Source organism: Microtus oregoni, unplaced genomic scaffold (assembly GCF_018167655.1).
Source record: "Microtus oregoni isolate MIOR12 unplaced genomic scaffold, Mior012 000014F_ref0000157, whole genome shotgun sequence".
Taxonomy (NCBI): Eukaryota; Metazoa; Chordata; class Mammalia; order Rodentia; family Cricetidae; genus Microtus; species Microtus oregoni.
This window is the reverse complement of record NW_024543073.1, coordinates 13555981-13700159: the sequence shown is the minus strand read 5'-3', so window position 1 is coordinate 13700159 and position 144179 is coordinate 13555981.

Genomic DNA, 144179 nt, shown 5'->3' with positions numbered 1-144179 from the left:
TCATACATTGTTCCAGAGGCATGTCTGCTAATCTGTGGCATGTCAGAGCCTGAACACCAGTGTGCAAAGGTACTATCACTTTCCTAAAAGGAATCTTCCCTTGTCCATTTCTGTAAGTGTTACAAGTCTTCTTCCAGCCAACTGAGCAGGCTTCCAGCCCCCAGAGACCAAGGCAAGCCCTAAGTGGACAGGGTGACAGAAGACCGAGGACATAATTAGACACTGGACGTCTGTGTGTGATCTGAGATTGCCACATAGTTATGAACGGAATCTGCACAATGTGGACTTCCTCACGTTCCTTCCTGGTAGCATTTGGTGACATCTGACCAAGCAGAGGTCTTCAATAAATGTTGATGATTGTAATAAAGACTTGCATAACATCATGCCACATGTGGAATGTGCCTGCGATAAAAAGAGACTTAATATAAATTATATATTGGATACAGTGTTTGGCATGAGAAATTTATAACTTATATTTTATAAATTATTTATAACTTATTTATGGGAATTTATAACTTATTTACAGAAATAGCTTATAAAATGTTAAGACTAGGAAGAATATCAGAGATATAATCCCTTCAATCCCCTCATTTTTATGCCAGTAACACTGGCCATAAAGATATAATGACTTCCCCAAAGGAGACACAGACACACAAATTTGTTTAACATAAACATTGTAAAAGCTTAGATCTTAAAAAGTGTATTGGTAAGAGTGGTACTTATTTTTCAAAAGTTTCATTTTTTCCGTATGGGATTAAATATCTGATTTGTGGTCCATTGACTTGGGTCCTCTACACATCTGAGGATATAGCTATCAGAAAAAGTCCACTATCTGAGCCTGGGGCCACCCTCTACAGAAAGGCCATTTGTAGGATGTGTGGAAGGAAGAAGTATTAATGAGTATCCATTTCATCATTCTTGTTGCTGGTTCTTAAGAATGTTTTTTGACTGCATAATAAAAGTGTAAATACTTTTGAGGTAATATTTTTATTTGTAAAGCATTTGGGCATGTCTTCTAAAAATACATGCAAATTTTATAATAGACTACTCTGTCATTTACATATATGCAATGCATGAACTAGAAAATAAGCTGACATAGAAATGAAGTATTTGAGTGCTCAGGTGTCTTAGATACTTTTTTATTGCACTGAAGAGGCACAACAACCAAAGACACTTATAAAAACCATTTAACTGGGGACTTGCTTACAGTTTTAGAGGGTGAATCCATGACCATCATGGCAAAGATCTTGGCAACAGGGAGGCAAGAATGGCACTGAAGCAGTAGCTAAAAGTTTGTTTGCATCCTGATCCTCAGGCGGCAGGCAGAGAGGGTGAGACTGGGCCAGGCATAGGATTTTAAAACCTCAAAGCTGACCCCTGGTGACACACCTCCTCCAGCAAGGCCACACCCCCTAATCCTTCCTAAACATTTCCACCAACTGGGAACCAAACATTCAAATAGGTGAACCTAGGGAGCCAGTCTCATTCAAAGCTGCACAATGGGCTTTATCTTCTAGATCATTACTTTTGTGTATATTTAAGTATTACTATAATGGAAGATAAAATACAAAAAATGGAAATAAAGGTTAATATTAGTAAATACTGGCTGAATTGCAGTAGCTGAGGGTGGTAGCCTAAGGACACATGTCCCAGTGTCAATATCAGTGAGCACCATTCAGATAACACTATCTCTTTGGATAGATTAACAACTATGTAAAATTTTTAAAAAATCACTTAGGTTCATCATGCCCTTCTGTCATCTCCAATAAAGATCAGATAAAGTTTTCATGGCTTTGGTTTTCTGTTGCTACATTTGGTAAACACTACCTGGCTTGTAGAATCAAAATTCTAGTGATAGAGCAGGAAAGCCATTATTATAAGACATTGTCCCTTGTTTACCTGCCTGTCTCCAGTACTGGCATACATGAGGTGTTTAGCTGTGTGTTGTGTACCTCACAGCTTCTTCTGTGTGATGGCTCCTCTGTTCTACCCACGTCCAGTGTGTGTTTTAGGCCTAATTATTAGATGCTAAAGTGCCTGGTTTGTTTCATGTTCCTCCTTCAGCCTCCCTTCCTCTCCTCCCTCCTTCAATTCTTTCTACATACAAAATGCACAGGCATGTGCTCATACACACACACAACGTTTGTGTGCAAGCACACACGTGAAACCACTGTCCTGAGCGTCTTTGTTTGAGTCTCCCCTTCCTCCCTGGACCTGCACTGATTCTATACTTTATCAGCCCCTCCTTCTCAGCATCCTCAGTGAGCACAAAGCCTAAGCTCAGGTTTCCCTACCCTTGCTCCCTCATTGTAACTAAACAGAGCCCATGGGACACAGTGGGATGCGTGCCAGGCAGTCAGGAGCCTTGGCCTTTAACACCAACGCTTCTATCAACTTACTACTCAACTCAATAAACTGTGTTCCCCTTCAATAGGAGTGTCTTCTTTGACTAAATACTAGGGCTGTAGCTTCAAATTTTTATATTATCTTCCCATTCCCAAGACTGAGGTGTTTGTTTGTTTATTTGTTTTTTCCCCAAAGTATAGTCACATGTTCTTTTTCACTAATGTCCATGTATTTGACACATGACCCATAAGAATTGCTTCATTGTTATCTAGACTGATCTTGTGGCTCTCAGTTTCTAGCAAGGGACTTGCCCAGTGGGGCGCTGCAGGATTGCTAGGAGAAAAGGTGCCATTGGGCATATGAGTAGAGACGGCACCTGTGTCCAGAGCTGGTAGCTTGCCTGCCCGGCCTTGGGCCAGCTCCTTCCCAACCCGCACGCCTATTGATTTCACCTTTGGGGCCTCGGCCTCTTTATCATGCAACCAGTCATTTGGAGGTGATAATTACTCATATTTCAGTCCCCCCCCCCCCCCGGACGATTTGATTTTCTAGTTTCCCGAAGCTTTGCTTACCCACATCTCTCCACTGTTCGTGCCTCTGAGCCCCGAGGAGCTAGGCAACCGTGAAGGCTACGCGTCACCTGAGGAGGTCATGGGACCTGCCTAGAGATACCAGCGCTGTTCCAGCCAGTGTTTTTGGGGAAGTTCCAAAGTGACAGGACGTTCAAGGAAGCAAAGGAGAGCCAGGAAAGGGTCCAGGGGGGAAGGGACGGGGACAGAACACAGCTGCTCATTTAGTCCTTGGGCAGTAAAGACTGAAACATGCTGTTCTTGTTCCAGCAGCTAAAAGGAAGGTGACGAGAAACCTGAGAACAGGGAACTTAATTGTCACCAAAGCCTCCCTGGACACATAGGACGGTCTCGGCACTGAGTACACAGCTTAACCCTGGCAGTGCCAGTCTTCTGTGCTTTCCTGTGTGTTCCGTGAAACTCACACTTGCTTCCGGGTTGACTCCCTGTCAGATCAAAAGCACCCAGCTTGAATATTAAACACAAACCATCCCCAAGAATATGCAGTGCAGCTTGTCTTGGGACTTTCTGTATTTCATGTCAAATGTAACCATGTCTCGAATAAGCTCCCATCCGCCCGAGTCCTGGATCAATGTGAACATTGCTTACCGTACTCCCTGCTCTGCACCCCTCACAGGTCAAGTTGTCTCCTAAGCACAAGAGAAAGCAAAATAGCCGGGCGATGGTGGCGCACGCCTTTAATCCCAGCACTCGGGAGGCAGAGGCAGGCGGATCTATGTGAGTTCGAGACCAGCCTGGTCTACAGAGCTAGTTCCAGGACAGGCTCCAAAACCACAGAGAAACCCTGTCTCGAAAAACCAAAAAAAAAAAAGAGAGAAAGCAAAATAAAAGAACCATAGTTACAGCTTTGGGGGCTTTTGTGTTGCAATGAGGAAGATGAAAAGGCAGATGATTCTAATGTGGTGAGAAACAGATTTCCAGCGGCTCAGCTGCTTGTATTCTCCTCCAAACACCTATGCCAGGGTGAAATTATCTTATTTGAGCCACTAACTCTGCTTTGCTTCGGCCATTAAAATAACAACTCTCTACAGGCAGGGATTTTGTCCAGAGTTTCTATTCTTATAAACTTCACACCTCGTCTAGTGACTGGCAGGAGACCGTGAGTACTTCATAGTATGTGGTGAGTGGATGAAGGAATTTACTGTGAAATCCATTTGCTGACTGAAGGAACTTACCAACTATGAGTATAGGGACAGATAGTGATAAGGAAAAAAATTTCTGAAAACTAGAATCACTGCGAACTAAAATTTAAAATTCAAGGTTATAGCAGCCATAATCCTAGATTATATGGAGTTGCAGAGGGTCTACATTAGATGATAGTATATGTATACTCTGGATAATAACTTTCTAATTTAATAATAATAACAACAATTTTAATAGCTGTCTAATTTCTTTATTTCTTCCTCAGGATAAAAGTTTAGAGTGAAGCTACCCAATAGATAGAAAAGGAAAACCATAGCATGACTCAATAGTTTATGATAAGCCTGACACCTGTTTCCCTGACCAGCTGGCCAGACACATTTTAGGGCAGTAGGCTGAGCAATGTAAGAGAGGAAGGAAGGCCTACAGCTCGCTGCCTTCCTCTGGAAAGCCTCAAAGGCCTGCTGCCTGATCATAATAGCACATGGATTTTCTTGAAAGCCCTTCTGCCTCCTGTCCCACCCATGGGGTTGCAGTTGCTGAGTGGTAGCCTAATGGTGAGCAGGCCATTCTGTGGGAGGGATGCTGAGCCGCTGTGGCCTGTGCTCATGCCACTCTGTCAACAGGTGCAATCGCCTAGAAAGCTTCGTGGCCCAGCGTGTGTGACAGGGTGCAGACAAGCTGGGCTGCCAACAACGGTGTCACTCGGTAGCTCTTCTGATTACCGCCTACAGAGAGCAAGAAAGAGCAGCTTCTCACCCACTCCAAGTGCAGAAAGAACAGAGCTTCTCACCCACGTCAAGTGCAGACAACCTGTAACAGGGAAGTATTACTAACGATCAGACTCTCACTGAGGTCTGAAGTTTCAACTTGATCCAGGCACAGCTGTCAAGTGGCAAGGTAGGAAAGAAGCTAAAAGCTGGAAAAATCACAACCAGAAACTCAAGCCAGGGGTCAGAATTTATACTTCTGGATAGCCAAAGGATTAGAACAAACACTGATGCTCACAATCAACTTAAATATGTTTTAATATAATTATGAGATAAAAGCACAACAGAAACTCTTGAAGTCAGAAAATAAAGTTTCTTAATAAAGCAGCAAAAATTAATATCAGGCCTCAACAGATTTAATACACACCACAGTTGTATAAGGCTGCTTATGGAAGATAGTAATTGCCATTGTGAAGTCTTTGGGGAAGTAAATAAATACTCAAAATGGGGGTAAAATAAAAGGTATAGAGAGTGTGAATGAAGAAACCCTATCTTATTCCCATGGTATGATTATATATGTAGAGAATCTGAAATAACCAACAAAAACTACTAGAACTAGTGAGTGATTGTGACAGAGTTCCAGTGTATCTCATAAATGCCTAACATCAATCATTTCCCATATCCCAGCAATAAATGAGGGGAGTTATTAATCAGCAAAGATATGTATTAGCCTTTACAATCACCTCTCCAAGTTTAACAAATTGTTTATAAAATTACAAGTTTAACAAAAAGATTATAAAAGTCTGATGAAAGAGATAAAGAACCATGTAAATGGAAAGGTATCCCATGTCCATGGATAAGGATACTCAGCAATGTAGAATTGCAGTCAGAATCCCAGCAAGTTATTTTGTGGTTATCAGCAAACTAATTATGAAGTTTATATGAGGTGGGAAAAGACTCGCAGATGCAAACTCAGTGTTGAAGAGCAAAGTTAGCAGAACCACTCTACCTCTAAGACAGAGCAAAAAGCTATAGGGACTGAAGTGGTATTGGCAAAAGAACAGACAGACCAATGGGATGGAGTAAGGAGCACAGAAACAGGCACACAAGTACAATCAAATGATTCTTGGCAAATAAGCAAAAGCGATAAGCTAACAAGCTAGGGAAGGGAGATTTTTCAATAAATGTTGTGGGATCAACTCTATGTCCACATGGAAAATGCCTAGCCAACGAATCAGCTTTATGGTTTGAATGTGAAATGCCTCTATAGTCTTATGTGCTTCAACCCTTAGTCTTCTGCTGGTGGAACTGTCTGGAAGGCTGTGGAGCCTTTAGGAGGGGGAACATTGCAGGAGGAAGTGAGTCACAGAGGGCGGGCCTTGGGATAGTATAGCCCAGGCTAACATCATGTTCACACTCCACTTCTTGACTGTGGATACAATGTGAGCAGCTGCCTGGCGCTCCTGACGCCTCACCCTCTCTATGACAATGGATTATGTAACCCCTCATACTATAAACTAGAAGAAGCCCTGCCTCTCTAGGAGCCTTTTGTCAGATATTTTCTCACAGCAATGAGAAAGATAATTAATTTAAAAAAATTCATAGCATGAAGTAGGGCCATGATGGGACCATGTAGCTCTTAGGCTCTTGGAACTGATATTCAGGGAGGCAATGGAAGAGTTTGGAACTCTAGGATAGAAAAGCCCTATAGAGCTGTAAGCAGAGCCCAATGGATGATTCTGATGGGTGTTCATAAGGGCTAAGAGAAATGAAAACTCTGGATTCCTAGATCATGAGGCTTCAAAGAGGAACAAAGACTCTATTAAGATCTGGGCTAGAAATCCTTTGGGTTACATTTCTGGCAGTGCCTATCTTCATTCTGCCATTGTCTTGAGAACGTGCGTTAAGTTTTAATTAAAAAGTAACGGCTAATGCATTTGGTGGAGAGGGTTTCAAGGCCAGGTAGCAGTCAGGCATGTCACCGCTCTCTGCTCTTATCATATGCACAGTTAAAAACGAGCAAGCAAGGTAGTTAGATACAAAACCAGTGCAACTTGCCAAGGAGAAGAGTACAGGCAAGTTTGAATTTGTGAAACAGGCGCTAAAAACTAAACTCTAGAGAGATCAGCCCAATTTAGAAACATCCTGTTCTGCATGGAACAATAGGGAGGGCATTTTTTGTGAACCAGAACCTGCCTAGTAAAATTTGCCTAATGAAAATACATTTTCATTTGAAAGGAGATGACAGCTGAAAGAATTCCCTGACCTAAAATAACCTCCTAGGAAACTGATCTCGTAGATTCAGCCAACATAGTGGATAGAGACCACTACTGATATGGTCTAAGGTAGAAGGGTTTTTTCTAAGTTGGCCACAGAACTTGGTAGCACTGTCTGCATGGTACTGGTGTCACAGGCATGAGAGATATATGATTGAGGAGGTCACGGAAATTTGCTCCCTAGTTCCAGCAAATAATGTCTGGCCGGGTCAAAGTCCTTCGAAGATCACTGTGTGAAGCTGTGAAGGTGGAACCTAAGTTGCTATAGAGACTCAAGGCCAGAAGCATGAGCTGGTCACTGAGGATTGTGGGCATGGAGTATAGGTGATCCAAGAGAGAAGCTGTATATGCTGTAGGCAGCAGAACTGAAAAGGGAGGGCTAAGCAAGCCATTCTTAGCCCAGGTGATTTCATCGCGAGTCCCAAATGCTGGACTTGGAGTTGCAGGAAGTGGGTGTTTTTTCTCCTGTTGGGTTTTGGTCTTCCGTGTTCTTTTCTTATTATTCTCCCATCATTACTTTTTCAGTCGGTAATGTTTACTCTGTGCCATTGTATACTGGAACTATGTAACTTGTGTTTGGATATTATAGGGGCTCATAGGAGATTCTAATGAACAAAATAATAAAATCTTACAACAACAAAGATTTCTCTGAAAATGCTGCTGGAACTGATTTTAAGGGAAAATTATAAAACGGTTGCAAGTGAAAACCTCGATACCTGTATAGTCATTTGAAAAATGTAAACAGTGGTTTAAAATTGTCCTAATGTGGCCCAAGGGGCCTGAGCGGAAAGATCTATCAAACATTTATATAAAAGTTGAGTCTAATTCTAATTTTACCCTTCAGTAACTTGGACTTGCTTACAGAACCTTACACATGCAAGGGAAGCAATATACTAAGAGAATCTGCACAATTCCTTGTAAGTTCTTCTGAGTTTGCATACATGACTCAGTGTTCACTTGCATGAGATGAGTGACTGTCATAAATGGTACCAACCTCAAGACTCAATCTTTGATCCTTCCCTCGTGGTCCGCAGCATATTCTTCCCCTGCTCCTAGTAACACGACAGATAGATGCAGGAAAGAGTCAAGGTCTGAGAAAATGGCAGGAAAGTAAGCGTATGGATTTTTACCAGGAGACAAAGAAATTTAGATCGGTCTTCGCTGAAGTGGAGAACCTTTTATTAAAGCGAACTGCTATGAGTGGTTTCAGGTTTCAGTGCTGCAGAAGTTAGCAGTGTTTACTCCACTTGGCAACATCCAATTTACACAGCTATAGAGCAGCAAATGACACGCCAGTCTCACCAAAGATCATGAACGTTAAAAACAGAAATGAAAGCCAGACATTAGTCCAGGCCCTATTAATTTACTAGTCCAAGGGCACGGAGTTTATATTGACATTTCAATATAGACTTTATTTAAACCTACATGGTGTGCTTTAGATATAGTGACACTTTAGATGGTGAGTACCCTAAACCTTAGAAGTAATAAGAGTGAATGAGACCTCACTAAAACTCCTGAATACAAGATACAAGCAAATTCCACATTTTTCTTCAACAGCACAGTTAGTGAATATAATCAAAATACATTTTAATGTAACAAATGGCACATTATTATTACATATTACAATATATTATATATAATATTATACAAAATATATTATATTAGATATAACATATAATATACCATGTATATGCTATTATATGTATTGCATATAAATTCATATTAATAATAATATATTAACATAAAAATTGGTGTGTGCTATTATTAGACAAAATTTACTCCTCTGTCCTTGTTTATTGAAAGGGTGTGCTTACCTTCTCGCACCAGCTATGAGGGGTATGGCCGTACGGCTCTACCAGTTTTCCGTGAGTTTCTAAGAGTCTTCTAGTTCTCCTCTTCCAGGAACACAACATACCTCAGGTGGGAATTTCTCAGAAGACACAAAAGAAGCTAAACTTGTTCCGAAGTAGAGCCAAAGCTGACCTCAAAATTTAGAATAAGAAGTGAATGCTTATGTTGCACGTTAGCATTTTTGTCACAGCTGCTGATTAACACCCAACTTTGTAAAGAAAAACATAAAAATCTTTCAAAGGTCATAACATTTATTTTATTACATAGAGATTCTGAAGAAAAAAAATTATTCTAGATTCATGGAGAGACACTATTTGTTTTGCTTGGGTTGCTTCTATGCTAGTCACTGTGTCTAGAATAAAGGAAACAAACAGATTGGATAAACCTAAGGGGTTCCCTTAGCATTGAAAGTGGGCTACATTTGGTAATGCTAATGTTCCTTGATTGCCTCCTATTCAGTAGTATAGAAATGAAAGAAAATTGCCAAAAAAGGGAGAAAAAAGAAACCATGTGGTGTAGCTAAACCCCCAAGCAATGCAATCACTTATACAATTCTATTTTCTTGTTAACTTATATGTGCCTCTAATATTTCAGAATGTTAAAAACTTAAATCATTCATTTTTATAGCCTGTTTGCCTGTGATTTTCTGTGTTATTAACTTTTCTTGATTCTGTTTCAGCATTTGGTTCTGGTTCACTTAGCACATTCTTATAAAGGGAATGGTTCAAAAACAGTGCTTTCCCAGTCCCCCTAAAGGTTTGACTGTGGCATTCTCCAGGGTTAGCCAAGGCCTCCCCACCTGAAATATGGAAGAGCTGTTGAAACTGATGACTCCCAACACTCACAGAGAGACTAGGAGCAAACCTCTTGCTCATCTACTGAATCCTGGAGAGAGCACTATTGGTTTCCTATGGGGTCTGAACATGGCTTGCATATTTGGGAATTCCTGCTGATGCCAACAGATACAAGAGTCTCCTCATCAGCTTGCCATGTGGGCAAGAATGGGCAAAGGGAAGAGGGCTTTGAAGTCATGAACAACTCTTGTCTTACCTTTGATGCCCCCACCTCAGTGACAGTTCTTTCTCCATCCCTGAATGCAACTCCTACCTTGTCGTTTTCAGACACCATTTCCTGGCATTTCTTTACCTATGGTTGCTACCATGCAAGTTTGCATCCTTAGGTATCATATTTTCAGTGTGTCTATTAAAAAATGTTGACACTGTCTTTTAAAAAATGCATTTTAAAATCTGTACATTGTGCTACTATCTACTTTCTTTTCCTTCATGTTTTCCTTTGAGGAACTAAGATGTTCAACACATAAAGTTTTCTACCCTCATATGAAGGCGTAAGTCACAAAAGAATCCCACACCAGTTTGAAATTATGATTAATCAAAGGGTTATTTATTTAAAGGGAAAAACTTACAGATCACTGTCCTAGGCAACAGCCCTCTGCACTACCAGGAAAGGAGTCTAGTAGCTGGAAGCAGAGCCAGAAGCAAGGGCGCAAGAGCAGGGCTACCGCTGCTTTTTAAAGCAAAAGAGACCACGCCCAAGTGGGCTGGTATCTTAAAGGCTATTTGCTGAAGGAGCGGAAGGAGCTCCCACTGCACTCAGAAGTTTGTGGATTGTCTGTGTGAATCTGTGAACAGGTTTCTTCTCTGTACTTCCAGCAGGTTGGTGAGTAGACCCTGAGACTTGCTCAGGCTACAGCTGTTCCTATGGCAACACTCAAAAGGCACTTTAAACGTGTGAGGGTGGTATGTGAATGCTGTGATGGGGGTCAGCACACAGCGCAGAACTTCACTGCTGGTTGCCAGCAGTTGTGGAAGGATGTAAAAACACCTGCTTTCTTCCTGCCCCAAAGTCCTCATCTGCTCTTGGTCCCTCTGCCATCTCTTGCACTGAAGTTGAGGTTAATGAGATCTTGATGGGTTTCATTTTCTATTGCATCAGCCATTGTATTTTAGAGGCCTTGATAGCGCTTCTTGTAAGGGTCAGCCAGAAAATCCTGATTTTACTGCATAGTTACTCTCTGTTTATGTGCACATTCAAAGTCATCACAGAGAAATGTGTGATTTTTAGGTCTTCTTTCAAATATTGGTTTGTTTTAATTTTTTAAGATTTTTCTTTTATTTTGTATGTAAAAATGTTTTTCCTACATGAATGCATGCATACCACATGCATATCTGATTCTCCCAGAGCTAGAAGAAGCCATTGGTTCCCCTGGAAGTAGAGTTACAGATGATGGTGAACTTCCAGGTGAGTGCTGGGAATCAAACCTGGGTCCTTAGTAAGAGTAACAAATTTTCTTAACCCCTGAGCCGACTTTCCAGCTTCAAGATACTGATTTTCATAAATGAAAAAAAAACCTAAAACCACCTGTTGTTGGCAATACATCTCCTGTGACCTGCTGTCCTACTATGTTTATTGAATAACTGGTGGCTTTTCTGGTGAGTGCTGATAGGAAAAAGATGGAATAACAATTTGCAGAGACCCTCGGGGATTTATCACAGGCATACTCTCTCTAGCTGTGTTCAGGGAAGCAATTTTGTCTTGTTTGGCTTTTAATGAATTGTCAAAGCAAGGAGGAAGTAACAGGAAATGCGCTTGACTTGGGGATGGTAGGCCAGTCACAACCCTTCGCATGCTTAGAAAATATGACACACTGATTGTTCGATTGTGTTTGAAGAGGCCTGGAGACCTTGAAATCCAATACATTTTTTTTCTCATTTAATTTCCTTTGTCTTTGCTTGCTTTTCTTTTAGATAAAAGACAATGAAGCAACAAAATACAAATATAAACAACTAAGCCCTCAATAAGATATAATTTAGCAGTCTTCCAAACTTGGCAGGCCAAATGAAAGGCTTTCAAATAAACAGATTTTGCCAAAAATAATGCTTGTCAATAGCATCCCATGGGTCATGGTCCAGGGATATTGAAAAATAAGAACTGGGCTTCTCCAAGCATCCTATAATGCATGGTATCATTTGCAAATGTTTTCTTTCAGAGACAAGAACAGCAAATGATGAGTTTTGTATTTCTGCTATAATAAAGCACCACAAACTGAGCAGCTCAGTATAACACAGCCATCCTCCACTGGTTCTCAAAGCTAGACATCTAAAGTCAAGGTGTAGTGGGATTAGTTCCTGTTGGAGACTCCAAGGAAGACTCTTCTATGCCATGCTCCTAGCTTGTACGGTTTCCAGCAGTACTTGATGTCTCATTGTTTAGTGGCAGCACCCTTACATCTCTTCCACTTTCTTTGGGGCCTCTTTCTTCTTTTCTTACAAAGACACCAGGCATTGAACTGAAGATTCGGCTCTATCACCGTGATCTTAACTCGTCCCATCTGTAGCAGAACATTTTCTGAAATAGATCGAAAACTGAGGTTCCAGGTGGCCCTGAACTTGGAGGACACTTGTTAGCTCACTATAGCTTTGCACTACAATGAAAATTCTAATCTTTGTTGAAGTCTATCAGTGCTGGCTACTTTCTTCTTAAAAATCATAGCAAACTGCATAGTGTGTAATATTATAATTTGGTTATAAGTCTAGGCTTTAACAGCTGACCCATTACCCCCACCCCCAAGGCTCCAATAGTACATAATCTTTCTTAATATTCTTCCCTTGTCTTAATTAACTTTTGGCTCTTGCATTTGAAAGTTTTGTTTACTTAGCCTCCTTTCTATATATTTCTACTCCTCTCAATGAACAATTACATCAAAATCTTCTAATCAGATTCCCCAAAATGCATTAATAAGTATTTAGAGAGTACTATTCTCATAACTCTACCATTTAACACTATTTTTTGCCTTCCGACTTACAGGGCACAACTGCCAGTAGCAACAACTTTCATGGCACCAAGAAAAATGTTGAAGTTGGCAAATCCCAAGAACTGAAAGAAAAAAATCAATGTTGCCCATTTGGGAAATGAATTTTGCATAAAAATATTCTCACCCAGGAAAGTTTCAAGGGATTCTGTATTGGTCTCTTTCTCTTATAGAAAAGATTTCATTGTTATTAGAAATTAATTTTTATATTTCTTTTCCCAAAGCAAAGATGCTGGAAAATATTATTTTAATTTATTGTTCCTCTTCATGCCACCTGACAGCACATTCAAGAAATATCAACAAATATACTTCTGAGACACGGTCATTTAGCCTCTTAATGAAATTGCTACTCATAATTTCAATCATTTCACTTTATTTTCAGTTCCTCTAGTCATAACTGTTTTCTTTTCTGGATTGCAGGAGCTGACTTTCAAACACTGGCAGGAAGCATCCAGGAAAATGGAAGACCCAAGGCCTCAGAAAAGTAGGAGAGTCTACTTTTATGTGTGGAAGAGTGAGTCCAAAAGACAGGGAGAGCTTTTGTGTGTGCAATCTGAGAGTCTTCACAAGTCATATAAAGTACTCAGCTCTTCAAAGATTTTTCCAGTTTTCCAGACTTTGGTATGCTCACAAATCTTGAAGGATGTAAATACGCCCCTGTTGAGTCAGAAATGGGCTCCGTTGATTATAAGAGAATAAATTGTAGTTTAAGTGTAATAGAATCTGGTGTCTCTGCTGAGAGGGAGCCCAGGGCTGGCTTTACCCTGTTCAGCATATCTCAGTGAGAAAGAAGAGTGTGTCCTCTTCCTTAAAGGTCACTTTCTGGGGCACCACTCAACAGAAACTCTCCCTTCACTGGTAGAAATTGGTACCATGGTCATATCCTGCACCTTGTAGCTACGTAGTTCCAATTGAGTAAAAACATAAGCAGTTAAGAGTGTGCATGATACATTGAAAGTGATTAATTAAATTTGACTTTCAGGTCTATATTTTCTCATAAGTGTCCAACATGTGGGACCCATGAATAATAGATATTTTCATGACTTCTGAGAAATTCAAATCAAAGTAGTCATTCTATATACATTTGAAAATTGATTCCTTTTTTTTTAAGGGTCAAATTTAACTTACCCAAATTGTATTTTTATTTTCTAAATCTAACAACCTAGAAATCCAGGTTTTACTACCAAAGGAAGAGATGAATAGTTAGTTTTACTTCTCAGCATCCCACAACCTCTCATCCCTTGGGAAAAGTCTCAGTGAGCTATTGTCTAAATTGTGCCGACCTGTGGGCATGTCTATCAGCGATTGTCTTAATTGATGCAGGAAGACCAAGCCTACAGTGCTTGGCACAGTAAGTTCCAACCTGTATAAAACTGGAGAAATTGAGCTGGGCACAAGCGAGCAAGTAGACACTCAAACATTCATTTCTCCTTGCTCTTCTTGATGGTAGCTGTGATATGGCAAGGTCACCTGCCATGGTGGCTTCCCAATAATGTTAGACTGTAGCCTGGATGTAAGATAACATTATCTTTCACCCAGATCTGTCCGCATGCATCATTACAGCATCAGAAAGGAAACTGGCACAGTGGAGAAAGTCAACACCGGTTTCTGGCACGGCTGTTTGAACAGCCACTCATCTCCACCCAGCTGTATGAGAAAGTTAATGAACTCTGAGGGCATCTCAGGAGGACACATTCCTAGTGGGACTCAGGCCTTACTTAGGTCTGAGGCAAATAGGAAAACTGAGAAGAGCAAGACCTTCTGAGATCATCCATATCATTTGCTAATGAATCTGTATTGCAAATCTTTACATAAAAGTCTACATTTTGGAGCATTATAGGAAGTAGATAACCTCTCCAACTGATGAACCAGTACAGCACTGTGCAGTTTTCTGCATACAGACCAGTTGGACAAGCCCTTTGTAAAACTGTTTCACTGTGCCACGGGGAGAAATACACAGGTTCTTACACTGTAGTATTTTCTTTGAAATTGACACAAAACGTGACCAAGTTTCTTTCAAAATGATCTCTTTTAGCTTGTCACCAATTTTTAATGTCAATCTAGGGTTATGATATGTTTAATGCTTTCAGTTTCCTTTGGTGTATGAGGGAAGCCCCTAGGAACAGTGTTTTTGTTTTTGGCACAGACTGAGATTCTCAATACAGAAGTTCCTTAATGTCAGATCACAAGGCCATCTCGGGGAGGCTAGCCTTCCTTCCCGATTGGGCCTCTGACCTTCAGGGTAGTCTGACTCATAGCAGAGGTAAATACCAGGTAGTAAATACTCTCCATTTCATCTGGTAGAAAGCAGTGAAACCCATTTTAAATACAAGACACCAATATCTGCATGTATGCATTGTACCATCCTAGTGCATTCTGGCTGCACAGATGCACGGAGACACACCTTGTTCATCGGGCTGAGTTTCTTATCCCATCCTTTCTCCACAGGATATTTGTTCCTCTGACTCCAGCAAGAACGTTTTGTGGCAAATTGGCAAATGATAACATTTTTTTTTCTTTCAAACAACAACAACAAAAAAAAGCAGAGCAAAATGGAATGAGTGGTGTATTTGGGTGTTGCTTTTCTTATCCCTTTGGAGTCTGAAACTACCGAATGATTCATATTTCATTGCCAGGCTCTGAAACTCTTCCTCTGACTGCCTCAGACCCATGACAAGAGAAGAAAATCTGCAGAGAGCAAAGCGAAAAGCAACATACTTGTGGCTCAAGCTGGAAGAGTGGAAAGGAAGAGAACCACTCCGTGGATTCAAGGGGATACTGCAAAGTAAGGCTTAGTGATTGAATGATGGCCAAGTTTATATTGAAGGCCTTATTTCCATTTACAAAATGATTCTCTTTGTATGGTTCAAGGATTAATGGGCTGGGCATCTTCCCAGCTTCAAGTATTTATTTAAAAAGGCTTTCCACGTCAAGGAAATGCAGGTTCTGGAGTGATCAATTTAATGAGGAGATGTGTGACTTGAAGTTCTGCCTAATTTCAGGTGTTGAACACCCTCCAACCATTTTTACTGGAATGGGAGAGATTCATCAAACGCCATGACTCAATTCCATTTGCGTTATCACCTCCAGTCAAATAAAAATGTCCTGGAAGCTGGGGAGGGTGCAGATACCTACAGCATATGGCCACACAAGGCCAACCTCAAGATGAAAGCGAAGGAAATCAGACAGTTGCCCAGAAACTCCCAAGTACTGGCAACGAATCTGAACGAGAGCTGAAATTTTTTCACTTTTCATCTACTCTGTGTATAACCACGCAAAGAGCTGAGGTTGTCTTGGTGGGAGCTGTGTCTTGGCAACAGCCGGCGTGTTAAGCTCTCTGAGACTGGGGCTGGCAATGCTGTGAACGCCATTATTAATATTAATGTATTGCTAGACGTTCCTGCTCAGGTGCTCTGGAGAATACGCCTGGGCCATTGCTGGCAGCTGTTGAGTTGCAGTCTGAGGCCTGATCGTTGATCATCTCCAACGCTCTGTTCACAGAGTCAAGCCTGCTGGAGGGTTGGCACTCAATTCATCCGTGGTAAACAAGAAGTGTCTGATAATGCAGTGGAAATTTAACTACAATAGTTCTTACTCTCAAAAAAAAAAAAAACGTGGTTGAAACCTAAGTCAAGAAAGTAGCATTTTTTAAAATTTAAGTCAGTTACTTAAATTTTAAAATTTACTTAAATTTTTAAAATTTCTCTCTCTCATCTCTTTCTCTCTCTCTTTCTCTCTGTCTCTTTCTCTCTCTCTCTCTCTCTCTGTATACATATTGAAGCAAATGCAATTGGTCTTCCTTCACAAATCTCTCTCTCTCTGTCTCTCTCTCTCTCTTGTCTCTCTCTCTCTCTCTCTCTCTCTGTGTGTGTGTATATATATATACATATATATATATGTATATATATGTATATATATAAGCAAATGCAATTGGTCTTCCTTCACAAGTCTCTCTCTCTCTGTCTCTCTCTGTGTGTGTATATAGACATATCTAAGCAAGTGCAATTGGTCTTGCTTCACAAGTCTTTCTCTCTTTCTCTCTCTCTCTCTCTCTCTCTGTGTGTGTGTGTATATAGACATATCGAAGCAAGTGCAATTGGTCTTCCTTCACAAGTCTCTCTCTCTCTCTTTTGGTTTTTTTGAGACAGAGTTTCTCTGTAGCTTTGTGGCCTGTCCAGGAACTAGCTCTTGTAGTCCAGGCTGGCCTCGAACTCACAGAGATCTGCCTGCCTCTGCCTCCCAAGTGCTGAAATAAAAGGTTTGTGCCACCACTGCCCGGCTGCTTCACAAATCTCTGGACCTTAAGTGTTAGTGGAGAATTGCCACAGCGATCCACCAAACAGTCAACAGCTAAGTAATGGATCAATGAAAGAAGAATTTTTCCAGAGTTCCAAGTGAAGACACTGAAGAAGAAGCCACACTGAAGAAGCTTTGGCATCTCTCCCCCTCTTTCTCCATGCTGTATGAGTCCTAGCAACCTGGCTTTTTCTCTGTTTCCTTCACTCCCAACTTCCAATTCGACACCATTCTTGTTCTGCTACCCCCCGAGCTGTTATTTTCTCCATCTACAGCGGGGTAGGGTTCTGTTAACTTTTATTATGTAGGTGCATACCCAGCTCTTCCTCCAGTGAGATTTATCTGCTTCCTTCAGTGAAGATGTAGAGGAGGGAGGTGGGACTGTAACTTGCAACCGTCCTGATTTCCAGACTAATTAATTTTGTTTCAGAAGGGTAAGCTGTGTTTAGTCAGCTACCTAAGAAAAATCAGGATTTGATATGTCAAAAGAAGGAGATCCAATAATGTGTGCAGTATTCATAAACAAGTACTTTTTGTTTGTATTGTGTATATACATGCTCATGTTCATGTTCACGTGTGTAAGCGTGTGCATGTGTGTAGGCCCATTCGTGTGTGTAGGCATACATCTATAGAGACCAGAGGTGGACATGGGTGTCTTCCTCTGCCATTCTCCGCTTCGTTATTTGGAACAAAGTCTCTTTCTGAACCAGAAGCTTACAGATTTTGGTAGGCTGGCTGTCCAGGGAGCCCAGGGATCCTCCTGTCTGTCCTTTCCTGCCTTTGGTGCTCAGGTTCAGACGCATGTCATGGGCACTGGAGACCCACACTCTGGTCCTCAGGCTAGCACGGCAAGCAAGTTACCAACTGAGCTATCTCTCCAGTCTTAACACAATTGCTTTAAAAGCCATCTCAGTGGTTTTGTGGTAAGACTCAGTCTTAGAGCTGTAGGACTTGCCTGCTTTAGCGCAGTAGTGAGGCATATAATAGGAACAGAAACGTTTTACACTACAGACTTGGCAAAACTGGTAAAAGGTATTTGCAGGGGCCTGATATCCTTGAACTTTAACTATTTCCAAGATAAAGCAGCTAGTGTTGTCCTGGTTTAGAAGAGAATGCTTTCTCATGCAGAGGGGGCTAACAGTCTAGATTTGTGCCCACTCTAAGTACCCGGTTCCACATGTGTTCCCGGGTAGCAGTCCATGCTGCAGGCTCATTTCTAGTCAAGGCTTCCAAGAAGTTTGACATCACTTAGGGACATTTGTTTGACATATTACTTTCTGAGGTTTATTTCTAAGTCTGATGAAATGATCTTACAAATTATTTCAATTTATGTAGTGGGGGCATGCTTATTCAGTACATGTGATTTCTAGGAACTGATTGGTTATTGTGCATGTTTTTGAAAATTCGATTAACTCCAGAACAACAAAACAATGCAATAAGGATAAACACATGAAAATTCAAACAGGACCGTTGCTGGCTAGACTTCCAGATATAGTTGACTGCACGCGAACAATTCCAAAGCTGTAAAAGTATGTGTTTAATTGAAATAATAGGTCAAATATTTTCTCTCCCTGTCCATTGCAAGGTCTCCCTTCCTCCCTGTCCTTGCATGATCGTCATGTCTCTGTGGAAATAGTTTTTATGTAGTGTTTATTTACTTTCAAGTTGAAAATGTATTCTAATTGGCATTGATGGCATTCTGCTCCATAATACTGGGGCCTTCCATGTTGCTGTAGCTGCAGCTGCCCTAGATTATCATAGTGTCAGGACTTATAACTCACCAATGCTTTCTCTGCCCCATTCAGATGCCCTTAGCTTCCTCACCAGGGCTAATCTATTCTGTGAAATCACTGGCTGTTCATTCACACCTTCCCATCCTCCAAGGGAAGCCTTCATCTGAGACCACGTGGTATGGAGGAGTAGAGTGTCCTTGCTTTCCTCTTTGTTCTGTAGGTGATCAGACGCCCCAGTAGACTAACTGCCAGGTGCCTGCAGCAGAAATAATCCGCGATGTATTTTTGCACAGATTTTCCCTCTTACGCTTCACTTTTTTGTCATGTATTCCTGTTGTGCAGAATCGCTTTTCTAAATAAGTTATAAACACACAAAGTCTGTTCCACAAAGACAAACGCTGAACTCTTTGGAGGCTCATCTCCTGTTGACATTTATTTGTTCCCTCACATCATGGTTTATGAGAAACGTTGGTCTATACTATTCAACAGGTAGGCTTTCTCACTAAATTCCAAAAGCGAACATAATGATTTTATATAGATTCTATGTTGAAACAATATACTGCTTATATTGAGTTAAACACAAGTGCTAGTTAAAATGATTTAAACTTCCTATTGCATTTTAAGTAAGGCTATGGCTAACATTATATCCTCATTGACTTAGACACGTCCATCAGTTTCCATGTGCTGAGTTCATTCTAGGGTAACTGAAAGAAAGCTAATGTACAACTCCTGAGACAAATAATTGAAATTTGAAAACTGTCTATATATTTGACATAAGAAATAACTGTTAATTTGTTGTCTATAAGTAATTATCTTAGGTTTATATATTTTAAAGATTCCTCATATCCTATACACTGATACAATAAAGAATGAAATGATAGGCTGGGCGGTGGTGGCGCACGCCTTTAATCCCAGCACTCGGGAGGCAGAGGCAGGCGGATCTCTGTGAGTTCGAGACCAGCCTGGTCTACAAGAGCTAGTTCTAGGACAGGCTCCAAAACCATAGAGAAACCCTGACTTGAAAAACCAAAAAAAAAAAAAAAAAAAAAAGAAAAAAAAAAGAATGAAATGATGTCATGAATTTACATCAAAATGAAGAGGAAATAATTAGGCATATAAACTAGGATCTGGAATGTTTTAGTTTATAACTGGTAATATTAAATAATGATAATTATGAATTTATTGTTATATTTTCTCTAGTTTTGGATATTTTTAAAGTTTCCTGAATTAAAAATGATTCATCATGACAAGTAAATTTTTTCCAGTGTCCAGCAATGACAAGTTATGTGTATAAGAGATACATCGATGAACCACATTTTCTTTATCCATTCTTCAGTTGAGGGGCATCTAGGTTGTTTCCAGGTTCTGGTTATTACAAATAATGCTGCTATGAACATAGTTGGGTAAATGTCCTTGTAGCATGATTTAGCATCCTTTGGATATATGTCCAAGAGAGGTATTGCTGGGTCCTGAGACAGGTTGATTCCCAATTTTCTGACATATCGCCATACTGATTTCCAGAGTGGTTGTACAAGTTTGCATTCCCACAAGCAATGGAGGAGTGTTCCCCTTACTCCACATCCTCTCTAGCACAATGGAGTACTACTCAGCACTAAAAAACAATGACATCTTGAAATTTGCATACAAATAGATAGAACTAGAAAAAAACCATCCTGAGTGAGGTAACTCATACCCAGAAAGATGAACATTACATATACTCACTCATAAGCGGACACTAGCTCTAAAGCAAGGGAATAAGAGCTTATACAGTCCATGACCCTAGAGAAACTAAGTAACAAGATGAACCCTAAGAGAAACATATATACTCACCTTTCCTTAAGTGGCTTATGAGCCTCTTTTTGTGCATGCTATGATGCTGACTGGCTAGACCTTATGTAGATATTGTACAGATAATCACAATTGCCATACATGTATGAGTACAATGCTTCTATCATATCCCGAAAGAGACACTGTTTGTTCAGGCCGTCCCTAATCTCTGACTCTTACACTCATTCCACTCTCTCCTCTAAGATGATCCCTGAGCAGTGTGTGTGTGTGTGTGTGTGTGTGTGTGTGTGTGTGTCTGTGTTTGCACTTATGCACATGCATACACACACACGCTAGGTGTTCCTTTTGTTGGCAGGTATTTATCTTTGGAGGTCTCTCTTAGAATAGTATGTATCAGTGATGGATGGTAGCAGAGAGTGTTTTCCTGCTGCCTCTGACCCTAACGGATAAAGCACTTGGGACTTCAATGAGTCCCAGGCTGGGGGTCATGACTACACTAGCTTTCTCTGCCCTGAGGTCTTATTGCAGAAATCATTCTTGGGCTGTGTTATGCATATTAAATCTGTTCAAAGCAGTTGGCTTCAGATAAAATAAATAATCCATGTCTTAAAAGCTCTAATTGAGAACACTGTGTCCTTACCTTGCTTTCTTTGGAACTACTCAAGATAATCAGTATTTTCTGTCTTAAGAACCTGTTGGAATGAATATTTCCCAAGGGATTTAAATAGCAGCATTTAGTACACAGAATGCATGGCATGTAGGCACACCCAACATGTGCTTATCAATATCATAAATGAATTAAGAATGCCCCATGTTCTTGTTTAATGAATTGTGGATCTCCAACCTTATATAACAGGAAGGTTTTACAGCTTCACTTTGTTCCGTTAATATTGATTTATAAACTAGTTGTATTCAAATCTGTTTCTCATATTCAACTCAGATTCTCATGCTTTGAGATGCACACTCTATGTGAACAAAATGTCTCAGTAAATGTCTAGAGGTTTGAAATTGTGCCATTTGGAAGTCTAGAATTTCATACTAAGCTCAGAGACTTTGAAGTGGACCTAAAAAAATGTCATGGATTCAAATTTATATAGGATTTACTTACAATGAAAAAAGAGAGATTCTTGGCTTTGCAGAGTGATAAAATAACTAATCTTGGTGGAATGCTTCATTTTATAAGAGAAATGAAATTCTACAAATTATCTTATGGCAAACTCCAGTTATAATTCCAGAGAAAAATCAAACCTACAATTTCTTGTGTAGTGTAAACACCATCTTACCTTCATTGTAGTTGACTGTACTATCCCCTGATACAGTTTGCAAGGCTTTTCTTCTTCTTATGATCTTATGCACTCAAAGGATTTTGAATGTTTGCACACGTTAACAGAGGTCATGCATTTCCATTTTGAGTAAATCTTATACTTCCCCAAATTGGTTATACTGTTCTTGGGGATGAAGGTGAAATGTTTCTATTTTTTGTAACTCATCTCCTGCTTCCAGTGGGGCTTTAGCAAGCATTATTCACAGATTGCCTGGCAGCAAACAATGGAATTTAAGGTACTGAGGCTTGGAGAAACTCATGGGGCCTAGCTATGGCGGACAAAGGTTAAATTACTAATCTATCAGCCAGTGTCTTACTACAGTGTAATCAGGAAACAAGGTCTTGATAAACAATTGTGTGAGTCCATTGGTTCTCTAATGCTTTAGGGAAATGTCTGGCTTCCAGAATGCTTGGAAAATAGATTAGTGCTGGGTTTTGTTCTCTTTGGGAAAAAATGAGGGCAAATATTCATTATTTCTCACCCACAGTAAAAACAGATCCATGAGAAATGAGTTGGTGAATTAACCCAGCAATAATGTTGCCTGCACATGAGCAAGGGTCCGATTGACCTCAGTGTATCTAAAAATGGCCACTAAAATTGTCTGCCTTTTTTTTTTCTGATTCTTGAAACTTTCACCAAAGAAACGAAAGCAGAGCAGAGTGACTTTGTACATGTGTGCTCTAGTCAGTTTAATTCTGAGTTTCAGCATAGCTAATTACTAGCTGAAACCCTCTTCTGTAATCCTTGGGCACCAGGCAACCATGTGCTGCCCATGTATATTTGCAGGCAATCACTTATACATATACAATTTAAAATAAAAATAGTAGATAAAGTATTTGTGAAGAAATAAGAACTGGAGTCACTGTACATGGCCAGGAGCAATGTAAGATGTATAACTTCTATAAAAAATAGTTTCTCAAAATATTAAACATAGAAATAACAAATTATCCACCAATTCTATCGCATATATATATATATATATATATATATATATATATATATATATCTCAAAAAAGTACAAGAGTCTTTGTGGCAGAATTCTTCAAAGTAGCTTGAAGGCTGAAGAAATTTGAATATTTTTGACAATTGAATACACAAAATGTGATATACACATATAATGAAATATAATACAGTCTTTAAAAGGATGAACTTTTGATATATGGTACAATAGGCATGAGCTTGGACCACATTGAGTTAGGCAGATTATAAAAAACAGAAATTCGTTTCTCACATTTCTGAAGGTTTGGAATTCCTGCATCAAAGTATTGTCTGGTAAGACCACATCAGGGTTTGAGAAGCTAGTGCCTTCTCTCGATACTCTCATGGGGTGAGATGGGGTGAAATATTCTAGAATTTCCTTAAAGGCACTAATTCCTTTTCTATGGTGACCTCTGTAACCTGCTGCCTCTGTGATTTCATAACCTTTCCAGGGCTCCATTTCCTAATACTGTAACCAAGAGGATGAGGCTTTCATCATGAATTGCCGTGGGACATCGTAATGACATTGAGGGATAATAGTCCGTGAGTTTCAATGGCCCAGAAGGATGCCTCCATCTTTATAGGACTGGCTATTGACCTAAGAAGTGGACCAGATCAGATACCATTAACTCGTATACCGGCTGTCCTTCTCAAATGAAGATGTGTCCTCATGGTATAGGCAGCACTAACAGCATTGTCACCAGCATGTGTATAGGGAGTCAGAGAATGTTCGCAAGAAAGGCGAGCCATGCTGGGTGCCCAGAGGTGGGGCATTTGTTTGGTCTTGACTTTACTCACTCCTCAAGGGTTTATTGTTTTCAGACTTGATTTAGAGGCATTTTTCTGTACTGTAGATATCTTTGGGAGAAGAGTGCTAACTATTCAGGTGAGTTAAATCAAGGCATATTGTTCTTTTATTTCAAGTTTTGACAAGGCAGATGGTGACAGACATCAGATAATTATAGGCAAAAATATGGTTTTGTGGGGAGAACATTTGACCAGTACTGAAAAGGTCTGAGTGTTCTGGCTCAGTGATAATCAAATGAGAGACTTGGGACAGGTGACTTTCCCTCAGGCCTCAGTCTCTTCACAAGAAACTGGGTGGTGGTGGTGAGGGGATTCGATCCATTAAGTCTCTACTGTACCTTCTAATATAAACATCTGTAACTTGATGATCCTGGCCCCCACTGCCTGAGTTCTCTTGGGATAGTCCCTGGATAGCTGCCACTTCCCCTGGAACAGTGACCATTTTGGCTAGGCATGCCTCATGCCATCTGTCTAGGTTGGGCAGTCATAGGAATTCCTCTTCAGACACATTTCTGTCTTGTTTTGCTCAGTCAGAGCCAGCATCATGAAGTGCTGTTGCAGATAGGTGACGGAAAGTCTTAGGAACCACACATAGAATCATAGAGGTCTATTGGAATGTTCAGGTCAGACACCTTCAGAATGTCCCCCAATAAAAGTAGTTTGGGACACCACGAAGGAGTATTATTATGATTTCCAAAACTTTGCTCTGATTTGGTGTTATTTTCACGTGTGTCCTCATGAAAAGCCAGGCGTGTGTCTCGTGTGTGTGTGTGTGTGTGTGCATGTATGAGTGTGTGTGTATGTGTTTGTGTGCATGTATGCATGTATATGTCTCTCTCTCTCTCTCTCTCTCTCTCTCTCTCTTTCTCTCTCTGGCATTTTTAAAATGCCATAGCATTTTCCTCAGTGTCTTTAGAAGTCGCATTTCTCATTAAAGGTTTGGCCAATGTTCTAATGCAAAGGACACGGAAATTGGACACTACCAAGGTCCCATGCTTTCTCTCACTGAACTCTCCTCCTCTGTCATTTGTCTTAGTGGCATTTAATAGTCAGATATAATTGAGGCAGGAAAGTAGGGTAGAAAGTCCAGAAGACCTTACACAAAGGTTGCAAAATCAGCATAGGGGAAAAAGAGGAAGGCAGGGAATGCCCAGGCCAAGGCAATCAAGAACTGGCTGGAAACGCTGCAGCAGCTACATAGGCATTCCAGAGTGTCTTAAGGTAACTTTGCTGTATCATACTCTTAAAACATCCATGCTGGGTCAAGATGCTAAAGAGATAAGCGATGTATGCAGTTGTGTCTAGTATTACATTTGACAGAGCATGTGCAAGAAACCCCACAGTATGCGAGTCACCCCAAAGCCTGTGCTGTGAGATATTAAAGCCCCTATCCTTTGTATAGCATCTGCCATTGGAGTTGTTAAACTTTCTTCTTGCTTTTGTTTGTTTTCCCTCCTGGAAGTGTATCTCTTTCTACCAAGTTGTTTCTGCTTCTGTTGCTATTGACACATCTCTGTTCACTTTGTAGGCCTAGGACACAGAAGCTAGAACCCTTCTGGGGGAGGCCATTGAATCCTGGCGTCCACCTATATTACAGCAGTTTCAAAAATTCCAATAGATTCTTCTCCTTAGAAGACTGACATGTTAAAGTTTTAATAAAGATCTTCCTGAGAAAGAATACAGAATAAGATTTAGACAAGTTGAAATCAGCTCTAGCGTTCCATGTCATTCTTATTAAATACGGGATCTGTACTTGAATCCTAATCAAAATAATTAGCAGATCAAAGTAATTTAAAACACAAAGTCCATTGAACTTGGATTCATTAATGGTTTCTTTCTTTACCTCTAAAGACTCCGTTAATGTAAAAACTACATCAGCTGAGAAGCTTCCATTAGGAGTAGCTGGTGATTAAAACAGAGACTCCCAACTGGCCAAGGTGCAGAGAATAAAGACTACCGGATCATCAGCTCTAAGTGGATCCCAAATCTCGGGGGTCATTGCAGAAGAGACAGAGGAATGAGCATAGAAGCCAGAAGTGATAAGGGACTACATGAGGTGATAAGTGACATCTTCTGGACATAGCGGGGCAGCTTGCACACATGAACTAACAGCAATTGGGACAACTTACGTACAACCTGCGCAAGCGCAAGCCAGATCAATCCCAGGATGGAGACGGGAATCGGGCACGAAATCCCATTCCTCGCTGTGGGGCTATTGTCAATAGTTAGCTGCTGAAAGAAGGAGTGTTGGCATACCAAAGACTTCCAAGCTAGCCCGGAATGGAGTATAACAAAAGCTTGTTTATCTAGGGGTAAACTCACAGAAAGAGTAGCCATCTGCAGTCCTCTGAGTGGGCTGGGAGCTGGAACAGAATCCAGCAGTCAAGAAGCCTGCTTATGCTTTATGTCTGCATTTGTAGGACATGAAGCCACGCCCAAAGTGGGCTGGCATCTTAAAGACTATTGGCTGAAGGAGTTCCCACAGCAAAGGAGTTTTCTGTGAGCACAGCCCTTGGTAGGTTGAACATGCTCCCGTGGATGGTGACATATTCAAGAATGTTTGAGAATCACAAACTGGCCTCTCTGGGAAGAAAGGACACAAAGGGTAGGGAAGTAGAGGGTGGTTCCAGGAAGAGTTGGGGGAGGGGTGCATACGATCAAAAAAATTAAGAAACTCTCAAAGAATTAATTAAAAATTAAAAATAAATGACAAACATGCTTATTTTCATATTTATTTTGTTCTTTAAGTACCGGGACAATTTTAATTAATTTCCCTGTTGTGATAAAATATTCTGACAGAAGCAATTTAAGGGAGAAAGGATATGGTTTGTCTCAGAGCTCAAAGTTGAAGTCTGCCAGGAAAGAGAGAGGGCATCAATATCATATCCACATTAGAGCCACGAGTAGATGCACTCTAGTGCCCTTCTTCCTTCCTCAGTTTTCTGTCGCTCAGGATCTGCTGCACAGGGAACGGCAGTGCCCTCAACTAAGATGAGTCTTCCTGCCGCTATTAACACAAGCAGGGATCGATCCCTTTAAAGACTATTTAGAGGCCCATCTGCCAGATAATTCTAGATTCTGTCAAGCTGTCAGTTAACATTTATCATTACCAGGTCTTACTCTGCAACCTAGGGTAGCTTCAAATTCATCATGGTGTCCAGGTTGGCCTCATACTTGCTGTCATCCTCCTGTGTCAGTATATTATGAGCTAGGTTATACATGTGAGCCACCACAATCAGTTACTTCCTTCAAGCAACACATCTCTACTCTGATTGAGCATCGTATTTGGGCCCAATATAACAAGGGAAATGGATAAGACAGCTGATTAGAAAGAACTCAAGGTGTGTTCATTCTTTGAAACTTGATTGTATACATAGACATTCTGGTGGAAAAAACACACACACACACGCAGATACACACACAGCCCTGCACCTTTCAGAATTAAACTTAATAACATTGAGACTGTAAATCAATAAAAATTGTATTTCTGTGTATTAATAACAATTAGAAATAGAAATTAAAATATATTTACAATAACTTCAAAAACTCAAAACACAGGGAGAAAACGTGAACAGAGGACATGACTTAATTAATTATAGAGCAAGTTCATGTTTCTGGACCGGGGCATTTGATGGATTAATATTCAAGTTTTTCTCTGGGAGGAGGACAGAATAAGTAGGGTCAGATAGACATTGATATGGTGAATTAAAATTCACATACAGAGACCCTATAATAGCCAAAGGAACAATGATAAACAACAAATACATAGAGTTATTGGATGCCTAGAATTTTCTGCTTCCAAGCTTAGTATAACACCATACCAGCCACTCCCTTAAGTCACGGGAACTAAATACAGAGAGAGCCATGTAGTAAGCTACAGATACATGACAAAATGATGTCGTAGAAAAGAACAAAATTAACTCAATAAAAACAAGATAGTCTTTTAAACAAATGGTGCAGAAACAGCTGGAAAAACTATTGGCAAATATATATATATATATGCCAATAATATATATATATATATATATATATATATATAGAGAGAGAGAGAGAGAGAGAGAGAGACTATTTTTAAAGTTTCAAATCTCAAAAGTGGGGAAACAAGCTAGCTAAAAAACCACACAGAAGTTAAAACACATTTTACCAAGGAAACTGTACAGAGGGCAAAGAGGCACATAAAGAAATTTTCAACATTACTACTAATTAAGGAAAAGCTAATTAAAAACCCAATGAGGAATGAGATATAAAAAACTACACAAAATCCAGAGAATGACCACAGTGTTCATAAAGGGTCGCATGGATGAGGTGATGCTCTCATGTGGAGTACAAAAGTCTGCTACCAATTTGCAATGCAATTTATCAGTTTCTGAAAAAATGATTACCTACTATATGATCTTCTTCACCTTCACACTGACGTCTTTCCTCAAGATAAGAAGAAGCTCAGGTTTTTGCAAAGACCTGTACTTGAATTCTCATGACATTTGTAAGAACCAAAAGCGAGAAGTAGCTAAAATGCTAATCAGCCAACACATAAATAACCAAATTATGGTATATCCATACAAAAGGTTCTTAGTTTTTCGAGACAGGGTTTCTCTGTGGCTTTGGAGCCTGTCCTGGAACTAGCTCTTGTAGACAGAGATCCACCTGCCTTTGCCTCCTGAGTGCTGGGATTAAAAGCGTGTGCCACCATCACCCGGCTGCACAGATTGTTTTAAAGAATAATTTTTCATTGTAAAAACTTTAAAGAACAGATTATTAGTCTCTTTAACTACTTTACCTGAATGATAGAAAAACAAAGAAACCTCACTGTGGCTTTCCTTACATAGTTTAGTAATATATCTGTCCATTTTACTCACAGGAAAGGGTCAAACTTGCATATGAAGCAATACAGAAATGGAAGTGTCTTGAGAATGAAGCAATGCAGAAGTAGTTCAAAGTCTAATTCATCACTTTCAAACATTAGTAGACACAATCTCATCGTCAGCTAAATTGTTACCAAAAAGCCTTTAGTAAAACCCAGTAGGCATTTGTGACAAAAGTCATTTCAAGCAAATTAAGAAAAGGATGCAGCGTCCTTAAGCTAAACTGTAAATCTGTGATGGTATCACGCATCCTGGCAACACTTCAGAAGCACTCTCCTGCATGGCTTAACACCATAAGGGTGCCTGCTATTGTGCTTATTAATATCATGCTGTAAGGCTTAGAACATTCAATAACCGCCCCCCCCCAAAAAAAATAAAGACCCAAGTGAAAGAAAGAACTCATATTTATTGGCAATATGAAGACATAAAAACAAACATGAGTCAGCAAATTATTGCAACCAGTGAGAGCCCATGAAAGCCATGCTGGATACAACTTCGACATAGTAAAACAAAATAGCTCCTTCCTGGTTCAGTTCCAGGTAGAAGATGCAAAAAAAAAAAAAGGGGCTTAGTCTTAAGCATGGGGAGATGTGTGATGTGCCATAGATTTTTTTTAATGTGGCAAACTTCATGCATGAAAGAAAAACTTGCATTTCTGAAAACATACACCTTTGTGAGATTTAGGACACTCAATGTCATGAAGATGTGTTCTCTACCCAAAGTCACCTTTAAACATCTGATTTCAACTGTGAGTTATGTGCTCTAAAATAAGGAAGAGACAAGAAGGTTTTCCCCCTCTTGGTTAATAAGATTCATCATAGAACAATAATAATTAGCCCAGTGTTTTGTTGGCACAGGGACAGACAAACGAACAGAGCAGAGTAAGCTGGTGGAAAACACACAGAGGCAAGGACCCTTTCCATTCTGAGTCTAAGATTGCTGTGATTTGAAGGAGTCCACCAATATCCACATATCTTAACCTCAATGCTGCAGGATTCAGAAAGAAGAGCTTCAAGCTGTGATCTAATCATGACAAATCAGCCCACATGACCAGATCAATGTTGTTGCCATCCACCCTCGCCCTAGTCCTATTGCTTTCTATCATGGATGATGCAATAAAAAGATTATTACATATGCCCGTATCATGCTTTTGAGTTTTTTAGTCTTTGGAGGTAGAAGTGAATTCCTTCCTTCCTTCCTTCCTTCCTTTCTTTTTCTTTCTCTTTCCTTTCCTCCTTCCTTCTTCCTTCCTTCCTTCCTTCTTTCCTTCCTTCCTTCCTTCCTCCTCCCTCCCTCCCTCCCTCCCTCCCTCCCTTCCTTCCTCTCTCTTTTTTTATTTAAAAGTAAATTCCTTGCCTAGTCCTGGGAATGTAGCTCAGAGGTAGAGCACTTGCTCACCAACCTCGAGGTCCTGAGTTCAAGTCCTAGGACTGCAAAATAAACAGCACAGTACAGAATTCCTTGCCTCAGAAATCTGTTTCAGTAGCAGAACAGGGACTGTGGTCTCATGTCAATGATTTTGCTGATGGAAGTGAGTTACAAAGTGAAGTTCTTTGACTATTTAATGACCGAATAGGTAGATGATTATTTATGGAGGGGTCAGGCATGAGATAGGTCCTATATTAACTCTTTTCAATTTGCGTTTTCAGAAAAAGGTCAAATTTTTCAAATGCTGTAAAGAAAACAAGAGGGCAAGAGTTCCAAGATTGGGAAAAACACCTGGTATTTATTTGCTCCACATAAGGAAAAGCTTGCACAGAGAAGGGGACCTCAGAAGAAAAGAGGGAACATGGGCAATGACTCTTTGGGAAGTGGCTTTGACTGGTAAGGAACACAAACTTCAGAGACAGAAAGTACCTGACTTTAAAGTTCTGTCCTAATCACTGGCTGTGTGACTGCGGGCAGCAAGTTCCCTGTTCATTAACAGCCTATTGCTCTGGCCAAGAGAGATGACTCAGTGAACAAGAACTCTTGCTGCCAAGCCTGATGACCTTAGTTCAATTCCTGGGATCAAAGTGGGAGGAAAGTATCAACTTTTTGCTAGTTGTCCTCTGACTTCTGCATATGCACACAAGCATGCACATATAGATAAAGACAAGTAGATAAATGTTAATAGTTTTTTTTAAAGGATTGTCCTATTACTCTTCTGTGAAATGGATACAATGATATCTATATCTCCACAAACTCTTAGCTCAGTGGTTTTTCTCACAGAAAGAGTTTATTCTGGGCTCCACAGAATAATCTGGGAGAAGATGTGATGGAAATGAGGAACAAAGATGGCCCATCTCGGCCAGGTTGCTCAATGGTTTTAACCTTACAGTGTCAGACTTACAGTAGTAAGGGTTTAAGTGAATTTGAACCCCTAACTTGTATTTGCTTTATGATTTCCCACTAAAATCCTTCAACCCCATTTCCCTAGCTTGGAGACAATGCAGTTTGTTCTTGATTCCTACCCCTGAGAGCCACCAAATGCATTTCTGTTATTAAGGAAGGTGAAAAGGGGACATAATGCAAAGGCACCAGGATTCTCTGTAGAGAAATGACGGGCCGAAGGAGCAGCCATGTGAGACAGAGCCAACACCAAATATAGGACTTGTGTGGCTACAGACAGGTGGGAGAGATGAGAAGTAAAAAGGCCTGAGAATTCTCCAGAGCTTAGACGGTGGTGGTGGTGGTGGATTCTTCAGTCATGGCAACATGATCACATCAACACACTTTCAGAACATAATGTTGGGGTGCTGGATGATTTAGAATAAATGTGACCCGTTTGGTCTCTGCTGTAAGTAAAGCAGGCATCTTTTCCTGGCCCTCCTATGGGTCTAGCTCTATATCCTGTAAGGTAGAATGGCAGAAATACGTTGTGTAGGAGGCACGCTTGCAGTGTGGCTCTTTAAGCGGGTTTAGAGTTTCCGTGAAATCCTAGTAACGTGACTCCATTCAGAATCCAGAATCTGGAAAGAAGACTAAGGCATAATCACTCCAGTCTTCACCAACTCAGATATTCTTGTCATCTGAGCGCTGAGTTCGAGACTTTATAAAAATCATCTGTGATCCCCAAACTATGTGGCAAAGTAAGCCTCACCCTGCTACTTAAGTTTAAAAAATCTGCCCAAAGCTGCATAGCCAATGAGGGAAAAATCACGGAACAGCCAAGAAGAGCTGGTGGGCTCGGAAGTGTGCTTACTCACACTCATACTGGCGACCAGGGAGGGCACAGCATTGGCTTCTTTTCTTCAGTAGGATTCCTGATACTTTGTTTTCTGCCACTCACTCGAGATCTCCCCAGCTTTTATGTGATTTTTTTTCCCTCCTATTTTGGGCATCTCATCTGAAAAAGAAAACCGTGTGAACCCAGATGTCCCCCATTTGAATCTGAGTGGGAAAACCTGTATGGGACAGGTACTACGCTGATCTGTATACCCGTTGTTTGCCTGGGTCCTGACTGAGCTCGTCTTTCCTCACAGACAGAACATGGGGCTTCCTTCAGTCAAGGAGTTAGGCTGCGATCTTTTTTTGAGAGTTCTCTCACATTATATTTTAGTAGTTTTTCCTCATCATTTTGGATTATGACACTAAAGATCCAGAAAACTAAGGCTTTCTGGGAGTTGTGGTTTAACCAGCTCCTGGCAGCAATTAAAACATTTTACTGGAATTGGTTGCAGGATAAGAGGAAGTTTCTGACCATGTGACACAAGAGCCACAATGTCTGTTATGGGAGGGGGAGGGCTGAAAGAAGGATACAAGTAGAAAAGACTGTGGGCAGGGAATCACCTCAGTGCTGAGGCCCTGGATGCCAGAAGCACTGAACAGGAAGGAAGGTAAACAGCTAGGGTCTCTGGAGGAAGCATCCTGACTTCGCCCCAGCATCCCCATGACCTCCTGCTTCTTTCTCTCCAATGACTTCAGGCCCAGTCAAACTAGAAACGAAGCCAAGACAGCACTAAAAGTCAGCAGCACAGGATAGAAAAACACAAAGCGAGCCTACAGCCATGGAGAAACCCTCTGCCCATGTCCATTAAACAGTTCTTTGCACTTACAGAAAAACTTCAAACACATGCGTGCTGTTAGGCAATCCTGAATATAAAACTCAATGCCAAAATAATTTTTTGCAGGGTGTCGATGAGTGAGAATTGAAAACACCAGGATGAGGCCACAGACCTCAGAGAGCCTGCAAGTGAATACACAGCCCCAGTCATATCACATCCAACCTGCATTCGTCTCTGAAGATGGTCTTTCTAAAACACCCATCTCGAGGACAACACTCCTCTTCCCAACGTTTGAAGGATGCACATGGTCCAGCATAAGAACCATGTTCTTGAATGAACTATCTCAGAGCCTCTCTAATCTGGCAACTTCTCTGTCTTTAGGTTCATCTGCCTCAAGCATTTGGCCTTCAGTGATGTCTTGAACACTCTTCCCTCCCTGACTCCTCCCTTCCCTCGGCCAGCTCTCATCTGTCTTCTGAGACACAGAAAACATGTCACCCTTCTGGAAAGCCGTCTCAGCTTCCCCCTTAATCTGAGCTTCTTGACTTTAGCACATCATGCTATATAAAGGCTTCTCTATAAACAGCACCATAATGTTGGATATGGCTGTGCTCCTTATCATCCATTACCTGTTCACTAGTGTCTTTGCCCTCTGCGATATTGATATTATACCAGAGTGTCATAGACTGGATCCTTATAACCAACAAAGATTTCTTTCTTATAATTTCTGGGAGTCAGAAAGTCAAAGAGCAGTGTGGTGAGGTTAGGCTCTGCTGAGGGCTCTCACTGCTTTGGATTTTCTCCACGTGCTGGATGGGCAAGTAGCTCCTGAGACATCTTTAATAAGGCACCAGTCCCTTTCACGAGAATGCCCGTTCAAGTTCTGATTACTTCCAATGGACCCTCCTCCTAAGAGCAACATCTTGCTGATCAGCTGTCAGCTCCCAAGCTTTGCAGGAGTCAAACCTTCAGACTATAAGAGCTAGGCTCTGTGACTTCAGTATTTTGTGTCCCTGGGGTCACTGTACTTGCTAGAAATAAATGCTTGATAAATATTCTGGGATAGAAACACTTCAAAGGGGCTTCTAAGTAGTAGGCAATTAGTGAATTAATTATTTCATTTAATCAAGTGCTTAATTGAATTGTAAATCCCGATGTTATTAAAAATGAATTGATAACTACACACTTTACCTAACATATCCTTTATGGTTCACAGTCTTTTTCCATAATCATAAGTTTTACTCTTTTTATTGTGACAAAACACAAAATTAGTATAAAATGTATCATTTTAAGCATTTTTAAGACTTCAAGTCTTACAAATTAAATACAACCATAGTGTGGTGCAGTAGCCTGCAATATCCACTTCCAGAACGTTTTCATTTTCCCAAATGGAAATAGCATGCCCACTAAGGAATAATCTCTGCCCCCACCTTTGGAAAACCCCAACCTCCTTGCTGTCTCTATTCAGATGACACTCAGTACTTCATATAAGTGGGGTCAGATGCTATTTGTCTCCTTGCATTTGGCCTAGTTTACTAGGCATAATGTTTTCCATATTTATTCACTTTGTCTCATGTTTTAGGATTTCATCCTTTTTAAAGGCTGGATCATATTCTATTGTATGTATGGGACACAGTCTGTTTATCAGATGAGTGTCTGTTGACAGACATTTGGACTGTTTGCCTTCTGCTTTATTTTGCAATTGTGAGTAATTCTGATGTTCTGATAACTCATCAGTTTCTGTCCTGCCTGGTCCTGCAGCCATTCAGTTCCAAAGAAAATCACAGAGGCTTATATTAATTATAAACTGTTTGGTCTATTAGCTCAGGATTATTATTAACTAGCTCTTACAACTTAAATTTACCCATAATCCTCATCTATGTTTAGCCACATGGCTTGATACCTTTTCCCAGTAAGGCAATCTCATCTTGTTTCCTCTCCTAATGGCTCACAACTGCGTCTCTGCCTTTCCTCTTCCGAGAATTCTCCTAGTCTGGTTGCCTAACCTATACTTCCTGCCTGGCTACTGGCCAATCAGCATTTTATTAAACCAATATGAGTGACAAATCTTTAACGGGTACAAGAGCATTATCCCACAGCAGATGAGACTGATGTTCAAGTAAGTATCTCACGAGCCTCTGCAGTCAAGCCTCCGTAAGAGTTGATTTTCTGGGTACTTAGTGATTCTATGTTGAACTTTCTAAGAAAACATTGTACTTTGCCGTGTCTATGAAATTTTACATTCCCACTAGTAAGACACAAAGCTTCCCATTTCTCTCTTCACTAATAGTTCTTGTATTACACTTTTAATAATTCTAATGCGTAAATCATTTAAATATTAATGAAATGGAAATTTAGATGTGGTCTATATTGGAAATTTGAGAGATAAATGGCTATGCTTGCATTGTGAAACATTTGAAATTTACTATTGTTCTAAACCTACTCTTCATTTAGGTATAGCTTGGTGGGACGGAAGGTAAAAATATAATAAGAAACTGAAGGGAAAAGACAACTGTTCTGACCTTCAGCAATTCCTCTTGAGTTAAAATATTCTTCAATGGTTTCCATGGGAGCTTCTAAACATATTTGTTTGACAAATGTACAACTCAGCCTGCTAATGACCACCAGCAAAACTGATTCCATATTTTTGCATTAGCCTGAGCATTTTTATGATTTTAAGGATGGAAAAAAAGCTTACCAAAGATCATATATATGCGAATATATGGTGGATGTGAAAATAGCCATAGAAATAGTAGCTTATTTTTGTAGGACTTTTTTTGCAGTATGTTAAAGCAAAACCAACGTTATTACAATAGGAAAGTTTAGGACCTTTGGTGTCTCTTAAGGCCCGTGGAGGAACATTACTTCCAGTAGGGATCTCTGGCATTTGTCAGTGTCTGTAGGGAGGACTCATCCCTTATCCCTCACAGACCTGGCTCAGGAAAGCATTTAATAACAGGAATGTTAGACTAGTGACCTTATAGTATTCTTTAATGGAAATTAAATACTGTTGTCAAAGTCTTCAGAAACTGCACATTCGCCGGGCGATGGTGGCGCACGCCTTTAATCCCAGCACTCGGGAGGCAGAGGCAGGCGGATCTCTGTGAGTTCGAGACCAGCCTGGTCTACAGAGCGAGTTCCAGGACAGGCTCCAAAGCCACAGAGAAACCCTGTCTCAAAAAAAAAAAAAAAAAAAAAAAAAAAAAAAAACCAACAAAACAGAAACTGCACATTCAATTCTATAACCTTTATCGTATCAGAAGGCCCATCCTGAGAACCTAGGTGGCTTAAGTATATGGGCTTTGAGAACAGACAGACAACACGCAGACCCAAGTCCCAGAGCTTGGCAAATGTTTTCTGGGAAAAGCTGAACCTCTTTAAGTCCCAGGTTCATCTACAAAACAGGACTCCTAGTATCCACCCCATGATGCTGTTTTTAGAATCTGTATTTATTGTTAGGGGACACAGCTAGTCAATCATCAAATTTTTCCCACTAATCATAGGATAAACTCAGAGTCCTTCTGGAGTTTAGCAATCCGGGAAACTTCAGCAACTAAGCAGAACAGGCCACGTAAGTGACACTTGCTTGTCACCCCTATCTCAGGCTTACAGTTATGGCTGTCTTTGTTGGCCCTTTTATCCATCCCTCCAAAAGTAACACTCTTTGTTGCTATTGTCACTAGTGAAGTCATGCACATGAATGTCCAAACTGTTTTGTAGCTCGCTCCATTTACTGACAATTCTCTTCACCTTCTTCCCTTTTTTCGGTTGGAATCCAATCTCCTCCCCACTAACTGAATCTCCTCTGCAAGAGGCAAGCTAAACTTATGGATGGAAAGGGAGGTAGAAAAAACATATCCGCACCAGCTCATGTCATGCCTGTTTTCTAAGTTTCTGGATCTGCTGGCATTCTTGATTATTTAAACTCTTCTTTATAGTCACGGAGTTCATTGAAACAGTCAAATCCCTCACTCTGAAGGTTAGCTGCCATCCAAGTATTTCTAGAAAGAAAAATAGAGGCAATAATGTTCCCAAGGTCACCCAGCGAGACGTCAATGAAACTGGTACAGCTTGAGTTTGGAACACTCGACAGATCTTAGTTTGTAAAAATAAATACTTATATTTCAACCTTTATACATTCCTTTGAAGTAGTCAAGTTTCCTTTGAGACTTCAATCTCATGATCAAGGAATGTGCCTTTAAAAAAGAGTTCAGGTTGGACGTTCCATTTTCCTGCATTACACTGGAAAGAAAGGTGGAGTTGTCATTTGCCTGGATTGGTAAACAATGAAAATGTTATCCCTTTAATCTTCTGGACTCTAAAGTAGCTGAGAGGATTTCACTAAGGCTGGGAAACAAAACCAAACCAGCTCTCCATTGGGTTCCCCAACCCTTTGGCAGCTACAGGCTTATAGGCTTCAGCTGGAGTTCATTCTTCGGACTGAATTTCTCCTAACTTAGCATCAGTGTTGGTATTGTGAGCAGCTTCCTTAGTCAACCCTAGCAGAGTTACGTTTGCCCACCCTCAACCTTACAGTAATGCTTTGTTCTTCATACTTGCCTTCTAGACTCGTTTGTTATCAAAACTTGTCCTGGATTAATTTCATAGGCTACCCATGTAAAACACAGGTAGAAAGTAAATAGACTATTGTCCCAAAGTCTAGACACAATTAATCAACTTTATTTCTTAATACGTGGTGAGGAGGGGAACCAGTGAGATGTGTACTAAATCACAAATCCTTGATGAATGCCCACAGCTGTGGAATATCAGGGCTAGTCTTGAGGAAGAGACCCAGGGAGCTCACAACAGTAGAAGTCCCAAAGTCCCTCATAATTCAGAGACCACCTGTTGGGCAGCAGAACCCAGTCTGAGCAGCTCTCTGCCCTTGCTCTCCTTAGTAGAGGCCTCCCTGGGGGGATAAGTAGGCCATTTTACAAGCCTCCTTCTTGTTTCTGAAATGTCTTCACGCACTGAAGGAACATTTAAAAATAAAAGCGGACCTTTGTTTCTCAACAGTCACAGTTCAAAATGGCATGCAGAAGTCCTTCTTGTGGTCACTTCTGAAGCTCAAAAGCCTTTTTATGTTGCTGTTTTAAACAGAACACTAGTTTGAAAATGAAGGAAAGCGTTTTCACATTCCAAAATCGTGACCCGGAGAGTTGGCCCGATGGAGGAGTATCAAGTAACCTCCTTCCAGACCGGAGAAGCAGGAGAGCAGGCAGCAGATGTCCAGAGACTCACTATGCAGATGTCCTTCAACTGTGGCTGTCCATGGGGTGGAGCTTGGGGGCAAAGGAGAGAAAGCAAACTCATCTTTGGTGTTTCTTGCGCCATCAGAGCAGAAGACAACATGGGTTTCAGAACTAGAGAAACAAATTTATATTCTCATTCTTGCTGCAGCATTAATGAGCAGAGAGGCTTTGGACATTAATTAACCTTCCGGAACCTCCATTTCTTCAGCTTTAATGAAGGAAATCTGACACTTCTTTCTGGTCCCGTGCTAAAGAACAATTGGGATATTATAACATTGCTAATGAAAAGTGCATGGTTTATGGCTAGAAACCAAATATGAGTGAGTACATCCCATGTTCCTCTTTTTGGGTCTGGCTTACCTCACTCAGGATAGTGTTTTCTATTTCCATCCATTTGTATGCAAAATTCAAGAAGTCATTGTTTTTTACTGCTGAGTAGTATTCTAATATGTATATATTCCATACTTTCTTCATCCATTCTTCCTTTGAAGGGCATCTAGGTTGTTTCCAGGTTCTGGCTATCACAAACAACGCTGCTATGAACATCGTAGAGCATATACTTTTGTTGTATGATAAGGCCTCTCTTGGGTATATTCCCAAGAGTGGTATTGCTGGGTCCAGGGGTAAGTTGATCTTTGTGGGAGCCTAGGCAGTTTGGATGCTCAACTTACTAGACCTGGATGGAGGTGGGGGTTCCTTGGACTTCCCACAGGACAGGGAACCCTGATTGCTTTTCGGTCTGGGGGGGGACTTAATTGGGGGAGGGGGAGGGAAATGGAAGGCGGTGGTGGGGAAGAGACAGAAATCTTTAATAATTAAATAAATTAAAAAAAGAGTGAAAAAAAAAGAAAAGTGCATGGTGACCGGTAATTTCTTGTTCTTGCCCTTCCTCCCTCCCTCTCCTGCTACTGAGATCTTTCCATGCTCAGCAAGGGATTTTACATAGCAGCATACAAGGGTGGCATTCACCATAACTATCTACCCACGTTGTGCTTTCTCTGTGTCCTCGGATCCCAGCCTCCACCAAGTTGGTTAACTGGCAGGCGCCAGTCTCATGTGCCCACCCCAGCTTACAAGATGCTGATAGGTTCTCATCTTATTCCTCCCTGCTAACTTAGCCCCTATAGAAAAATAGTACTTTATTCTGGAAGAAAACCTAAAATGGGCTGGAGTGGGGAGAATTTAGACAAAGTAAGAATGTCTTTTACACACACACACACACACACACACACACATAATACACATATATGTATATATAAAATGGAGTAACCATCTCTGAGTGTTCACCCTTAAAGGAACATACACAATTGACACCTTTCAACTACCACTCAAGGAAAATAAAATGTTCACTGAAATTGAGATGTCACTATAGATGATGGTAAAAATGCTTGAACTTGGTACAACCATTCCAGTTAGTGATTTATTTACCCTATCTGTGCTTTGCACTTTTCGTCCTAGACAGAGCTAACATTACTCATTTTAGGCTTGTTGCAAGGGTTGAATCAGAAAACAATGGTAAAGTAGCAAGCATAATGTGAGACAGAGAGAATGTTCAAAATATTCAGGTATTTTTATTAATATTAGCATGATAAGAGGGAGGCAGGAGATACAAAGGCAGATACTTCCAGCTCTGAACCTTAACTCATGCAAAAAATGCAGAAGACAAAGATAAGTACAGCTTCTACTCCCAAACAATCATAAGCCTCTGCAGTTCCAGGGGAGATTAGGAGCCTGTGGGTGCCTGTTTTCTAGAGTGCCTTCCTGAAGAGGCAGCTGTAAGATAGGCAAGGGGGTTGCTTTCCCAGGGACGATGCTTCCTTGGTGGTGGAGAAGATAGACAATAGCCAGGCAGGAGTCCCAGATCCAGACAGAACAAAAAGAGACACTATAATTAGTACGTGTTTTTCAAGTTAGCATTCAGATGTGTTTTTGAAGACATCTGGCCTGTCCGTAATTTAAGTCATTAGGCGCCTAAATTCCAGAGTTAGGACAGACACGATTCCATCATTTGAGTGTAGTACCCTGATCTATTCAAGTGTAATAACCGTTGTATTAGGCAGAGAGCCATGTAGAGAATGTAGGCACAGAAGAGTAGCCATCATAGCGAATGCATACGTGGTGTGTTTCTGCCCTCGTTGGTTTATTAGCCCATTCATTTAATGCTAGCCCTCTGTCACCTGGAGACCCAGCTCAGTAACCACCACATCCACTCGAGTGAATTCCACAGCATATTTTTGTTCACTGATTATTATTTTAGTAACAAAATCATGAGGTACATATAGTTATTTAATTCACATATACACTGTCGAGTGATCAAATCAGGGTAGATAGCAACTCTAATTCCTGAAACATTTAAACACTCTTGAGCATCCGGTTGATTATACTAACTGCATATACTTATTAGATACAATTTGATATTTCAATATAATGAGAAATATAGACTCATTAAATCAAACCAAGCAGTATGCACATCTTCTTATTACTGTGTGTTTGAAAAAGATTCAAGCGCCACCTTCCAGCAATTCATAAAACACGTCACAGTTATTGTGAGCTGTAACAGCTCCAGTGGGTTATGTGACACTAGATCTCATTCTGTCTGTGTGAGTCTTGATGCCCATGACCCAGTCTCCTCCACCTTGCTCATCCCCAGCCATCTCTCTCACACATTCTCATAGTCGTCTCACAGCATCCACACGTGTGGAGAACATGCCCAACTTACCTTCCTGTCGGAGTTACTCCACTTTACATAACACCCTGCAGTTTACTCTGCTCTGCTGTTAATGTTAGTATCCTTAAAGCCAAAACAAAACCAGAATTCATTCATTCATAAACAATGGTAGGGAGTGGAAGAAGCCCTGAGGGAATGAAATCCCGAGTGAATGTGTGCTGTGGACACGGACAGAGACATGCCTCGGACTCCAAAGCCTCACGGGAGTGGTAAAGTCTTCCCAGGCAAGGCTCAGAAAGATGGCAAAGCCTTCCTCGTAGTCTCTATGTGGATACTGATGGTGTGCCTCGAAAATGTGCGCCGTAGCTTTCTCCAACCAGATATTCGCAGCCCGAAGCCTGTGAATGCTTCTGCAGAGATTAGCTAAGCTTGTTTTCTGGTTTATCTAATCCCACCTCCCTGTTCAACTGTGTATAATAAACATTCTGAGCTTCCGGGGTGCTGCGGTTTCTCCACCCGATCTCAGCATTTTATGCACGTCTCAGTGTGTTTATCTTTTCTTCATTTTCTTGCTGCTCTCCTCAGGGCAGGCCCCTGGAGCTGGGTGAGGATTTGGCAAACAGTGAGACAATTCAGAATTACAACTTTTGGTGGGGAAGAAATGAGTACATTTCTCAATGTTTTTAAATTTCTGGCATGCTACTCTTTGAGATTCAGAGACAAGTCAATGTCCTAGGGATTCTCTGGTTTTCAAACTTCTGATTAAAAAAAAATAGTCCCAACAATCTTTGCACTCAAGTTTGAATCGCTAGAAGTCTAATTTAGTGTCTAAAATGTAGTAAGTCTCACGGTACTGACAAAGAACCATCTCCTACAGGAAAATTCAGGGGAAAACACAATTTAAAATTCAGGTCTCCCAGTAAGGCAACAGCTCTCAAGAAAGGCATGTAGATGTGGACCATTTTACATGTTTTTGTTTCAAACCAAGCCCCAAAATGTTACCCTTTTTCAAGTTTTCTTTAAAATTTTAATTTAAGAGTGTATATTGCTTCTCTCTCTCTCTCTCTCTCTCTCTCTCTCTCTCTCTCTCTCTCCCTCCCTCCCTCCCTCCCTCTCTCTCTCTCTCTCTCTCTCTCTCCCTCTCATGTGTGTTTTATGTGCATGTATGTCTGTGCCCTACTTTTTTGCCTGGTTCCCTTGGAGGCCCAACAAGAGCATCAGCTCATCTAGACTTGGAGATATTAACTATTGTGAGGGCACCTTGTGGGGAACGGGAAACAAACCCAGGTCCTCGGGAAGAGGTCCTCTCAATGGCAGAAACATCTCTCTAGCCCTAAAAGTTGTTTTTAACAGCTCAGTAGTCTTCACACACGTGCATACATACACACACAACATATTTGTCTCACATTTCTTTATACACCTGTCTGTCCAAAGGTCTGCTTATTAGTTCTGTATCTCAGCCACTGTAAATAGTGGAGCAATAAACATGGAAATGCAGGTGTCTCTTAGATATTTTAGTATTTCCTTTTAATGCATACCTAGAAGTTAGATGTGGATTCCAATATACCTTCAAGGCCATAGCCTCTCATCCTCCTTTAAGTAGTGTGGCTACCCTTCTGCATGGTGTCTTCGGGTTCTACATGGTGTGGCTACCCTTCTGCATGGTGTCTTCGGGTTCTACATGGTGTGGCTACCCTCCTGCATGGTGTCTTCGGGTTCTACAGGGTGTGGCTACCCTTCTGCATGGTGTCTTCGGGTTCTACATGGTGTGGCTACCCTTCTGCATGGTGTCTTCGGGTTCTACATGGTGTGGCTACCCTTCTGCATGGTGTCTTCGGGTTCTACATGGTGTGGCTACCCTTCTGCATGGTGTCTTCGGGTTCTACAGGGTGTGGCTACCCTTCTGCATGGTGTCTTCGGGTTCTACATGGTGTGGCTACCCTTCTGCATGGTGTCTTCGGGTTCTACAGGGTGTGGCTACCCTTCTGCATGGTGTCTTCGGGTTCTACATGGTGTGGCTACCCTTCTGCATGGTGTCTTCGGGTTCTACAGGGTGTGGCTACCCTTCTGCATGGTGTCTTCGGGTTCTACATGGTGTGGCTACCCTTCTGCATGGTGTCTTCGGGTTCTACATGGTGTGGCTACCCTTCTGCATGGTGTCTTCGGGTTCTACATGGTGTGGCTACCCTTCTGGCATGGTGCCTCTGAGTTCTCTGCCTCACTTTTGTCATAGCTATCCCAACGCCAGGCAGGCTTAGGGCAGACCCATCCTCTCCACAGTGCTGCTGACGTTTACCAAGCATGGGAAGTAATTTTTTCTATGAAATGAGAGTAAAAAGCCATATGCCAGGCAGCAAAAGAAACCACATATCGGTACATAATTACTGAAATGAGTATCTGAAAGCAGCAGAGAATGTGTGGGGTACAACAGGCACTTGTGGATATTTTTCCATCTATATTCTTATAAGTAAAGAATAGGAACACATCAAAGCTGAAATTAAGAGCAATCCCTGAGCCCATGGAGCCAAACGCTCCTACCAGATTCATACCACTGAGTAGAGCAGTCAGAACAAGGAAGGTGCCCAGAAAGATCGTGGGGCAAAGAGCACCAAAGTAGAGCTCCATTGGAAAGACTGACGATGGCTCAGACTTTAGGAAACAGTGCTCAGTGTCTTCTTTAGTTGAATTCCTAGGCAGTGAGGTTAAGGGAAATTGGAAGACTTACAGGAACTATGCAGAGAGAGCTGGGACCAAGAAGGGTGACGAATGTCCCTGAACAGTCTGGTCCTGGTTTGCTGGGTGAAGCAATTCTACCAGTGATGAGGCTCCTCTGCTTAGTGAAGGAGAACGATGCCATGGAGCAACAGTGTTCTTGTGATTGTCAATTAAAATAAGATTTTCAAAGAATTTTAAGCTCTACCCCCCCCCGAATGGTGCTATTGTCAATAGCAAAATGGCTATGTTTTGTCTCTTTGCTTCAAAGACTGAACATAAATTATTTTTTTTTCCAAAAATCCCCAGAATCAGACGAAAGAGAGTCACATCATGCATTTCCTACTTGTTTTCTGTGTGACCATAAGCAAGTGGCCCAGCATCTTAAGACTTCAGTCTCTAGCTTATAAAACTAATCAAGTAATAATGCCCGCTGTTGTCGGGGTTCTAGTAGGGCTGCATATAATTAGTTTGGGACAAGAATCTTGCTTCACATGCACATTATATAAATTTCATTGTAGATTTGTAAGAACTCCTTGGTTCTGAAGAGCAAACAGGCAGAATAAAAGAGCCAAGACATATAGCCTTGCCAGGCTCCTGTGGTGGGCTCATAATACATAAGAAATAACCAGATATCACCAATGCAATGTTAAGAGCCTAGGAGAGGACTGGATTTGTTGTACAACTGTTTTGTCTATAATAAAAAACAGTGTTCAGATTGCTAAGTGTTAACATGGCTATTTTAATTATTATTTTAATAAAAACTGGTAGATAAAAGAATTCACAATTTGTTTTAAAAATTAGTCTAGATCCTCTTTCTATAGTAGAACAAATTATTACAAAGCTCTGAATCTATATCATAATTAAAAATTTTAATACATCATAATTTACTTTAGTAATATCTCACTTTCAGAAAAGTTGAAAAAGAGTGTATAGAGCAATTATTTTACCCATTACCAAGATCCTGGATGCTCGCACTTGACTACACTTGAGTTCTTTCTCTTACTTATCCTTATTTTAAGTAGGAGAAATAACCAAAGAAAATAAACATTTATTTTTTATTCTCTAATATGATGTTCCCATTAATTATCTATAAGACATATATATATTTAATTTAGAGGTTATAATAAAATTTTAGCATTTTCTCTTCCCTTTTCTCCCTCCAAATATTTCCATACACTTCTTGCTTTTTTCAAATTCATGACCTTTTTCATTAATATACATATTATATTATATTGTATTATGTATATACAATATACATATTATGAACATATTCCTAAATATAATCTACTCAGTCTGTATAAGGTTACTTATATGTATGTTTTTATGGATTGCTTTGTATTGGATAGCTGATTGGTTTGATAAGATTGTAACTTAGGGAATATCTCTCATCATAGATTTATTAGATTTACTTGTCATAATTTATACATTACTTTAAAAGGTTTTTGACAAACATATTGCAAATGTGATATTGTGTGTTTTAATACTGACTATAGGCACAAGATTCCAACCTATCCCTTTTTTTGTGAAGATGAAACCTTTAGTTTGGAGTTGGCTGTTCTGCATTCCCTTTAGCACATGGTTCTTTTACGTCTTTCTATTGTGGTGTGTCATATAACAGATGACCAGGTTATCCCTAAAGAGAAGATACTGGGGAAACTTCCTTTGGTATTGCCAGGTCTTTGTAGTGACAGACTGTGGGCAACTCATCTAGGATGGAGCCTAGCTGTGTACTCTTCACAGCAGCATTGGTAAAACTCACACTCAGCCTGTATTCTTCCTGAAAACATGGTAAACTGTGTCCTGGCCAGTGCCTAGGTGAACAGTGACACACTTCTGATTTTCTTGTCTGTTCAATGTACATCCACATGTGTAAATACTTCATCTATGCCATTGATATAACTTAGTGGTGTTGTTTCAAGATCATCTAACATTCATAGGTGATTGGATTGGAAACAAGGAGATAACAGTGACGTGAGACAAAGTGGATAGATTCTATGAACATTTATTGGGTTTCTATCACGTACCAAGTGTTCTCAGATATTTTGGCTCCTATTATATTATCTAATCTAGTTCTTCAAATATCAAATGCTCCAGGGTTATTATGTAGAATGGCATGTTACAGTTTTACATTTAATCCTTTACTGGTCCAATCCAATAAGTCTCTGGGTTCAATAAGTATTCTTTATGGCAATGTCAAACTGGGATGGAGAGGTGGCTTACAGTTAAAAGTATTTATTGCTCTTATAGAAGATCTCAGTTTGATTTCCAGGCACTCACACGATGACTCACAATCATCTGTGACTCTACTTCTAGGTGATTCAACACTCTATTTTGGATTTCTCAGTCATCAGGCACAAGCACAATGGCATAGATGTAGTCAAAATATAAAAAATTATTTAGAAAAGAACATGTCACAAAGCATTGTCACAGACAGGAGTCCATTGAATCCTTAAAAACCAAATCCTCCATAAACAGACTTTATTATTTCTGCTTCCACTTAAGAAGTCAAGACCCAGCCAAGCAACAGCAGTGCACACCTTTAATCCCAGCACTTGGGAGGCAGGCAGGCAGCACTTTGAGAGTTTGAGGCCAGACTGGTCTACAGGGTGAGTTGCAGGATATGCAGGGCTGTTGTACAGAGAAACCTTGTCTTGAAAAACAAAATAACAACAACAACAAAAAAGTGAAGACCCAGATCAATAAAATGAGGAAGGTAAATGAGAAAGTTGGGGAGCTGATTTATTTTTCCTAGTGCAGAATTTAGTCGTTTGCCTAATCCTATACATGAGAGAACTCAATGGAGCCCAAATACAGAATTCTTGTGTTTCCTCATACAAACAGGTGAAATTCACCCCTTTGAGGTTTAGTTCAGCACATGGCTATCCATAACAACAATAACTGTTAAAAATGCATATGTGAACAGTTATAGAGTCAATGTTTTTTTGAAATGGGGTGAGATCAGGTTAAGTATTGATTCTCTTCTCTCACATGTTGGATTAGAATTGAAAGTATGTGCCACAATGTTCAGACTACAATGATTTAATTTTTGAAATTCAACATTGTCCTATCTTCACGTGAATTTCCTCAGAGAGACTAAGCTTTTTAAAAAGGCTAATATATACATTTGGGTCACATTTACTATCATTTAGGTTTCGCTTTCCCACTTTTGATTTCCTCCTCCCATAGATTTTTTAGGTATAGTTGACAAATAGAAATTATATAGATAGTACAATAAGATATAAACGTGTGTATAATTATATGTGTGTGCTGTGAAAACAATTTAGTTGACTTAAATATTGATTATTATTAATTATCTATTTGTGTATTTGCATGTGTATAGAACAGCTGATATCAACTGAGAACATTTGATATCAACTGAGAAATTTTCCCATATTAAATACAATGACATTTAATGATAGCTAAAATCCTTTATTAACATAACTTACTCATTCTACCTATCTGAATCTTTATACCCTTTGCTCAAAATCCTCCCATTTCCTTAACCTGTTATACAGTGATGCTGGTCATCATGATTTTACTCGTTGCTTGCTTCTTAGATTTTGTTTTTTTTTTTCACATTTCACACACCCTGGGGTCATCTAGAACCTTCCTTTCGGTGTATGCTTTATTTATTGTAGCAGAATATCAGCCAGATTCATCCAAATTGACACAAATACCATTTCCTCTTTTTGTAGACTAAAGAATGCTCAGTTTTATAAAATACATGCATACACACAGACATTTTTATCATTCATCCTTTGTTACTTTGTTGGTTAACTTTAATTGTCAACTCAATACAACCTAGAGTCACCTGAGAACAGAGTTTTATTGAAGGATTTCTCACATTGTGTTGGCCTGTGGGCATATCTATGGGGAGATTGTCTTAACTAAGTTAATTTATATGGGAAGACCAAGCCCACTGTAGCCAGCACCATTTCCTAGGCTGGGAGTTCCAAGCCGCATAAAAGTGGAGAAACTGAGCAAGGACGCAGGCATGCATGCATTTATTTTCTCTGTTTTCTTCCTATGGATGTGATGCTACTACTCTTTGATGTTCCTACCTTGACTTCCTTCCAACCTTGGACTATCCCCAGGAATTGTAAGATGAAATAGGCCCCCTTTCCCTTTAAGGTGCTTTTGGTCAGGACATTTTATGACAACAGAAATGGAACTAGAAGAGCTAGATACTTAGATTGAGTCCACATTTGTCTACTGTGCATAATTAATGATGCTGTGAACATAGTAGTCCACACAAGAACATGTGTTTCTTGCACGTACTGACTTGATTTCTGCTGGTTCTATACCCAGAAACAGATTGCTGGATGTCACAGTAGTTTTGTTTTGAATCTCTTGTGAAATCCACATTCTGTGTTCACTAATGGCTGTGTGCTTTACATCCCCAATGCTGTCCCAAGGTTCTTTTTTTTTTTTTCACCGCACTCTTGCCAATACCCATTAACCTTTACTGTTTTATAATCTCTGATTCTAACAGGAGGTGAAATCTCACTCTGGCTTTCAATTGAATTTCCTAATGATTAGTAAGTTCATTTTCATAAACCTATTGGCAATTATCATCTTCTTTGAATAGAGGTCTATTTAGGTGCCTTGACATTTTTTAATCTGGTAATTTATTTTCTTGATATTAAGTTGGATGAGTTCCTTATGTATTTTGAATATTAAGCAATTTTTCAGATGAATGGCTTATACAAACCTTCTCTCACTTTGCTGGTTGTTTCTTTTGCTGACTGACCCATTGGCTGTGAGAAAATTTTATTGCTTGGTGCAATCCAGTTGTTTCTTCCATCATATTGCTTTCTTTTCTATTGCTAAATATTCTGTTTCTTCTAATTAAGATGCATGTAGTTCTACTGAATCCTCATTCAGATAATCCAAAATAATACTCTCTCATCTCAATATTTTAATGTCTATAATTTGCTTTAAAGGGTTTACAAAGTCTCTTTTTCCATCTAAGGTATCATCCACAGGCTCGGAGTTTCAGGATGTGGATGCCACTGGGAACTTTTGTTCAACCTGTTCTACATTTTACTAAGCACTTTCACACGTACCTGCCATAGTGTTCTCATATCTTGTATGGTGGCTAAACTTATTTTAAAATTTAAAAAGTGAATAAAACTTACATTCAAATTTGTCTTCTGATTTTTTTTATTAATTTCTTTTTCTTATTAGTTCACACCAAAAACTGGAAGCTGTATAAGAGATGGGCGTCTCCAATTAGCTGCTATATTGAACCAGCTCTAGCAAGTACTCAGATGCTTTGGCAAAGGGAACTTTCTCTGTGGTTTTCCTTGTCCAATCATGACTAGCAATCTTTGCACTGCATGGGACTATAGTAGTGGCTGGGCACCTGTCTCTACCCAAAGGATCTTAACCAGAAATAGGAAAGTTAAGATTATTGTTGATCATTAGAAGTTGTCAGGACCAAAATTTAAATCTCTTCCTCTTGATGACAAATGTCCAAGAAAGCATAAAACAGTAAACCCATGTTTACTTAGTTCACTACTATGTCAAGCTGTCCCTCTTTGTGCCCTCTTCACATAGAGACAAGAACTGACTCGGGAGTGAGTTCAGCAATGGCAGATAGACGAGCTGCTGGGTCCCCTACCTATGGGGGATATTTGTTTTGGTCCATTTTCAGTCAGAATTCCAGAAGGGTTGAGAGCAGAGAGAAGACATGAATTGAGTCTCTATGGTGGTCTTACTGGGGTGGTAGTGAGATTGTGGGAAACAGCAAATGGGTATTACCAATACCTAACTAATAGGAATCACACCACTGTCCCAAGTGTCTTAGAAGTGTCCCCAGGGACTGTTTGTACAAGTCAGCTTGTTACTCAGGACACACCCTGGATTCTTCTACCCAAATGTCCCTGGCTGGAAAGATGTGGCAGTATTATATGGTGATCTTTCCTTGTGTCTTCACATTTTCTCAGACCTAACTAACAGCCAGCTGTTATTTTTCCTTTGGTGGGATTGCCTTGGAATCCACGTCTCATATCTGTGGAGTCACCAACTGCGAATAAAATCAATTGAAAAACAACTTTCCTCTGTACTGAATACATGTGGATTGTCGGTACACCGTAGACAATGTAGACAATATAGCCTAACTATTTATTAGTATTTCCATTGCATTGGTGCTTTTGAAGTATTGCTCTGCTACATGCAAGTATTATGGCATTTTATATAAGGGAAGAGAGCAGCCACCGATTATGGTATCTACAGGTGGTCCTGGAACAAATCTCCTACATAGACTGAGGAAGGACTGTGTGTATGTATAACAATATCTTTCCAAGTGCTGGGATTCTTTCTTATTTTATCCAGCAGTCCTGTGAGCCATATGCATGGAGAGGAATGTTATTAGTCTCAATTTATTGGTGAGGACAATAAAGCTCTAAGATGTCTGTCAGTCGGATGCAGGACCTCTTTCAATGGTCCCTTTTCTCCACCGAGCTGTTCTCAAAGTCGTTCCTTCCGCATCTTTAGGGATGAACTCTGAAGGTGCTCCACTTGCCAGTCAGTCTGCTCTCATTGCTTTCCTCTTTTTATCTTGATAGATGTTCTTGCCAGATCCTTGAAGCCTCGCAGAATTTATTACACATATCACCAGTTTATTTCCATCGATGAAACTAGCTGGAGGCTGGTCTTGATTGTTGCTTCGCAAAGTTATAGACGCTGAGCAGAGGTTTGAAAGTGAGCTTTGCTAAAAGAAAAACTTCTATGCTTTAGTATTTCTATATGGACAAGGATTTTCTTCTAAGTGTGCACACATTTTGTGTGACTGATACTCGGGACACTGCATGTGAGTTCTCTACATTTCGGAAGCCCTTTTAACCCTTTACAGAATTAAATTAGCCTACCTCCTAGTGAGCTGTTGTAAGTGAATATGACCTTTGTTCTCAAAGGAGAACTTTATCACTTTCCAATAAACCGATATCCACCCTCTATAGACAGACTGTTCAGGGGCTCTCTAAAGTCTGCTTGCTGCTTCACAGCCTTCAGCATGCCGCGCCACCTTGAGCTTCTAGGAAAAGGTTTGAGTTCTCAAAGTCAAAGCCATAGTCTTCCCTTCCAAGTCTCCAGGCACGGGGTCAAATTACAAAAGAGAGATGACGATGACGACAGTTTCAGAAAGAGGATGAAAAGAAGCAGAAGGACCTCTTCATTCCCACGACTGTAGGAAACCACAAGGCTGACCGCTCCCAACCATGGGAAACCCACAGGTTTGTAACTTCTAGACAAGCTGCCAGATGTCTGCGGCAAGGTCAGAAATGGAAGCCAGGTGTGGACGCTCATTTTAGTGTTCCTGTCCCTTTGCTCCTAGATGACACAGGTCAGTCCTTTCTGTGAGCTCTACAGGACTGAGGCTGTGGTGTCTGAAAGCTTGTGGGATATGCCTGTATTCTGCTGTATTTGATTTCTTTGAGCTGTGAAGAAAAATGCACGCAGGGGGCCTCTCTGCTCCCTTGAGTTCAGCATATGCTCTGCGTTTACCACCTGTTTCTTTTTTGAGGGGTGCGAGGTGGGGGTGGGAGCTGTTGTCAACGTAAGTGCTCTGTGATCAGAATAGTCCTGGAGCAGACACTGCCTTCCGTGCTGGGTTCGGCCTCTGCAGACCAGCACTCAACCACCCTCTGACTTCACTGCCTTGAACCGGTCCAGAGAGATGATGTCAAGGGCAGTGCTCAGAAATGGCCTTAAGACTCTCCGAGCTTTCACAGAAGGAAATCTTTCTATCTACTGATGAGCAGTGGCAGTTCAGGGAGGGGGCGGGGCATGTGTGCTTGAGGCCTGAGGTTCTTCTCCTCCTGGGACAGTCATCTAACGTTTGTCCTAGGTACCAGGTGCCTTCCTCTTTTACACACTAGATGCAGCTGGATAAAGTCACATTTTGTCTCTATCCCGATCCCCCTGCTGAGTATAAAAAAAATGCTTGGTTTTCAGAAATGCAAGAATTGGAGGCAGTTTTGTCTGGCTTTGAATGTGAGTAAATGGTCCTTTGAGTAGAGGCAGGCTGAGCAAGGCTCAGGTCCTTCTATAGGAAACCTTCCTTCCTACCAGCAGGGTGGTTTTCTTTGAATTTCACACTATTTCATTGTACAGTCTGAGTAGTGCTACACCCCCACTTCAGTTGGAGGCACGGTAGGGCAGAAATTACACATTACGCTTCTTATAGTCATAGCAAACACCAGGTGTCCTAGGTAATCTCTCTATGTATCTATCTATATATCTATGTAGTGTGTGTGTGTGTGTGTGTGTGTGTGTGTGAGAGAGAGAGAGAGAGAGAGAGAGAGAGAGAGAGAGAGAGAATGAGAGGATGAGAGAGTCAGGGTCTCCTGTAGCCCAGGTTGGTTGACTAGTAGTGGGATATAAGGTAGCTTAACAACTGCTCTTTTATTCTGAGGAGACCACTAGCCCACTATACATTACTAAACTGGATAGTTCAGACCCTCAAAGTCCTCTCTTTCTGGAGAATGTAACAAACACAATTACATGCAAAAGTCCAAAGAATATCCTCATTATTGCAGACAAACCTGTGCAATCTGTAGTAGTGTCTCTGAATTTTGGAAACGATTTAATGGCCTGAATATGTGGTATTAACACCAATAAAGATGGGTGCACTCTTTATATTTATATAATATATTTCTTTATTAACTGACAATGTGAGACCTTCATAAACACTTGACTTGAAATAAGTGGGTTCTAAGCAGCCAGATGTGACTTGGGGTTTCTGCAAGACATATGTCAACCATTTCCAGCAAAGAACACTTATTCTCAAGTTAATTTTTTCCCTACTTTGTTTTTATTCGGAATTGTTTTGCAATCCTTCTTTTGGTGGGAGGGGTACAGGCTGCTGAGACTGCATTTGGAGAAGCTGGTTGTTTTCCCCAGCAAACTTTGATTTGGGTAAGGTCAGTGCGCTGCACCTGCTCTGCTCCGAAAATCTGCATGAACAGCACAGTTATGGATTTATTCGTGCCTAATGTCAACACATTGTCTCACAAGCTTGCCCATAGGGAGGGTCCCTCCTCATTTGTCATCTGGGACCTGTCTGCTCTTCTGGCTACTCTGGGAAGCCATCTGTCGACTTAATAAAACCAGTGCAAGTCTTGAGTCTGGTCTGCGAGGCCTGCGTGCAATGTAGCGTTGTCAGACTTCTCTTTGCTCCCTGTGGGCCCAGTATACAGCACACACCACAGATAATGTCCCTCTGCTGTGTTATGCTTTCTCTGCTCCACATCTTGGAGTGTGTACACGAGGACAGTAAAGCACACGAAGAGACACAGACAGCGATGCACAGCGATTAGCAGTGGGTGGGAGTATAATACTGTGACGCTGGTCATTTTGAGTATGCTGGAAGTCACGTGGTTCTGTGTTCCTCTGTTCTTGATGTCAGTACAACTGGCGTGGGGAGATGTGGACCATGGAATAATTCGCAACTCTCTGAGTTGATGATGTCCAAGGACACTACACAAAGCTGGATTCCATGAGCCTCTCAGAGTTCTCTCCAGCTTCTTTCCTCTAAATCAGGGCTGCAAGATGTCTTAAAGGCCCAGTCTCTCTTTATTCAACAATATTCATCAACTATTAATTGACTGTCTACAGTATGCTACATAGGAGGCTCCAACTGAGGGGATGGACTAAGTTTAACATGTCTGAGCTTTAGGGAATTTCCATTCTGGTAAGAAATTGGATGGGGGCAAAGTGTCAAATCAACAAGTAAGTAAAGAGGAAATGAAGAACAGGAGATCTGTGTCCTCTTTCTCCACCCTCCCCCTTTGCCCCTTGACCTGTGACCTCTCTGCTTTTACTGTGAGAGATGGTGCTTGGCCTATGTGCACAAAAAGCTGGAGAACAGGAGGATTTAAAAGTCCCCAGTCAAGAGTGGGTTGGAATTAAGGAAAATACCCTAGCTTTCTTACTACCTAAATGTTAAGCCTCTGAACACATTCTCTGGGTGTTGTTGTTCAAAAACTCTTGTTATGGCATGAATGTTTGTGCCCCTCCAAGTTCACTACTCAAAATTCTCCGGATAGCCAGATGGTGGAGCACACCTTTAAAGCCAGCACTGAGGAGGCAGAGGGAGGTGGATCTCTGGGCGTTTGAGGCTATCCTGGTTTATAAAGCAAGTTCCAGGGTATCCAGAGCTGTTATAAAGGAAAATCATGTCTTAACAATAAATAAATAAATAAATAAATAAATAAATAAATAAATAAATAAATGAATGAATAAATAAAAATTCCCCTAGTAGGTGACAGCATTAACAAGAGAAGCACTTCAGAAATGATTAGGTTACAAGAGACCACCATTATGAAGAGGTCAGGTCACAAGAGGCCACCATTATGAATAGGATTTATATTATACACACACACACATATGAGCATATGGCCTGTTTAGCTCCACCTCCTCCACCTCCACGTGAGGACACAAAGGCTGTCATCTATGGAGAATGGACATTGACAAGATGACAATCCTCTGGGCACTCTGGGATTTGGACTTCCCATCTTCCAGAACTGTAAGCAATAAATTCCTCTGGTTAATTAGTTCCTTAGACAAATGGATTTTACTAGACTACCCCCAAAGGCATTAAGACAACTGTGAAATGGGCAGAAGACATACTTAGACGCTTTGTCAAGTGTTTGTTGGGTGTGGTTTGAATCTTGGGCATTGTCTATTTTAAAAAGACAAAAAACTCTTTTTTTTCCTTTTCTTTTTTTCCTAGACAGGATTTCTCTGTGTTGTCCTGGCTGTCCAGGAACTCTGTAGACCAGGCTCGCCTCAAACTCAGAGATCTACCTGCTTCTGCCTCCAGAGTTATATTCAGCTCCAAGTTATACAACTTTGATGGTCTTTGACTAGGTATTCTTTTTGGAAAATGCAGATCTGTTAACTGTATCCTTTTGAGAATGCTTGTGATATGACTTCATAGAGAAGAATTTTTGACGATCATTTGTGTATGGAAATTTGTACACAGAATGAATATATGCCAAAAATAACACTAAGATGAAAAGCTTAATGGAAGACTTATAGGAAAAATTTAATGAAAGCAGTCAAAATAGGAAAGAGGAAATATTTAGTTTGTTTTTTCTGTATGTTGACAAACTACACAATGTAAAGTCTTAAATAATAAAGTTATTATGAAAAAGACTGACAAAGTCATTAAACTGTGAATCCATGAGGGCAGAAATACTTACCCATTAGTGCTTTTTAATTTTTAAATTTTTTGAAAATTTTATACATTAGTACTGTATTTATAGAATTTCTACGCCCCCCCCCACACCTGACATACTACCAAGTCCATTTAGTATTGTGTGTGTGTGTGCACGCACGCACTGAGTGCTGCCCCCTGGGACTGTATGTCCCATCAATGGGTTAATCCCTAGAGAACACTCTCTCCCCTCTCAGCTGGCCCTGATTGCCTGCAGCTGTTCGTCTAGGTGTGAAACCTTGTGAGTTTCCTCTACCTGTGTTAGCAAACTAACCGGGATTGTCATTATGCAGATATTGTTTAGGTGAGCATATTTTTGAGGTTTCATAAGCGTGGTTTCTCCGTCATGTCTAGAAGATACCATCTAGCAGTTAGCATATTTTACAAGTCTATGGGGACACAAAACACTTGTAGAACATTGACAGTAGGGCTTGAAAGGCCAGATGATGCTTCTATCTATAGCAAGGCAACTGGTTCACATTCCTGAAAAAGTCATTAACTTTGTCCATCAGGGAAAAGGGAAACCGCCATTTAAACACATTGTAGCATCTTATTGCTCCCTTAATAATTGACAAGCTCAATAAGGTCATTGATACATGCTCACTTTTATGTTGCAGAGGAGCATGATTCTATCTCCCCCCCCTTTCCTTTTCTTTTTTATTAAGACAAGGTCTTGCTACATGGCAAGGCTAAGTCCGAACTCTTTCTGAAGCCCAAGCTGTCCTTGAGTTCCTGGTTTGATTGATTCTCTTATCTCAGTTCCCAGAGTACTCACAGGTGTGTGCCACTGTGCCTGGCTATAAATTTTATCTTTGGATTATGTACTTGGACATTCTATTCTAAAACTTCCTAGCAGTACTGAGCTCCAAGTGGCTCCCTTCCCCTTCCCATTTTACCTCTGTACCCTTCATGCTGGCTTCCTGATGTTAGTTATTTCTGATTTAAAAGTGGACTCACTTCCGGGCCAGCCTCAGGAAGGAACAGGAGAACCAGCAAGTGTATTCCCATCGTTCCTATACTGACCCATCACCTTCTTGATGTTTTCTCCTGAGACACCCACAGTGTTTAGAAATAGTATGGGGGTGATGGGAGATATATTCCATTCCCCCGGAGGTCAAGGAAAGAGACATAAAAACAGGAGATGGGGGTAGCGGCAAACAGAACACATGGTACCACCCTTCCTTTGGGATACCTGAGGCAGTTTATAAATTATTAAGGTCAAGACACTCTTCTATGTGTCTGCACATGTACATGTCTGGGTGGTGACATCCTTGAACAAGCCTCCAGGCCACCTGAAATTTGGCCAGTTTTCCTGATTTGTTCTGTGAGTTATTTTGGCAATTTCTGTATTACCGGCACCTGAACTTCGTGACCCTGGACACTTCTCCTTTGTACTAAGTTACCAAGTGGTTCGAATCTGCTGATGTTTATGTCAAATAGATAAGTGCAGTTTTCTGGGAGATTTCAACTGCTCCAAAGATAAATGGGCTCTGTGATCCCAATAGAATTGAAGACAAAGAGAAGAAAGGAAAAGAGGCTGAGGGAGAAAGGAGAAAGAAAGGAAAGAAGAAAGGAAGAGAGAGAGGCTTTGCCTTGAGTCAATTTCTGGCTATTAAAGGGTAGAATACTTGTCTCATGATACAGAAACAGAACCAAAATCATAGGAACACAGCGACAGAAAAAAAGATAAGATGAAGCCATTTTATTTGAGAATCTAAAAGTAGGAAGAATAAGATCGCTAGCTAAGGTTCTGACCAGTGGAAGAATGACCTTCTAATTGGTTAGTGGACTGCAATTCTCCTTTCCCAGTGGATGCAAGAGGAATGGCCACTGTATGCCTTGTCTCTCTCTTCATAAGTTAACAAAGAGTGTGTAGACAGTAATCTAATTCTTGGCATCAATTTGACAACATATATGCCTCCAAGAGAGAGAGAAATATATTTTTCCATGCGAACCTGGGTCACTGTCAAGAAACCAGTGTCAAAGTTCTAATGGCTCTGGAATTCCCTCAAAACTATATGTGGCATTCAATACATAGAGACAAGCAGCGACTATCAGCCAATTACATGATAGGTGCATGGTATAACTAAGTTGCTAAGAGATATTTGCCATCTTGGATGCTGAGGCAGACAGCAGACCCATCCAAGCTATCTATCTAAGCAGTTTATTGGAATTCAACAGAGAAATGGCACAGTCCCTTTTGCCACTTCAGCATTGGAATTACATCTATCATAAACCTATTTAATCACCTACATCCCGGTCGTGCTGTTGAGAAGTGTTGTGATTTAGTTATGAACTCTCCCATATAAGCTCATGTGTTTGAACACATGGTCTCTTGCTGGTAATACCTATTTTGGAGCTTTTGGAAGTTCAAGGAGATGGAACTTTGCTTAAGAAAGTGTATCACCGAGAGAGACCTGCTTGGAGTTTTATCACTTGGCCATGCTTCCTGTCTACTTTCTGTTCGCTGATCAACCTATATGAGCAAGAAACCTCTTATTATTGCTGCTGCAACTGTGAGTCATTCTGGTCATCATGTTGTCCCTTCTGTGATGGACTGTGTGCTCAAACTGGAAGCCAAAACAGTCCTTAAGATGCTTCTTGTGTGGGTGTGCATGTGTGTGTGTGTGTGTGTGTTTGTGTGTGTGTGACGTTCATGTGCATGCTATATGTACCTATTCGCATGTCTAAGGAGGCCAGAAGAAAATGTTGGGTGTCCTATTCCTTTTCCAACTTCATCCCATGAGAGAAACTCTCCCATATCATCCAAAGATTGTCATCCTTTTGGCTACAGTGATCGGCCAACAAGCCATAGGACCCTTCTGTCTTCACCTCCACAACTGCCTCAGCACTGGGGTTACATGTGGCTATGCCAAGCTTTTCCTTAGGGGCTAGGTACCTGTACTCAGTCTTGTGCTGAAAGTGATCTTATGTACTTAGCTATTTCTAGCCTTTAATGGGCTTTTTGTCAAGTATTTGGTCATAGCAATGAGAAGAATAACTAATACAACAAACCATTACCAACTTAAATTCTTCCCCAAATTACCATTTTGGGGATGAAGCTATGCCATCCTTTGGGTAAAGGCTGACTAGAGAGCCCAAACCCAACACAACTCAACCAAACTGTCCGAAGTCGTGTTCTTAGTGCACTTACTCTCAAGGAGACCAAAGGAGCAATCCTCAAATTCATACAGGACATTTTGGCCTAAAAGATGTAATTGTCTTAATGTGTATTCTCAGTTTAAAAGTCCAGCCCTCCTATTTTCAGAACTGGAGAAATGTCCTAATAGTCATGCCAGCAAGAAATTAATGTTTGCTTTCCACTTTGTTTGTTTGTTTGTGTCCATCCATGTTGAACAACCAGAAGAAATTTGAAGAGCTGCCATGGCATGATTGGATCCCACAATTTATGATAACATTAGCAGTGCAGATGTCCAGAGAGCTTCCTGTTTCTAGTGGTCCTATTTCAAAATTAAATGGTCAGAAAATGCAAGCCGAAGTTTCCACTGCCCTGAACCAATGAAAGTGTGTACCAGTGGATGTATGAGAAGGGGAAGGCAGCAAATTCCAGCTGAGAACTTAGCAGGAAGTAATACTCTGTTAACTTTTCATTGACTTCCCAGCATACACAGCTTCAGACTGTTGGTCGCAGGCCCTTAGTGTCCTAGCCTGCTCTGCCGTCATTGAAATGCAGACTCTGGTCTACCTTACGGGGAAGAAGTGTTTGAAATACAGCCAGTTCTATTGCCAAATAAAGAGTCATTGTTCTTAGTAGGATAAAAGCACTCTTATGTCATGCCAAGTCTTTCTCTCTTCCAAATAAACCATGCTCTTTTCACCCCTGGATTTCTGCATACTTTATTCTGGCCACATTGAATTTCATGTCACCTCAACTTCAAGACAGCTTAAGTATCACTTCCTTGAGAAACCTTCTCCAACCTTAATGAAGACCAAAATCCTCACTGTATAAGGTTGTATTATCCCATAGCACCGAGAACTTCTTTGTAATACTAAGCATAGTCATGATTCTGGTGTCTAAATGATTATTTAATGCTTGCCTAGTCTGTCTTTCTAAGCAGCTCCTGCAAAGCTGGGTTATGTCTGTTTGGTCATGCAACTGTGTCTCTGCCCCACACAGTGTCTAACCTAAGGAGCTACTCAGGGAATTCTGAAAACGATTGGCTTCAACAAGCTTCAGCAGGTTTCCCATAAACCCATGCACTTTGGTGTGGCCTTTTGGTCCTGGAGAAGCTGCTTCTCCCCCTTATGGATTTTTTGGACGTATTCAGTGCTTTGCTCGAGTGTCCTCTAGTGTCCAGGCCTCCTCATCATTATACACGTGGTAATGTAAGGCCGGTGAGATGGCTCAGTGGGTAAGGTGCTTTGCAGAAGCCTAGGAACCCAAGTTCAATACCCAGAACCTGGGTAATGGTGAAAGCAGAGAGCTGTATCTGTAAAGTTGTACTGTGACCTCCATGTGCATGCTGTGACATAACACTTGCATGTGCAGGGACACACATGCCTACACAACACACATCATATATATATATATATATGATGTGTGTGTGTTTGTAGAAATATGTATACATGTATGTATATAGTGAAGAAAGTGAAACATGCCCCTAGCAGTGCTGAAGCATGTGAAACATGCAAGGGTAGCCTGTTTATATTGGGGTTCATGGTCTAAGCTGATGAGGCTGACTGACCAGGTCTCTTCCTCAAGAAACAGGTTCCACCGAGATAAGAACTCAGATGCTGGATTCAGAGCCCAGAGTGTTAACCATTACACCACAGGAGCTGGTGCATACACACACACACACACACACACACACACACACACACACACACAAACACACACAAACACACACACACATTCAGTTATTTCTGCTTTGTTCAGTGAAATGTTGGCACTGCAAGTAACAAATGGCCAGAACAAACACCATTCAGACACTGAATTTAATTCAGTCTCGCAAACGCAAGCCCTCCTTTCAACTTGCCTGCCTAGCTCTCTGGTTAAGATTTCGAACCCACTAAGGCCAGCTGGCCCGGGTCTGAAAAAGCATGGGATAAAACCGGACTTGCTGAACATAGCGGACAATGAGGACTACTGAGAACTCAAGAACAATGGCAGTGGGTTTTTGATCCTACTGCACATACTGGCTTTGTGGGAGCCTAGGCAGTTTGGATGCTCACCTTACTAGACCTGGATGGAGGTGGGTGATCCTTGGACTTCCCACAGGGCAGGGAACCCTGATTGCTCTTCGAGCAGATGAGGGAGGGGGACTTGATTGGGAGAGGGGGAGGGAAATGGGAGGCGGTGGCGGGCAGGAGGCAGAAATCTTTAATAAATAAATTAATTAATTAAAAAAAAAGATTTCAGTAATGGCCCAAGGAGAACATTTTCTGTTAGCTTTTCATCACTGTGACAAAATACTGGAAGGAAACAGCTTATAAGGCAGGAAGGTTTGTTTTTGCTTATTAATTCAGAGGTTTCAGTGCATGGTCGTTAGTCCTCACCACAAGGGGCTGGTAGTAAGGCAGATCCCTATCACGGGGAGCAGGGGCTAAAAACTTAAGGACAACCAAGAAACTGAAAAAGAAAGGAAAGGGTCAGGGTTCCAACACAGCATGTCAGCAAGTCCTTACCCTGCAGTCCTTATGCTGCCTAGGTCCTACAGCCTAGATCTTCTATCACCAATATCACCATACCACCATGAGCCTTTGGGGGATCCAAACCATATCATCCTTTCAATGACCCTAGTTCTCAAGCTCCTCTACTTCTTTATCTGCTGGAGACTCGTTTTGAGTATTAGTGCTGCCCCTGGTTCAGCCAACAGAAATTACTCTAAAGAGAATCACTCACTAATCCCCTTGACTCTGAGGGCCTGCAGCAAATATTTAAACCCAATGGTGTTGCTTCTTTCTAATGAATTAACATATCAGTGTGCACCATGTGCAAGAAGTTAAAGAAGGAAAAGGTTAGATCCACCCGATCTCCTTGGCATGTGCACAGAAGAAGTATCAACAGTTGCCAGTTAGAACCTGGGTCCCATGGAAATGGCAGGGATAGAGCCAACAGTTGTCACTGCAGCCTCCCTTTAAGGCTCGACGTGGGGGACAATCTACCTTCCTGTGGGTTTCCAAATGAAAGCTGGCTGATGCTGTCAACTGGGACAGGAAAACAGACCTACCAGGCTTTTCTTGCTTCGAGAGCAGCTCCGGCCAATCTGGACTGTGATGGAGAGGAATTGTACATCTTTATCAGAAGCTGAAACTTCCAATCTGCATCCACTTCGGGCGCTCTTATGTATCCCATATGGCATTTCCCCTGCTCCTTCCTGTTTTGCTTACTAAGTAGGATTAAGTGTTTAGGCCATGATGGGGTTCCTCCCTACACATGAACAGGATGACCAAACAGTAGTCCAAGGGAAAAGTGAACTAGATGGGGAGGACCATGGCCCCACTGGTTAGCAACTGCTTTTTTTATAATTGGCTAAATAGTGTCAGAATTTAGCTGACTGTGACTGAAATCATTTTCTTTCCACTTCAATTTCCTGGAGTTCACATTCTTGCTAAAGCATTGGATTTATTTTATTTTACTAGGCAATATGTCACATGGCCCTAAGAAAAGGTAGAGGTGAAAAAATCTCAATTTTATTTCCATCCCAAGTGGATTGTATCCCCCTGCACAGCAGTCAACTGGGGTCTTAGGCATTAGTAAATCCACCTTGATCTTTGCCAAGGTCTCCCTCTTGAATAGGACTGGCAGCATTGGGGCATTCTATTAAGGTCTGGTTCCTAATCAACCACTCATGTGGTGTATTTAACAAGACTTCTGGGACATGAGGCCAGATGGAGAAAATCTGTCCCTGTTCATTAACAAACACAGAGCTGTTTGAATGAAGCCTTTCACTGCTGCAGAACGATGCTCTAAATTTATGATTATTTTTATAGACATCATTTGCCATTTATCTGCAATGTGGATCCCTCCCTCTCCATCATAGGAATAGTTGGTAACTTTGTACATTTTTTTCTGAAAGAAAGGTGGTAGTACACACCTTTAATCCCGACACTTGGGAGGCAGAGGCAGGTAGATCTCTTTGAGTTCGAGGCCAGCCTGATCTACAAGACCTAGTTCCAAAACAGGTTCCAAAGCCACAGAGAAACCCTGTCTCGAAAAACAAACAATCAGAAGAAAAGAAAGAAAGAGAGAGAGGGAGGGAGGGAGAGAGAATGAGAGAGAGAGAGAGAGAGAGAGAGAGAGAGAGAGAGAGAGAGAAATGAAACATGCCTAATCTTCTCCCATAAATTATTAATAGTCAAACTTTATCTGGTTTAATTGTCCCCTGAAAAGATGACCAGTGTAGATTTCTTTTGGATTTCCATTGTGTGTTCATATAAATCCACAGACTTAGACAGAACTAGTGTCAGTTACAGGCAGTGATTTTTGTTGCTCAAGTTGTGAACCCTCTGGTCGACTTAGCGATAGGGTCCCATTATTTTGAAGGCTTCTTTGCTCAACTTTGTGTTCCTCCTCTCCAAAAACCACACATGAAGAAGCTTCACTCCCTGTGGGAGTTAATGATATTAACAAATGACCTCTGTGCAGGAGAGGTGTGGACACTCCCAAGGTCATCTTTCTGGGCCATTTCATGTTCGGTAACAAATAACCTCTTTATAAATAACTAATATTGATATTTCCAGTTCATTTCAAGGAATGTAGTATCTTTACTTCTTTGATTTTATAATTGAACTCTTCTAAAGTTCTTCAATTGTAACAATTTCATATTTGTTATAAATAGAGAGAAATGAAAAAGCCATTCTAAAACAGCTCTGTTAGGATGGCTTCTAAAATCTATTTGGAGTTTCATGTACAGAATGTGTCCTATTAAAAGTATAATCTCTACCTTAATTTTCTCTACTTTCGAAGGGCAGCATGCTTTGTGAAATATGTCCAAGCATAAAAGATTCACGAGAAAGGGTTATTTCCAAAGGTATAATTTTTGTAATTCTAAGTATGCATATGTGTACATGTATATGTATGTATTCTTTCCGGCCATTTCCTCACACAGTCAGTGTATTACATAATTATTCTGCCACTTGTACTTTTAAAGCGTTATATCCTGAGATCTCCTTAGCCTCCCTTTTAGTATTCATAACAATCTGTTTTCATTTCATTATTCTTCATTTATTTTTATGGCTGCACGTTGGTACATTCCGAAGAACGTATGAGACTTTACTCAACCATGTGCCCTGCTGCTGGGCCGTGGGTGTTCAACCTCTGGCCATTGCAAAAAGTGTCACAGCAAATTACTTATTCTATATATCAGTTTGTACTCATACAGGAATATCTACAAGCAAGACCCTTAGCCACGAGATTTCTTATGCAAGGGAAAGTCATCAGTACTTTTGATAAGTATTACTAAATCTTTTCTTTGAACTCATTGAGGCTGAATTCATTTCAACTTCCAACTGCAATGGATGAGAGTGTTTATTTCTCAAAAGTCTCATCAGCAAAACGTGCTATTTGAAAGTACCCCACCCCCAAACGCCTAAACAAAATGGCTGCCTCAGCATTTCACGGTCTTCCGTTTATTCAGGGTCACTTCTGGCTCTCTCTTTCTCTGTGAATTCCTGACCCATGCCTATATATGGTTACCATTAATTTTACTCTTCAGTGTAGTTCCTAGATGCTGCCTGTGGATTAGGGAGAACCTTCATCTGTGATATTAACTGCCAATTCATTTGACTTAATTAATGGTGTGCTACCATGGTAAAACGTGATGGTTTAATATTGTCAATTAGCCAGAATCTAGACTCTCCTAGGAGACAAGGCTCTGAGAATGTCTGGGAGGGAGTTTACAGACTGAGTTCATGTAGTGGTGATTAATGGAGGAGTTACTTTCATTTAATAAAGAAACTGCCTAGGCCCATTTGATAGGCCAACCCTTAGGTGGGTGGAGTAAACAGAACAGAATTCTGGGAGAAAGAAGCTGAGTCAGACAGTCGCCATGATTCTTCCACCTGACACAGCCGCAGGTTAAGATCTTCCCTGGTAAGCCACCTCATGGGCTACACAGATTATTAGAAATGGGTTAGATCAATATGTAAGAGCTAGACAATAAGAGGCTGGAACTAATGGACCAGGCAGTGTTTAAAAGAATACAGTTTCCGTGTAATTATTTTGGGTAAAGCTAGCCGGGTGGCGGGACGCAGCCCGCCGCTCCTGATACAACAGGTGATATTTTGTTTGTGCTCTAACAAATAAAGCCTGCCTGGAGATCAGCCTGCAGAGCTAGCCACCGGTTAACCACAGAGGCCAGGCAGAGGTGGAGCACACCTTCAATCCCAGCACCTGCGAGGAAGAAACAGAAAAGCATATGGCTGAGCAGAGAGCGGAGCTTAGCTCCCCTTTCAGGCTGAGGAGTTGGCCAGGCAAGAAGTGACGTGGCTTGCTCCTTTGTCTCTCTGATCTTTCAGCATTTACCCCTATATCTGACTCTGGATTTTGATTATTAAGAGCAATTAGAATTCATACTACAAGCTGCTCCCATTCCTCACAGGATGGACTACACCCTCACATGACAGACTAACGTCACAGAACAGACTCTACCTTCACACGACTGACTATGCCCTCACACTGTGATCCCAGCAAGTCCTTCTTTCCTGAGACTTGTTTTTGTTAGGTATTTTTTGTTTTGTTTTATTTTCTTCAAGACAGGATTTTTCTGTATAGTCCTGGCTGTCCTGGAACTCTCACTGAACATCTGGCTGGCCTTGAACTCAGATATCCACCTGCCTCTGCCTCCTGAGTGACAGGATAAAGGTGCACCTCACCAATGCCCAGTTTAAGCATATTTTGTTGTTGTTTTTCTTTTTGTCTCTTTCAGAACTGAGGATTGCAGTGAGGCCTTTGCACTTGCTAGGGAAGCACTCCACCACTGAGCTAAATTCCCAACCCCCTTTTATCAGATATCTTGTAACAGCAATGAATAAAAAATAATCTATGGTGTTTATCTTTATAATAAATCTTTTAAAATGTTAAATTTGCAATATTTTCTTTTTATTGTTTCAAATGATGAAGAATTTTTAATTGCCGGGATAGTCACATCAATATATCTGTTTACATTTTCAAGGTATATTCATAGAATTAATTTTTTTTATTGTTTTAAGTGTAATTTTTGTCTGGTGTCATCTGAAGATGTGCATTTCTCTCTGTGGTTAATGGTAAACACCCTTCCTCTAAAACAGTCAGTCACAATCTTGTTCCTGTTCTTTCTCCTTGCGAAATACATCATGCCGTGCATGGTCTTTCTAAAGACACTTAAATGGCTTCCCTTGACCTACAGAATAAAGACAAAAGTCTTTGGTAAGTACATGAATAGTCAAAAATATGTATTGTTTGAGAAGTAATTCCATGACAGTCCCTTCCTAATTATTTTATATGACCGTCATGTGTTACCTGATCCAGGTCCTACAACAATCCCTCGGTGTGTATGGATGTTACTATTACTCACATTTACTTAAGGAACTAAGAACCTCTCTCTAGAAGCAGACACCATCATGATATTTGGGAGAAGGAAAATGTAGGCTAATAGCAGACTGTTCACTCGAACAGCCTGTAGCAGACCCCTCGGGCTTCAGTCTCCGCCATCTTTCCTCTTTTTACAGAGGCTCCATCCTCATGGGACTGTTTTCTGAGCCTGTGCCCTATTTCCTGCCTCTCTACCTCCCAAGGTATGTACAGGTTTCTCTGGGCATTCCTGCCACGGAGTCCACTAGGCTGTATTGTTTGAAAGCACGTTCTCCCCACATTGTCTGAGAAGCAGCCTTTTGTCACTTGCTAAGTGAGATGGTCTGGTTTTCCAAAAGGTTTTCAGAATATCCTCCTTATTTCTGTCTCATCATTCAGTATCTCTCTGTTTTGATAGGACACTCGTTAGGAGACCTTGCAGTAATTAGTGAGGTATAGATTTTTTCTAATATACTCTAATTGTTGAGAGCAAAAATGTCTTCATAAAGTGCATCATAAGTCTTGGTGTGCTCTTATAGAAGTCAATATGAGTCCCTATCTATCTGTCTGTCTGTCTATCTATCTATCTATCTACCTATCCTTCCATCCACCTACCTATCATCCATCTATCTACCCATCTACTTAACTATCATCTGTCTATCTATCTATCTATCTATCTATCTATTCTCCCAACCTAAAGTTTTATAAATACAGTTTTTAGTAGAAAATTGCAGCGCCGAGTCCTGCCACAAGCTCCGAGTTGTATCTTTCCTGCGGCCCTGCTGTGTCGAGCTCTTCACCTTATACCACACAGTGCTGCTTCAGCAAAGGTCATACCCCAGAATCACATAATCAAGTTACACAAAACAAAGACATAGAAATAAATTTGGGGTTAAATTATTGGTACCAAAACGACCAAATAATCTATAATATTTTAAGTAAGTTTATAATTCTGTGTTGGACCACTTTCGTAGCTATCCTGTGGCACATGGAGCCCCTTAAGTCAATATCTAGATATAACTGAGAGAAAATTTTAGTTTTTTTTCTTCATTAAAAGTAAGTTATGAACCCTATATTTTATCATTTAAAAAGTTACCAGGGTACTTTATTGTGAAGGGCAAGAGAAAAGCCAAGCCAAACTATTTAAGTCTGAGGGCATGTTTCTTCCACATCAGAGTCACATGTAAGTACTGTGTTAGTTTATTTACCTTATACAAGCATCTTTAGACAGTCTGTTTTGTCCTTTATCTGATGAACCAATGAATTCTCCTCTAACTTTGTCCCCTTCTAAGCATATTTCAGTCTTCCCCCATCCTAAACTTACTGTCCAAATCTAACAGAATTAATCCCAAACTTTTACCCCCTGAAAGAAAGAAAATGCTCTCAACCTGTCTGCACAATGTTCCTATGAGGTCAGCACTCACGGAACCAGCCACGTCTTTTTAGCAGTTGGGCAGACCGAGTGCAGACAATAAATGGCTTTGCCCAAGGCCTCAAGACAAGTTGGTACTGGAGTTGAGCTGGAACAGAAGGAAGGAACCCTGGCCCTTTGCCCTGCAACCAGACACCATTGTACGGTAACCTAAGAGTCCCTTTTCCTTGGTTTTGTGTTGCTCGAGAGATAGGGGCTTTTAAAGGGGAAACTTTCTTCTCTTTCCGGTCCGCATGATAACATTCTTGCAAGTCAAGCTCCAAAACGACCAGAGATGCGTGTGTTCACTCTTCTTTGCTCTGATTGGTGTTTTGTTCCTGCTGTTAGGGAGATCCTCGTGAGACCAATAACTTGTATTTGGTCTACTAAAAACTTGTCTCTGAACTCAAGCCGTCCAGTTTGCCATTGAGGATGTCTGAACTCAGAGAGCCTTTCAAGGGCGGATGGTTAGGTCCCATGGTCTCAGCCTCAGTAAGAGCCACTGTCCTTGGTTGATCCTTGGGCCAGTGTTCCCCCCAGCAGCTGTTTGCACCTTCTGTCTCAGATCTGAGGAGGTGCCAGCGGCTTCTCTCTGTAGTTACTCTGGGAACAGGGGCCCTGCTGTGGAGGAAAAGTGTTCTCAGGAAACATTGCTCTGCAGCAGGAGAAATTTCCATAAAGTTCTTAAATATAATAAAATGTAATTAAAGTGCCTCGTTGAGTTAGCTCTCTTTGAAGTTTCATGCTTGCATAATAAATGGAGCCATAAACCAGGGCTCGAATTGGAGGTTTTATTCCTTTTTACAGATTGATTCTCATTAATTATCTACTTGACCCCTCCTGTTATAGAGAAGTAAGTACCTGGCACACCATAATTTGCGCTGATAAAAGGCAGTAAAAGATGAACTCACCGCTGAAAATGGAATCTCACACGCTGAATGTCACTTTGTAGCTGGGGAAAATGAGAGCTTGTGTTTAGAAATTGCATTCTCACAGCCGCAGATGAGCTCACGAACACGAGTCTACTCCGCATTGTTCCGGCTTTTCTATCACTGAGCACCTCAAGTTTTTTCGCAAGTGGTTGGTTCCCAGGTGAAATCAGCTACCTGTCATCAAGGAGATTTGTTGTTGTTCTTATTAGATGTCTTTCTTATTCCTTTTGTTTTGTTTTTGCTAACTTACAGCTCACAGGGCCTAGTAACCTCTATCCAGCCATCAGGGATGGGATGGGATGGCTGCTTTAACTTGGAGTGAAGAAATAAGATTTCAAGGCTTCTTTTTAACTTCTCACGAAGTTTTACATGCCTAGAAATAACCACAGAGACAACGAAGGCTTTGCCCGGAGACCAGTAAGAAGTCGCTGCTTCTGCCAGGAGGCTGATTACCTGTGACTCACGCTCAACTGCACACTCACTGACAGCTCTTTGGGTGAACCCTCGCTCAGTCGTAATGCTGAAATCCATTGGCTTTATGTGTGGGGACGTTTATTTGTGTACGCCTGCATGCCCCTATGTGTTCAGGCATCTGCAAGTGGTTCAAGTGTTCCTTTTTCCTGGGCTGTGGGGACTGGGGTGATTTTAGGACAGGAGAACCTCTGTACAATGCAAGCGTTAGTGAACACTGCTGAAAAAACAACCTTCAAGCTTGGTCTGGAGAAGCAGTCAGTTAAAGAGCTTGAATTGTTGAAATGAACTAAAATAATATTTTTAGAAGAAGAGACTGAGGGCTGTCAGTGTTTGCTTTGCTTTTGTTTTCTTCTGGAGTCTCTCTCTCTCTCTCTCTCTCTCTCTCTCTCTCTCTCTCTCTCTCTGCGTGTGTAGATACTTCGTGGCCTTGGGAAGGTGGCTGTATCTAAACAGGAACAAGAATGAGAAGAGACTCATGGAGATGAGAGTGGATCAGCCATGTTGAGGCAACACTGTAAACCAGAGGGGATTTGATCCAGACAATATTTTATTTGACCCCTAAGAGACAATCTTCCCGTGACAGACCTTAAGAACTAGACCACCTTGTCATCAGATGACACATGCATCTTGAAGGATGGCCCACAATGTCCAGCTCAAGAGAGAAGGTCAAAGTGCACCAAAGTGCAGCAAGGCCAAAGTATACTAAACAATCTGATACAGTTTCTTTCAAGGGTATTTAAAAAGACACATTAATTTTAACTTCTTCAGTTATGAATAACAGAAACTAACAATGAAAAAAATCAACCAAAGAGTAGAAATTAGTATTATGATACAAGGGCAACAAATTGATCTCAAAGGCAAGTTATGGGAAGTCTTTGAAGGAAGCTGGAACCACTGGTATAGACAAAACATCCTCTCTCCAATTCTCTCCTTTGTTTTCCTATCTGCTATTTCCCTCTCTCCATTCCCTTTTCTCTCTTTCCTTCTCTTCCCCACCCTTGCTACCCTGCCCTTTAGTCCTCTCCTGTCTCCTCTGTTCCCCTGGATTCTTAAGCAAACATATAGCTAGGCTCCAAAGGAATCTGGAACCATGGGGATACAGAAAATGTCTTCTATAATTTTTTCATCTCCTTTCCTCTCCCTTTCCTTTCGTTGCCCCTTCCTCTTCTATTCTTTGCCCTCCCTTCCTCTTCCTCTGGTCCTCTCTTCTCTATTCCCCTCCCCAGCCCTCTCCTCATTCCCCTGCCTTTTTCTTTCTCTTCTCATCCACACTTCCAGATTTCTTCTCTTCTTAATATCAACAATTCTCTTCTTCATCACAAAACCTAGTCTTATTTATGGAGGGTTCTCTGTCCCTCCCTGTCCTGCAGCTGCATTTAAATAATCACTCAGAGGCTTAATATTAATTATAGAATATTTGGCAGATAACTCGGGCTTATCTTAGATCTAAATTAACCCATTTATATTAACCTATGTATTGCCAAATGATCATGGCCTTACCAGCATCTTGCTGGCTCGAGTATGACTTTGTCCTTCTCCTCTCTGTATCTCCATTTGGCTTTCTTGCCTAGCTGTATTCTGCCTTGCTATCATTCAATTAAGCTTTTATTATCAACCAATGAGAGCAACACATATTCACAGTACAGAGAAAGGTTATCCCACAGCATTTCCCCTTTCTGTCTAATCAAAAAAGGAATGTTTTACCTTTAACGGTGTAAAATTACATACAATAGAACAGCTATCAAATAAGAATTACAGTTACGATATCTACTCTGTCTGTATCTGGCAAAAGTAGAAAATACTCTATTATCTATTTTATTTTGCTTTGTCTCACAATGAATTAGATACTTACCATGGAACAATCAATGGTGTCAAGGTATTGGGGATGAGGTAAGGATGAAATGAGGTCATCACATGTAGTAAACAAGCTGCACTAACTGTGACAATATGCACATGGCATTACATAAGCAACAGCAATTCCTAGAAAATCAGGGCAGAGCAAATTGAATCTGTCAGATGACAGCCAAGCATTTGCTACAATAAGGTAAATAATGTAAATAAAAATAAGGTAAATAAAAAGATTTATGATAGATAGAACAAGGAGAATTAACAGTCACTTATAGAAAAACCATACAGAGGAAACTGTAGTTGAGACTTAATAAGCTCTGGTAGGAGCGTATCAAGGCAGCCATATCTGATAATAATATTGTAGCTTCCACTAGAGATGTTGTGTTCTTGCTGTCCATCTTTATGCTGTTGTAGCCGACAATATGAAGCAAGATACCCAATGATGAAGCACAATGTGAAGGACAGTTTGATATTATCATAGATTTAGCCATAGAAAGCATAATTTGTTTAGCATAAGGGTTGAAAGGGTGAGAGATATCAGTGGGCAACAATTGAAAATGATGCTCCATTTCACTCATTTTTAATGATTGTAGATTAATTAATTAATTTTCAGAGACATGGATGCTAAGGCAGGCACCATTAAAGCAATTCTATTGCTTGGGAAATAGACCTTTTTTCTCGATCACTCTGTGTGCAGTCAAGTGTTTCACAGAACTATATATATATATATATATATATATATATATATATGTATGTATAAACTTTACCCAACAAGAACCCCAACTTGCCCTGGGGTAAGGGCCTCGACAGTCACAGTTCTTACAAGGAGTAACAAAATCTGAGCACTGGAACAAATGTATGATGTCATCTCCCCTCCCCTCTGCCAAGAAAGAGAGGACCCTCCCCCAAATGTTCCCTGATGAACCTTGTCCAGTCATCCTTGGATAGGAATAAAAAGAACATTTAAAATCTTTTTCATATTGTATCCAGAGCTATGAACCAGACTGCCTGTGTTGTGGTCTTGAATACAACCATGTGCTTGGTTAAATTGCATTTTATTTTTTTGTGGTAATTGAATTTGTTATTGGCCATGAGCCTAATGTGCAACTAGAGAATGAAGATGAGGGGCTGGGCCTGGAAAAATGGAATCGCTGCAGTCCTGGGTATCAGCGGCAGACAAAAGAAGGCGGAGAAGGCTAGGTTATGCAAATGTTCTTCTGAAAATCATTAGAGACTGTGGACCGCATCAAAGGGCATGGAGGTAGCAAGAAGCGGCTGGTCACATTGTGTGTGTGCTTGAACAGGCATGCATTCTAGGGGTCTAAGATTGCCTCGATGACAGAGACATGCTGTGTCAAAGATAAATCTTACTCAGTCCTTCAATATACCAAATATCTCATTCATTATTCAAGATTCTCTAGAGAAACAGAAAGGAGAGATAGATGGGAAATAAAGGGTAAATACATATATATTCTTGGTTCTTAACTCATCCAGATAACCTTCACATACACTGAAATAGATATAGTAAAAAGTTCCATTTCAAACTTATACTTTGAAGCATCATAGCATAGAAGTATAGCATATTACAGAATATTGCTTACTTTCATGGCTGCGAGTAACTGGGTGATGTGTTTCAGTCACTATCCCATCTACAAGGGTATTTTACTTCTTTCATTAGCTCGAGAAAAGATCAAAATGGAAATGTTCAAACTTTAGTGTCTCTTGAATGCATACCATGTATACACCATTGTAAGGTGGAAAAAGTTATCAATCATTTTAAGACATGGGAGATCTGTGCATCCGAGGATCAATTCCCAAGTATTAGCTCTGGCAAGTATAGAAGCTGAGAGGTTCAATGACCGGCTACTTTGTAAGGTGGAGATAAAAAAAAAAAGCACTCATAATACTGCTGATGGGTGAGGCACTTGTTTTATACAGTCCAGCAACTCATATATGCAAAAAAACCTCTCAGATACACTAAGAGATAACATTTAACCAAATATCTGGGCATCTCACAGCACAGTCAGGTTGATCCATCAAATTAACCATCAGAGACAGGAATAGGCTTCCCTTTTGCTCTCAGGATGCATACTTCTCTTCTGTTTGCTCAATAAGGGTCTAAAACTGGATCAAGACGTTCTAAGGAACACAAAGAAGGAAGCATGATCTGATTTTAAAATGCTCTTTTGACTCCTTTATAGCTTTTTCTGACAAGAATGGAAAATGGATCCCATTACACCAGCTAGGCAACTGACTGGTGCCTGGCTTCGTCTTATGCAGGTGAACTGGTATTTTATGCTGATCTTCAGTCTGGGTTGAAATAAATTGTTGCCAAGGATGAACTTGAACTTCTGATCTTCCTGCCTCCATCTCCAAAGTACTGATACCACAAATGTGAACCGCACTACATCTGGTTTATGTAGTGCTGGGAATCGAAGCCAAGGCTTCCTGCATGCTAGGCAAACACTATGCCAACTGAGTCACATTTTCAGCCCAAGGAGGCTGGGGATTTCTATTGCTTCAGAACATGGTCAAAAGCTACTATGGATAGGTATCTGAGAAAAGGGCAACAAAACTGATTTTTTAAAAACAATTGTGATACAATATATTATTTATTTAGTATATAGAAGCTATGTCATACAGAAAGTCTAAAATAAGAGCAGACTTAGAAACAAAATCATCGAGTACTTACTTCTCCCACCAAACACCCTTGGAGCCAGTGGATAACTCCTCTGTAATAAACTCTTTTCCATTTTTAAGTATGGGCTTTAGGGAGCCACCCAGACAACAGAGGCACCCTTGGGAATGGAGCACACATGGGGCTAGGGTGCTCCGAAGTTGAAGAACACCATGTCTGCCACTGTGCCTTCCAAGAACTAGCAGGCAAGAGAATCCGCTGCACAAGCCCAGCTTGACCTTGCCAGCCAGCTGCCCAGCCCCAGGGACAACAGACAACCCACAAAACTATAAGAGACAATGTGGAGCAGAGGTTGGAGAAGGAGACGTGTCTCTTCCTGTGTAGTTTAGGGAATCCAGGGCTCCCAGGGCCCAGGAGAGCAAGGGCCGGCTTACATCTGCAAGTCCTCTTGACAGTGGGTGAATCTCTCTCTCAGGGAAGTGACAGGGAGGAGAGGGGATTACCAGTCACGGACCACACAGGAGAGTGTAGGTGAAGCCAGTGGTACTTCAGTCTTGATAAATGTCCGGAGGAACTTTGTAACATCTTAGGTTCAACAAACTCTAAAACACATGTCACCAAGGACCTTCTTTTTCTGCCCCTTTATTTCAGCCCCATGTATATATTTAAGACAATGGAATCCATATGTGTCTGATTTATTTATACTTAATTCATTAAAGTGATGCTCATGCCCACAGAATATTCTGTTACCATTTTACGAACATTTTGAGGCATTTGCATTCAGAATCCAGGAGCCAGCTAAACCAGATCTGAACAGGACTCAGCTTGGCTTGAAATTGAGAACTCCTGAAGCTCGGCTGGATATCATTTGTGGCTGAATAGTTTCTCCCATCCCAGACACATGGCCAACGAGGCTGCCTGCCCCAGAAGAAGGGTAAAGGGAAGTGTCAGAACACTTAATCGAAACAACAAATTCGAAAAATATGTCACAAACACTTGAAATGCCCAAAGGGGTAGAAATCATTTGCAGCTAGTTCTTTTTCCAATGGTGATGTGAAATGGCAACAAAGGAGCAACTTGAATTAAGGTGTGTGGGATGGGGTTGGGGGATGGGGAGTGGAGTTTGGGAACAAAATGTGATTGGTTATGACACGAAACCTAATTCATTACTTATCTAGACTATCACATTATAGTTTTCCTTTATAGTTGATGAAAAATCCAAGGTACTCTTTAAAATCTACATAATCAACGAAAACTTAGGGTATTATTACTATTGTCAGGCGAATCAATGAAGTCATTTTAAAAAGACCTATTGTATGCATTGGGCTGAATAAGACAGAAGCAAGAACCTGTTTGAGGTTTGATGTGGGAGGTCCTTCTGTATATGTGTTGCTTTTATTGGTTGATGAATTAAGAAGCTGCTTTGGCCTATGGCCGGGCAGAATAGAGCCAAGCAGGAAATTGAATAAAGATATATATATATATATATATATATATATATATAGAGAGAGAGAGAGAGAGAGAGAGAGAGAGAGAGAGAGAGAGATTGTAGGCAGAGTCAAAGGGATGCCATGTAGCCACCAAAGGAGAAGGATGCCAGAACCTTACCACCAGTAAGCCATAGCCTTGTGACAACACACAAATTAATAGAAATGGGTTAATTTAAGATGTAACTGTTAGCCAGGAAAATGCTTGAGTCATTGGCCAAACAATGTAATTAGTATAGTTTCTGTGTGATTATTCGGGTCTGGGCGGCTGGGAAACAAACGAGCAGTCTCTGCCTACAGAGATTTAGCACACGCTGAGGAATGGCATCTGAACTCCCATCCCAGTGATCAGGAGAATGGACACGGTCTTTGCTTCCAGGGGAGCTCATGGTTTAGTGGGAGGGGCCAGACAATCACATAATGCATGGTGAGAGTAAGACTTAGTACTGAAAGTTGGTTAGAGAAAGCAGTTAGTGCTTCAGGGAAGGGTGTGACCGGAGGATGTTGGCCTTGCCATATCTTTAAAGTTGTGGCTGACTCAGTTTCCCCAGGACACACGTTTTCGTTTACATTGTCTACATTCTGGCTTTTCAAGAAAGTGATAATGCATTTTCACTCACACTCATTTCAGAGATAGGTCTTACATCACTGGATCCACGGAAACAAAGGACCTTTCACTGTGGGGAATCTCTGGACCAGCGGTATTCACCTCACTCGAATTAGCAAGGAAGGGAAAGGGGAAGAGGCAGGTGGTTCCCATGAGAGCATACACCACTTAGACAGTCATGGCAGTCTGCTGTGAAGCAAAATCTCACAGAAATCAACTCCAAGGTTACTCTGAGACAGTGATAAATGAGACAGAGCAAGGCCGCGCTTCATATTTCTAAGTGCAGACAAAACCAAGGTCACTGTGCAGCGCACAAATCTCAAAACTCCCTTTTCTTGAACAAACAAGTGACTGCTCCTTCACCAAGCGTAGCTCACCCCCTTGCTGTTCTCCCCACGCTGTGGATAACATTTATCGAGACACCTGCCACAGAACGCCATCTTAAACGCCTACTCTCACAGGCTTGACCTCAGATCAGGGAGGGCTTCTTACTAGCACACTTGTCTCCACACAGTATGCGTTCTCTCCCTTTTTGAAGTAAGAGACCAGGTTGTTTAAATCTGTGGCTGAGGACCCTGGCATAGGGTCCCTTCCTAGATCCACTGAATCAGACACTCTGGGGTTGGAGAGCAGTAACCTAGGTTTTCAGAGGATTGCTGTGGGCCATACCTGCTTCAGTTCAGGAACCTCTGCCCTAGGGCCTGACTCTCCGATGGAGAACAGACTCCTCCGGAGTTCGCAGTCTATAGGTCTGGAGTAGGGTATGGGATTTTATGATTTTTTTTTCCATTTAGCTCCTTTTTTATCTTCATGTTTCACTGTCTCAAGGATTGTGTTAGCATATACTCATTAAACATAGTAATGGGTTTCTATAAAATGTTTTATTTGTTAATTTATTATGTGTGTGTGTTTCTCTCTTTCTACTATGCAGATACAGAATAGAGTGAAGTGCTTTTAAATACTAAGTCATCTCACCTGCATGCATTAGTGTTTTTCTAAGAGCAAAGGAAATGTGAGCCAACATATTTTCTCCATCTCATGCGTGGTCTCTTTTGCTAGCAATACACGCTTGAACTCCCTAGTTCTGGGTCTATGAGCTAAAAAAAAAAAAAAAAAAATCTCTATTCTTTATAAATTATCCAGTATTTGATATTTAGTTAGAGTAACATAAAGCAGAGCAAGACAAGCTGTCTCTTCTTTGAGTCACAAAAGGTATTATATATTCAGATTATTGTCTAATTTAGAGGATATGTATGTGATTCTACCAGGCAGGTGACTTACGAATATTTTCTCTCATTCACAGCGCTTTTTGTTTTCTTGATGATATACTTTGAGACACAAAAGTTATTTTATTTTGACCTAGTCTAATTAGTTTTTTTTTATCTGTTTCTCCTGTCTTCTTAGTAGGCTTTGTTGAATCCGAGTTCATAAACCATTACTCCTATTTTGACCTCTCTGCTGCTTTTAAGGAAAAGTTGAGCTTTGATATTCTGTGTGTAGATACCCGTCTCTTCCAGCACTGCTTATTAAATTGGCTTAGTTCATAAATGGATTTTTAAAATTCTCATATTTGCTGGTAACAATAATGGGTCTTGCTTTGATGACATCTTCACTCTTTAAAAGGGTGTGTAGATCAACTGAATCTGAGATTCGTTTCCATGGAGATCTGGTACTACTTTCCCCTTTCAGTGTACTTGGAAGATGTTGAGCCAAAAGACAAATTAGTCTTACTGAATGACAGGCTGGTGTTCTGCCTTGGTTAATCTCAATTGTCAACCGTGTGAAATCGATAATCACGTGGAAGATGGGCTTCTAGGCACATCTGTAGACATATCTACATCTTGGTTATATTAACCAAGGTGGGACGTCTCACCCACTGTGGGTGGCGCCATTCCCTGGGCTGGAATCCTGAACTGCACTCAAAAAGGAAAGCAATGTGGGTGAGCTCAGGCACTCTCCACTCTCTTTGGGGTTGTCAATACCATGTGACCAGGTGCCTCAAGTTCCTGTCCCCACAACTTTTCCAGCTTGATGGATGACAACCTTGAACTGAGCCAAAACAAGCCCTTTCTCCTTTAAGTGGATATATATATCTCACAGCAACATACCCCATTTCCATGTTCAAGCTGCACAGTTCTGAGCTGGATACTACCAATTAACATATCAATTGGATACTACCAATTAACATATCATTCATGCAATCATGACTTTGTCTCCTTCCTTGATTTCACCTTTCCCTTTCTATTTTCTTGTTATGCTAACGAGAAATTCTCCCTTTAAATTGATGAACTGGCATGAGAAAAACTGTGACTTGAGGAGGAAGCCAACGAATGGCTGCTTCCTAAATGAGACCAATGTTTCCACTGGCTTGGCCTACGTGATCTGCACTTCCATTCAAAAGCACTGATCAAAGGTAACCCAGCTGATGGGATGAATGTGAACATTCCAAGCAATTCAACCTTATTATAAAAAATGTGGGTTCAATGAACACAGAGCACTAGAAAGGAGTCAAAGACTGGACTGAAAATAAGTGGTGTGTAAATGTTTTCCTACTAATGCTGAGAGAATGAGGAAACCATATGGAGTTTGAATGAGAAGGAGAGGGACAGTTGAAGCCATTCTCTTCTAAAAAAGTCCCAGAAGTCAGAGAGATAGTCCAGCAGGTAATGGTGCTTGCCACCAAGTCTGTTGACCTGAGTTCCTGAGTTTGATTCTCAGGTCCGCCATGGTGCAAAGAGAGAACAGACTCTGTCAAGGTGTTCTCTGACCTCTACAGGTATGCCATGACATATGTGCCCATGCGCATACAAACTAAATCAATGGACTAGAAAAAAGCTTCTCTTTAAAGCCCCAGAGTTTAAAAGGAGTTTTTCCTTTTTGAGGGTATTACATTGATCCCATAATGCAAAAGTCTTCAGTGCAGTGCCTAGATTTTGAGATGCACTAAGAAACCACTTCACCTTATAAAAGCTACCAAGAGTAAACGAGAGAGGGCTGACCTGGAGGAAGCCATCATGGCTGACCTGGAGGAAACCATCATGACTGACCTGGAGGAAACCATCATGACTGACCTGGAGGAAACCATCATGGCTGACCTGGAGGAAGCCATCATGGGCTGAACTGGGTCTGAACAGGAACATCTCAGGGGTCAGTCTAACTTTGGAGTTTCATTTGTTTGCCTGTGAGAAAAAACTGAAAAATCCGTTTCCAAGTACTAATACATTGCTATGATAACTGAAAGAGCCAAGGGATTATCAAATTAATGTTCAAATACACAGTCTATCATTTTTCTTAGTAATTTAATGTTAATGTTTGGATACAAATTCTATCATTTTTTCTTAATCATTTAGACCTAATATTTAGATATAAGTTCTATCACTTTTTTTCTAAGCTTGCCTTCCCTCTTTTCTACCTGCCTACTCTACATGCAAGTGAATGAATTAATAATCATACATTTTTTTCTCAAGTGATTCAAGTTTGAATCTCTGGTTTAATAAATGTCCACTATAGAGCAGTCCTAACCAAAGACGTGGCTCAGTGAGATAAGCACAAAGAATCTGCCTTAGAACAAAGATGTCTGTGGGGGCCATTTTTAAAAATTGGTCTAGTGAAATGGCCTTTACAAATCAGTATTGGGTCATTTTATAATAAAAATTCAGTGATCAAAAATGCATTGGATGATAGACACATTAGCACATAGACTTGGAGGATTTATCTTTGAGCACTTATGTCATGTACCATGGAGAGCCAGTCGGCAAGCCACTGTAGTGGACAGTCTACATGTTCCCCCCATGTGCTAGCTAGCTTATGTCAACTTAACATAGGTTAAGGTCATTTTGGAAGAGAGAATGAAATTGAAATTTTACCTCCACCAAATTGGCTAGAGAACAAGGCTGTGGTGCATTTTCTTGATTGGTGATTGGTAAAGAAGGGTTCAGCCCATTGTGGAATGGTAGTCCGGAAAACAGACTGAACAAACAACAAGGAGCAAGCCAGTAAGCTTCACTCCACCATGGCCTCTGCCTCAGCTCCTGCCTCCAAGTTCCTGTCCTGTTTGAGTTCCTGTCCTGAATTCCCTCAGTGATGGTCTATAATGTGGAACTATATAAGCTGAAACAAACCCTTTTCCCCCACCAAGTTGATTTTGGTTATGGTGTTTTATCACAGCATTAGAAACCATAAATAAGACCCCCGCAAATCTAGTCATACTTCAGTGATCAGATGGTAAGATGATGATGATGTTTTCTTTGTCCCCAGTTCTTGTCAGAAAGCCTCAAAGAATCCCTGGGAGGGCTGGGGGTTACTCATTCAGTAAAGGGTTTGCTGTGCAACAATGGAGAATTGAGTTCAGTTTTCAGCGCCAACCTTAAAAAGCTGAACACAGCATCCCTGAGTACCAGGTTTATTGAGAGAGTTTGTCTCCAAAAATAAGACAATGAAGTTCTGAGGAAGATACCCAGTCTTGAACTCTGTGCACATGTATAAATATGAGTGCTCACCTTGCACACGTGTACGCACACAGACACCCCAGGGTATTTCCTGGTAAACTGGAGGGTCTTAATTTATAATGAATCCCTGAAAACTACATCTGAGCTTTTGCCAAGAAGATGGCCTATGAAGAGGAAATCCCAGTAGCTTGAGGATGGATATTGGTTACCAGAAAACCTATTGTTCTGATAAAGACTTAAAATTTTGAGCCATACCCCTACCTCTGTAAAAGACTGAGTTTAACTGCCTGGCCAATGATTCTGCGATGCTGCCTACACTTAAACATTCTGAACAGTGAGGTCGGGGGTGTGTGTGTGTTCATTACTGATGAACATGCTCGTGTACTAGGAAGGTGGTATTAGCGGCCTCCTAGGGAGTCTAGCGTGCCCTCCATCACTCTCACCTGTTTCACTGTCCTCAGCAGCTCTGGTACCCAGGCCCATCTTATAGCTATGAAAATCCTTACTCTACCAGTGGTTACTGGAAGGTTCAGATAAGCACACCCGTGAACTCTCATGAGATGCTATTCAACTGAAAATGAAGTAGCAGGATAAACATCTACCTACTTCCTAGAGTTCCTGTGGCTCACAGTGATTATTTACAATGTCTGCAGAAATATTGCCTGCACCTGACTTTTGTGGAATTGGCGCCAAGCCTACAACACACCACCCCTGCTTTTCTTCGCTTTTGCCTCTTTTCTCACTTCCCTGGGATTGTTTCAGTCTCTAACAAATTGACATATAAGCTTTGCCTCAGACTGTTTTCTGGAAGCCAGAATACAAGAGATTTGCGATTAGAGAAGTTCCCCTGTTAAAGCAGATTCACACGGTAACCTGGTGATGGCCTCCCAGACTCAGAAAGGGCAATGAGAACTATAACCCAGCACCAACCTCAAGAGCCCAAAGTTCTGGTGACACCAACTACCTGAGTATTTGGCACAAATCATCCAGTTATACAACCCCAAATACATTGTTGTTCCCTGCCCGAGACATACTTGCAGTGAAACTTCATTTTAAAAGAAGACATGCTTATTAGCCACCGCAAGATGCCTGTCTTGAGGGTGACAGGAAGCCTTTCCAGTTGTTATGTAATGATGGGGAGGATTGATGGCTGATTTTTAAAATACCTTTATTTGAAAAGGTAAAAGGTTGGATTAAATGAAATTAGAAACATGTTTATGACATTTAAAATTTGGGAAGAGTTTCCATTAGACAGCACCCTAGTTGTCTGTTCTGTGGCTTTACTTTGACCCAGATGCTGTTGGTGAATGGAGGGATGGGAGGAGTGTAGATTTCTTTGGTCAGACCTATGATACAACAGAAAAATTACGAATGAGATGGAGACTAAATAAACTAGAGCACAGCTTCTCACACGATCACTCCCAATCACTTGGACTATGAGATAATCACAGTGTAATTATCAGATAATTAGGATGCCTACATCCAATGCTAATAGGACAGTCCATTTACTTGGTCCATATCTTATATGCTTTCTTGGCTAAGTGAGACTATAATTGTTTTCTTAAAAAAAATAATTGTTGAACCAAAGAAACAAAGTCCTAACTACAGTGGCGTGAAGAGGCAGGCAAATATTCTTCCATGTGACCACCACAAAAGTGGAAAGAAAATGTCACATAGTACCACCTCTTCAGTGCTCTGGAGTCTGTAGAAAGCCAGAGGAGTGCTAAATTAAAAGATGTTTAGTCATCGGGAGAGGGTGCCACAGAACTTAAGAAAAATAGGGGCAATCTTTAGTCTTCTTGGCTGGAGTGGTACCTGTTACCCTCGCTAGCCCTCATCATCCAGAGCTACAATAGTAAGAATGGAGGCCATTCATTAAATCCAGAAACTCCTTAGCCCTTGAAAGCTCTCATTTTTGGGGGAATTCTGCTTGTCTGTGGTCATAGTCCCAGCTGATGAGACTGGTGAGTGAGACCAACATCATCTGTTTTAGCGTTTGATTGACAAGCCAGAGATGCTACACTAATTCAGAAGCAATCCTGAACAAGTCAAATAAGAATATGAAAATAAGAGTAAGACATCCAAAAACAGTCATAAGGGGCTATATGTCACCAGAGACACAAGTCCCACAATTCATGAAAAGCAAGATTTCCATGGAAAATGTCAGATTGAGATTTGCTTCAATGTGTTACTGGAAATAGCCTGTCTTCAGCAGCAAAAATTACAGTAAAATAAACAGAAAAGGGTGAGCCTTGCTCCAAAGTCATTAGAAACAAATTCTAGGTGCTCTAAAGGCTGACACCAGCCACGAGCTCAAACAAGTATTCTAAACACATGCAAAGAATTCAAGGACACTATGGTGGCATTCTGAAAACGAATAGGAAGAGCTAATGTTCAAATCACATCTCTAACGACGTTCTTCAGCAGCAGGTCTTTGAGAAAGGGCTGGGGCTAGAAGTGTACAAGCTGAGTCTGGGGAGTGGTGCAGAGAGAGTAAGAAACTGCTGAGAAGTCAGAACAGTAGAGACGTGACAAGATGGCTCATGATCCAGGTGAAAGAGGGCCAGGTAGATGGGCCCGAAACAACTGGATCAATAAAATAATGTAATATGGTGTTAGAGCCCACGGGATAAAACATACGTTCATTTCCAAACCGATATAAATGGTTGGAAATGGAGATGATAAAATAGAAAAATCTCCCATGCACATCTGAAGTGTGGGATATGCAGTCTTTTCCTCCCGAAGTGTCTTGTGTGGCAAGAGGGAATGGGAATGATGTTTTGGTGGGGAAACTACACTCTTCCAAAGCCAGGTGACTGCGGTTAACTACAAGTGACAAAGCCCATGAGCTGAAACGAGGTAAGGAACACTTCACCTCTGTGGTCTTCCTTCCTGTAGACAACAACTTTGGTCTGACCAGGAGCATTGCTTAAGTGAAAACTGAAGGGCATTGCAAAATATCCACTCACTGTCAAGCTCGCTAAAATCACGAAGCACTAAGTACTTGCCACAGTGCAAAGCAGCCTGGGAAGACACAATGATAAATGCAAACACAGCCCAACACCTTGAACTGAGTTTTGGAATAAAGAAAGGAGATTGAGTTAAAAACTAAGGACACCTGAATCAAGTGTGGGCATCTGCCAATAATGTTGCCTCATCACTGTGACCATCCTAGTAGATTAACAATGGGAAATGTTGGGGACAGAGGGTACAGGAGCTCTCTATGTTCTCCTTGCAGGGTTGCTATACATGTAATGGTGGTTTAAAATTAAAAGATTATTTTAAAATGGAAATCCTAGAACTGAAAGTTTAAGAATGTAAATGCTAAGTTCCTGGGGGACATCTACAGCAGATTTGAGACAATTCTTTGGACGGATGACATTCACCTCCAGATTTCGAAAACTTTTAATAACATGAGTTAGTGAAGAACAGGTAAAGACAGGCAGGTAGAACAATGGACCACAATAGAAAGTCTAAATTTCAAGCCCTCACCTTTACAGTCAATTTTTAATGAATGATGCCAAGGTGAAGATGAGAAGAGTGGCCTTTCCAGCAATGACCGTGGGAGAGTAGAATGTCAGGATAAAAACAGGAAGCTAGCAGGCATGGTGCAGCGTGGCATGCAATGAATACAGCACTTGGGAGATGCGACAGGCGATCTCTGAGAGTTTCAGGTCTGTTTGGGCTACACAGAGACCCTGTCTCAAAAGTCAAAACAAAACAGAATGAAGGGCAACATTCTTTTTCCTATCCCATGAAAAAATTAGCACAATTATGAATCATAGACTTTTATGAAAAACAAAATTAAAAGAAGTTAAAAGAAAATATGAACAAATCTTCTCCATGATCACCAATTAATATGCTTAAAGCATGATCCTAAAGAAAATTGTTTCAAAAGGATAAATCTGAACTTTTCCAAGTGAGCAAGTTCCAGGACAGTCAGGGCTATATAGAGGAATGCTTTCTCAAAAAAATCCAAACAAATAAACACAGGAGAAAAATGAAGGGATAAGCCACATAGAAAAAAAAATGAATAAACTTTGTGTCTGATAGGGTTGTTCCTAAAATTCAAAAGCACTCTTTCTGTTCTATAATAATGAGATAATAGCCTGGTTATTTAAAAAAAAAACCAAATCTTTAAGTACATTGACAATATATGAGTGGTTAAATATGATCAATATCATGTTAGTAAAAAGGCTACAAATCAAAAAGATGAGCCAATAAATATTACACAAAGTAACGGAAGCCAAATTCAAAGTACTTCATTCATATCACATTATTCCATATAGGAGAATTTCTAGAAAGTGCAAAGCTGTAGAGAAAATGCCTGGGATCGCGAATGTGGACAGGGATTGGCTGCAAATGGGCACAAGGGCATTTTTGATTGGGGTTTGGGAATGTTCTAAAGTCAGCTATAGAATATGTTTCTACGTTTATAGATTTACTAAGAATTTTTAAATTATACTTGTGCAGCAAGTGAGTTTTATAGTCTATAAATTCTAGCTCAGCCCTCCAGTGGAGGCACCCGACTGGAGTTCTGCCTTGGGTCATGGCCATTCTCTGTGCAGCCTGTGGAGTGGGACTGGAAGCTTGAACTTTTGCATGATTTTCCCACCCAAGAGTCCCACCTGGAATAAAATGCCTGGGAACGCACAAGAAGACAATTCTAATGTGCTAAATGCTTTGGAAAGCCATCAGATCTTTTTGTCATTATTTTTTTCTTAAATAAACATTTCTTTTTCCTTGCTGGAGACAGTTTTATTACATACCAAACTGATTTTTTTTATTTCATAGGACACGTTAAAAATGAAGGATTTAGAAAGGAAACTGCTCTCAACTTTCCCTTTTTTATTATTTTCCGTCCAATAAAAAGCAAGAGAGGGAGAATATTTTCTCGGTAAGACATTCCTTTAGTTCACTTCTCATTCGCAATTCCTTCATCCCAACAACACAAACTATTTTTGTCATCTCAGAGCTAATTTTCAGAATGCTGTTTCATTTTATTGCTGCCATTACTATACTCTGGTTAGGATTTCTAGAATAAAAAGGTTTCTTTCTCCTGTATTATTCATCTTAGTGACAGCTCACAATGGTTTTAACAGAGACTTGTTCCTGTTTTTTTAGCATTGGGTTCTCCTACTTATACTGACTTTGTCTGCATGTCCCCATGAACAGGATGACTGTCTTCATTCTGTCTTTAGTGTTTCATTTGGAAAATATGGGGGTATATATGCATTTAAATTAATAAGAAGAACACATGTCATTTCTTTTCCCAGTTCCACACTCAGGGTTCTAAATAGTCATATAATTTTCTGGGTACTAAGGGTAATATGAATGAATTTTGTTATAATATTTGGTCTCGGCTCCCAGTTCCTAACAGACGCATCCTGAGAGCCTTTGAGTCCACTGGGAATTGGTGCATCTTATTGTATTTAATGAATTGATTATCACTGGGCCCTCTGCTGGGTTGGGATGGAGGTTGAGGTTACCAGAAGGACATAACATGAACATCTAGATTTGAGAAGTTCAGTCCCACCCTCAAACTCTGGGGACAGGAAGACAACTGTGGTTGCTTTAATCATCAATGGTCAGTAATATAATCAACTATGTTCATGTAATAAACACCCCATAAAAATCTTTACCAGTGGGTCAAGGTAGCTCACAAGTTGGTGAACACTTTTTTTTTTTTTGTGGGGAGGGTGATACACCCCAAGACCATGTGAGCAGAAGTTCTGCACTCAGGACCCTGTGGGGCCTTGTCCTATATACCATTTCATCTTCAGCAGCCTTTGTAATAAACTAGTTAATACAAGTTTCCCTACATGCTATGTGTTGTAGAATATTTAACCATGTGAAGATGTGTTACATGTGTTTATGCTGCATTCATTTAATGATGTAAGGGTGTGAGACATTTGTTTGTTGGATTTCTTTAATTATGAAAAGATGTGTTGCTGTTTCACCTTGCCTGCCTAAGGTACCTGATTGGCCTAATAAAAAGCTTAATGGCCAATAGCTAGGCAGGAGCAGTATACGCAGAACTGGCAGGCAGAGAGAATAAGTAGGAGGAGAAATCTAGGAGGCTCAAGAGAGAAGAGAGAGAAGAAAAAGAGAAGAGAATGAGGAGAAAGAGAAGGAGGTACCTGGGGTCAGAAACCAGGCAACCCCCAGCCAACCAGATACAAGAAGCAGTGAAAGTAAGATATGCAGAATAAAAAAAAGGTAAAAAGTTTCAGGGCAAAAGGTAAAGAAAAACAGGTTAATTTAAGTTAAAAGAGCTAGCCAGAAACAAGCTATGCTAGGCCAAGCATTCAAAACTAATAAGTCTCCATGTCATGATTTGGAAGCTGGCTGGTGGCCCCCAAAAAGAAAGCCTGGTACAGTTGTGAGCAATTTCAGAGCAACCTGAAGCCTGAGGAGAGGTCATGGGATCCTAGGCTGCAGGCCATCAGGTAGGCATCAGCAACCCGAAGAACTGCTGTCTGAGCGACTGATGGGGCTAGGACTATGCCTGGTTTAATTGGAAGGGTCTGGGCTAAGTTCAGGAAGTGTCAGAATTGACTTGAATATTAGGGACCACACTCCGTAGAGGCTGTGTAGACCAAATGATAAAGCAGAAAAATAGATTTCCCCTTTAGTATCTAATTTTTAAGTTTAGAAGAGATATATAAGAATACAGCCTATTCTTAGTCCCTGATAAAGGTTGATTTCATTTACCTTTAAAAAATGTTTATGGGGGAAAATGAATGAAGACAGGACAATTGTAATATATCACAAATTTGGAACACCGTAGTTGATATTTTTTACTCTTAGGCTCTTTTGGGAGGCCTGCCATCCAGTTCCCAAATAAATCACACAGAGGCTTATTCTTACTTATGAATGCTTGGCCTTAGCTTGGCTTGTTTCTAGCCAGCTTTCTTAAGTAATTATCCCAACTACCTTTTGCCTCTGGGCTTTTATCTTTCTCTTTTCTCTATTCTTTTCCTTCTTTCTTACTCTGTTGCTGTTGCGTCGCTGGGTGGCTGGCCCCTGATGTCCTCCTCTCTTTTTCTTTCTCCTTGATCCTCTTCCCAGATGCCCCCTCCTCTTTATTCTCTCTGTCTGCCAGCCCCACCTATCCTTTCTCCTGCCTTGCTATTGGCCGTTCAGGTTCTTATTAGACCATTAGGTGTTTTAGCCAAGAAAAGCAACACAGCTTCACAGAGTTAAACAAATGAAATATAAAAGAATGCAACACATCTTCACATCGTTCAACAAGTGTTCCACGGCATAAACAAGCGTAACACTCATTAAAATAATATTCCACAACTGAACACCAAATGCCTCAGGTTGTACTTTTAAGTCCTGCATGGCGTCATGGAAATGATATTACATATAAAATAGGCTTTCAGGTTCTTCTATAAAAGTATAATCCATTATACTGTCTTGTACTTTTCAATCTAGGTTTCACACATTATCAAGTATACATAAAGGCATATATCTTAAAGGTATATGAACATAACTATAAAGTGTCTTATATTAAGGGCATAGTTGCTGTTATGTATATAATCTAAGGAAAATTTCAAGCTTAAATAAATATATAGGAATGGGCTATAAGAATGCAGTAAGTATTTTAAGATAAGTCACAAATCCTTTTAAGAGTCTAAAGAGGGGATAAAAACAGATTAACAATCCTTACTTCTTGATGAACCCTTGTGTACTAGAAACCACCGTCTTTCACAAGGCATCGGGATAGCATATACACAAATATATCACTGAACCAACCCTCCACGTTATATACGGTTACTGTGGGGTTACACCCTCCTGGAATCAAGCTACAGAGATAGTCTGCATCCATTCCATCCCTGTTCCCCAAATTTCTCATAAGCTGCAACACTGTGACTTGTCTGCCTCCAGCAGCCGGGAAGAAAATCACATTGAGGGTTGCAAGTAGAGGAAATGGGAGTTCTTGGTTCTTCACTCGGGACCCCAGGTGGCAGGGCTTCTGTGTGTGTGGGGGGGGGGGATTAGTTTCTTTTCAGAGTTAAGTGTTAGGAGGGAAATGGCGAGGCTGCTTAGCCCTGGTGGTGATAGGCAAGGCCTATAGCTGCTCAGATTCACACTGGATTAAATGTTTTGTGTCTTCATGTACATTCGACCCTCTGTCATCACTTGCCATGGGCAGTGAAAGAGAAACAGCACAGTAGAACCAGCTCCAGGAGGGTAGCAGAACCAAGTCGCTTGGAAAGGAAAGGTTCTGTGGGGTTGGATTAAGGTATCACATGAAAGGAAGCCATTTCCTGATCAGAGGGCCATGCAGGGTGGCCATTCAGTTCCTAGACAGGCATTCTACACTGAGCCTCCCTGCAAACACAACAGGGGGTGACTTGTGGTAGGTAAATCTACAGTATGCCCTCAGCACAGATGAGTACCAGAGAACACAGGACAGGAGCTGGAGGTGAAGGGGATGGAGACACAGCACAGAGAACTACAGAAAGTATTTCCTTTGGCTGGTCCAGTAATTCCGAAGCAAGAAGAAATACTGCATGCAATTTCTAGGTTTTACTGAATAAAATATTTCAGGTTTGGAGCAACCATGCCCACACTGTAGCTGAAGTTTGAACTCGGCATTCCCCACAGTCTTGTGTGTCCTACTGGCACACACTGAGAACTCTCCACTGGTGCGTGAATGCTCTGATTCAGGGGTACATGGATTTGTGACCCCTGTGTTCTAGGGCCTTTGTAGCATTGATTCATCAAAATGTCTTTGAGGAGTCCAACTACTCTCCACATTCTTTTCAGCCAAATTTCCCAACTTAGACATCACCAAATTAAAGGAGGAGGCATCTATAAAAACCACTCAGAATAATGTCTGACACATAGCAGATTTGTAATGCATTCGTTGTTATTAGCGCCATTGTCATTCCTAGCAATTTTGAAAAAAAAGTCATTTATCCATTTTCACAATTCCATCTGGCCACCTTTTACCACTGAATAACACCAGGATTCTTTTTTCTTCTTCTTCTTCTTCTCAGAATCAGCTTTACTCAGAATGAACTGAACCCAAACTTATCAACGAGTCAATATGAGCCAGGCTCAATATACCAGAGTCTACAAAACTCAGTGCCAACCTAGGGTTATTTCTTAACTTTTTAGTGCTCCACCAATGGAAGAGAGAACCTGGCAACCCAAATACCTTTTGGTAGCTCTCCTTTAGGAAGAGACCAGTACACCCCTTTTCAGACTGTCTCCTGTCTCTCAGCCTGACCTTGAACTCTCTGTACAATGGGTGATGGATGATCTTGAACTTCTGATCCTCCTGCTTTCACCTCCCAAGCACTGGGATTATAGGCATGTAACACCACACCCTGCATGAGATTTATCTCCAAGCAGGACACCTGTAGGATGAACTTCAAAGGGAAAGATTTCTTTGTCACTTATTTCAGAGGGAAAATGACAAAATATTACATATACTCAACCATAAAAGCGATTAGAATTTCTTAGAGCAAGCCTGGTCCTAAAAGCTGGGTGTCCAAATAGTTTTTCATAGAGCTAGAAGTACTTAGCCCATGAACACAGTCCCTGTCTTTAACTGAGGAAGAGACTGAGGTCCTGAGTAAGGACTCTGAAGGAGCAGTCTTTGTCCCCACATGGACAGCTGGCTCTTTCCACTCCTTCTCTATGGAGAGTGCTACACATTTGTCCATCATGGTGACCAATGCTGAGGGACATTCTGCTGCTTTAACCCTGGTCAGGCTTTTAATTGCATGTTCTTCCATGTTTCTGGCCACCGCTAAGATTCAACCTCAGGAAAGTGGAGAGGCAGATGGTAGAGCATCAAACTCATTCGTTCTGTAGACACAGTGCTCTGGAGGACAGGCAGAATAACTGGGCTACCTTGCTAGAGAAGAAATGGAAGCATAGTGTCTGTCAGGATACAGATGTTGGTAAGGAGGCCATAAAATCAACAAATTGGAGAAAGCGGTGTTTTTTAGCACAGTGAAGAAGTTTAAGTGATGTAATTTCAAATGACTCTTGTTTGTGACATTCAAAAAATGTCACCAAGCTGCTGAGAGGACAGAAGTTAGGAAAGACCTTAAGGCTCTTGAACTTTCTTTCCTTCTCTCCTTTGCCATCCACAGAACTGAGCAGGAAATGCTCGTACATGCACGTATGCCCCCATACACAACCCAGAAGAGAAAATTGGCCCGAGTTCCCAATGGGTGCAAGAGGAGTGAGTAAGATCAGCATCTCCAGCCACTCACTGTTGGTCCCACCATTGAAACATTCTTTTGTTTTGAAGTAAAGGTAAACATGGCCTTTTCCAGAGACCCGGAGACATTTTAAGCCCAAAGCTACCTAGCATTGAGAATAAATTTTCTCTGGATACTAGGACTTTTTAACTTTTTATCCACCAAAGCTTGCGAAGTCTGTCTTTCAGAAGTGTTTATTTTGTTAAAAACCTGAAGAAGAGAAACCAGAAAGGAAAGAGAAAGCCTTCGATTTGATTCATGAGAAGGCAGTTCTGGTGGGATGGACTCCTTGCTTTCCTTCTCTTTCCCCTTTGGTTAGGGGAAAGCTTCCCACAGGCCTGGCTGCACTCCAACCGTTCCAGGAAACAATGGCACTGGCTTTGACTTTTTGTGTCTGCTCTCTGTAATTTTAGCTGTCAAACCCGAGTTGCCTTCATTTCCACAGTGCCTTCTGCCTTTTTTACATGACCCCCTGCTACCTGACAGCTTCTTGGTTTGCACCTGGAAGCCTTGAACACAAAGGCCAGGACAATGGCAGGGCCTTCTGCTTTAGGTACTTAGAACATCTTTTACCTGCCGCTGTGGGGGCCCCAGGTGTAAAATTACAGACCAGCTTTGCCTTAAAGTGGTCCATCCCCTCTTTCTTGTCCCTCTCCAGCGCAGTCACAACAATCTTCCTCAAGGACAATACATTATGAATGTTTTCAGCAGGCTGTACAGTGCTCCCTCTGGAAGCAACAACTTACTCTCCTTTCTTCCAGAAAACACAGCCAATATTTAAGTAGGACCCCGGATTTGTCCGGCTGAGCTCAGAGTTAGCCTCTTGATGGAGGGAGGGGAAGCTGTCATTCTAGTTGGCTTGAATCCCCAACCCCAAGTGAGGAGGGACCACTTTTTCAGTTCTGAGCTTGTAGCAGCCTGCTTACCTCATCAGAGAGCCCACGCCTTCCAGGTGAGGGCACACTGAGTTCTTTTGAAGTTATTCACCAGATCGCCTTCCAACATTCTTTCAAAAAATTTTTTTTTCTTTTGGTTCTCTTTGGCAGGGCTGGGTGTGATTTTGCAAACACTTATGGGCACTTTTATTTATTTTCATGAACACTAAGTCAGGTTGCAAAATTAGAATCTTGGTGCTTTAAACCCATCCCAGAGTGGGACAATGGTGACTGATGAGAGCATCTGGCAACTTGAAGGCAAACCCTTGATACTCTTAGACAGGCATTAAGCAGAAGAGCTGGGTGCTCATGTGAAGAGTTCACTAAAATGGCAGGAATGGGGAGAGTGCGAAATGACTTAACTAAACCTAGCCGCTGCCATCACTGTCCTACCCCACCGCTGTTCTCGTTAATCAGCTAGGGATGAGCTTCTGTTTGGCTTCTTTGTTTTTTTTTTGTTTTTTTGTATTGTGAGATGGAATTTGGCATCTGTAATTACTATTATTGGCATTTATATTGGATAACTTGTGCCAGTGGCAGCACTTAGGGCCTTGTAATTTTGTTGCTTTATCTTTTTGAAATAGGTTGTCTTGTGGACCCGGCTGGCCTTGAACTCCCTATGTATGAAAAACAACCTAGAATCCATTTGCTTTCTAAATACTGGGATCACAGGCATGTCTTATGCCCACTTGCCTCCTTAATATTAAAAAAAAATAAATTTTTCTCATATTGGCTTTATTTATTTTGTGTGTGCACATGTGTATGGACATAGGCATTCCAGGCTGTGCATATGGAGGTCAAGACAACTTTTGGAACTCAGTAAGTACTTCTCACTATATGGTCCCTAGGAACTCAGTCCTTCTCACTATAGGGTCCCTAGGAACTCAGTCCTTCTCACTATATGGTCCCTAGGAACTCAGTCCTTCTCACTATATGGTCCCTAGGAACTCAGTCCTTCTCACTATATGGTTTTTAGGAAAAGTACTCGGGTCATCATATTTGGCAGCTCTTGCTTTTATTCACTGAAACACCGTGCTGGTCCCTAATAAATTCATTTTTTAGTTGAAGGGAATTGTAATTTTTCTTCTCCCTCTCCTGAAAGTCAAAGAACTAAATCTCACCTTCATTCTTTAGCTCTTCTAAATCCTGGAGATGTGCCCCTTGTATTCCACTTTTGTCCTCCTGAGATTTAGTGCTGTTAATTGCAGAGTGCATGGAAGATCGTTATGAAAACTGAACCAGATATGGTAGCACATGTCTTGAATCCCAGCACTTGGGAGGCAGAGGCAGGAAGATCTGGGGGTTAGTCTGGTTTACAAAGTCTGTTCCAGGACAGCCAGGGCTATGGAGAGAGTTATTGTCTTTAAAAAAAAAAAAGAAAGAAAGAAAGAAAGGAAGGAAGGAAGAAAAGAAAAGAAAACTGAGTATCTTGAGAAATATTTGTGTCTCTGAAGGGAAAATACAATGGTGCATTCAATTCCCTTCAGTATGAAAGCAAGAGCGTCACATTTTCACTTCTAACATGGTGTTCTTAAAACTGAGATGTGCATTTAACATTACTTTTTTTTTCTTAACGGGTTATTTCACAAGCGATTTGTGCCTGAACCTTGAAAAAAAACCTAGTAGAGGATCACTCAGGAGAGAATGCCCAGTGGTTAAAAGCATGTATACTGCTCTTGCAGGGGTCTGGAATTTGGATCCCAGCAACCTTGTCGGGCAGTTCACAGTAGCCTGTACCTACAGCTGTGGGAGACCTGCACCACACCCGTGTTGACACACACCTATATAGAAAATTCAAAGGAATCAAAATAAGACTTTAAGAAAAATATTTTCTATATTGGATAAGGCTGTAGAGCACTTTTAATTCTGCTCACTTTTAGATAATGTGTGTATTCTGTGTGTCCTGATACTAAAATTTCACAAAAACCGTGTATTGGGCCTCTGGGGTCTTCCTTAAGGTGGAGCCCAATAGCAAAAGCTTGGGCATTAATCAAACCCCTTCACCATTACATTTTAAATCCTTGGTCTCTTGCTGCTTTGTGTTGGTTCACAGCCTTGCTCTGATCTCCGATGTCAGATGTCTGAAATGGAAATCAGAAAGGATAGCGTTGCTCTTAGCTGTCTCTCCTTGGAATGAGCAAGGGTGAAGACAATTGCAGAGCAATCGGAAGCAATGGACATGGTCTATTCCAACACAGCACTTCTCTCTAAACTCACACGACGCGGGCATGTGGGCGAGCAGAGCAGGCTTGTCAATATTTGGTGCTGTGATTTCTAAGGACACTGGGCTAGGAAACATGGAGTCCAGTGTGCGGCACCAGTTGCTTTCCATTCTGTGTTCCCATGGTTATCTAAGTCGTGGTTTCTGCTTTAATGAGGCTCAGGCCAGCAGAGATTATTGACACGCTTGTCATGAAAGAATAGCTGGGTAACTGTTAACGCTGTTATTCCTTAACAAAAACAGGGAACATTCTGTATCTTTATGAGCAGTGTAGTTTTCCAGCTACTTATCACATTTTCTATTGCGTGATCTCATTCAAATCCTCCTTCCCTTTAAACGATTTTGATCCTCAGTTCAAGTAAATAAGTTACTGCGGCTCACAGGACATAGAAAATCTTCTGGTTACATATGTAACATTCAAGTCAAGGTTTATCTAAAGGGATAAAGACTGGATAGTTTGTAACGCGTCCATAATTATGTTTCTAATACATGTTTCAGCCAGAATTTTGAGTTTTGATGGTACAGTGATATAACACAGTTTGTAATTTTTTAAATATTTATTTATTTGTTATGTATACAATATTCTGTCTGTGTGTATGCCTGCAGGCCAGAAGAAGCAACGAGACCTCATTACAGATGGCTGTGAGCCACCATGTGGTTGCTGGAAATTGAACTCAGGACCTTTGGAAGAAGAGGCAATGCTCTTAACCTCTGAGCCATCTCTCCAGCCCACACAGTTCTTAAATTTGACCTAACACGAAGACTCAGAAGCTGCAGCATATATAAGACCTTTAAGATCCCCATTAAGCAGGAATATTTGTAAATAAGTTGGCTGTCTAGTAAATCATTGATCTCACATACAGCAATTTCTAGAGGGGGCGGACAAACTTGCTCCACATTGCAATCAGCGTTGGTCTCTCACAAATGGCAACGAACATGTTAATTATATTGATGAGAAGCTGACTCAGAACATAGGAATTCACATCGGGGATTTATCAAAATAAAAAGCTATCACATAAAATATTGCTCTTCCACTGCTCAGTGTTCCCAATAAATCTTTGGGTGTGTGTGAGAGAGTCTGTGTGTGTATTTATTAATGTGCTATATAGAAAAAAATGTGTTCTTTCCCCTAGACTCAGTCATGCTACCAGAGGATTCATATTGGTGAGAACAATTCCTTTCTGTCTCCAGGACCCCACCAGGTCAACCTTGAACAGCGATATAGAGAAATGGGTCTCGTGCTATACAGACCAAGTCTGCAATACCATTGGTCCTTCAGTGTTTGTTTCATAACCCCTTTCAAGAACTGTCCACTGTTGTCTACCTCCTGCCACACCCTTCGACCCCTCACTCTACAGATTCCAGGGTCATGGCTGTCAGGGTAGAGAGCACCCCTCACAAAGCGCTTCCCACTAGGCCTTTGGAAGCATCTGATTTTCATTTCCCACTTGGCATTTTCACACACGTCCGTTGAGAAACGTGATTCATTCCATGTTAGCTCTGGAAAAAATATCCCTCAGTTGGAATGAGGCACCAGGAATGTGGGGACTCATACGTTGCGTGCATGTGCAGTCGGTGGTGTGGGCCATTTGTACACATCACTGACAGGCGGGAAGTTGAATCACATTTTTTGGATGCAGCTTATGGCAAGGAGATGCCAAGTGCCAACTTGAGGCCTTTGAAGTGCAGTGTTTGGTACAACCTGTCACTGAGGCATTCCTTGCCAGCCCAAAGCAGAGGAAGTACCCATTGAGAGGGATATTTTCTTTCTCTTTCCATTCAAGCTACAGGGATGTTCTTTCAACTCATCTGGAAAAAAAAATAGACTTGTAAATTTTTCTTCCATCTGGTGAGGATGTAATAAGTTATGATAGGAGTCTTGCTTGATCTTAGGGTCTCCCTTTGTTTCTCATCTCTTCTAAAGTCAGCTCTACGAGGCTTATGTAAATAAGAAATGGTTCCTGTGGAAACCACGGCGAGGAGGATTCGCTTCAAGAGCGGAATGGAAAGATGGAATCTGAGTTCCTCCTCACGCTAAGGTCTCAAGGTTTGAAGCCCAAGCTCAAGCAGAGGCACTGGGACTTCTGGTATAGCTCCCTGTCCGGACATTTTATAGGGAAGATAAAGCAAATTATCATATGGCTTCAGTCCCACTCACAGCATGTCCTAAAATGTTCTCGTTAAGGAAACAGCAGTGATGTCATTAGGGAGTATAGACTGGACCATCATGACCTTGGTAAAGGCAGCCTCTGATTTGATTCTCAAGATTCGTGAGATGGTTTAGATGCATGAAAAGAATTTGTCCCACTGGCTGAGATGACAAAGGGTTAAGAGTGGAAATCTACAGAAGAGAGTCTCTAAAGGTACACATCAGCTCCAGCTGTGATCTCAACGGCCAGCTGTGACCTCAGGGATCTCAGTGTTGCATGGTTGCAGAGAAGAAGCTTCAAAACTAAAAGTTTCTGGCTAGCTGTAGGAAACCCCAACTTTTGTCACAGAGTGGTGTTTATACAGCCCGCCAGGTCTGGAGTTTGTACCACACCTGCTTAACCTGTGGTTCTGCAGAGAGACATGGGGTCCTCTAACCTCCTGATGGACCTGTGCAAGAGTATGGAGCTCTCTGCAGAGGTGAGCAGCCTCGGTGAAGCCTGTTTCGGTTCTCCATCATGGATCCAGGAAGGGGAAATGCAACAGTTGTGAGGGCAGCGACTGCCTGGGCTGGGCCCTTCTGTTCCTACCCAGTTATCCAGCACACTGAATCCTAAGGGTGATGATTTTGCCACTCCAGGAAAAAGTACAGAGAAGAAGCAATCCTCTGTGGCCCATGAGCCAGACAGGGATGGGCAGAAACCAAACGTTCCATCTGCAGTGTTATTACTCTCTTCACAGGGTCAAAAGAGTGGTGGCTGAGAAACCCTCCCAGGGTTCCACCTGTGTAGCTGGCTATGGAAATGCCTTTCTGAGAGTCACGTGACAAGACTGCAGGGGAACCTCCTCGTTCTTCCCTTCAGGCTCCATCTTCACAGTGAAATCTGCTTTAAAAACCCAACCGTGTACCCAGTAAGGATCACCCCAGCCAGCCCTTCCCCACGGCTGAAGAGGAGGTGATCTCTTAGCTGCTGGACTGTCCAGGCCCAGCTGGACCCAGTCCTTCTTCAGCCTTTGTCAGGGTAAAGAGAGCTCGCAGCACCTGGATGCGACTTCCAGCAGAAGCTTCTACTGAGGTGGTATGAGTCCTTGTAGTCCCCTTTCCAATCTACTGTCGAGGACTAATGCAGTCTCCCATGCCAAATCAGGAATGGGGCTGTTAACCAAAACAGAGGGGTTGGCTTTCAGCGGCCCCCAGTAAATATGGTGTTGGGCACTGGGATGAGGCTGACTCCCAGGGAAACCCAGACTCTGGTGGCAATACGCCTTTCTGGCTTGCTATCCACCCACCTGCGATACACCTAGCCTCGCTATGACAGAGAGCCAAACAGGCCTTGGGAAGGGTGCAGATGTGCACCAGTTTACCCCAGTGGGAAAACGCAACATTCTGGTAACGTCATTCCCATCTGGAATGACGGTGAGGAGGAGTTAGACAGGGCTTGGCACTCAACAGTACATGGATGAGCCCCCTCCCCACAAACACATGGCAAGCAGAGGTTCAAGAGACTGCAGTGAGATACCCAAGCCATATTGTGAGGCTAAGAGAGTTGATCCTGCGGGACATAGTAATTAATGGTATGAATTTCAGGGAATGATGGGAAAGTCTTTTTGATTATAATGTGCCAAGACCATGCTGGAGCATTGTTAACTATTTCATTTAATCTTCCCAATGTTTCTGGGAAGTTGATGATGTCATCCCCATTTTATGGACAAGTAACATCAGACTCAGAGGGGTTAAAAGCCTGCCTGTGATTGGGCAGATGGCAGATGAGCAGTAATCATGGTGATGTAACCTTCCAATTCAGGCACCAAAGGTTACCTTTGCCTTAGTCCAAACAAATAACCCTTCTTATACTTTGGCCTTGAAGTCTTTCAGGGAAGAAAAGAAAACTTGAATCCTGATAGCAGTGGCAGGGGAGGCAGGGGCTAGAGGTGGACTCATAGTTTCTTGTATTGTTCCATGTAAAAGTGAATTTCTTTTTTTTCTTTTTGTTTTTTAGATTTGATTTTTGTGATAATTTTATTTTTTCCCTTTTTATTGATTTTATTGAGCTATGCATTTTTCTCTGCTCCCCCCCTTTCCTCTCCCCTTCCCTTCAACCCTCTCCCATGGTTCCCCTGCTCCCAATTTACTCAGGAGACCTTGTCTTTTTCTACTTCCCATGTAGATTAGATCTATGTATGTCTCTCTTAGGGTCCTCTTTGTTGTCTAGGTTCTCTGGGATTGTGATTTGTAGGCTGGTTTTTCTTTGCTTTATGTCTTAAAGCCACTTATGAGTGAGTACATATTTGCATTTCTAGCTCTGGGTTACTTCACTCAATATAATGTTTTCTAGATCTATCCATTTGCCTGCAAATTTCAAGATGTCATTAATTTTTTTTTCTGCCGTGTAATACTCTATTGTGTAAATATACCACATTTGCCTTATCCATTCTGCGGTTGAGAGGCATTTAGGTTGTTTCCAGGTTCTGGTTATGACAAAAAATGCTGCTATGAACATAGTTGAGCACATGTTCTTGTGGCACAATTGAGCATCCTTTGGGTATATACTAAAAAGTGGTGTTGCTGGTTCTTGAGGAAGGTTGTTTCCTAATTTTCTGAGAAATTGCCACACTGACATCCAAAGGGGCTGTACCAGCTTGCATTCCCACCATCAATGCAGAAGTGTTCCCTTTTCCCCACAACCTCTCCAACATAAGTTGTCATCAGTATTTTTTAATTTTGTTCATTCTTACAGGTATAAGATGGAACCTCAGAGTTGTTTCGATTTGTATTTCTCTGATGACTACGGATGTTGAGCATTTCCTTAAGTGTCTTTCAACCATTTTAGGTTCCTCTGTTGTGAGTTCTCTGTTTAGGTCTGTACTCCATTTTTTTTTTATTGGATTATGTGATCTATTGTTGTCCAATTTCTTTAGTTCTTTGTATATTTTGGAGACCAGCCCTGTGTCTGATGTGGGGTTGGTAAAGATCTTTTCCCATTCTGTAGGCTGTCATTTGTCTTATTGACTGTGTCCTTTGCTTTACAGAAGCTTTTCAGTTTCAGCAGGTCCCATTGATTAACTGTTTCTCTCAGTGTCTGTGCTACTGGGGTTATATTTAGGAAGTGGTCTCCTACGACAATGTATTCAAGTGTATTTTCCACTTTCTCTTCTATGAGGTTCAGGGTGGCTGGCTTTATGTTGATGTCTTTGATCCATTTGGACTTGAGTTTTGTACATGGTGATAGATATGGTTCTATTTTCATTCTTCTACATGTTCATATCCAGTTATGCATAACAGCTATTGTCTATTGCCTCCTGTTTTAACCTTTAAAAAAATGAAAATGTTGCAATTAATTCCATCATGTGTTTGTTTGCTATAACATAGAAAACTGAATTTCTCTTTGTAAATGTAATGGACCACTGACTGGGAGACATGTTTGGACTTTGCACTACATCTCTGATGATTCCTGAGTACAAATGGCTCAAAGAATGGATCTGCATGGGTTATGTGGGTACCAACTAGAGAAGCACAAGGCTACACAGTACCTACCCATTACTGAAGTTACAGTGAGTTAGATGAGCATGTGCAATCTACAGACGTGTTTTCAAAGGGGATTCTGCATGCAGTAGAAAGTTGAACTCAAGACTGAAAGGCTTCTGATTTTCAAAGGAAGTAGCGAAACACCATAATGATAAGGAGACAGCAACGGCATCAGATAAGACTGGGATTGGAATCTGGACTCCAGCATCTGCCAGATGTATGCTTTAGGCAAGTTACTTAACTTTTCCAAGCCTGAGTATCCTAATGTGCAGAAAGGAGTTAATTATACCCATCTCTGGAGGGGCGTTTTAAAGATTAAGTTAGCTAGTGCATAGAAAGCATTTAGCCGAGAGCCAGTATACATTAAACAATCATAAAGGGTGGTTACTGCTCTTACTGCCATAGGGCCGCTGGGAGGTGAATGGAAATGAACCCTGAAGCAGTTTCGTTCTGAAGCCCCTCTCTCTGGGCTCCCTCCTTCTCTGCTGGGCCTCAGCAACAGAAGGTGATAGGACAGCTGCCTGCCAAAGATGATGGACTTTTGATGAGCCGTTTCCTCCCGCAGCAAATCAGAAAGCTTGAGCTTCCTATTTCCTGCCTGTGGCTTTCTGCACCCTGGGAAGACAGTCAACCAAGCTAATGTGTCTTACTCCTCTAACTGCCCTGCAGGTGTTGGGTAATGAGCATGTGCAGGTTTTGGCTGCCACAGAGGTTCACCTAGGGGGTCTCCTTAGGACTGGGTAGCAACACACGTTACAGTTCGGAACTGGGTCTGTTGGAAATATGATGAAAAGATGATAAGAGGGTGAATGTCATACAAAGAAAGGAAACGAAATAAGGAAATATGCACAAGAGAGGAGTGGCACTGCCAACCCTCCTTTGTAGGTCATGCAGTCATTTATGATGATAGTAATTTAGTCCAGACAGCCTTTCTTCCCTGGGCTATATCACAACACTGACTAATGTTTCTGTCCTCGTTATCTAAGCATAATCACTATTCTCTTTATCAAAATACATTGATTTACTTTCTGTCCGAAAAAGCATTGCACTAGAAAATGTTATGGAGTCACCTATCTGCCTTAACATGATGCCAGCCAATGGCGGGCAACTCTGAATCCAGCAGATTGCTCAAACAAGTAGCAGGGCCGTGCATTCCTTTTGTGTCTTGTAGCTCAGGACGCTTTTAATTGATGGACCTTTTAAATTTTGCCAGATGATTTGGTTCCCACAACTACCATTCTTGTGGTGCAAAGGGCCTGAAACTATTTCACTCGTGGCAATAAAAACAGAGTTACAGGGCAGAGAAGCCATGCTTGTGAGTGGATCTCCTTATTTTGGAGGGGGAAGCATCTCCTCTGATGAGAATCAGCTCTTCAGCCAAGTGAACCCTGGGAAGTGATGGGGAAGTTGTTTAGTATTAAGCAAGAGAGTTAATTTTGAATCTGGATTATTGCATGCTCTGACTTCATTGGGACTGAGCGCATCACGGCCTGTGTTAGTGTTCAGCAATTAGGAATGGTCAATACAAGAGGGTTGCCCCTGTGGACTTTGCTAGAGATAAACACACTGATATAATGTCTGTGCTGCTGGGGTTATACGTAGGAAGTGGTCTCCTGTGCCCATGTGTTGTAGAGTACTTCCCACTTTCTCTTCTATCAGGTTCAGTGTGTTCAGACTGATATTGAGGTCTTTAATCCATTTGGACTTGAGTTTTGTGCATGGTGATAGATATGGATCTATTTTCATTCTTCTACAGGTTGACATCCAGTTTTGCCAGCACAATTTGTTGAAGATGCTCTCTTTTTTCCATTGTATACTTTTAGCTCCTTTATCGAAAAGAGGAACATGGGATGTACTCACTCATATTTGGTTTCTATCCATAAACCAAGGACATTGAGCCTATAATTAGTGATCCTAGAGAAGCTAAATAAGGAGAACCCAAAGAAAAACATATAGGCATCCTCCTGAATATTAACCTTCATCAGGCGATGAAAGGAGACAGAGACAGAGACCCACATTGGAGCACTGGACTGAAATCTCAAGGTCCAAATCAGGAGCAGAAGGAGAGAGAGCACGAGCAAGGAACTCAGGACCGCAAGGGGTGCACCCACACAGAGACAATGGGGATGTTCTACTGGGAACTCACCAAGGCCAGCTGGCCTGGGTCTGGAAAAGCCTGGGATAAAACCAGACTCTCTGAACATAGCAGACAATGAGGACTACTGAGAACTCAAGAACAATGGCAATAGGTTTCTGATCCTACTGCATGCACTGGCTTTGTGGGAGCCTAGGCAGTTTGGATGCTCACCTTACTAGACCTGGATGGAGGTGGGGGTTCCTTGGACTTCCCACAGGACAGGGAACCCTGATTGCTTTTTGGGCTGAGGAGGAGGGGGACTTAATTGGGGGAGGGGGAGGGAAATGGGAGGCGGTGGCGGGGAAGAGACAGAAATCTTTAATAAATAAATAAATTAAACCATAAAAAAACACACTGATATAGAAATTACGGACACTGCACTTAGACCTGATGAATCTCTGATTCCCATTCATAGACACATCCATCCCAAAGACCCTTATGTCTGACTTGTACTTCTGAGTCAAGCTTTCTTTCTCTCTCTCTCTCTCTCTCTCTCTCTCTCTCTCTCTCTTCTCATTCACTTAAAATAAGCAAAGAACTCATAATCTAATTGTTTTTATATGTTTTAAACTCAAATTTCCCTGGTTAGCTTTGGCTTTGTGCTCGGGGAAGTATCTTCCATGATTTTCTGTTTCTCTCAGTTCTCCTTACATCTACCCTTCTACGTTGTTTTGCAGAAACATATTTATGAATGTGTTCCTATTATCTTCAAAAAGCTGAAACCAATTTTTCTCGTTAAATTTGTCTGACATCGGGTAAAGTAACATTCTTTCAAAGACAAAAATTATCATTCTCAAAGCATATGGTTTTCCTTAGCACATTGATGAGCGGTGCAGTTAATACCAGAGCAAATAGCATTTGAAATGTTCTATATATAGCAGCTGAGGATAGGGAACCTGAAATGACCCTATCCTATATTAATACTGACGAATATCTTGCATTTCACCATAGAACCTTCATCTGGTGATGGATGGAGATAGAGAAAGAGACCCACACTGGAGCACTGGACTGAGCTCCCAAGGTCCCAATGAGGAGCAGAAGGAGGGAGAACATGAGCAAAGAAGTCGGGACCACGAGGGGAGCACCCACCCACTGAGACAGTGGAGCTGATCTATTGGGAGCTCACCAAGGCCAGCTGGACTGTGACTGAAAAAGCATGGGATAAAACTGAACTCTCTGAACATGGCGAACAATGAGGGCTGATGAGACGCAAAGGACAATGGCACGGGGTTTTGATCCTGCTTAATGTGTTCGCTTGGTGGGAGCCTAGCCAGTTTGGATGTTCACCTTCCTAGATATGGACGGAGGGGGGAGGACCTAGGACTTACCACAGGCAGAAAACCCTGACTGCTCTTTGGACTGGAGAGGGAGGGGGAAAGGAGTGGGGGGAGGGAGAGAAGGGTGGGAGGAGGGAGAGGGAAATGGGAGGCTGGGAGGAGGTGGAAACTTGTTGTTTTTTTTCTCCTTTTCTCAATAAAAAAAAAAAAAAAAAAAAAAACATTAGCAACAACAATATGTTTTGATAGGGCGAGGTTCCTCCGTCAATACAATACAGCTCACTCTCTGCCAGGCCCGTTAACGTGCTTCATGCTGGTAACTGTTTACTTCATTTTGAAACTACTGGTATCTTTAAAGGCTAAAAAGCACTATATTAAAATCTGCAAGCCAGGCGGTGGTGGCGCATGCCTTTAATCCCAGCACTCGGGAGGAAGATGCAAATGGATCTCTGTGAATTTGAGGCCATCCTGGTCTACAAGAGCTAATTCCAGGACAGGCCTCAAAGCTACAGAGAAACCCTGTTTTGAAAAACCAAAAAATAAAAAAACACAAAATAAATTTAAAAAATCTGCCATTACAGAGTTGTTAGTCACTGTGAAAAGGACAGCCTCGTGTCTCTACTGCACTGAGAGTATACTCAATGTTCTAACAAATGCCAGGCCATCTTTCAGAAGCTATCTAGAATCTCTCACTTGAAAAACAAAAACTAACACAAAACAAGCAAACTATGTCCCCTAAATAACCCCTCTCTTACTGAACTCCTTGTCAATATTCCTCTTTCTCCTCTCATGGCTTTTCACAGGCAAAGCACCAAAGAGACTTGTGTGTTTTTGCTGCTGTTTGCCTTCTTCCCACGTTCTCTCTAATCCACTCAAGTATAAGCTGCAACCTCCACTTCTGCTGTAGTCACCAGTGACCTATTTATTGTGAGACTCGATGAATAGTTGTGTCCCTTATCTTATCTGGCCTTTCAGCAGCTTTTGAACTTGGCCACATACAGTAATACGTTTTCTTCCGCTCCTCTGGGACCTCACACCCTTCCAGCTTTCCTGCTATGTCTTAGATGTGTCTATCTCTTTTCCAGACTACTGAATGTTGGACTCACCGTATGTGGGCTATTAGTCCTCCTCTATTCTATACTTTTCTCACACGTCTGAAAGACTGACACTTCAGTTTCCTCTCTATTGACAAAGCAGAAACTTGCATCTCAGGACAAGATAGTTCAGCTGGACATCCATCGGCCTCCTTGATATTTCTTCTTGAATTCCTGGAGATTACTTAAGTTTAATGGGGATGAACCTACATTTATAAACATTTCCCCCCACCCTCTTGATTAATGAAAGTGTAAGCAAAGACTGTTCTTATGTTTCATGGCCACCCAGACCCAAATAATCACACAGAAACTATATTAATTAGAACACTGTTTGGTCAGTGGTTCATGCATATTTCTAGCTAGCTCTTACATTTTAAATTAACCAATTTCTATTAATCTATGTATCACCATGAGGCTTTCGCCTACCAGTAAGGTTCTGCTGTACTTCTCCTTTGGCATCTTAATTTTTTATCATGACATCTCCCTGATTCTACCTACTCTCTCTCATTATCTCTGTTCACATTTCCCACTTGGTTGCTCTCTGCTAATCCATTGACTGAAACAGCTTTATTCATCAACCAATAAAAGCAATACATATACAGAAGGACATCCCACATCACTTCCCCTTTTCTGTCTAATTAAAAAGGAAGATTTTAACTTTAACATAGTAAAATTATATATACAAAACAGTTATCAAGCGAGAATTATAGGTACAATATTTAATCTATTTGTATCTGGGAAGTTTCATATATAATTAATCTTTTATCATAACTAAGGAAAACTAAAACTACAACTATATATTTTTCAACTCCAAGAAAAACTCCAGAAGGATATATTACCTAAGAAAACAGAAAATGCATTGTAATCAGCTTCCAAAACTTTAGAATTTACAGAGACATCTTGCTGCTTGGATAGTCACCCAAAGTTCTGTAACATTGGGACATCCATCTTTAGTCTACAGGCCCATAGTATCCAACAGACTTTTCAATGAAGCAAGAAATTTGAAGATCTGTTCTTCCTTGTAATGGCAGAGTTCATCGGTTGCTTTCTTCTGTGTCCTGCAGAATGTCTGGCAGTTTCTTCTGTTAAGCAGGAACCCTGAAGGACCATCCCATCTTTTGGATAGTTCAACAGTCACTTTCTGTGAGTCCTGCATGGCCAGTTCATATAGCATGCCATCAACAGAACAGGCAAGAGCAGTTTCTTGCCCAAATGGCTATCCTTGTCACATTGAAGGCGAATTCCATAACGAGGTTCTTCAGTGCCCATCAACCTCTCTGAAGTAACTGGTGCTGCTAGAAGCAGACTTGTGACACTGTTGAGAAAAATCTAAGTTCTAAAAAACCTTTTAAATGCCATAATCTGTAGGTCTTTGAAGTGTTTAAGATTATCTATCTAACTGAAATATATCTCTGTATTATCTAGAAAACCTAACATGACAAAAAGTTTGATTATTGTAGATGTCTGTTAATCTGTATTTCTTAATTATACATTACATTTTTAAATGATTACACAAATGCGTAATACTGTAAACAAGAGCATAAATACATATACATAGTGTAATAAAATTGACCTTAAATTTTACCAATAGAGCAAGATTCATACCAATGCAAAGTATTCATTTCTATATCATATCCCCCATTTTTTTTGAAAAATTGACTCTGACCATTAATCCCACTTATAGTCAACCCCTTTAAAATGAAAATAAACTTTTACAAATGATCTTAGTTTTCTCTAAACTGCTTCCTGTTGTTTATTGGATGAATATTTTCAGGATTCATGGAGACCTTTCAGGGGCTCTTGTTCGATCAAACCATGCTAGCCTGAAAGGAATTCACAGGTTCCCAAACTCTAGTGGAAACAAAAGCAGAACTACTTTTCCAAAGTAATATGTCTTTGGACTCAAATTATGAAGCCAAAATGCATTTAAGATATATGTTTGTTTAACTTAGAAGCCTCCACAATCAAATGTCTCTCTGTAGTCAAAAAATTCAAAGAAACACAATAATATACATAATCCAGACTCTCTCTCTTTATTCTATCTTTATGTCTCTTATTTTTTCAACAGTGTTATTTTTTTTAATATTTATTTTATTACCTTCATTCCTTCAATCTATGACTGTCTGTACTCTTGTCTATACTCTTTTTTTCCTTTCTCCCATGCCTACACACATTTATCAAACACTATTACCCATTCAGAAGTCTTTTTGATTTGAATCTGTCTTTATTACATATCTGTAATCATTTTCTAACTAGAAGCACTTTTTAAAAAAATGCTAAAGGGGCATAACTAGGACCAACTCCACAGTCCTGTCTGTTGGCTCCACCCAGTCCAACATGGCAGAGATATGTTCATCCCCTTTGCAAGCCATTCTTACCACCCTAGCTCCAGGGCTGCAATGGGTCTATGTTGCTATTAAGCAACTAGTAGCACACTGCTCACAAACTCCATTTAAGTATAGGATGTGAAAGAGCCAGACCCATTTGTACTACCAGCACATACCAGGAAGCCTTCTCTTAAAGAAACCATGTAGTTTTTGCTGCTAATGCTGAGTCAGGAAGCAGTCTCTTCAGGAGCCATTTGTAAAGGGAAACTGCACGTTCATGCTGTTCATGCTGGTTGTGATTCTATGTATGTTTTTGCTTCTTTCTTTTCCCTGGACAAGGACAATACTTGATATTTGTTCTTATTGTATATAATTTTATATTAGGCTTAGAACTCTTTTATTTAGACAAAAGGGGAAGGTGTTGTGGAAACTTCTTCAATCAATATCCTTTAAGATACTGGCCCACTCTGGGCATGGTCTCTTGCACTCTAAATGCAGATGAAAAGTATGTGCTGTTCTCTTTGGTGCTGGACTCGGTCCTCCCAGTGCACATAGAGGACTGAAGATCACTACCCTTACTGTGAGTTTATCCCCAAATAGATATACCTTTATTATGCTCAATTCTGGGCTATTTTGAAACTCTTTGGTATGGCAACAAAAATGTCTTGAACAGGTGAAATGGCTACAAGGTAGAGACCAGTTCCTTTAGATATTCTCTTATCTCAACAAATATACCATGGGAGGCACCTGCCCCTAAATAAATTAATGTTCTATTTTTTTTAAATAATGCCTTCTTTATGTCTATACCTTAGTAATTCCATATAGTACCTAGTCAGTGAGTAAAACAATGGCCTAAATACAAGTGGAAGATGTGCTCTTACCAAGTCCTGTTACTTTAGATTCACAAGGAATATATACCTCCATACACAGGCATTCCCTATAGAGCCATGAAATTCCCTTTAGAGTTTAGAATTCTCACAGAAAAATGGTGTTCCATTATTTAATGGCCAACTCACATGAGAAATGCCAACTAATCTGAATCCTACATGTTTACTCTTACATACCTGTCTTATCCCAATACATGTGGACTCCTTATGGGAGGGAGATTTCCAAAGAAATACCAAGATTGTTGATCTAAAGGGTGATGAACTGGTGGCCATGGAACATCCTGGCCTGGGTTCTATCAGTGCTGCTTATTCTTCAGACTTGTAAAAAAAAAGTCAGAGCTATGCTCTAAAAGAACTGAAGTAAAATAAACCTTTCTCTTTGTTTCCTACATATTTTAATGATAATTTTTAAACTACGATTATAAAACAAGTATTCATTATAAGAGATAGTTTGAAAGCACAACAGAATACAATGTATATTTCATTAATTTTTGTTTAAATGTTTCTCTCCAGTTATATACAACTACATGTAACTATTGTGGATTTCCTTATTTTGTTAAAAGTAGAGTTAACCCACATATAATCTAGAGAATTCCTATTTTAATATAGAATATAGTAACTTTGAGTAGTGGACAGTTTTCTCAGATTTACTTTGCAAAAGTTTCCGTTTCAATGTCATCTTCAGTATGCTAGACCCTCAGTTGCCTTTAAACATTTCCATTTTTGCTTGCTACTTTTCTGTCTGGCCATGTTCCTGGGCCCTTGTCATCAGTCACATTCAGACACATGGAAAAGGTAAGAATAATGCAGTCACTGCCCAGTAAGATTTGTAGAGTCACAGTGCGCTCAAAGGTGCACTTCAGCCTTTGAAGCACATGTTAATGATAAAAATTATTTTCCTTGTTGTTGTCATGTCATTGTTCTTTTGCCTCCTCTACTTGTATTTCTTTTGTGGTGACTCTGGAAGATGAGATTACAGCAGATGTAAGGGTAGCCGGCAGCACAGTATGACTGAGAGGAAGGTGACATGTGAGGTGAACATGAATGAGGTTTTCTACACTTTGATGAGAGGTAGCTACAGGGGTGGTTAGGTACCAGAAACACAGATGATCAAAATGACAGTGTAGTGAAGTCAGAATTTAACTGAGAAATTGCCATTTCAGGGAATTACCATCTTGCTTGTATTGTTTCCAAGGTCTTCTCTGTAATTGTCAACTTGGTTGGTTTGAGAGATGCCTAGATAAGTAAAGAACGCCTATGCTGTGTGCAAGGGCATTTCCAGAGAGAGCTGACCATGAAGGAAGATCTGCCTTGAATGAGGATGGTCCCACTGATGCTCTGGATTTTTTTGGAAAGACTAAAAGAGTGAAAAAGAGAGAGGGGGACTCATAGCCAATTTAGCTGTTCTATCTGCTTCGAAGCTCCCCTATCCACTCTGTCACCATGGTTTCCTGCCAAGTGCCCAGGGCCAAACAACCATGGACAGGGCCCTCTGAAATGATGAAGCAAAGTGATTCTTTTTCTCCTTTTATTTCTTTCTTTCAGGCTATTAGTGTTCACAGGGCTTGGTTAATTTAACTAAGTAATATATCTATACTGACTGACTGATAATGGAATCAATGGTCCTTTTTATGAGTTACTTAAATATTTGTTTATGAAAATTTATTTTTATTATTTTAAAAATAATGTATGTCTGTGTCTGGGAGTGCAGGTGTCCATGGAAGCCAGGGACATGATGTCCCACTGGAGCTGGAGTTACAGGTGCTTGTGAGATGCTTGGCATGGTGGTGGGAACCACCAGACCTGGGTCCCCTACAGGAGCAACATGTGCTCTTACCTGTGGAGCCATCTTTCACACCCCTAAATTAATAGGTATTTTTTAAAATAACAGGGTAAATGCACCCACCTATGTTATTTGATAAACAACTGATATAACCATTCATGTCTGCCTGTCTAGAAATTCTTTAGAAAGAATCCCATTATAATTGAGAATTATTGGCATTGCTGGTGGTTGTCAGTGCTTCAACTTATACATACAGATGATTGTTGGTATTAACAGAACCATGAAATCATATAGGCAAAGTGTAGGGGTGACAGTTTCAAAGTATTTGTGTCCTTTCCCGCAAGGATATCTGTGTTAAACAGAGGCCTGAGGAGGGAAAAGCTGCCTCTGTTGGAATGTTGTTGGAATGGCTGCCCACAATCTCAGACTCATTTTACTTTCTTTAAAAACAAAATTATTCTTTAATTTACTGTGACGTAATAATTATGGCACTTCTCTCTTCCTTTTCCTCCCTCCAAACCTATTCTTAGATCCTTTCTTGCTCTCTTTCAAATTCGTGGCCTCTTTTTTTATTAATTGTTGTAACATACAGATATGTGTGTGTGCACACATGCACATACATGCGTGTGCATGCAAACACACACAATATACATAAGTACAACATTCTAGTCTGCAAAATGTTACTCACACACATATACTATCAGGGATGATCATGCAATATTTGATAATTAATTGGTGTGCTCCCCCAGGGAAGACTATTTCTTTTGCTATCAGCATTCCTTAAACACCTTTCTGTAGGGTTGAAGTCTCTTGAGCTTCTCCCACACCTACCTTATGTACAAAATCATTTATAGTGTTGTCTTTGTTCAGCCCATGTTTAGGCAGACATGTTGGTGAAATTTCTATGGGCATAACTTCTGACATTCCTAGAGACAATCTCACAGCAAGTTCTGCTGGCTCTTATACCCTTTCTGCCTCCTTTTCCAGAATGATCCCTGAGCCTTGGGTATGGGTGCTGTCTTGTGTGTATATATGTATATCCTTTGAGCCCGGGTTCCCCATTTGATTTGCTGTGGTTTTCTATAATAGTCTCCATCTGAGACAAAGAGGACAGATTCACTTGACACCTTGCCCGAGAGCTTAGGATGACCAGATTTTGCTTTTGAGAATGTATCATTGTTGGCAGGTATTCACAACACCCATTTCCTTTGGGGCTGGGCATCAATCTAAGGTTACCTATTCCAGCCTTTCTAGAAGCTGACCATGAATCATCCTCAAAAGAGCATGTGCAGACATGTGGCTGGGGTCAGCATGACCTCTCTGATCTCTTTTTCTCTTTGACTGGGTAGCTGTGAAGGGCTCTGAGCTCTTATAGATTGAAGGAGCTGTAAAATGCAAGGCATCTAGGTCTTCAGATCTCTCCCCGAAAGACTATGTACTACAAACTTGAATTGTTACATTGGTCAGAGTAGAACTTCACTTCTGTAATGGCAGCAAGATGCTTGGAGTCAGCAGTTAGGGTTAGATTACCTAGGGCAGATACCAAAATAACACTGTGTGTGTGTGGGGGGGGGTGCATATTTCCCTAGGCATTGCTATACAGTCCTACACCACAAAATGACCCAGACCATTGCTTATGGGACCACCCTCTGCCTATCTTTATTTCCTCCAATGTATCATTTCTTTTTCCTCTTCCTTTTCACTAGGCAAGTTAATCCCTAAACTCAATATGCATTTTCACTTCTCTTTATTTTTATTTGTGTGTGTGTGTGTGTGTGTGTGTGTGTGTGTGTGTATTCTTTAGTATCTGACTGGAGTTCCTTTCTCTTACCAACCTGTTAAATAAACCAACAGCCCAGATTCCCTCAAGAACTACTTTAAATGTCACTTGCTCTCCGAAGCCACTCAAATATCCATGTCCTCTTGTTTTCCCTCTCCCTCCATCCATTTATCTGCCCAGCCAGTCATTTATCAAGCATCTGCTGAACACAGCGATGTGTCGGTTCCCTAACAGTGGCAACCTAAAGATGAATGATGGTATTATTATTCTAGACAAGGAATTCAAGATACAGTTGGACTGGACCGTCACAAGTGCACAGAAATGTCTGTGGAATGAGTGAATCTATGTCCCAAAACAGCCCAGCAGGAGGTGGGGGTCTGAGGAAGTTGGTGCTGATCCCAGCTATAAAGTAGAAATATGCTTGGAATAGGAGACAAAGAAAATTGAGGTAGAGGGTATGGTACCCACCCGAGCATAAAACATGACCTGATGCATGTGGGAAACTCGGGGTGCAGCTGCAGCTGAAGTGGCAAACGTGGTGGCAGGGATGAAAAATGACCAGTGGACAGGTTAGTGCTTCTTCTATATCTGTCCCACGAGTCCACACCATTACAGCAGACTTTAGCATCTCTTGGACCCAAGGACAGCAGCTGATTCTTGTCTCTGTGTCCTGGGCTATTTTCTTTTCTTTTTTACTGATTTTGATGGGAAGCAACCAAGAAACAAAAATATTAATTACTAATCTTTAGAGGTGAGGTGATACGCAGCAAGCAATAATTAGAGTCAGCGTTTATGCTGGCAAACACTATAAAGGCAGGAGAAACGAGGTTGATGGAATAGCCATGTGCTCGCCCAAGGCCAGCGTGTATTGCATTTTGGTATTTTTCCTTTCACAAAGCAGCGGTCACAAATTACAGTTGATTAACCTGGAGAGGATGTAAGCTGAGCTGCAGCAGATCAGAGAGAAACCTTGTGGGGGTGATGAGAGGAACCGAGTGCTATCAAAAATCACCTGATGCCAAGTAGAATGGACCCCAAGTAGAAGCTGAAGATAACTTATTTGTACTTCCAGGAAAATACAAACAAAGGCCCACTATTTGAGGCTGAGTGTTGGGAGCTGTAAACCCCCCAGACCTGAATTTCTGGTAAACAACTTGTAATGCTTGCAGCTGCTCTGAGCACAAGACCCTCAAGAGTTCCTGATGGCAGGGAAGTGGTTTCTAGTGGGTTTGGCTAGGGCATGGCTATCAGTAAAGGATCCCTATATAAGCTGTCTCTGGACACAATAAAGGAGGCAATCTTGGGGCGTTCTGACATCAAGGATGACCCTTGTCTCTGTGTGTCTTTGTGTGTTTCAAGCTCCAGCCCCTTGCCTGGTTCACAAACTGTACGGCAGCACATAGAGCGCAGATGAGCGTGGTGTGCTACAGCTGAGTTCCAAGGAAGAGGAAGAGAGAAAAATGAGCTTTGCTTGTAATGTATGTCTCGAATATAAGCAGCAAACGCCCCAGACCCTACAAAGGCAATTTCTTTCATCCCATTCCGAAAACACAGTGATATGGGCTAAGTATTAGGGTAAAGGGAAAATTATGAAAGAAACTCACTAACTGGTGGCAACACAATTAATTCTTATGGTATATCCCTCAAACACCTTTTTGTTGTTGTTGTTGTTGTTGTTTATTTTTTGTTTTTAGAGACAGGGTTTCCCTGTGTAACAGTCCTAGCTGTCCTGGAACTAGCTCTTGTAGACCAGGCTGGCCTTGAACTCACCAGTGATTCACCTGCCTCTGCCTCCTGAGTGCTGGATTAAAGGCTTGCACCACCACTGCCCAGCTCCTCCAAACACCTTTAAACAGACACATACATGAACACACATGTTTGTGCATATGTTTTATGATGGAAATCACATTAGATGTGCTGTTTTGTTTTGAATTTTTATGTTCTTTACATTTGTGGCTTTTAAACTTCCTCTGCACATGTGCTGGAATACTTGCACACATGTGCACATTCACGTGTGCACAAACCTGAGCACAGCTTCCTGTGGAAGCCAGAGGACAGCTTCAGGTGTCCTTCTTCAGGAACTACCCACTTGTCTTTTGGGACAGGGAATCTCAGTGACTTGGAATGCACCAAGTAGTCTAGATTGCTGTGTAGTGAGCCTCCCAAATCTGCATGTCCTATAGCAGTGCTGAAATCACAAGCATATATCACCATGCCTAGCTTTAAAAAGAATTAGCGTTTATTTTGTGCTGCACGCCTGTCCCCGCCGCTTGGGTCTAGATGCCCTTCAATGGAAGAATGGATGAAGAAAGTATGGAATATATACATATTAGAGTATTATTCAGCAGTAAGAAACAAGGACTTCTTGAATTTTGCATACAAATGGATGGAAATAGAAAACACTATCCTGAGTGAGGTAAGCCAGACACAAAAAGAGGAACATGGGATGTACTCACTCCTATTTGGTTTCTAGCTGTAAACCAAGGACATTGAGCCTATAATTAGTGATCCTAGAGAAGCTAAATAAGGAGAACCCAAAGAAAAACATAAAGGCATCCTCCTGAATATTAACCTTCAGCAAGCGATGAAAGAGACAGAGACAGAGACCCACATTGGAGCACAGGACTGAATTCTCAAGGTCCAAATCAGGAGCAGAAGGAGAGAGAGCACGAGCAAGGAACTCAGGACCATGAGGGGTGCACCCACACACTGAGACAATGTGGATGTTCTACTGGGAACTCACCAAGACCAGCTGGCCTGGGTCTGGAAAGCCTGGGATAAAACCAGACTCTCTGAACATAACGGACAATGAGGACTACTGAGAACTCAAGAACAATGGCACTGGGTTTCTGATCCTACTGCACGTACTGGCTTTGTGGGAGCCTAGGCAGTTTGGATGCTCAACTTACTAGACCTGGATGGAGGTGGGGGGTTCCTTGGACTTCCCACAGGACAGGGAACCCTGATTGCTTTTCGGGCTGAGGGGGGGGGACTTAATTAGGGGAGGGGGAGGGAAATGGGAGGCGGTGGCTGGGAAGAGACAGAAATCTTTAATAAATAAATAAATTAAAAAAAATAAATAAAAAAAAGAATTAGCGTGTTCAATCCAGGTCAAGAACTTTACAGACTACACCACTTTGGCAGTCCCATTGGTCATGTTTCTGCTGTAATTCAGGTTACCTTGCTCTCATATAAATAAACATTTTGTCCACTATCTAAGGAGGTAAGAAAACTTTCCCTATCTTGGTTTTAAATACAGGAAGGTGGGAAAAAAAAAAAAAAGAAGGTGTCTCTCGGTCCATGACCACAGCCCTGTTCTGTGCAGATCTGAGGTTGAGTCTTATACCACAGCCATAAGCAGGTATGAGCTGGGTGGTTCTAGATCAGCAGGTGCCCTGGCACCTGGCCTCACCCAAGGCCCTTTGGAATGCACACAGGTTTAAGTTGCTGGGCAGAGAGCCAACGAAATGGGAGGGAGAGGCACGGGAGAGAGATAAGCCCCATTCTAGGCACAAAGGGTCACAGGTGGTTCTAAAAGAGATGGGAAATCATCACTGAGTGAAGATCCCCGGGATCTAACAAGAACTGGGGGGGGGGGGGGGACGGAAAGATTATACAGAAGAGAGACATGAAACTATGAACATAATTAAAAACAAAAGCCTTACAAAAGGTAGACTTTTAAAAAGACTTAATAAATAGAAAATCCTTGACAAGAAAGATTACCAAAAAGGCATGAAGTACAGACATGTTAGGAAGTTGAGGGATCTATAATACAGACAGGGTAGTAGAATGAATTGGTTATGAACGAAAATTGGGGAAATGGCAACAAAAAGTTGTTCTCTTTAAGATAAAAACTTAAGACTGGCATAGAAGCAAGAAAAGGCTGGAAAACCCTAGAACTATTTCATGAATCCAATCAACTTGAAGCTGAAAGTGCTTCAGAGTGTGGGCAGTAGTGACGGGCGGTGCTGTCCAGACGCCAAGCCGGTCCAGGTAGAAACGTTCAGCCGAGGCTAGAATAGAGCGAGTGAGCTGTGCAAAGGCCTGGAAACAAGACTACAAATGTGGTACTGTGTAAATGCAAAGTGTCTGAGGGAGCAGGAGTGAGAACAATGAAAAGGAAGAAATAAAATAAAACCAATGACACCAGAGCTAAATATTCGAGTCTGCAAGACAGCTCAGCAGGTAACAGCGCTTGCTGACAGATCTGCCAAGTTGAGTTTGATCCTTGGAACTCACATGGTAAGAGAGAACCGGTTCCTGCAATTTGTTCTCTGTGCTCTATACACATGCTGTGGCTTGTACACACACACACACACACACACACACACACACACACACACACAGAGAGAGAGAGAGAGAGAGAGACAGAGAGAGAGACAGAGACAGAGAGAATGAATGAGTAAATATGTATAATTAGAATCTAAAATGTGAATTTCAGATACTTATAAATTTATGACAGCTAACAGTCACTGAGTTTTGCCATGTCCTGGCCACACAGCTGGGTCTTACATAATTGACATTAGTCAAATATCCAAAGAAGGTGAACTTCATCATGTTTTGTAGAAGAGACGGCTCGATCCTAGTGAGATTAAATGGCACAGACACAGCTAGAACAGACTTATCTAGGACTCAAACCTGATATCTCGGCATACGGTTGAATGACTTGTGAAATCTCTATGAAGAAATGGCCCCAAAGAACTCTGGTCTGGAGCAGTGGCTGTACAATCATGGCCTCATGGCCCCTGAGCCAGCAGCGTCACCTGGAAACCTGTCAGACAGGAAAATTCTCAAATTCTTCTTGGCCTCATTCCAGACCTACCAGATCAGACAATCTAGGATTGGGGGCCACTGACACCCCCATGCATTTTTGTATTTTGACAAATGCTCCAGGGATGAGCTCTATTTTAGTGCAACCAGGAAAAAGGAAACTGATAAAGACCACACCGAATAAGGACTTAGGCAGTCTTGTAGAAGCTGAATCTCGTTAGCCCCTTCCTCTTAGATAATATATTTGCTTTGTGTCTTATTTTTTATTACATTTATTTATGTATTTATTCTCTGTGTGTGGCATGCCTGTGTACACATGACAATTTACATGGATCAGTTCTATTCTTCCACCATGTGGATTTCATGGACTGAACTCTGGTCTTCAGGCTTGGCAGCCTTGCAGAACCTTCTAGTCAGTTTTTCCCCCCATGGTCTCATTTTTTAGACCAGTTTGGCCTCAAACTTGCAATTTCCCTGCTTTATCATCCCCACGTCTGCAATTTTAAGTATGAGCCACCATACTTGACTCTTCTAAGTGACAATGTCTATTATCTCTTAAGCTTGAACCTCTTACTCATAAAAAGAGGCTAATTAAAGCATTTACCTTTGTGTTTTTGTGAGACTTGAATAAGATTAATACAAATATTAATAAACTCATACCTGACTCACAGTAAATTTCTGTGTTGTGGATCTTCACTGTCAACTTAGCTGGAATGGTTTAGGGTGTGAGCTTCTGGGCATGCCTTTGAACGCATTTCCAGAAAGTTCTACCTGGGGTAGGATGCCCTACAGAGAATGTGGGGCAGCATCGTCTCATGGGCTAGGTGCTGGGCTGGATAAAAATGGTTAAAGGAGAAAGGTAGAGGAATACCAACACTCTCCTCTCTGTTTCCTGACTGCAGGCACACTGAGCAGCTGCCTCACACCACTGGGTCACAGCTGAGGTCGCTCTTCCCATCATACCGCCACCACAGTGGAAGGCACCATCACCCTGTGAGCCCCAACAAACTCTGCCTTCAGGAAGTTGCTTTGATCAGGCAGTTTGTCACATCAAGAAACATCAGTGATGTGATGTTAATGTTCCCTTTACCTTTCTTTAGGCATCCTGGGTCCCCGCTGTGCTCTACTGCAGGACTGGGCAGATGGTCAGGTTAAGATTCAGATGAGCTACAAGAGATCATTTGCTAAAGCAGTAGAGGTGGGGCAGGGGAGAAAATGAAGATCTAAGAGCTGTTTATAATACAATGGTTGATGTTGATTCTTTTGCCTGATCAGATGTGTAGAAGATTAAGGCTGAGAGTCACAGAAGTTTCTGGACCTCTAGTTTGGCTGATAGATGGATCACTATTGTAGTGGAACAAGAACTTAAGGGTGGTATGGGAAATTCTTCTGTGTATGTGTTGCTTTTATTGGTTAATAAAGAAGCTGCTTTTGGCCAATGGCTGAACAGAACATAGCAGGCTGGAAGAGATAAATAGGGAGAAAGTAGGCAGAGTCAGAGATGCCATGTAGCTGCAAGAATAGAAAGACGAGAGCCGCCAGTTGGAACCATGCTGGTAGACCACCAGCCTCGTGGTAAAATATAAAATAATAGGAATAAGTTAATTTAAGATGTAAGAGCTTGTTAGAAATACACTAATCATTGGCCAAACACTATTGCAAATAATATAGTTTCTGTGTGATTATACTGAGTCAGGGTGGTCGGGAAATGAACTAGTGGCCTCCGACAACATAGGGAAATCATATATTTGGGCAATGATTGCATGTTAATATTAAGCAAATGGGTTTATAGGAGGTTGTTGGCATGTGTGAATGTGTGTGTATGCTGTATGAGTGAGAGAGAGACAGAGACAGAGAGACAGAGAGAGAGGGGAGAATATAATGTCAGGGTGACAACCTGGTTGTCTTTGTTCTTTGTAACTGAAATTACTGTCTCCTTTCTGTGGGTACCAGTGTGACAGAAATGGATATGGATGCCACTTGGTGGATCAGGCACTGCTGGTAATACTGCATTCCACAGACATCCGTCAACCACAGGCAGGTCTAAGGACAGCACAAACACAAAGAACTGCCATTCAGGAGCAAGAATGTGGGGAGGCAATGAAGCCATCACTAATGAGGAGGCTAACGAAGTGGATGAACGGTGGAAACCAATGAAGCAAAGCCTACCTCCCTAAAAAACTGAGCAAAGTAAGAAAGAAGGTGTGCCAAATCATGGCTTATCTAAGTCTGGACTAGTTTTCACCTACACCATCCCCTGGTTTCATCTACACCACCCCTGGCATGGTCAATGGTCAAATTATGGGGTAGCATCATCAATTCACTTTGTTCACTGTATTATATTAAGTACCCATCAATGAAGGACCAGGCACCCTATAAGATGCCGAGAATAAAGTGTTCATTACTACTCTGATCATCACTTCTGTTGACCACGTCTCACATATGAAATACCTTGAGATGCTATTATCTATTTAAAACTGCTTGAATTGTAAAAGCATGATCCCTGAACCCAATGTAATTTTATCTGCTATTCTTTTTTGCTGTCCAGATAGTCATGGTGGGTCTGGGTCACTGTCAACCCCTTTCTTTAGTACCAACAATATTCAAGACACAGGAACACAGATCTTGGGGATTTGTGCTGATATTTTGTTTGTGATCTAACAAAGAAAGCTTGCCTGAAGATCGGAGTAGGAAGATAGGCACTAGTTAGCCACAGAAGCAGGGCAGTGGTGGCACACACCTTTAATCTCCACCCTTGGGAGGCAGAGGCAGACGGATCTCTGTGAATTCAAGGCCAGTCTAAAAGAGAAACAGAGCCAGGCAGTGGTGGCTCAACACCTTTAATCTAAGTACTTGGGAGTCACACACATTTAATCCCAGCACTAGGGAGGTGGAGACAGGAAGGGATACAGCTGGGTGAGGAGGTGAATATAAGGTGGCAAGAGAAAGGAGTTGAAGACATTCAGTCTGAGGACTCTAGAGACAGGAAACCCTATTCAGTCTGAGGATTTTGTAGAGGTAAAAACTAATGGCTAAGTGCTCTGCTTCTCTGATTTTTCAGCTTTCACCCCATTATATAGAACTCTGTGTTTTTATTATTAAGAACAATTAGAATTTGCACTACAGGGTTCTCTTGGCCAGGCTTCCTGCTGTACCTGCGGACACAAGATACAAGGGGCTCTGAAATAACAGAACCAATATAGCTGCTCCTATGATTAAAACAGTGCTAAATGATGGAATATTCTTCATAGTTATGGTAGAAACATTATTCCACTCTGATTCTGGCTTTCCTTCCTTAGGTGAGTTGGTGTTCTTACAGCCCGTCTAGTCTGAGTAACTTACTAACTTCCCTAGAAAAGAGCTCAAGAATTTGTGCTCTATATTTTCAGAAAAATATTTTCCTGTTACTGTTGTATTGTATCCATTATCAATGAGGCAACATCCTCACTGGTCCTTTGCACCCGAGAGCTCTGAGTGAGCTGTAAATAGGTGTTAGGTGATGTTGTTGTTGATGGTGATGGTGGTGTGTGTGTATGTGCACAAACACATGAAAGTTCAATCTTCAGAGTTTTCTCTTGGTGTGGAAGACAAGCCCCACTAACACAGCCTTTCTTTGGACTCTGTTGGCTGTGTAGATACCCTGACACAGGTCTGTTTACTACCATCAGAATATGAACAGTTATTTCTGGTGCTTGGGACTATTGAGTTCTAGCCTGTCATGAGTTCTAGTCTGTCACTTTGCTTCACAACTGATGTCTCTACAAAGCATGCCAGACTCAATTTCTTTCTTTTTTTTTTGAAATTTTGTGTGTGTTGTGGAATATAACTTTACACTGTGTAAAGAAATGTCACTGTGATTGGTTTAATAAAAAGCTAAATGCCTGATAGCTAAGGCAGGATTTTAGGGGCAAAGAGAACACTGGAAAGAAGAAGGGTGGAGAAGCCAGACAAATGTGGAATGAGTCAGACACACAAATTGGGATAGAGGTAAAAGTCACATGGTAGAACATAGGTTAACTAAAAATAAGGGTTGATTTAAGTTATAGGAACTAGTAAGTAACAAGCCTAAGCTATCAGCCAAGCTTTCATAATTAATAAGAAGTCTCCATGTGGTTATTTGGAAGATGGCAGAGAAAAATCTGCCCACAAATACAACCAAGCATGAGGCTCAAACCCATGAATCTCTTGCTTTACCAGCTGAGAAACTCCATTAAGTACCCCAGAAGGATGTACTCTTACCTGAATAAGTGAGGTTCATTGCAAGTTACTTCCAAAAATATAGGAATGACAGAGACATCTGGCTACCTGGACAGTTATCCAAAGATCCTCTGCAATAGTGGGGCATCCAGTCTTCAGCCTACAGGCCTAGAATAGCAGACAGAGTCTTCTATGAAGCAGGTATTTTGATGGACTATTCTACTTAGTCTTGGCAAAGTTGAGCAGTTCCTTCCTATGTGTCCTGAGGAATGTCTGGCAGACTTTTCTATGAAGCAGAACTTTTGAAGGATTTCCCTACCTTATCTTGGTAAAGTTCAACAGTCTTTTTCCTTTTTGTCCTGCTTGTCCAGTTTGTAAAGCATACTGTCAGCAGTCAAGGCAAGGGCACTTTCTTGCCCAGTAGCTAAATTTGCCACAAAGAAGGTCAACTCCATCTGGAGGTTCTTCAATACCCATCATCTCATCTGAAGTAGATTAGTCCTGCCAGGAACAGATGTGTCTCATGAAATGCATCATATTATTAAAATATCTTAAATACAATATTCTGTAGATCTGTGTTTAAAGATTGCCTGACAATCCAAACTATATCTCTGCTTGGCCTTTAAATCATACATAACATGATTATAAGTTTGATTGTAATGGATGACTAACTGCTAACTTGCATTTCTTTATTATCCTAAATAGTTTGAAATAATAACTTTTGAGGACTGGAAATTTACATTACATTGTTAAATGAGCTACATAGATACAATATCGTAAATAAGAGTAGAAATGTATGTACATTATTTTATAACAAAATAACCTTAATTTGTATCAATACACAATAACCATACAAATGTAAAATATTTAAGACTAGCAGTTACTATTTTAGTTTAAAAGTAGATTCAGTAATCTATCCTTTTATTCTATTATTTCTATACCCATCCCTTTTTCTTTCAGGAAGAGATCCTTGAATACAATTCTTTTGTTTAGCCTGTTTCCTTACAAGGACCAATAATGAAATGTAATCAACTCCCTAAATGATGAGTCACATCTATAACCCATAAAATGACCAAAAGTCATCTACCTTACCTCTTGGGAACATGAAGCATTGTGTTCTCTAGGGTGCTGGCATCTTTAGAGACCTTGAGAAAATTGGGATGATGGTCAAATACTGGGAAAGTTACCATTATTATTTGTTGTCCAGTCTTTGTGCACTGGGGAAAGTATAAGGCTTATCTAAAGTCCTGGCTGGAGTGGTCTATGAGGCTAGACTATTTAAGCCAGGAGCCTTGAAGCTGTTCTAAATGTAGAACTCTGAGGAAACTGCAGCAGAGGCACATTGGGAAGCTGGATCACCTGGGGACCTGTTTTCTAGTGGTGTCTGGTCCCCTTGCTCTGAAAACATACAAATTTTGAAAGGTAACATTCATACCTGCACTAACATAAGTATGGAAGGCACAGTGTGCACAAGTCAGTTAAAGATGATTGTTTTGTTTTATGTTTGAACAGGTAAAAGGCACTGTCAACTTTATAAGTCTGTTTAGACTAAATAATCAAACTTTAATAAATCCCTATGTGTGATGTATGAAAGGATGACATGTAATAATGTTATGAGGACTCTGTAGCCAACAGATTTATCAAGTCTGATCTTATCTCAATAGAGCTGTTCCTAAATCAGGGGATCAGCTTACATGTCAACTGTCCTGCAGTTTTGTTTTGTTTTGTTTTTTACTTCCTCCCCCATGTCTCTAGTTAAGATATTCAGGAACTCTCTCTCGGTCAAATCTGATCTCTATTAATCTGGAAGGAATCCACAACCTTTCAAATCCCATGGAAACAAAAGCAAACCTCTCCCCCAATGCAACATATTGCCTGGCTTTCATTTTGAAGTTAAGACATTTGTAAAATATATAGGTTGGTTTAATGTGCTTGAGAGATGGCTCAGAGGTTAAGAATACTGACTGTTCTTCCAAAGGTCCTGAGTTCAAGTCCCTGTCAACAACATGGTGACTCACAACCATCTTTAATGAGTTCTGGTGCCCTCTTGAGGAAGAGACAATATGGACAAGTTCAACAGAACCACTGCCCATACATGCCCCAGCAATAAAACAGCAACAAAAACAACAAAAAAATAAAGTCTCTTAGCAGCTGTTGTTTTTTTTTGTACACTACTAGCATTTTAAAAAATTAACGTTAACAAGACACCGTATAAGATCCAGACCCACTGTATATTTTCCATCTTTACATGGCTTTCTAAATTAATCTGCTTTCTCTTTAAAGACTTTATACTTGATTATTTTTAAACTATTTTTTCTATTTTTGTATATACCAATTTTTTTCCTTAAGCCTACACACATTGTTAAACACACTGTAACTCATTTAGAGGGTTTTTGTGGTTGTTGTTTGTTTGTTTTCTGTCTGAACCTGTTTTCTTGCTTATCTGTAACCCTTTTTGACTGCACAAGCAAAACCTTAAGCTGCCATGTGGCTTAGTTCATGGTGTATTGGTAGCTCAAGCGTGCAGCTGGCATGAGAGACATGAGACTAGGAAGCCATGTTTGACTCCGTTTGTGTGTTTAGAGCCTTTTAAAAAACTTTCTCAGGTCTAATATGAATATATATGGTTTGACGTTGGGTGCCATTTGTAGGCAGATTTTTCTGTCCATCCCTTAGCTCACAAATCATTACACAGAGACTTATTATGAAAGCTCAGCCAATATTTTAGACTTGTTACTAACTCTTACAACTTAAATTTACTTTTTGTCTCATGGCTTTATTTTATTTTATTTATTTATGTTTTTTTTTGAAACATAAATAATACAGGGTTTCTCTGTAGCTTTGGGGCCTATCCTGGAGTTAGGTCTTGTAGACCAGACTGGCCTTGAACTCACAGAGATCCGCCTGCCTCTGCCTCCTGAGTGCGTACACCACCACCACCCAGCATCTTGTGGCTTTATTACCTTTATTTGTACTGCCCATGCTGCTTCCTCTTTATCTGGCTGGTGATTCTCTGCCTCTCTACCCTTCTTCTTCCCCACATCCTCTCTGCTCCCCAAATCCTGCCTAGCTATCGGCCGCTCAGCTTTTTATTAAAGCAATCTGAGTGACAAGTCTTCACAGTGTAGAAAAAGATTATTCCACAAGTGTGTATGTGCATGGGGGGTGTCTGGTGTGTGTGTTTATCTGTGTGTGTATTCATGTGTGTAATCTCGGGTGTGGATCTGCCATGACCCTTGAATGGAGGGCAGAGGACAACCTTGGATGTCTCTTCTCACCTTCCATATTGTTTGAGACAAGGTCCTTTACTGGCCCTTGAGCTTCCAGGGAATCTGGCTGTCTCTGTCTCCAATCCCAGTGCAGGAGTGAAGGAATTACAAATGTAGTAACACACAGACACACACACACACACACACACACACACACACACACACACACACACACTACCTCAGCCAACGCTACATGGGTTCTGGGGTTCTAAACGCAGATTCTTGTGCTTGCATGACAAGTGCCTCTCTCCCTCAGCCATCTGCTCAGCCCCTCAACCTAGATTTCTGGCTTAAGGCTTTTCTTCATACACCACAGGTTCTGGGTACCTGGGCATCTGCATCCATTGTCCACTCCTTTGGCTATTGCTGCCCCATACTTTAACTGTGTTTTCCCATTTCTCAGATCAGAACTTGTGGGTAAGATTGCACAACTAGTCCTTCACTGGCCCAAAGAAGGCTGGTTACCCATTTGTCAGCTGAGAAAGAGACTGTATAATTACTGAAGATTATGCATTTCTTGCAATTTTCTGTACTTTCAAAATACTCCAATGATAAGTCAAAGAGAAGGGTCCTGACCTGCTCTGCCTTTTCAGCTTAGCACTTGCTGTTGTTTAGATGCATACATACCCAAGTTCTATTGGCCTCTGACTTTGTTGTAGGAGGTGATATGAGCTAAACAAAATGAATGGGAACTGTGCGTTGTAAGCACGAGACATTATTTCTGTCAATTTTGGCTGCCAACAAAATGCCAGGCAAATTAGAAAATAATAGCTACCATTGCAAATGAGAATAAGTTATAAAATAAACTTTTTATGCCTGGAGAAAAGCTCTCCCTTTGCCTTAGCAGGGCAGCACTGGGGCCTTTGCTGGGTCTTGGTACCAGGAATCACATAAACAACCATTTGCACACCCTGGGAATCCAAGTGTGCTCTTTTCCCGGGGTCTGCATCCTTTACCTCGACAGCAATAGAGAAAGAGTTTTTAATCAGATTTATTTTATACACAGCAACTGCCTGTTTTGTCAGCAGGAAAGAAACCCAGTCAAATGGATATTCTCCTAAAAAGCAGTGTAAGCAGTTTTAAAATTAAATTGCACCTCGGAAGGCTCAGCTTTCTTCCACTTCTCCTGCTTCCCCCAGAACTCACCGCACAGACTTGGCACTGTTTGCCCTCCATTGTTTAGCGTGCTGGCAGGAACCCACGGGAAGGAGAAAAGCTGTTGTCCAATTGAGCTCTAATGTGTATGTTCAAGCCCCCATTTAATGTCTTAAAGAAGCAAAGGCATCAAGTAGATTTAACTTGTCTCCACGGTACTTCCTGCTCTTTCCCAGCTGTGCTTGGGAGAGTCCAGACAGGGCACTGAAGGCAAAGCGTATCACAGGGTTTATAGAAGGTTGTCACTTTAGGGCTGGAAGGTGTGCCAAACCGGGATGGAAAATCATGGAAAAAAATACATCACAATTACAGAGGCCAGTAAGTGGGAGACCCAGAAATTTAAGAGTGTAGATGTAGTATACGTTTGAAGATCAGCATAAAATCAAGGCCAAATCTGAGTGTGAAATTATGGATATCTATGCCATAACTCAAAGAGAGGGAGAGAAGTACAGGGTGTGAGGAAGGTCAGAGCTTGGGGGGGGTTGCCCTTAGTTGGTGTTTTTAATCTTATTTAGCCCCCATAGACCAGAAGCACTGTCCTCTTCACCTACATTCTAGGATGAGCGCAATCTGCTTTATCCTTCTTATTTCCCTAAATACGTCTCTTGTCTCTAGCACCTTCCCAGACATACACAGAGAAACATTTAATTAACTATCTGGGCCTGCCTTCAGGCCAGTCAAGTTGATAAAATTAACCACCACTAGGCTGGGGCGATGACTCAGCAGCTAAACTGCTCCTGTTTAAGCACAAAGAATTGAGTTGACATCCCCACCACCTACGTAAAAGTCAGGAATGGAGGTATCTATCTATAACACCAGTGTTGGAGCTGGGCCAGAGACATAGGGATTCTGGGAACTCGCTGGCCAGCTAGACTCACAGAAAGCTCCAGATAGGAAGAAGTTGTCTCGAAAAAAATAAGAGTGAAGGAGAAAATACCCCAAACCCCCACATATGTGAGCACAGGTGGATGAATGTGTCTGCTGTACACACACACACACACACACACACACACACACATGCACACACACATCGAGACTCACAAATTAGTCATTACCTGGAGGCACTAAGGGCATGGAAGCAGTGATTGTAAATTCATTGATTCAGTAAAGTGCAGAACCAGGTCAATTCACGGAAGACACAGGGTGTTATCAGACTAATGTGTATCATGCCCAGCTTACTGCTGGAGAGTGCCCCCTGACCTCATGGCCCTCCAGCCAAAGTGGCTGATCTTGGTCAGTCACCATTGCACTGCCCCTCACACCCTGGATCTGGACAATATGCCATGTGCTGGCCATGAACTTGTTTCCCTGCTTCATGCAAGAACCACTGGAGCAGCATCTGTGCCTGGACAGTGCATTCCAGAGCCTAGCAACATCATAATATAATTAACACAATCGTGCACGAACTGTTTGCCCATACAGGGGAAGTCCTTTTACATGGACTAATTCATCTCATCCTGACTGCAAACTAAGAAAGCCCTATTATTCTTCCCTTCCATACGGAGGGAAACTGAAGGTAGACAAGTCTGTGATTTTCTGGGGGCATACAGCTCATTAAGTGCTGGTTCGAGAATTCAAACCTGAAGAATTTGACTGTGGAGTTCATGGGTTCAATTCCTTTGATATATGGTCTTCTAGGTTTCTGTCTGTTAACTGTCGTTTTGCCTTATTTCCCCAATAAGGGATAGCATTCTGTGTTCTGACCACAAGTAAGAAAATAGTGAGTTTGGCATCCATAATGGGGATGTCTATAGAACACAGATTCTGTAAGACATATACGTGGGTAGCTCCTAACATGGGACACATGTCTTGCCAAAAACAAAACTTATTGTAGATGTGATCATAGCAGCCAAAGCATTGTATGGCATTAGAACTGATTAACAAAGATAAAACAGACCCAAGTGCAGATGGGAACTTAGTCTCTGGCAAAGATGGCATTTAGTTAATGGTAAAAGAATGTTTATTTAGTAAACAGTGCAGAAATATCCAGAAAACAAAACAACCCCCAAAATCCTGTAATATACCATACATAAAAATCAGATGGGCTGCATAGCAAAATAAATAAATTGAAAAAAAAAAAGTATTGCCAGAAATTTAAGGGGACTCTGCTGGTAGAGTCATGGTTTGGAAAAGACCCGTGAAGAAGATAAAATCATAGAATTTATTCAGAGAAATGCTTACTGGCACAGAGGAAAATTTAACATATTTTACAGGAGATGTAATTAAATTGAAATATAATAAAAAACAATTTATTATATGAGTGCGTTCGGTTCTCTAGTATGTAAAAGTATTTGTAAAATTCTCTATTCCTGAAATGCACAGAGAGGGCATCCTAAGGAAAGACAAAAATCTCACTAGAGAGAGAGGATGCTGAGCCTATTCCAACCGTTTACCACCAAAACCGTTTCAGGGCTGGAAAGGGTCTGAAAACAATGGTCATGGTCATCATTTGTGAGAAAAAAATTATATTAGACATTGTTGTGGCTTTCAAACATATTGGAGCCTTTGTGGAGACAAGAGGACAGGGCAAGAGGAATTTGCGGTGAGAAGATGAGAAGCTGGATATCTAATATCTATTAGAGAAACAGTTTAAGGAACGAGCATGGATGGATTCCCTGGCCCCAGCGGTATACGTGTAGTATACGTGAGGCTATCGTTGTTATGAGAGCACTCAGGCAAAGTGTGAAGACACGGAAAAGGAAGGGCCGAGGATGGAATCGTGAAGGTCATGATCTCTTACTAGGTCCAAAGAAGAATACTCAGGTAAGGTGGTAGAGCCCTGTAGGTCCAATCATTTCAACTGTCATTTTAACTAACTCTTCTTACTTTGATTGACAGCAGGCAGGGGATGTACCCTAGTACCTTTTCTTTATTCTGTTTTCATGTTTCCTCTTTAGCTCTGTTCTCCGAGGAGCACAATCTAAGGACAGTTGCTAGAGACACTGCTCCTTGACTTCAAATTCTGGCTATATGACTCGCTAGGTGTGCGACATCAGGAATATTTACAGAATCCCTCTGCTCTTTAGTGTTACTGTCATGAAAATTGAGTTAATGCAGGCTTATCACTTAGAACATTAGCATTAGGATTATGGAGTTAATTCATGCTTATCACTTAGAATACTCACCATTAGGATTAGCTAGTAAGGAGTCCCTATGCTGCTAAGTTATAAGCACTGTCTTATTTGACTTCAGTGGATCTGAAAAACTCTTAGTGGTAAACCCTCTAACATTTTCCTTCTTGACTTTTACAGATGGGGAAGACAAACTTGTCAGGGCTCAGAATGTGGCCACATGTGAAGCAGGCAACTAGAGATACAGCCACAAATCCTGTCGGTGTCTGCCTAGCCCCACTGCTCACTTTTAAGTTACTCTGCTCCTCTCACGATCAGTGCAAAAGAGCATCTTGTTTACATAGTATGGTGTAAGGTCACAATGTGGCCTGGGTATCTTTTTTTTTCTCCCAAAAGTTATCTACAGTTATCTTCACTTGTCCATAAAGAAATCTCACATGTTATTTTTTCTTCCACCTCACAAACCATTCTACTTTGTGGAAGGATGCTCCAGGTCTTCTGAGGTGTCAGTTTCCAGCAGTATTCTTTAAGATCTGGACCCATGTCATCCTTCTACCGCAAGTGGTCTCTGGTAGACGGAAGATGGAAATGCATATTGTTCACACATCTTACAACCCACAGATCGCTGCAGAGACTTCCCACAGCCCCATGAGTAAACCTAGCTAATTTTCTTCATGGGTGATGTCTGGTCTGACTCAAAACATTTTTCTTTTCTGGAGGGTGGATAATGTTGCTCCCTTGAGGAATAAGTTTCTAAATGAAACTGCCAGTGCCAGGCCTAGCCTATCTCCCCATGAATTGCTGATCAGGGATCCCCCATGTGCTCCCAGACAAGATAGACTATTGCCATTGTTCTTGGTTGCCCCCCCCCCCCCAGAACTAGATGACTTTTTGCTGAAGAATCCACATAACTTAAACCCAGGACACAAAGTTGTCAAGCTTGACTTAATCAGGGAATATTCTCCTTGCTGGCTAGCATTCTCTGTGCAAGAAGACCCTATTCAGGATACGGAGGGAGAAGAGTCATGCACGGTCCTCCTACCTAGCTATGAATACTTTACACTACATATCTGCCAGGCAGGATATGCCTACTGGTACGGCTGTGGTACGACTGTTTTGGGGGATAATCAATTGCTTGCTGATTGAATTTGAGGTCTGCTCCATGGGAGAAATACATGCCCAGTAGGATTAACCTGCTTACATTCATGTATGTGTAGAGGTCATGGACTATAGGGAGCAATTTACTGTTAATGTTCCACTAAATGGACATAGTCAAACTGCCTTCTGAGCGTTTTTCTTAACCCATAGATTAAAATTAGTGCGACTCTTGGCCGTGGTTAGGGGAGCTTGTTGGTGCAGTTAGTAAAGAGTGAATGCAGACACTGGAAACTGGTCCAAGTATGGCAAATAGGTGACTATGGAGTGCTCAGTCCTGATTGGGACATTTATGTCACAGTCCCCAAGGCCACAGAACACTGTGGAAGAGGAAGCTATAGGACTCTAACACAGGAAGGTAAGGAGTGCTGTCAAATGCTGTCTGCCATCAAAGACACAGCTGTTGCATACTGTGTTGCTGTGGTCACCCTCTTAAGAACTGCACAAAAAAGATGGGGAACTCAATTGGAAGGAGTATCAACAGGGCTCAGAGGCATATGAGAGAGGATAAGTTAGATGATTGGGATCGCAATACATGGTATATATTCATGAAATTGTCAAAAATTAAAAACAGTATTTTTTCTCATTCCCTGTGTATTATGGATGCTATCCCTTTAGCTCTTGTCTAGTCTATTAAAATCAACACTCTGTATTTCATGCCTACATCTATTTCACCCAGCATGTTGCAGGTCAGCAGCTGACCTAGGCTTTGGAGAAGTTGGGGAGAGGTGGGTTTTGTTTCTCGTTTTCTCTTGTGATGCATTACTTCGATCTACCCGGAGGCTGTTTGCGCTGTGCTGTCTCTAGGGGACTCTCACTCTTCTTGCCTGGAGCTGCCCTGATTCTCTGGTCTGGGCTCACGAACAGCTCTAATTCAATTTACAATGCAGTTACATAACTGTTCCCAGTCTCCAGTTGACCTTGATGTCAAGCAGCGGTCAAGTTGTACCAGCCCAGAGAAAGTGGGAGGACTCTCTGGTCAGCCCTTGAGAACATTTTCGCTGGGGTTCTGGAATGGAATGTGGCAGAGCAAGGCCAAACCCGATCATTAAATTATTCGGAAAGGTTGAAAGTAAGAGATGTCGATTTTTGAAGGATAGACACTGTTGACTTTTAGGGTACTCCAGTGACACTTGGGGTCCCGCTAGTTATTCTCTGACCAGAGAGGAAGGAAAAGGGCATATCTTCTCCCTTCATGAACTGCTGCAAGCAGATGAGCCTTTTGGCCTCAATAGAAGTTCTCCAAGGAGTCTTCAGCTTGGAAGCCACCCCAGGATAGACTTCCAGCACATTCTTTTCCCAAGTCCTGGTTCTACTCAGTTCTAAATAGTGGCAGGAATAACTAAGTTTTGATACATTTCTTTCTGGTCTTAATAAAACCCGAGAGCCAGGGGTTTCAATAAGAGTGTGAAATTGCCAACTAAAGGCTAGTGAAATTGTCAAACATTCAGCATGTATGAAAGTTCTCAGGGAACAGGCCCTTTATTTATTCCGTTCTCTTTTTTCTCCTCACACTACAAACATCATCCAACATGGACAAGGCCTTGGAATATTTGCCTAATGAAGTATAACACAGGCATAATACTATTTATGAGGTTTGGGAACTGACTTTTTTCAAGTCAATTTGGCAAAGGCAATTTTCTGAGGATTTTTGGATTTGATTTTTCAATGTCTTAATCTTATTTGAATTCGATGCAAAAATAACGCTAGATGAATATTGTATAGAGGTGCACACAGGTCCAAGTACATGTAGGTATGCTTTTTAAGTAAAGGTTTTCAATGCTTGGGATTAAACAGAGGACTATACATGTGAGCCAGGTGCTGTGCTACTGAGCCCTGTCTCTGACTTTATAAAAATCATGACTAATGATTGTTACTGGTAGCTCACCTGTAGCAAACATATAGTAGACTGTGAAGTCTAGAGACTTCAACACAATTCTTTATCAGCCAGATTGCAACCAATGTTCTGGCTGTAAATAATTATGAATCTTTCAAATTCCCTACTTTTATCCTATATGACAGTCTAAATCCCCCTAACTGTCATTGGTATGCTCAATAGTACATTTTAGAATTGATGAAAACCAATTTGAAATTAAAGGCTTATGATTTAGTAACTTAAAAGAAAGTTTCTACACTAAATAATTTCTTGAATCTTTTTCCCCAAAAGGAACAAATATGTCAACACATATACTGTTAGTTTTTCTGGCAATGCATAGCCCAGAAACAAGCACATGAGAACCACTGAATCAATGTCTAATTAACTACATTGAACTAACTGGAAATGAATAATTTCCTGCATACTGTGTATTAGCATACACACAACAACTTCAATATATCATTTTGAAATAAACATTTTAACTAGATGACTTTCTTCATAAAACCTTCAATGTGGACAAAATATCAAAGAATAGCCTACACATACTTTTTGAATAAAAAAAAACAAGTTTAAACTTGTCATTCCAACTTAGAGACCCAAAGGAATTTCCAGAAATGTCAAGTCTTTGAAGCAAATGGTGACAGTCTTCTCGCAGATTTCGTTTCCAAAGATCTCTCCACTTCAAAGTATATCAGTTGCTCAAGCCTTGCTTTGCAGAATCCCCAATACCCACAGGCATCTCATAACGTCCCTTATGTTTGCAATTACAAAGGATATTTCACGACAGCTTGTTTGTTTGTTTATAGAAATGTCAAGTCACTCAGCACGTTGTAGTACAGAATGCCCACCCCTCATGGTTCTCAGGCATGTCTGCATGTCCTGGAATTATTGCTTTACCATGAGCTGGGGCCGCATCCACCCACTCAGGCTGTTCTTAATTGCTTCATTTTCACAACACAGAGTCTTATGAAGTATATTTTATTTGCAGCAGGGAAAGAGTTTTAAAACTTTCTTTCTACTTCACACTGAGAGTAAGTGTGAAGAAAGCAGATGGAAAATAATGAGTTTCTTCAGTACCATGTTGGTGGCAGAAATATTAAAAAAAAAACCCTCTACCTTTTCTACATATTTCAGCAATGTCAAAATTCTTTTTTGAGTGAGTTTGACTCTTGTTAGCTACCCGTCATTCCTGTTTGGGTAGACTAGATCACTAGATGAGATGCTACCCTATCACACTGCCCAGAGATTATCTTAAACATGGATAAAATAAACTGTTCTCTCTCTCTCTCTCTCTCTCTCCGTGTGTGTGTGTGTGTGTGTGTGTGTGTGTGTGTGTGTGTACCAGGGACTTAACCTAGGCTTTTCCTTCTACATGGTACTAGCCAAGTCCTTCTCTGCAGATCTACATCCTCAGCCTAAGTTTATGACTTTTATTTTCTATCCATCCTCATCCCCTGCCTGGATACTCACAAAAAGAGTCCTTATAGAAAGGAAATGTACAGTGGAAACATCAATAAACAGCTACAACAAAACTCCAAATAAATGAACAACCACCCTACAAGAATAACCTTAAACTAAAATAACAAAAAGAAATAATGGATTACCACAACTAAATAGGTTAACTTAGAATAAGAAATGACCGAAGAAAATTAATGTAAGGTGTCTAAATAGCTATTAATTTAGATGTGAGAGTAACCTGAGGCTTATATGTTTTGGCTCATAGCAAAAAGATTAGACCTAACTAAAAATCAGGAGCCATCCCCAAACCTCTGAATCACTCCTAATTTTCCCCAAGATTTACTTTGTAGAGAGATGAGAATCTACTCTCTGAGAAAATGCAGCCCCTATCTTCTTTGTTTTGCTTTGTTTTCCTTTGCCTATTTTCAAGTTGGGATTTGGGTAACAAAGGCAGTTTATCTCCAATCTTTCAGGTTATTTTGATTTAATTGATTAATTTTCCATTACTTTTGTGTATGTCAAGCTCCACAGAATGTGTGAAGGTCAGAGGATGACTTATGGAAACTGGTTCTCTCCATGATAATGTGGGTCCTGGGGATCAAACCGGGGACTTCAGCCTTGGCAAAGAGTGCCCTTATCTGTTGAAGCACCTGGCCAATTCTTTATTTTAAAACACATTTTGTCAATTAATGTTCATGTGTTTATAAAACATAAAGCAAATATTTAGTCATGATTATTGGATCAGATGCTGTCATCTCTAAAAGGAAAGGGAAAATGAGTTTAAAGGAAGAAGTTGAAGGGATTCATTGTTGAAGGGATGTTTAAGGAATACATGATTCCTGAACTCAAGTCTCTGAACAATGTATTCTTGTTTTCAAATGAAACAGGGCAAGAGGCAAGTTGGGCTAAAAAAGGTAGCAAGGACAGCAAGAAAGTCTATTGGACAAAGTGAACGGAGTGTTACCAATCCAACACGGAACTCCTTTCAAGCCAGACATCTTTAACTCTTTGGAGGGGGTGATGACTTGACCTTTAATGGAGTTTAAGTTTGGCTTTCGTAAACAAAAGCTTTACTCTCAATAATGCTCCGAGGTTTACAGAAAAGAATTGAATTATGAATGTAAATTCATGAAATTCTTAGGAGACAATTTTAGTTCATTTGAGTTTTAAGGGAGTCTACCTGTATTGTTTGTAGGCTAAGACCTGAGTCAAAACAGTCTTCAAAACAAACAATATCAAAACAAAAAGACAAACTCAGGCCAAGGTTGACCAAGTTATGACTTTTCAAAGAGTGGCCACCACTCTTCTGCTCCACACCTGGTCTTTTCTAAGCATATATCTATGATTCTACTTATAATCAAATCCCTACCACTGGAGCTTGGGCAGCCAGCTCTGGCTTCAAGTTACAAGAGTGATCAGGCAGGCTCGAGGTAGCCAGTAGTCAGTAGGTAGAGGCCCAAGTGTGATTATGTCTATATTGAAAAAAATTAAAGACTTCAAGTAGCTATGTAGTTAATACTCCTCTCACTACATGGCTTTAGCATGGATGCCACTTACTTAGAGATATAATTAACAAACACGCACATTACGTATGTTACATGTAATCTCTTATATTTAATGGCTATTTTAGAAGAAACTTTGGCTCTATCAGGAATCATTTCTTTACAATGCCTTTAAACTAGTACAGGATAAAGTGCCACAGTTGTGTGGCAGTTAAGCATACTTTGGAAATATCTCTAAAAGAAAGGAATGGAGCTGAGCAAAGCTAATACTATTTCAGGGATGACAAAGAAAGGAGAGGAATTGGGGCATGTGGCTGGTGGGGTGTGATGAAGCCACGGTAACATATCATGTGCACATTTGAAGTGCGGCACCCACAGATGCACATGTGCAGTGTAGAACAGGTAACATAAAGTGTACGACACAGAATACAGCACATTTGTGCCTTCTTCGTGGGTTAGGCAGATAGCTCTTCCTGAGAAGCAGTGGCCAGGAGAGTCAGGGGGAGATAAGTCAGGTGACGGTCAGTGAAGAGAACACACTTTTCCAATAGGACAGTCCTCCATCTTCTCCGAGGGAATTTTCATATCCCGGGATGATCTCACAGGCTAACTAGTGACTTTTCTCTGTTGAGATCTGTGTTTACCGGGATTGTGAAGTGTGTGGCGATCAAGGAGCATGACAGACTTCACAAGACCCTTGAGTGTGCTTCACCCCAAACTGGAAAATGTCTGTTGTGTTTTATGATGATTGATAAGCACTGACCAACTGCCTTTCACCCAGGGTGACTCACTGAACTTATGCTTCTAAAAGGGAGGAAGAACGAGAGCCTGAAAGAAATTGTTCGAGAGTGGTACAACCATTTGCAAAGAAAACCAAACGGAAAAGCAACCAAACTCCACGCAGCAACTCTGTTCTTCGGAACTAATTAATCATGCTGTCCGGGGGAACCTGTCTAGCACTTGGCTTCCTGAGGTCTAAAAAAACAAATAGAATCGTGAAGAACAGAGTGCAGTGCGTGGCAGGTGTTTTTCTTTACTCTTTTTTATTTTTCTTAAAACAAAGGCAGCGATGCACTGGGGCGCCCGTAATTGAAGTTGTAAAACCAGGCAAAGTGTTTAGGCATTTTTTCTCAGCACTGAACTATGGCACGATAGTTTTTTATTTAGATTGTTTTTTGTATTTAAATACCTTTTCTCCAAAACAACAATAACAAAACCCTTAATTCCAGGTTGCCAGCAACACTGGACTTCTGGGTCACGGTGGCGGACACTGGGAGTTAAATATGAGACAAATCTTTTTGTTTTCACTTCTCCTTGTGACCCTCCTGCCCATATTGTAAATTTTCTTGATGAAAATGGTGAGTCAATCTGGACACAGGGAAATCTCATATCTGGACGTGAGAACTCACAGGGCTTTCCTCAGTCCGGAGCCTGCCAGGCAGTACCCTTCTATTCGCCTGAAAGATAACCATGGCTCATTCGAAGACGTATTGTTGGCGAAGGAGGGCAATGAATGCCGGCTGTGTGGCAAAGTGCTTAGAACAGCTTCATTACTCTGCTTATTAGCGGTTCCTCCTTCCTGCCAACCCCTCACCCCCAGCGAGGCTGCTAAGAGGGATCCTGAGAAATGCGCTTCTGACCAGTTGTTCCTCCTGGTCTTTGCTCTCTTCCTGATGATGAACACAATCGCGTCTGCTCTAGCTTTTCTTCTGATTTACTTACTTCTCCTGTCTACTGCGGGAGACACAGTGGAGACAGCAGCCTAGGTGTGAGCGAGCACGGCAACAAAGCCAAGCGAGTGGTGAGGAAAGCGGCTGCCAAACTCCATAGAGGACTCTCTCCTTTCTCCTGTGCTAAAGGAACTGCGCACCACAGGGCTGGCCTCAGACTTCAGTTTTCATAGTAGGGGTTAATTTATCTCATTCAGGTAATAGGTTTCTCACGTGTCTCTTCCTGCAGTCTTGTCGTTCTGATGGGAGTGTGTCTCCTTGGGCTCTCTCCTCCATGGAGTATAACCGTGTATATTATATATGTGCATTAGGGTCTGTGGGGGCAAATTCTGCCAACTTTGCTGAGCTGAAGATTTTCTGGAGACCTGGTGGAGCACTGTTTTGGTGTGTCTGTGAAGGTGTTTCTAGAGAACAGCTTGTGGGTAACAGACTCGAATACAAAGATCTGCCCTCAACATAGGCAGACGGAAGCATTGAACAGGGGCCCCGAAAGAAGAAAAGCAGAGGCTGTACATGCATGTCTGTTTCCTATCTGCGGACTGTGGAAGGCTGGGCCCCCTGACATTTGGACTCTGTTACTGAAAGTATACACTTCCTGAGCCCTCAAGATGTTGGCATCAGACTGAGTTACAGAACCTGCTTCTCTGAGACTTGCTCTGAGCCAGGCTCCTGGCTCCCCTAGCTCACTAATCAACCCCTCATGCTTATATCCCTAAAATATGTCCCAATGGCTCTTAGGAGGACCTTGAATAGCATAGAATCCAAGGTTGGCCCATCTATTCAGAAACATCTTCTGGTTGGGTACAGGGAGCCCAGTGCTAAAGATCAAAATCCCCATAGGAATCAACAAAAGTGATCTGCTTTTAAAATGAGAAGGAAAAAAATGTGAAATTATAGGTCAGAACTAATGTCCAATATGTAGTATTAGCATGTTAATATTTTAAAGAGGGTTATTTGTTTCATTCCATGTGTATGAATACTTTACCTGTATGTATGTGCACGCACCACAGGCTGGTGGAGGTCAGAAGAGGGCAGTGGATCTCTTGGAAGCTCAGTGACAGGAGATTGTGGACCCTGTGTGGGTGCTGGGGACCCCATTGCATTCCTCTACAAGAGCAGCAAGCCCTGTTAACTTGTAAGCCATCTCTTAAGACCCTAATGATATGTTCTTCTTTATACCTACACTATTATGAAATAAATTTACTGTCCTATTTTGAGAGGCTTACCAAACAAAGATTCTCAAAATTTATAAAGATCATAGCGTGGTCAGAGGCCAAGCTCTCCCCACCCCTCTTGTTCAGCTCAGGTGCACCAGGCACACCTGTGTGGGATGTGCATTAAAGCAAACCTACCTTGATATTGATCTGATGTATAATTCCTATGCAATGCTTTCTAGACATCTGTAATGGGCATTTGCTGTCTATTCACAAACCACCTTTGTGGTTTTCTTTTATTTCCCTTTACGTCTATCTGCTATTGGTACTTCGCAGCTGTTTTCTCTCAAGTTAAAGCTGGTTGGGAGCAGAGGTGTTTTAGTCTCTCACGTTCACTAAAAGCTTTCTCCAGATGATGAGGGAGACCATTTCCTGACTTTCTGTCTCCTTACATCTCTCTTGGAAGTTTTTTTGGTCGGACTTTATTTTCACTAGAAAATGAACACTTGTGTGGATTCTAAGGACTTTAGAACCAACCTAGGGTTGAGCAAATATGGAGCCTTGGCTTCAAAAAGAAATTGAGCTCTAACAAAGTCCTCTTTCTCATGGTCCTTTCCCATCCTTGGTCACAGTGATCAGTTAGTGGTGTGGCACATATCTAAGGCATCTCACCACGACTTATTAATTTTAAACCTGTATGCCTGGATCTGAGAGTCATAAGGCAAAGACCCAGGTTTGCAGCATGATAGTGTAATACTTGGTGATGATTTTAAGACTAGTTGTATCCCCTCCACATTCATACGAATGTCACTTTGGAATCAGGTTACCGCCGATGTGATTAGGATAAGCTGAAATCATTCCGGTGGGCCCAGGGCCAATATCGCTAGTGCTTTATAAGCAAGGGAGATTTGGGCACAGGCACAATCACTAAGGGGAAATGCCACATGAGGAAGAAGGCATGGATCAGACAAAGAGCCCAAGATGGGCGACTGTCTAATTCAGTCTAGACAAGAGGCATAGAATAGGCGCTCCCTCACCATGCTGTATAGGAGCCAAACCTTCTCTCATTGTCTTCATGAACTCCTAGCCTTGTCTTAGGGTCTCTACTGATATGATAAAACACCATGACCCAAAATCAACTTGAAGAAGAAAGAGTTTATTTCTCTTTTCCTTCCCCAGCACAGTCCATTACTGAAGGAAGTCAGGGCAGGAACCTGGAAGCAGAAGCTGATGCAGAGGCCATGGAGGAGGGCCCATTACTGGTTTACTCCCTATGGCTTGCTCAGTTTGCTTTCCTATATACTCCCACGATCACCTACTCAGAGACAGCATCACTCACAAACGGGCTGGGCCCTTCTACATCAATCACTAATCAAGAAAATATACCACAGCCTTGCCCACAGACCAATCTACTGGGGCATTATCTCAATGGAGGTTCCTGCTTCCAAGATGACTCTAACTTGTGCCAAGCTGGCATGAAACCAGTCATCACGAACCTCCACACCTGTGAGACAATACTTTGCTGCTGACGGTAGCGTTCATTTTGTGGTACATCATCATGTCAATCCTAGGAAGCTAATGTGGTCCTCGCAGTCACCACACAAAACACTCAAACGAAGCAATTATTATGAAGCAAACACAAGCTTCTAAAGGCATTTATTCTAAGAAACAAATATGAAAAGTGACCCAAAGGTGACATCCTGGCAAATGTTTTCATTGTGAAAAGTGAGTTGCTGCTGGAAATTAAGTAGGGCAAGCTCCCTTTGGTTTTGCTCATCCGTATTGGAAAGGGAGCGAAGTTGTTTTTTTCCGTTAACACCTCCTGCTATTTCCCTCTCTGGCCTGGGTGGTGACCACGCCACTGTCAGCCCTCTTCATACCACTCTGCTGTGGTCACGGTTGGCGGTTACTTGATGCTGGATTTGGTGTGGCCCTTTCAACAGACTCATGTACTGGCAGATAGCCCCTTGCCACACAGAGGAATTTTTTGACCAGGTTGTAGTAATTTTCAATGAAAGGATAAACATTAATGGAACTCTCTGTACTTTTTATTGTAGAAACGTTCAATATTTAGCCCTCAAATGATACATCACACTCACCTCTAAATTGCTTGGTAGGAAAACACTTTAAATGTGATATGTAGGCCTCCAAATAGAAACGGAGGGGCTTAAGTTCAGCTCTGAAGATAAAGGAGACTTTGTAGATCCTTGTATGATTTCCTAAATGGTGTGGAAATCTGTCTGTCTTCAGATATCTTCTGTCTTCAAGAACAAGTGATCTCCTAACATAACCTAACCTAGAATTTTCAATGTGAATACCCTTTCCATCACAAAGAAGGCAGAAAAAACTACTATAATTAAGTGTATAGTCAAACTATGAATTAGGTACAAAACCTGATTCAGAATCAACAGTCTGGATATTTATTTGTGAAGAAAAACCAAACTTAAAATCAAGAATAAAGGCTGAGGTTGGAGAATTTGTGTTGTGAAAGAGAAATAAATAAGAAGATGCTCATCATTTGTTCCCCATTCATTCATTCATTGTATTAGTTAATATTCTCATTACTCTGATAGCAAAACTTGGGACTGTACAACTATAGTTATAAAGTAAAGGGTGTTAAAATCATATTGCTTTAGCAATATACATTCCTCTAGATTTCTCAACTCTACTCTTCAGGAGTCAACTCTTGGGTATCACTAGTCCCACTTCTACTGTTTCATAGTCTATGGAAAATAAGGTCATGAAACAAAGATTTTCATATGCTAGAAAAAATATGCTTTTACACTCTAGGAACACTCATAATTTCGTCTTGCTTTAGTGACTCGGAAAGGCAATGCTAGGAGAACACTATTTTGCAGTTGGTTTAGTGAATTTACCGTTTCCTTAAAGGACTTGGTGAGTCTATAAAATGTGATATGACTTTATTTGGCTTAAAGTGCCGGGAAAATTTAGAATTTAGTATGCATTGGCTTTTTATTCTTTAAAAATAACTGTGAGTCCCAGAAAGATGGGAACAAATACAGAGACCTTCAGTTGGACAGTATGCAAAGTGGAGACCTTGGAAAACTCATCCCTAAAAGGGCATCTCCATCAAATCCCCCCTCCTCAGCGTTCAAAGATCCATGCAGAGGAGAAGGCAGATAGAGTTGAAAAGCCAGAGATAGAGGATACCCAAGGCCCTCTGTATTGTCTGGATTTGTGTCAACTTGACGCAAGCTAGAGCTATCAGAGAAGAGGGAGCCTCAACTGAGAAATGCCTCCATGAGATCCAGATGTACGGCATTTTCTTAATTAGTGATCAATTGGGGAGGGCCCAGCCCATGGTGGGTGGTGCCATCCCTAAGAAGATGCTCCTGAGTTCTATAAGAAGGCAGGCTGAGCCAGCCAAGTGGAGTAAGCCAGTAAGCAGTGCTCCTTCAAGGCCTCTCTGTCAGCTTCTTCCCTCCAGGATCCTGCCTGTTTTAGTTCCTGTCCTCTCTTCCTTCAATAACAAACAGCTATAGGGAAGTGCAGGCCAAATAAACCCCTTTCTTCCCAACTTACTGTTTTGTCACGGCATTTTGTCTCACTTGCAAATGAAAAATTAGTTTTCTTCAAGAGAATCATAGTTTGGAAACAGAGAAATTTTTTGTTAATTTTCTTTTGTTTTTTTTTCTACCTTAAATATCCTCTGCATAAATACTATGACTTCTAATTTGGGGTTTTTATAGGATTTCTATGTATGGGAATGTGTGTGTCTCTGTATCTATATGCATTTCTTGTGCTTTTTATTTGACTCTTTAATTTGCTTGTTTTACTCAATTTATATTTTTTATTTATCTTATTTTATTATTACTCCTTAGATACTAGTTTTATTCTAATAGACAGAAAGGGTATTTATCCAGATGGAAAGGAAGGTTTGGAGGAACTGGGAGTAGAGGGAACACCTTCATCAAGATATAGTGTAGTAGAAAAAAGTTTATTTTCAATAAAAGAAAAAAATGAAAAAATTATGTCAAGTCACCCTTTTTATTATCTTTGCTTTTAAGCTTTTTAAATGTTATATATAAATCTGTATGTAGACCCAAGGCCCTCAGGCAAAATTACAGCTGCATGAGAATTTGAAAAGTAGAGGTATAAGAGGGCAACCCTGAGGGAGTAGGCCAGAACCAGAGACCTCTGCAGGTCTGGACCTGAGTCTGGGACCTCTGAGGGAGTAGACCAGAGCCAGAGACCTTTGTGGGATGGGTCTGATCCAGGGACTTCCACATGAGCAGGCCCAGACCAAAGACATTTAGGGAAACAGGTCTGAGCCAGCAACATAGGCTGAAGCAGGCCTGAGACAGTGAACGCCACAGAAGCAGGTACAAGTGAACAACTGCTGAGGGAGTAGATTGGAATCAGGGACCTCTGCTGTCCATGCCAGAGTCTGATACCTCTGAGGGAGTAAGCCTGAGCCAGGTCTTCTACCAGAGTGGGTCCAAGGCAACAACTTCAGCAGAAAAAGACCCAAGCAATCAGTCTCGCTGGGAGCAGGCCTGAACTACTCCTGGTATTGCAGAGTAAACTTTGTGAGCATTGAGCAACCTCCAGGAACAGGGAGTGAACAATAGGGTGGCTGGATCCATGGCCCTAACTACACCACGAGGAGCAACCATCTGAGCTTTGAATCTACTGGCACCTGGAAGACTGATCACCAGAGTCATAGACAGCACAACTACATGAATTAGAGAAAAATATGGGTAGACAAGGTAAGAATACATGTAACACAACAAAGAACAACACAACACCAGTAAAAAACTAGTGGCCCTACAACAGGAAGACTTGAACAACCAAATATAGATGAAACAGAAGGAAATGACCTAAAAAATAACTTTAGAAGAATGTTTGAGGCCCTTTAAGGGAAAATGAAAATTCCCTCAAAGAAATGGAGGAAAAGACAAGCAAAAAAATGGAAGACATCAACAAATCCCTTAAAGAAAACCAAGAAAAAGCAATCAAACTTATGAAAGAAACGATTCAAAACTTGAAAACTGAAATAGAGACAATAAAGAAAACACAAGCTGAGGGAATTATAGAAATAGAAATCATGAGAAAACAACCAGGAACCAAAATGCAGGGATAAACAACAGAATACAAGAGATGGAAGAGAGAATCTCAAGTGCTGAAGATACAATAGAGGAAATAGACTCATTGGTCAAAGAAAACATTAAATCTAACAAAAGCTTAATTCAAAATATCCAGGAAATATGGACACTATGAAAAGATCAAACCTAAGAATAATAGGTATAGAAGAAGAAGTTCAACTCAAATGCACAGAAAATATATTTAACAAAATCATAGAAGAAAACTTTACCAACCTAAAGAAAGATATGCCTATGAAGATACAAGAAGCTTACAGAATACCAAATCGACTGGATCAAAAAAGTCCCCTCCCCACATAATAATCAAGACACTAAACATACAGAGTAAAGAAAGAATATTAAGAGCTACAAAGGAAAAAGGCCAACTAACATATGAAGGCAAACCTATCGGAATTACACCTGATTTCTCAATGGAAACAAAGATAGCCAGAAGATCCTAGTCAAGCATTATGTAGGCATTAAGAGACCACAGTCGCCAGTCAGACTTCTATACCCAGAAAAACTTTCAATCACCATAGAAGGACAAAACAAGATATTCCAAGACAGAACTAGATTTAACCAATACCTAACCACAAACCCAGCACTATACAAAATACTAGAAGGAAAACTCCAACCCAAGGAAGTTGGGTACATCAACAAAAATACAGACAATAGATGATCTCACAGCAGCAAATCCCAAAGAAGGGGAAAACATACAAAATAACATCACCAATAATGAAAACTAAAATAACAGGAGATAGCAATCACTGATCATTAATATCCCTTAATATAAATTAATTCAACTTACCTATAAAGAGACACAGGCTAACAGATTGAATATGAAAACAGAATCTATCCTTCTACTGCTTACAAGAAACACACCTCAACCTCAAAGATAGACATGCCATCAGAGTAAAGGGTTGGGAAAAAATATACCAATCAACTGGACCTAAGAAACAAGCTGGTGTAGCTATCTTAATATCTAACAAAATAGACTTCAAACTAAAATCAAAAGATATAAAGAAGACATTTAATATTAGGCACAGGAAAAAATCCATCAAGAGAAAATCTCAATACTGAACATCTATGCTCTGAATACAAGGGCACCTTCATATGTAAAAGAAACACTTCTAAAGCTTAAAGCACACATTAACTCCATAAACTAATTGTGGGAGGCTTCAACATTCCACTCTCACAACTGGACAGGTCAGTCATACAAAAAATGAAGAGAGAAATAAGGGAGATAACAGATGTTATGACTCAAATGGACTTAAGAGACATCTATAGACTATTCCATCCAGATATAAAAGAATATACCTTCTTCTCAGCACCCCATGGAATCTTATCAAAAACTGACCACATAGTAGATAATAAAACAAACCTCAACAGCTACAAAAAGTTGGCATAACCCCATGTATCTTATCAGATCACCATGGCTTAAAATTAGAATTCAATAGCAACACTAATTCAATAGCAACACAAACACATGGAAATTAAACAATGCTCACCCGAGTCAAGGAAGAAATAAAGGAAGAAATTAAAGACTTCCTAAAACTCAGTAAAAATGACCACACAACATACTCAAATTTATGGGACACAATGAAAGCAGTGTTAAGAGGAAAGTTCATAGCACTAAATGCCTACATAAAGAAGCTGGAAAAATCCCACACTAGTGAATTAACAGAATATTTGAAAACTTTAGGACAAAAAGAAACAAACTCACCCAGGAGAACTAGATGGCAGGAAATAATCAAATTGAGAGCTGCAATCAACAAAATAGAAACAAAGAAAACAATACAAAGAATCAATGAGACAAAGAGTTGGTTCTTCGAGAAAATCATCAAAATAGACAAACCTTTATCCAAACTAACCAAAAGGCAGAGAGAGTATATTCAAATTAACAAAATCAGAAATGAAAAGGGGAACATAATAACAGACAGAGGGGAAATTCAGAGAATAATTAGGTCATATTTCAAAATGACCTAATTTTGTACTCCACAAAATTGGAAAACTTAAAGGAAATGGATGACTTTCTGGATAAATATCACTTACCAAAATTAAGAACAGATAAGCAAATTTAATAGACCTATAACTATTAAAAAATAGAAACAGTCTTCAACAGTCTACCAACCAAAAAGTCCAGGACCAGATGATTTCAGCTCAGAATTCTACAAGATTTTCAAAGAAGACCTAATACCAATACTCTTCAAATTGCTAGACCCAGTAGAAATAGAAGGAACATTGCCAAACTCTTTTTATGAGGCTATAATTACCCTGATATCCAAATCACATAAAGACAGAGAATTACAGACCAATATCACTCATGAATATTAGTGCAAATATACTAAATAAAATATGGGCAAATCAAATCCAAAAAAACATCAGAGCCATCATCCACCATGATCAAGTCTGCTTCATCCCAGAGATGCAGGGATGGTTCAATATACAAAAATCTGCCAATGTAATCTACCATATAAACAAACTGAAAAATAAAAACCACATGATCATCTCATTAGATGCCAAAAATGTCTTCAACAAAATACAACATCTCTTCATGATAAAAGTCTTGGAGAGAGCAGGGATACAAGGAACATACCTACACATAATAAAGGCAATATATAGCAAGCCAACAGCCACCATCAAACTAAATGGAAAGAAACTCACAGTGATACCACTGAAATCAGGAACAAGACAAAGTTTCCCACTCTCTCCATATCTATTGTATATAGTTCTTAAAATTCTAACTAGAGCAATAAGATAACAAAATGAGATCAAGAGGATACAAATTGGAAAAGAAGTCAAACTCACTTTTTTTCTGATGATATGATAGTTTACATAAGTGACCCCAAAAATTCTACCAAGGAACTTCTACAACTCATAAATACTATTAGTAATGTAGCAGGATACAAGATTAACTCAAAAAAATCAGTAGCTCTCCTTTATACAGATGATAAATGGGGTGAGAAAGAAATCAAAGAAACATCACCCTTCACAATAGCCACAAATAGCATAAAATATCTTGGAGTACGCCTTAACAAACAAGACCTGTATGATAAGAACTTTAAATTTTGAAGATAGAAATTGAAGAAGACAGTGGAAAATGGGAAGATCTCCCATGCTCTTGGGTAGGTAGAATTAACATAGTAAAAATGACAATCTTATCAAAAGCAATCTACAGATTCAATGCAATGCCCAGCAAAATCATAGCAAAATTTTTCACAGACTTGACTTCATATGGAAAAGCAAACAGCCCAGGATAGTCAAAACAATCCTGTACAATAAAGGAACTTCTGGCGGCATCACTATCCCGGACTTCATACTCTACTACAGAGCTATAGTACTGAAAACAGCTGGATATTGGCATAAAAACAGACAGGAGGACAAGTAGAACCAAATCAAAGACCCAGTTATTAATCCACACACCTTCGAACACCCAATTTTTGACAAAGAAGCAAAAATAAAATAAAATAAAATGGACAAAAGAAAGCATACTTAACAAATGGTGCTGGCATAACTGGATATCAACATGTAGAAGAAAGAAAATAGACCAATATCTATCACCATGTACAAAACTCAAGTCCAAATGGATCAAAGACCTCAACATAAAGCCAGCCACACTGAACCTCATAGAAGAGAAAGTGGAAAATACACTTGAACACATTGTTACAGGAGACCACTTCCTAAATATAACCCCAGTAGCACAGACACTGAGAGAAACCGTTAATCAATGGGACCTCCTGAAACTGAAAAGTTTCTGTAAAGCAAAGGACATGGTCAACAAGACAAAATGACAGCCTACAGAATGGGAAAAGATCTTTAATAACCCCACATCAGACAGAGGGCTGTTCTCCAAAATATACAAAGAACTCAAGAAATTGGTCATCAAAGAAACAAATAATCCAATTAAAAAATGGGATGCAGACCTAAACAGAGAACTCTCAACAGAGAAATCTAAAATGGCTGAAAGATACTTAAGAAAAAGCTCAACATCCTTAGCCATCAGAGAAATGCAAACCAAAACGCTGAGATTCCATCTTACACCTGTAAGAATGGCCAAGATCAGAAACACTGATGACAACTCATGCTGGAGAGGTTGTGGGGTAAATGGAACACTTTTGCATTGCTGGTGGGAGTGCAAATTGGTACAGCCCCTTTGGATATCAGTATGGCGATTTCTCAGAAAATTAGGAAATATCATTTTGAGTGAGGTAACCCAGACCCAGAAAGACAAATATCGTAATTACTCACTCATAAGTGGCTTTCAGACATAAAGCAAAGAAAATCAGCCTATAATTCACAAACCCAGAGGACCTAGACAACAATGAGGACTCTAAAAGAGACATACAAGGATCTAGTCTGCATGCAAAATAGAAAAAGACAAGATCTCCTGAGTAAATTGGGAGCATGGGGACCATGGGAGAGGGTTGAAGGGGAGGGGAGAGGAGGATGGGATTGGAACAGAGAAAAATGTATAGCTCAATAAAATTAATTAATAAAGAGAGAGAGAGAGAGAGAGAGAGAGAGAGAGAGAAGGATTCCCAAAAAAGAATTTGAAAAGTAGATTCAGAATTTTCTATAGATGTACAAGGTCATACTAAATTCTCAGACTTTTTTTGTTGTTGATTAGGCAAATGATGTATTTGTTTTTATAATACAACCTCCAGG